A 142,131-nucleotide genomic window follows, 5' to 3' on the forward strand; every position below is an offset into this window, starting at 1 on the left:
AGGATGGTCAGATTGGGAGGTCATCTCAAGGTGGGTTCCACAGGGATCCATTCTGGGTCCCGTGTAATTTAACATCTTTATTAATGACCTGGATATAAGAACCTGCTGATCAAATCTGCAGGTGACAGAACACATGAGGGGGGAGAGGGAGGGTTGCAAACACTTTAGAGAATAGAGCTAAAATTCAAAGGGATCTTGACAAATTGGAGAATTGGTCTATAGCCGACAAAATGAAATTCAACTAAGAGAAATGGAAGGTGCTGCACCTAGAGAAGAAAAACCCAATGCACAAATACAGAATGGGGGATAACTGGCTTGGCAGCAACACTGCGGACAAAGATCTGGGAGTTGTGCTGGATCACAACCTCAACATGAGTCAGGAATGCGCTGCTGTTGCAAAAAAAGCAAATGCAGTTTTGGGTTGCATTAACAGAGGCAGAGCACGCAAATCTCGGGAGGTGATAATACCGCGCTACTCGGCCCTGGTGAGGCCTCAGCTGGAGTACTGTGTCCAATTCTGGTCACCAAAGTATAGACAGGATGTGGAGAAACTGGAAAGGATCCAGAGGTGAGCAACAAAGATGATCAAAGGGATGGAATGCCAGCCATATGGGCAAAGGCTGAAGGAACTCTTTAGTTTGAAAAGAGAGATTAAGGGGGAGGGGACATGGTAACGGTCTTCAAATACTTGAAAGGCTGCCATAATAAAGATGGAGAAATTTTTCTCTCTCTTGCCACAGAGGGCAGGACAAGAGGCAATGGACTCAAACTACAGCATAGCAGATTTGGATTGAATCTCAGGAAAAACTTCCGAACTGCGTGAGCAGGATAATGGAACAGACACCGTGGGAAGTCATGGTGTCTCCTTCACAGGGTTTTGAAAAGAGGCTGGATAGCCATCTGTCCTGGATGGTTAGACACAAGCCCTGTGTCTTGGCAGGGGGTTAGACTAGATGTTCCTTGCGGCCCCTCTGACGGGTCAGGGGCTGTGTAGGACGGAACGCGGAGGTGATTGCCCAGCAAGGGATGTTTCAAGCCCAGTACAGCCTGTGGGCGGAGGCCCTTGCTGTTTCCGATGTTGTACTCCGGGCATCCGGCGCTCCCTTCCCACTGAGGGAGTGTTACACACTCACACTCCGGTCACGGTCCCAGCTGACGCACCGCAGGAAGTGGTGCAACAGCTTGCAGTGGCCAGGCGGGGGCGGGCCCAGCTGAGCCCTGTGCAGCAGCTGCCCTTGCCACTCATGGTGCAGTTGATTCAAATGCCAATTGTTCATTCATTGGGAGGAAGGCTCCAGGGCTGCATTGACCCACATCCAGTTGGGGTGCATGACTCGTCACGGCAGCTGAATAGAGCAGATTCCTCTGCTGGCATCACAGGGCAAGAGATTAGGAAAACAACATTTACTGCAGCCCTTGCTGAAAGAGGGGCTGTAAGCATGGCTTTGTGGGGTCTTTTCTTACAGAGCCAGCACAGGCTGCTGCTCGGCCTAGTCACCACTGTATTTAGTCAGTAACATGGGACAATCAAAGCTTTTCAGAAGCTTGTCCCTTAGTCTCTCTAAATTTGTGATGTTTAAAATCACGCCGTGTCTGCCTGAGAAGCCAGTGACGGTGCATGGGACTGGAGAGCAGCTGTGGTATGACTCAGACGCTGCCAAAACCGCACAGAACCTTTGAGAAGAGAGACTGACCATGTAGACTGGAACAACACGCATGTTATAGGTTTCTATCCCCTCCTCCACTTGGCCCAGCCAGCTCATCCCACCCACTGCTGTCCCACTTTTTGCCCCACCCTTCGCCTACACCTCTGCTTCACTCCCCTCCTGATACAGACAAGTTTTAGGGCTGTGGTTCTCAACCAGGGGGACACTTAGCCCTGGGGGTACACAAAGATCTTCCAGGGAGTACATCAACCCATCTAGATAGTTGCTTAGTTTTACAACAGGCTATGTAAAAAACACTAGCGAAGTCAGTACAGACTAAAATTTTACACCGTGACTTGTTTATACTGCTCTGAATACCATGCACTGAAATACAAGTACAATATTTATATTTCAATTGATTTTATAATTATATGGTAAAATGAGAAAGGAAGCAATTTGTCATTAATAGTGAGCTGGGACACGTGTGTTAACCAGACAAGCTCTTCTCTTCGCATCTCCCATGTTAGTGAGTCCACCTCTTAACTCCCCTTGCTTCTCTGACTACATACAACACGCTCGCTGGGGTTCCAATCACATCCTAGAATCTCTCCAAACCCACAGCCACTCAAAGCTCTCATAGAATCACAGAACTGGAAGGGACCTCGAGAGGTCGTCTAGTCCAGTCCCCTGCACTCAAGGCAGGACTAAGTATTATCTAGACCATCCCTGACAGGTGTTTGTCTAACCTGCTCTTAAAAATCCCCAATGATGGAGATTCCACCACCTCCCTAGGCAATGTATACCAGTGATTAGCCACCCTGACAGTTAGGAAGTTTTTCCTAATGTCCAACCTAAACCGCCCTTGCCGCAATTTAAGCTGCTTGTCCTATCCTCAGAGGTTAAAAACAATATTTTTTTCTCCCTCCTCCTTGTAACAACCTTTTACGTACTTGAAAACTGTTATGTCCCCTCTCAGTCTTCTCTTCTCCAGACTAAACAAACCCAATTTTTTTCAATCTTCCCCCATAGGTCATGTTTCCTAGACCTTTAAACATCTTTGTTGCTCTTCTCTGGACTTTCTCCAATTTGTCCACATCCTTCCTGAAATGTGGCACCAAGAACTGGACACAATATTCCAGTTGAGGCTGTATCAGTGTGCAGTAGAGCAGAAGAATTACTTCTCGTGTCTTGCTTACAATACTCCTGCTAATACATCCCAGAATGATGTTTGCTTTTTTTGCAACAGCGTTACACGGTTGACTCATATTTAGCTTGTGATCCAGCATGACCCACAGATCCCTTTCCACAGTACTCCTTCCTAGGCAGTCATTTCCCATTTTGTATTTGTGCAACTGATTGTTCCTTCCTAAGTGGAGTACTTTGCATTTGTCCTTATTGAATTTCATCCCTATTTACTTCAGACCATTTCTCCAGTTTGTCCAGATCATCTTGAATTTTAATCCTACCCTCCAAAGCACTTGCAAACCTTCCCAGCTTGGTATTGTCCGCAAGAAAACCTTTTGTAGTGATAAACACCCATTTTTTCATCGTCTGTGCGTATAAAAACATCTTCTGTATTTTCCACAGTATGCATCCGATGAAGTGAGCTGTAGCTCACGAAAGCTTATGCTCAAAGAAATTGGTTAGTCTCTAAGGTGCCACAAGTACTCCTTTTCTTTTTGCAAATACAGACTAACATGGCTGTTACTCTGAAACTTTGAAAGTGTACTCTCTGTGCCATTATCTAAATCATTGATGAAGATATTGAATTAAATCAGCTCCAGAACTGACTCCCTGAGGGACCACGCTCGTTATGCCCTTCCAGCAAGAGTGTGAACCACCGATAACTACTCTCTGGGAATGACTGAGTAATGGTCTCAAATTGCAGTGGGGGAGGTTTAGGTGGATATTAGGAAAAACCTTTTAACTAGGAGGGTGGTGAAGCACTGGAATGGGTTACCTAGGGAGGTGGTGGAATGTCCTTCCTTAGAAGTTTTTAAAGTCAGGCTTGACAAAGCCCTGGCTGGGATGATTTAGTTGGGGATTGGTCCTGCTTTGAGCAGGGGGTCGGACTAGATGACCTCCTGAGGTCCCTTCCAACCCTGATAGTCTATGATTTTCCAACCAGTTATGCACCCACCTTATAGTAGCTCCATCTAGGTTGTATTTCCCTAGTTTATGTCATGCGAGACAGTACCAAAAGCCTTACTAAAGTCAAGATACCACATCTGCCACATCCCCCCTATCTACAAGGCTTGTTACCCTGTCAAAGGTAACATGACCTCTTCCAAGCCTAAACTGAGAACCAATGCCCCAGCCTCATCAACACTGACTGCTCTTCTCAATATCTTGTCTTCCCTTGGCTTTTGTGAGAGTCTTCTCCTACCTCTCTAATCACTCCTTCAGAAGGTTTGGAGGATTCTCCTCACCCCCCTCAGCTTTCTATGGGGGTTCCTAAGGCAGCATTCTTGGTGCCCCTCTCTTCCTGCTCCACACAATCTCATCCACAAGTAACACCTCCATATGGATGATTCGCAGACCTACCTCTCTACGCCAGATGTCTGCTGTCCAAACTAACATGTCCAAGATCTCATGGGTGTCCCACAAGGCCTAAGGTTAGCGTGAACAAGACAGACCTCCCCGTCACCCAAGCCCATAACCTGGGTATCATCTTCACCTCAGCCCTCTCTAGAGCCTCACATTCTGCTGATTCTTGCTGTGTAAGAGAAGAACTTTCCTCTCTATCCACACAGCAAAATTCATATCCAAGTTCTCATCTTGCACCTCAATTACTGCAACATCCTTTTATGGGGCCTTGACAAATGCAATCTCAGCCTGCTCACATCCATTCAAAATGCTGCTATAAAAGTCATTGTCATAGCTTGTTGCTTTGACCGTATCTCACCTCTGCATCCTTCCACTAGCTCCCCATTTTCTCTCACATCAAACAAACCACTTGCCTTCACTTCCATGGCCACTCACAGCCTACCTCTCTGGCCATCATCTCATTCAATATGGAAATGACAGCTTCCACCTCTGACTGCCTAATGTTGGCAGCCTTTCATCACCCATGTGTCAATTTCAGCCAAGCCATTCTTCCCCCATCCCCCCATGCTGCCCATCCTGCTTGGGAGGGGCACCTCAGTCTTTCCCTTGTTTACAAAATCTTAACAGTAGTGAAGCAGCTACTGTGCTAAATCCATTGTCTCATGTTGACCAGTACTGCCTTATTGCTTCCTCTTTTCTGTATTGATTGACCTTGTCTCGTTTCATACTTAGAACGTAAGCTTGTTGGGGCAGGGACGGTTTTTGTTGTGCATCTGTACAACACCTTACACAATGGAGTACTAACTCAAGATGGAGGCTTCGGGTGCTACTGCAATACAATAAAACTTTCAGCCACACTAGCTTTATTTTAAAAAAAATAAAATCTTTATTTAAAAAGATGCGTTCCAATATGAACGAGTGAACACAGCTACACAGCAGCTCTGCGACTCTCCACGGAGACATCAACTGGGCTTCCGGCTAGATAAGAGAAAGTATTGCAAGGAAGTGAGAGAGCACATGAGTAGAGGGCAGACATTACCACAAGTCATTTGGGATCACTAGTAGGTCTGCTTCTTGTGTGGGCTTCTAAATTGTTTCACATTAGACAAAGCATCCCTTATTCCTGTTTGAGGGTTGAAATCTACCCCAGGCCCAAAGAGGTAGTTTTCCCAACAAAGCATACTAGAGCCATGAAGAGAAGACACCAGGCATTATCAGCAGTCATAAACAGAGTGGCCTACAATGAGAAACCCCCACAACAGTTCTCACCTTTTAAAGCAGCCACTGCAGACGTACACGGAGTCCTCTAGTTTAGAGGGCAGGCTTAGCACTGGGCATTTCCTCCTACAAAAGTGAAGGCACACATTAGATTCTCCAGCATAGCTGCTTTCCAGTACATTTAAAAGCTACCCTGCATGACCACCCCATTGCAATTTAAAGAGTTAACTACTGGCCAATTTGAGTGCCCTCTGAAAGGCACAGACAGTGCACTAAGGCAGTTTATAGCACCTGGACTGCAGTGCTAAGCAAGTGGGTAAACATTAAGCAGCTCCAATAATAATGGCAATAGAATGAGAGGCGGTGACTTGAGAATGAACGTGCCAAAATAGGTGGGCGAGCATTACTTTCAGGCCAGTGACCAAGTAATTTAAAGTCACTATATTCCAGCCATCTGGTGCTTGCGCTTACAGCACTGGGCGAGTTTAAAAAAGCAGCCCATCTTGTAGATTTCAAGACAGCTAGCCTGACTACTTGGGTTCATTATACAAAGCTTTAGCAAAGTACTCGACAAATTAATTTCAGGCAAAACCATACGGACATAAGTAAAATCTGTTCTTACCTACAAGCACAGTAATAAAACCTTGCCTTCTGGATCTGACTGCTAGTCCTAAGAGCAAGGATCTTTACTCTTGTCTGCCTCCTTCGATGGTCACTGATACTCCACTCCCTCCTAGAGTGCAGAGCCTGCACCTGGCTTATCTGTGTACACTGGACTCCACACACAAGTGTCTACTCTCTCTCAGCTGTAGAAGTGTCTGAACTCGAAGCCATTCGTGCTATGCTTGCTAGCAGCTCCTAGTAGCTCAACATCTGCATGTCTCCTGGATCTTTAAGCTACTTAGTTCTTGGCTCTTGGAGTGCCTTCCTCTGTTGTGGTATGCTACCATGTCCTCAACGTTATCAAGCCATGCCAAGAGTATACTCCATGAATCCTGAGGTCTCGTCTCCCTCTATAAGTTTAGGATCCACCTGCTATTGCAAACTCAGCCACATAAAACCCAATGGAACTAAAACTTTTTTTTTTTTTGCATTCCACATTAATACACTTCATAATCATTCAACTGAAGAGATCGGTTAGAAATATGCCAACACGATTTAGACAGAGGCCTGCTTCAAACAGTTACCATGGGGCTAAGTTGCTCTTTATCAAAGGATTGAGATCACCAGTGAATGCCTTCTGATTTGAAATACCAGTAGAAGAACTGAGAGCTCTGCAATGACTCCCATGTTCTGTAATGCAGCAAACAGAAGGAAACTAAAGCTATGCTTTTAGGCAGCTGGAGGAAGCAGCAGTTTGCATAAGACGGGAACTGCAAAATGTAGATTTTATACTCATTTACATCAGAAAGCTCAGGTCTTCACTGCGCTGGAAGCTTAGAATGGAAGAAGGGGTGCCAGTTCAGAGTTTTTATCCCAACTACTTCAGCAGTTGGAATTTAAACCTTTAAAACACAGGCAGTAAGATTTTAATGTTCGTCAAATTACAGGGCTGGGGAAGCTTGTTCACCCCACCTCATCTCCAGCCCTCTCATACACACCAGCAAAGATCTGATATTCCTAATGAGGAGCAGAAGAAGCTGGTTTACATTTTGGGGCTATCCCCTAAGGTCAACTTCTTCCTCTGCAGTTCCCCTTTAAAACAGGCTGAGGCACAGTTAGTTACCAACCAGTTTAAAAACAAAAAAGGGAGATTCAGTTACAGCAGTTGAATGGCTATGTTTATACACAGGTTTAAAACTGCAATGGAATCACACTGCATCAGTCAGAAAATGCCTCAGATATCAAGAGGCTACCATTCAGACAACTTCTGCAGAACCCACTCAGTGCTTAGAAGAGGCAGAGATTAGAGTTTGGTTTCAGCAGTCTGAGAAACTGCAACTGTTTCTCAAAGCTGGAAGCTGTATTTGAGAATCAACCCCTTTGCTGAGCACTTGTGTTAAAGAAAAATGCAATGCAACTTTCCCAGCATGAGGCCCAAGCTGATCCACCTATGGTCACGATGCCACTGTCTAGCTGGTGGAAACATTTAACATAGGCATCTGAACTGGATAGCTTTGCGAGAAACAAAAGTGCAGCTTGCTTTCAAAGTAATCCTGGATGCACTCAGCTTTCCTTTATCATTACACAAGTAAGATTTCACGGCCACTAGACTGGCCTCCATTAGTATCTCCTGCTGAGAAGCACACCCCGAATTCACAGCAAGCAGCAGAACTAGACCCCCCCACCCTCACTGCTAGAGGGTTTTAGCATTGCTCTTCCTTTTCCAAAAGTAGGAAAGGAGTTTTAGTTCCCACCTCTGTCAGCCATTAGGGTTTGGTTAACTGGATAGAAGATCCATACCAATGGGAGTTAATGTCCCTAACTTTGTGAGATAACCCAGGGACAGTTTTACGGGAAGTTTTGGCTGGCAGGGACTGGTCCATTACACTTCAATTTACAGCCTAAGCTACTCAACATCAACTGACTTTTGTTCTTGTATAGAGCAGGATCCTGATATACTTTGTTCAGGCAAGTTAATCTTGTTTGGTGAGAAAGGGTTTACATGGGCATGTACACCATGCAAAGAATTAGCCCCTTTTGGTTGCTGTGAGACAGTCTCTGGACCCATCTACACTAGCAGACTTTGCAGCTGTAATTCACCAACAGCTGCATCTGCGGCAGCTGGAGTACAGGATACCCAAATTCTGTCTACAAGGGTTACACGGAGGCAGCACACCGAAATCTACAGATTCCATTGGTGGTTACAGCTGTAACGTTTGCTAATGCACCCATCCTCTGGCATTAGTATTCAGGACCCAGCCCAGGAGGCCTGACATGGCCCACAAATGACTGTTCCTGCCCAGTGACACTGCAGTGGACTATTGCTGAGCTATACCTGGTCTAGTTACATGCAGGTACTGCTGCATTCATATAGCTAGGATGGCATTCAATTGACTTATATCAGACTAACTTACACAGCACATTTAAAAAAAGACACATTTATTCAGCGTCATGATCAGTCTATTACAATTAGCAATCAACAGCATGGGTGCGGAAAAAAATAAAATAAATTCTACATAAAAACCCTTATTGGAATGCTTTGCACTTTCCACAGAACAGAAACTAAAATAACCTGTTATACAATTAGTCACAAATACAGTCCTTATGTTTGCAAAGGAGAGTTTGTCTAACACATGTCTTCATGTAGCAGCTACACCCTGCCACAACTGTGTTTGGCTGAGTTCACAACTGTTGTAACCTGTAGCTTCCCTGTCCCTTCTCTGGCTCTCCTCTCCTGCTAAGCTTTGTTTCCTGTTGAATAATATGGAATAAAGTTGTTAATCTAAACACATTGAGACTCAAGGCTACAATCCAATAGCAAGTTCGTTCCCACAGATAGCTGATCGGAATATTAGCTTAAACAACCACATTTTACTGAAATTAAGTCTTTTTACTGTGTACTTGCTCAGCTACATTAGTTACTATTACGGATTCACTAGCATGATATGTTTGACTGAGAGGTGCAACGTCCAGATGCTTACCTGGTAGTTAAAACCGCCTCCCACCGCCATAACTACCGCCACTACTGGAGCCAGCGTAGCCACCTGAGAGAGCAATTGGAGACGGCGTTATAGCAGTGGTTTTCAAACTTTTGTTCTGGTGACCCCTTTCAGATAGCAAGCCTCCGAGTGCGACCCCCCCTATAAATTAAAAACACTTTTTATATATTTCACACCATTATAAATGCTGGAGGCAAAGCAGGGTTTGGGGTGGAGGCTGACAGTTTGTGATGTAATAATCTCGCGACCCCCTGAGGGGTCTCGACCTCCAGTTTGAGAACCCCTGTGTTATAGCAAACACAAAGACTGAGGGTTTGGCAAACCTGACTGTAAGGTAGGGCAGAGGATTAGATTCAGGTAAGCCAAAATTGCAAAGAACTGCTTTTGATCCCAATTGTATGTTTGAATGTCTGCAATATAAGCATATTCTGAAGCATGAGTTTGTTCCTGTTAGATATTCAAGTTGTAATACTCAGCTAGAATTACATTTGATTTATTACGATTATAGCAAGTTAAGTCTGTGAGAGGTTAAACAGACAAGGATATTTTCATGTCAGGAGAAAAGCTTTTTAACTGTGGGCTAGTGACTGTTCCTGTGGTTAAAGCTAGATAATTGTAGGCCCTCTTGGGAACCTGCAAGTGGGAGGGTGGAAGCCTGCCCACTGCTAAAGGACCTCCCCCAGCCTAAGGGGAGGATCCACAAAGTCCGGGATCTCAATTAATTGTGGCAGACAACTAGGCAGGTAGATTTTAAGCTTGTACCACAAGTGTGGCATCGTGATATTGGCTTAGGCTTCTCTCACGCCTACTCCCCTTTACAAGGACGGACCCCTCATTCTGAGACTCACCACCACTGCTGTACGGACCAGAGCTCCTGCCTCCAAAGTTCCCTCCTTTCATAGGGCCAAAGTTTGAAGATTGGTTGTTGTAACTGCCAAAGTCATTGTAGTTTCCACCACCTCCAAAACTGCTTCCTAAGGAGTGGAACAAGCAATGGGAAGACTGTGATCTGTAATGCCTTTCTCAGCAACAGTACACTTTGCAGGGCAGTTTTTGCAGCTTGATTTTGAGAACTCAAAGGCAGCCTCAAGAGTGAGGACGTTCTCTTACCTCTGCAACATGGCAGGGGAGGGAGAGAGGTGGCCCAAGGGTGGAGACAACACAGAACGGAATTTTGGGAAACAGGAGCTACAACATACCATGTGATAATGGGGAGGTTCACCTAGCGTAGGAAGTTATGCCCCATGTCAGTCTACTAGTAATGAAGGCTTTTGTCATGGAACTGTAGCAGAGCAGAAAGAACTGGCATTGCTGTTTGAAAGCCAAATAGTCCACTTCTGGGCAAGGTCCCCTAGTGACAGTGGGGGGATACTTACCTCCACTGCCACTGCCAAAGCCACCACCTCCGTTGTTATAGCCGTCATAGTTGCCACTGCCACCATAGCCTCTGCTTCCTCCAGAGTAGCTAGGCCCACCACCGCCGCCGCCACCATAACCTACAAAATAAAAACACAAGACTGCTGAATTCCAGCATTTCACAACCCACAGTCCACTGATGGAATTAGAAACTCCCCAAAGAACTGATCACAGCATGCACTTTGGTAAATCAATATATTTGTACAGAAAATTTGTGACCAATGTGACATGCTTAACACAATAATTATTCTATCTGGATGGATCCAGTTGGGTCCATGCTGTAGTCAGTTTGTATCAGCCATCCGCCAGGCCAAGGGATTGTAGTTTAGTCACTTTCCTCATGTCACCAGTGCTTCTTCATGGGCGTAGCACCTTTGAGCCTGGAAACAAGGCAACCTGGCCGCTGACATGTCAGTAAAGTTATGCTTTGGCCTTACCCTCATTGCTAAATCCATTATAGCCGTCTCCACTGCCTCCATAGCCACCACCGCGGCTGCCACCAAACCCACCTGAAAAGAACAAACCTTTGTGTTCAGTCTATCCAGGAAGGGAAACTGTCAGGTGATGGAGCCCAGGGCACACGGTTTTGTAAGCCAGTTTTACAGAATGAAGCAGCTGTATAAATTGATGGAGACTGTTGCAAGGAATCAGGGATTCCAAGGTCTGTCTGAATGAGCCCTTGTACTATGTTAGAACGCCAAGAGCCAAGAAAGGAGAATTGCACTTAGTCCAACGTCCAAATCAACAAGTAAAATCAATAGCCAGAACTGCAGCAGCAGGTGTGTTAACCTATGGGCTAAAACTTTAGTTTTGTTAGCCTGACAGTATCCTTTTAATTTTAGTCAGAATGACCCCTCAAGTCACTTACCACGACCACTGAAGTTGCTGCCACGGTTAAAGTTGTCATTTCCACCAAAACCACCTCCACGGCCGCCACCACTGAAGTTCCCAGAGCCACTGCGACCTAGAAGAGAGAGTAGTGTTTGTGAATGGCACAGCTAATTATCAAGGGGCCATTTGGATTAATTTCAAACTGATTTACAGAAACTGGCACTCACCTCTTTGGCTGGATGAAGCGCTGGCCATTTCTTGCTTTGAAAGTGCTTTCCTCACTTCGCAGTTGTGGCCATTCACAGTGTGATACTTCTGAACTGAAAGGGAAGAATCAGACATTACTAGGTTGTTATTAACTGTTACATCCACAATTGCGTCCTGATTTTAAGCCAAGGACAATTCCCCTTCAAATACTATAAATTCTTCACTGGTCTGCAGAGTTTTGTGTAACAGACTCGCTGGGATACTTACTAACAATCTTGTCCACAGAGTCGTGGTCATCAAAGGTGACAAACGCAAAACCTCTCTTCTTGCCACTGCCACGGTCTGTCATGATCTCAATCACTTCGATTTTGCCATACTGTTCAAAGTAGTCTCTCAGGTGGTGCTCCTCTGTGTCTTCCTTAATCCCACCAACAAAGATTTTCTTCACTGTAAGGTGAGCTCCAGGCCTCTGAGAGTCCTATGCAGGACAGAATAGAGCAATATGAAGTATTATCTGAGATGTATGAATTTAGGACACCACAAACACTGGTCTGAACAGCAAGGCTCCGATAGCTCAAACAAAAAAAGCCAACACTCAGAATTGTGGTAGTTGTACACTATGACTGCGAACAGAAGTTAAAGGCTAGTGCACAGCTGAAATTTTGTCCCCCTTCATAATCAATTGTAGTGACTAATGGCATGGTTCTGCTTTAAGAATTTCAGTACCATCTATGCCAAACTTGGACAAACATTTTGGCCCGAGGGCCACATCTGGGTATGGAAATTGTTTGGCAGGCCACGAATGCTCAAGAAATTGGGGCTAGGGTGCAGGAGGGGGTGCGGGCTCTGGGGTTGGGCCAGAAATGAGGAGTTCAGGGTGTGGGAGGGGGCTCTGGGCTAGGGGTATGTGGGCTCCAGCTGGAAGTGTGGGCTCCAGGGTGGGGCATGCAGGAGGGTGCTCCGGGCTGGGATTGAGGGGAATCAGGGCTGGGGCATGGGAAGGACTCATGGGTGCAGGCTCTGGGCAGCCCTTATCTCAACCAGCTCCTGGAAGCAGCGGCATGTCTCCACTCCCGCTTATCGGTGGAGCACGGCAGCCCTGCCCTGCAGCTCCCATTGGCCAGTTTGCAGTCAATGGGAGCTGCGGGGACAGAGCAGAGCCCCCTGGCTGATTCTGCACAAACGAGCTGGAGGGGGGACATGCCACTGCGCCCAGGAGCTGCGGCACTCGCACACGGAGAGGCCCTCGACCCCGCTTCCCAGCTGGAGCTCGAGGGCTGGATTAAATCAGCCCACCCCGATCTATGCCATTGACTAATGTCCTTTTTTGGGGGGCGGGAGGGGCGGCACATGTTCTTGCTGTCACCAGTGCATTGGCAGTTACAGCCAGTGTGATTAATGTAGGGGGAGTTCTGTGTGTGGGGAGTGGCTGCTTCCCCAACCCATGAAGAGGACAGGAGCTATTCTTCTCAGTTTAAACCCTTGATTATAGCCACACCATACTCACAATAACCTCATCCCACTCCCTACACAACCACAGAGGACCATTTAACACTATCACCAGTGCGTGAACAGCCAATTTAAGGCTACAGAAACGTCATGATTAGATTAAACATTAATTCATACCTCTCTGGATACAGCCCTCTTTGGTTCAACAACTCTGCCATCAACTTTGTGTGGTCTAGCATTCATGGCAGCATCAACTTCTTCTACTGTAGAGTATGTAACAAACCCAAAGCCCCTGGAGCGCTTGGTATTTGGATCTCTCATTACCTAGAAATGACATCTCCATTAGTGACCGAAGTAGATAATGTGAAACAAGCAAAGTGGCATACAGATGAGAACAAAGGAACATCTAAGGTTATTATCTAGCATTGGTTTTGTCCTACAAGTTACTGAAAACCTTTGACTGCCAGAAGCTGGGACTGGATGACAAAATGGATTATTCAACAATTGCCCACTTCCGTTAATTCCCTCTAAACTAGCATTTGACATCAGCCACTGTTGGAAGATAGGATACTGGGCTAGATGGACCACTGTTCTGACACAATATGGCCATCCTTATGTACAGTGAACCCTTCAGAGCAACACTAAGTATGCAACTAGACCAATTCCGTACTATTCCACTATCTAGGAATAGTGATTTAAGGACTCTTAACTGGTAAGTAAAAACAAAATTCTTCATTTCTCCCTATTTCATCAAAAACCAGTAATGCCACAGAATGAGATTCCTTCACCCATTTCTGAGTTTTAATATCAAATACATATAAGTTTATTTGCTCCCTTCCTACTCCCCGCAAGGAAATGTTTTTACTCCATTTGAGAAAAAGTATTTTGGAAGGCTGCTAAGTTACTGTAACACAGCTGTCCTGCCCAAAAGCCCTAGAGTGCTTCAGCTATGGCGCCAGGACCAAGGCACTCACCACGCAATCAGTGAGCGTGCCCCACTGCTCGAAGTGGCCACGGAGACTCTCATCTGTTGTCTCGAAGCTCAGGCCACCGATGAAGAGCTTGCGCAGCTGCTCGGGTTCCTTAGGGGACTAGAGAGGAAGAACAAGCCATGAGATGGGAACAAGATAAACAGCCTCCTGGAGCTAACAATACCCGTTCTCCCCTACCCAAGGGAGCACTGATCTAGACTAGGGCAGCAGGAATTCCCTTCCCCACAAGGGGATCAGAATAGCCTAGCAGTAGGGGGAAAAGCCACCCCCATTACACAGTGGCTTCCAGGCTAGCCACAGCTGCGGCCCCTCAAGCTGCTGAGCACTGAGAAAGAGGGGGCCAGCCTCCCTGTGCACTGATCACCGGGCCTACCCCCCCACGAGGCCTTGTATCCTGCACGGCCCAGGCGCCTAGCGCGGGAGAAGGGCGAGCCGAGCAGACACGCACGCGCACACGATGTCCGCCACGCGCCGCTCGGCCGGCCGCCATAGCTCGGATCTGGTTCTGCACAAAGACGGGCGCAGGCACGAGGGCTCGGAGCGCGGGAGGGCCCACACCCAGAAACTGGTCTCCGCCACGCATGCGCGAAAGGGCCGCCCACAGGGGGCGAGAGGAGGGCCGCGCACGCGCGAAAGTTGGGGGGCCTCCCCGCCCTCGAGAGCGCCCGCGTAGCATGCGGACCGCCGCAAGCGCAAGCAGGGGCCTCGCAAGTTAGACCGAAGCCTAAGAGGCCCCGAAATCAGAAAAGAGCCACCGGAGCAGCAGGGCCAGGGGAAGGCCGCGTGGAGAAGATGGCGGCCGGAGTCCTGGGGCTTGGCTCACCTCGGACTTGGACATGGCGGCGGGTGGAGGGGGGTGCAGGCCTCCGTCTCAGACTGCTGCGCGCGCGATGCTTCCTCCGTCAGGCGCCGATACAGAAAGGGCTGAATGACGAGTGCGTCGCCGCCTCACTCCACCGCCCCCCTTAGGGCTCCGCCCGCCGCGCGCTCCCATTGGATGAAGGGGGTCGGGTCACACCCCCTCACATCCGATTGGATAGTCACGAACGACAGACACATCTCATTGGTGGTGGAAATCCTGGACCTACCCCACTGCGGCAGTCTACTGGCTAAGGCAGCTAAGCCCCGCCCATTAACGTATCTCATTGGGAGTCCATGCCTTCCCCCCCCCATCTGTCTTTCCCGCTCCACTCGCGAGAGACTGTATCTCACCTCTGATTGGTTTGCTGATGGACAATCACGCTCTAAACTGCCCAATGTTTGGCCGTTGCTGCCAAGCGTTGAGTTTGACTGGCGGGCTGTCTTGTCAATCATTCGATGAGGCGAGGGTGTCGATTACTGTGGTGGGAAGAATTAAATGACCTGTTTTGTGTCACTGGCACTACACCGCGAGCATTAGCCCTGTGAAACAGACCGGACCAGGGCTTCTGCCTGGCAGCGTCACGGAAAAGGGAATAAAAACGCACCAGCCAGAAAGTGCTCATCTGCGCATGCGCTGAGATAAACCCAAGGGCGCTCCCATATGTGTACAAATGGGGGAGGGAAGCGCATTGGCTGCGCATGCGCAATGTGGAGAACCAGGCGCCTGCGCGCTGGGGGGGCTGTTTTGGCGGGCGGCGGGCGTTGCGCAGAAGCAGCCTCGGCTCTGAGGGCCTGCGAGAAGGGGGAGTCGGTGCCGTGCCGGACCCGCTTCGTACCCAGGTACCCGGTGGGTGGGAGGCTTGCTGAGTTAGGGCATCGGTTTGTTCGGGCGGGAGACCTGGGGGGGGGACAGGGGCTCATTGTATGGAATGAAAGGGGTTAGGGGGCGGGACCGCGACGCCTGATGTACAGGCTAGCTGGCCAATGGAGGGGCGGGAGCGGGGCTAATGTAGCATGATTGGCAGCACGAGGCACCAGTGCCAACTGCGCGGAAGAGGGAGGGCGCGGTAGCTGGGAGCGACAGCCTTCTCCGCTAATGAGGCAGCCGCAGAGACTGAGACTGATGGCGCGGCGGGCTAATGGGCGCGCGGTGTCTCGGGGAGTGCTCCTGAAGCGCATTAGGGGGGTGCTTCAGCCTGATGGGCGGGGCAGCGGGCCAATCGGGGCCCGACGTCGCAGTGCCCGCCTCTGGACCCCATGAGATGGGGGTTGGGAGATGGGGTGCACCCCCAAAGTGCAGGAAGGGACCTGGGAAAGGTAGGGGTCCCTGGCCACATCGTCCTGGGTTCTTGACCCGTGCACTGCGCTGTCCTTCAACACCCCCGCTGCTCCCCCTGGAAGCGACCCTGCTGTTTCTCCCTGGTTGGATTCCGTACACCGCTGTGTTTTGCAGCCCCTCCTACTTCCCCCCCCACGATCCCCTGCACTGCCTTGTCCTGTAACCCTCCCCCCCACTAATCCCCTGCTGCCCCCCCCCCCCGATCCCTTGCACAGACTTGTCCTGTAAATCTCCTTACCCACTGTCTCTCCGACTCTTTGCAACAGCCCCTGGATCCTCTGTGCTGCCCTGTCCTGTAACCTCCCTGGGATCCTAAATCCCCTGAAAATCCCCCCCCCGCCCAACCTTCTGTAACCCCCCCTCCTCCCTGCTGGGTTCCCCACAACATCCTCCTTTGTACTGCTTAGTTCCTCCTAGATCCCCTGTAAATTCTTCTCTCCAAAATTCCTCCTACTCCCAATCTCCTGTAAACCTCCCACATGCACCCCCCCCCCAACATCCCCTGTAGCCTCCTGCGTCAACCTCTTGGATCCCCTGCACTGCCCTGTCCTGCAAACATCCCCTCCCAAGATCCCATGTAACAGGCCTCCCACCTCTCTACAGCTTCCCCCACCACTTGCCCACCACAGATCTCCTGTATCTCTCCTCCCCCACACCCCCCCCCATCACCTGCCACACACCCTCATGCTTGTCACTCCTCCCTGGGATTTCTTGCAACGTCCCCATTCCCTGCAACTCCATCTCCCCTGCTACCCTCCCTCACAGCCCTCCTTGTCCCACCTGTCTCACCCCCCAGATCTCCTGCAAACATACCCCCGCAGCCCATCTCCCTTATCCCCTGCAAAACCACCCCCCTTTAGCCCTCCTCGTCCTCCCAAGGATCTCCTGTCTCTCTCTCCTGCAGCCCTTCTCCTCTCCCTGAATGCACCTCACAGTCCTTCCTCTCCTCTCAGGATCCCCTGCAACTGCCCACCTACAGCCTCCTGATTAGGGGGGGCTACAAACCATACTCTGCACTGCAGCCCCCTGCGTGATCTCCAGCAGCCCCCTACAAACACCACTTAGCTTTTTAGCCCTCCCCGCTATTCTTTGCAGGATGTTCCTAGCCCTGCAACCTCCCAACACATCCCGTATCTCTAGAACCCTCACAGTAGGCCTGCTTCTAGCCTTGCAAATCCCTATGTAGCTCTGCTTGAGATCCTTTGTGAACATCTCCTCCACTCTCATTTTTCATACCAAAGCCCTGATGTTCCCAGGATTTCACCTGAAAACCCCATATTGCTCCCAGTCCTGCATATCCCGCAGCTTCTCTTGTGCCTATGTGACCTCCCAGCCCTGCAAGTCCCTGTAGACACCCCTCTTCCTCCCAGTGCTCTCTTTATTTGTAGTTATACCCCCCCATGTTGCATGCCTTCATTTCACATCCAGATCCAGTTTAAGTCTTCAGAGCAGTGATCTTGTCTTATGAGCCCAAACTCTGCCACATTCATTCAGGGTTCCTCCTAAACAAGCGCTTCCCCCCCCCACTGCAACTCTAGGTTAAATATTTTATGCACCGCTATTGGCCCATCTACATTCTTGGGAATACAGTAGAACCTCAGAGTTACAAACTGACCAGTCAGCCGCACACCTCATTTGGAACTGGAAGTACACAACCAGGCAGCAGCAGAGACGGGAGAGAAAAAAAGGCAAATACGATACAGTGTTAAATGTAAACTTAAAAAAAAAGGAAAGGAGCATTTTTCTTCTGTCATAGTAAAGTTTCAAAGCTGTATTAAGTCAATGTTCAGTTGTAAACTTTTGAAAGAACAACTATAATGTTTTGTTCTGAGTTACGAACATTTCTGAGTTATGAACAATCCCCATTCCTAAGGTGTAGGTAACTATGAGGTTCTACTGTAGTAGTTTCCAGACGTGTTCACTGCATTCTTGGTTTTGTAGACACCATGACTCCAAGTGCACTGAAGTGTCCTGGGACATGGTCTTGTACACTGTTACGGTATTTGTGTTTGCACATGTGAAAATTAATCTGGAATAAGATAGAATGTGAAGTTACATTGGTTCATTATAACTATCTGAAACCCACTAATACTGTAGTGGTGTTAACTGCCTACTTCACTTTGAGTGGTCTCTTGCAACATGTGTTAACTCCTTATCTGTTCCACCCTTGTATTTAGCTATAACACTCTCAGTACCTTTCCCAGACCTGAAGAAGAGCTCTGTGTAAACTTGAAAGGTTGTCTTTTTCGTCAGCAGAAGTTGATCCAATAAAAGAGATTACCTCACCCATCTTGCCTGTCTAATATCCTGGGACCAATATGGCTACAACAACACTGCAATTTACTGTGGGTTAACTATTCCTGATTAACTTCATGTCTGGATGCATTTATTCCAGAATAAGCGTACCTTGTTCTGATTAGTTTAAACATGGAAAAAGGCATGCTTATTCTGGAATAAGTATCTATATAGAGAGGTAATCCACTTTAAATTCACACACACACTACCTTATTCTGGATTAATTTTCAAGTGTGGATACAAAGCTAGTAGCAACAGAAGGGGCAGATGGGATTTGGATCTTTATCTGTTGTATGCTATAGGACAGTGGTTTTAAACTTTTTTTCCTTTGTGGGCCCCTAAATTTTGAATGGAGGTGTGGACACCTTTGGAAATCTTAGATATAGTCTGCAGACCCCAGGTTGAAAAACACTGTTCTATGGTTATAACAGCGTTTCATGGATCCCTTAGACATAGCCTGCAGACCCCCGGGGGTCCGTGGACCAGCAGTTGAAAACCACTGCTGTAGCAGTTACCATGCTCGGGCACTCAGATACATGTCACTGCTCTATATGTAGCAAGATAGAACCAAGCTTTAACCCTGTATGTAAAGAAAACGTATCTGGATGTCTTTGACTGATTTTTACCACTCTTGTAACTGTATAATAAAGCAAAGGTAATCTAATTTCATACTGATTGTCTGAATTCTTATTAACTCTTCCTTTGCCGTTGCCTCCAAAATTGGTCTATGTGGCAAAATTGTCCAGGTGTCTAATGAGGGACTCAGAGAGCCTTTTCCCCCTCTAAAGGAAGGCAGGATTTCAGAACTTGATGAACCAGTTACCTGCTTTTGTTAGGCAAATCCTATGCTTGAGGGTTTCCTTTGAGGAGACTGTATTCTGCCCACCTATTTCAGAACAAGAGGCAATGAGAATTTATGGTGGGAGTGGTATTCCTTACTGAAATACTGGGTTTATTTCTTACCCCCACTGTCTAGTTACCATGATGTTTGGAAACCAAGTTATATACACACGCACATGTTAAATTAGACCAGGTAACTGGAGCCTATGCTTCAGAACTTACCCTTGTGTAACTTTAATTTCTGTATGCTTAAGTACTTGTATGGCTCTCATCACCCTCGTATCTGAGCACTTCCTAATACAATAACAGACAGATTTGCTTTTTTTAATATTTGTCCAATGCTATTTTAAAACATATTACTAAATATGTTTGTATCCCTGCACTGTGTGTTAGTTGTATATCCTGAAGCAGAGAGAGCCCTTGTAATTTAAAACGCCTGAGCTACAGATTGATAGTGGTGGTTTTATTTAATAGTCTGCTTGGTATAATGACGAGACTAAATGTGTTACTGTTCCAAATGTTAAGCCACTTGCTTGTTTCTGTTTGATCTGTAACTAGTTTTCATCCTCTTAATATTGGTTTAACCATCTTCTGTAAGGCTTCCATGTCAGTAACTTCTCAGCAAGATAGTTGCCACCAGCTTGAATTTCAGAAATTCAAATTTTTACTTCAGATTTAAACCCAGTTGACGAACAGTCAGAGCAGTAATTTTGGGGAAGGGGCTAGGATCTTTGAACTCGGAAAGGAGGCATTCTTCTCCAATTGATCTCCTAATCCTAATAGCATTTGTTTGTATGTGTTGTAATTACTGTTCACGTAAAGTAGCTCCATAAAGCTTTTGGAGATACATGTTAGCTTCAAAATGTTGGAAGTGGGGCTACTTTTGTATAGATAATTCTGATTTTTATGTTTATCCAAAGGGAACTATAATGGATATTGCAACAACATGCACTCATCTCTATAGAGCTGGTGTTGTTACCATGTGCCGCAAATGTTTCTTTACCAGACACACACTTGGATGTTTTTCATTGCTTGTAACTAAGGGCAAAGTTAGCAGTCTTCATGAGTGGAGAAATTACGATAGAAATAAAGTTCTGCCCCTTATCTTGTACCAATCACTCATAAAATCTACATCATTGCAATGTTAAATTTTACATTAAGGGAGTTCTAGTACTGCAAATGCAACCAAGTTTGCTTGACACAATGGAACACCATTTCATTTGTAGTGCAGATGGGACCTTACCAGTGTCCCTTCAAGACTTTAGTGTGATGCGGGGACTCTTAATGTTCTGGTCCAAAATACAAAATTGACCTAACCGGATCTCCTGGCATGGTTATACTTCTTGGATAGAAAGATCCTTAATATGAAGCCCTTTCATTGTGTTACTAGAGCAAGTTGGGCTAGGAGCAAACTTGGGAGGAAGGGAATTCTGTCTAAACTGGGACAGTACTGCTGAATGTAACTCCTCCATTAAAAACTTTGGGTTGGAAGAGCAACCATTGCCCCTCTGCTTCCTCCACATGAGCCTTTTGAGCCATTGGATCTGTGGAAGTAGGAATACAATAGTCCTCTTGTGCTCTGGCCCAAGTGTATTACGCTCATTGCCTCAGAACGTAGAGGTTGCAGAGGCAACATTTGTTAGTCTCTACGGTGCCACAAGTACTCCTTTTCTTTTTGCGAATACAGTCTAACCCAGCTGCTACTCTGAAACATTGCATGGTTTCTCCAGCTGTGCATCCATATTATTGGGGCTTTCTGCATAAATGTCAACCCAGAATAGATAGATGGTGTTTGCAAATGCTGAAAATCATAGAATACCAGGCTTGGAAGAGACCTCAGGAGGTCATCTAGTCCAACCCCCTGCTCAAAGCAGGACCAACCCCAACTAAATCATCCCATCCAGGGCTTTGTCAAGCCGAGCCTTAAAAACCTCTAAGGATGGAGATTGCACCACCTCCCTAGGTAACCCATTCCAGTGCTTCATCACCCTCCTAGTGAAATAGTGTTTCCTCATATCCACCGTAGACCTCCCCCACTGCCACTTGAGACCATTGCTCCTTGTTCTGTCATCTGCCACCACTGACAGCAGCCTAGCTCCATCCTTTTTGGAACCCCCCTTCAGGTAGTTGAAGGCTGCTATCAAATCCCCCCCCTCACTGTTCTTTTCTGCAGACTAAATAAGACCAGGTCCCTCAGCGTAATTCTCAGTTCCTTAAGCATAATTAAAATGCTTCAACCAAACAGGAGTAAGAAAGGTAGGACCTTGCTACTTTGTCCTATTCGCTTAAAAATGTGGACTCTATTCTTTGCCATTCCATTCACTTAAAAAAAGACCAGACAGCCAGATCTTTTAAACTGGCAACCCTATTAAACCAAATCTAAAAGCCAAACTAAGGAGGAGCCAGGTAACTTGTTGTTGTAATGCTACCCCTCACCCCGCTCTCCACACTTTTGTTTTCAGAATTCCACCAACCTGGCTCTCAATTTTGCCAAAACAAAGTCCTCATAAGTACTAAAACAATAGAAATGTTTTCATGATTTTTAAACAATAATTATGCTACTGGAAACAAGTGATTGGGATACAAACATTGCATAAGAGTGTTATTTCAATATGCAGCACTTAGAAGCTAAGAGGAAAATTGGCCACCCCCACCCCTCCAAAACTGACTTCCTGGATTTTTATTGTTCAACCTGAGAGAAGAGCAAAAAGTAGACTGGATTTTTAGAATCTTTCAGTTTTAACGAATCTAATATTTGATAAAATTCTGATAAAGTGCATTCCATTTAGAAGAATCGCTGAAATAAGAATCAGCTGCATATAGTGATAAAAACCAGTGGGACAAAATCATTCCTATAAGAACATAAAATACTCCACTTGTAAGAATAAACTGCTTATAAGAATCAAATTATCCAGTACAGATGTGATTCATATAAAATGTGATTCATATAAAAGGAGTGCACTGTATTTGTATCTCCAAAACTTATGCCTTTCAAATGAAATCTGACATGCAAAATTAGTTCACTGATTGGATGTTTTTTGCTAACTTGATCAGTTCAAATAATTAATCGTGGTTACCTGTATTTTAAATTGTCCTGTTAAAACACCATTGAGATTAAACTGGCAGATTTATATCCGATGACTGGCGGATAGCTAATGTACTGCTGAATTTTTAAAGTTTCTAGGTGATCCTGGCAATTACAGGCCAGTAAGCCGAAGTTCAGTACCAAGCAAATAGGATGAAACTATAGTAAAGAACAGAATTATCAGACACACACATGCCACAATATGTTGGGGAAAAGTCAACATGGCTTTTGTAAAGGAAAATCATGCTTCACCAATCCATTAGAATTATTTGAAGGTGTCAGCAAACATGTGGACCAGGATGATCCAATAGATATAGTGTACTTGGACCTTCAGAAAGCCTTTAACAAGGTGTCTCACCAAAGGCTCTTAAGACAAATAAGCAGTCCTGGGATAAGAGGGAAGGTCCTTTCATGGATCAGTAACTGATTAAAATATAGGGAATAAAAGGTAGGAATAAATAATCAGTTTTCACAGTGGAGAGAGGTAAATAGCAGAGAAGCCCAGGGTCCTGAATTGGGACAGGTGCTGTTCAACAAATTCATAAATCCTCTGGAAAAAGAGGTAAACAGTGAGAAGGAAAAGTTTGTGGAGGATACAAAATTACCCAAGATAGTTAAATCCAAACCTGACTGTGAAGAGTTACAAAGGGATCTCTCAGAACTGGGTGACTAGGCTAGAAAATGGTAGATAAAATTCAATGTTGATAAATACAAAGTGATTCACATTGGAAAATATAATCCCAACTATACATACAGAATAATGGGCTCTAAATTAGCTTTTACCATTCAAGAAAGAGATCTTGGGCTCATTGCGGATGGTTCTCTGAAAACATCTGCTCAGTGTGCAGCAGCAGTCAAAAAAGCGAACAGAATGTTAAGAACCATGAGAAAAGGGATAGATAATAAGACAATAAATATCATAATGCCGCTAAATACATCCGTGGTATACCCATGTCTTGAATTCTGTGTGCAGTTCTGATCGCTCCATCTCAAAAAAGATATATTAGAATTGGAAAAGGGACAGAGGAGGGCAACAAAAATTATCAGGAGTATGGAACAGCTTTCACGTGAGACGAGATTAAAAAAACCAGGACAGTTCAGCTTAGAAAAGACCCAACTCGCACTTCAAAGCGCTGCCGCTGGAGCGTTCCTGCTGCAGTTATTTGAAGTTTCCAGTGTAGCCATGCCCAAAATAGCGTAGACGTGGCCTTAAGCACTGCTGTCTAACACTACACAAAGTAGGTTTCAGATGACTTGCCTAGGCTTTAAAGGTGTGTTAGAAAATGTTCACTTGACATGCTCTAACACTCAATTGCGGACAACGCAGAGTTGACTTTTACAGTGCTAAGCTGAAGTCTAGGGTCCCCTCAGCAACCGAGACTTTAACTCACAGGTTGACATGTATTAGAGACACACTACCTTGACTCTTAACACGTGTTAGCTAACATCTTCAGATCCTAGTATGTGTGTACAGTGCCTGGCCCAGTGAGGCATTAATCCTTGACTGGTGTTTCGAGGTGCTAGCAATACCAATAATAAAAGTATGATCAAGGGATGGCAGAGGTTACTGGGGGCTAAATTTTGACGCTGATGTAAGAAGGTGCAATTCTGTGAACATCAATGGAGTTGCATCTGCTTATTCTGTAGCTGAATTTGGCTCCATAGCTGTATCGATGGCAACTTAAAATGTTTTTGTTAGTGGAACATGTAGCTGCAGCTACTGTTAAATCTCTTCAGAATTAACAGTCCATTACTACAACTTGCTGGAACCTGCTTTCTTTCAGTAGTATATATTACGTTTAAATGCAAAACATTTTTACTAATGAGACATTTAATGTTGGTAGCACGATTAAAAGCCCAGGAAATGCAAACATCAACTTTCCATCAGGAACATTAACTTCGTTGCATTGTGCATTCTATACATTTTATACAGGTGAGCAAAATATTAACCTACCATGCTAAACCTGAAACAGAAATGCAAAATACATTTGTGCAATGAGTCAAGTTAATGTTGTTAACACTTTAACTCTTGCATTTCCTGACTTAATATTGTGACAGTTGCACATAATGTTGTTGTAGCACAGTTTTACACATTTAATTTCCATTTAAAAAAAAAAAAAAGACCAAAACAGAAAGGGAAGACAGGGAGAGGAATAGAATTAACCTGGAGAAGTTTATTGTATCCTTGAATCCAGTAGGGCCCTGATCCTACAATCCTGTACTCCCACAAATTATCCCATAGGCCATGCCGATTGTTGTGGTATTTTTCAATGGAGTTAAGTTCAGACATTCTTCAAGGTGTTAATCTGTATCTGCTGCACCATTGAGGGTATGTGGACATAACTTAGGTTGACATAATTTTGTAATGTCGACGTACGGCCACCACAATCATTAAATCGCTTTTGCATGTCCTCACTGTGCTCCTTGTGTTGGCAGTGTGCCCCCTCACCAGGAGCACTTACAGTGATTTAACTCTCAGCATTGGGCATTGTGGGATGGCTTCTGAAAGCCAGTAACAGTTGATGTAAGCAAGCAGTGTCTATACTGACACTGTGTTGATCGAATTATGTTGACCTAAGCACTACACCTCTTGCGGAGGTGGAATTAAGTTGGCATAGCGCGCAAGTTACATTGGCGGGAGCGATATTTTAGCGTAGACGCTTACAGAGTTAGGTTGATACAAGGCATCTTATGTCAACCTAACTCTGTAGTGTAGACCAGGGCTAGGGGGGATTTTCAGTGGAGTTAAAGTACTCAGTTGAGCTAACTTCACTGAAAATAAAGCTATAGACACTGGCTTTATGGTTAACCATGCACAACTAATGCCTCTTTAAGCAGGGCTGCCTGCTCTTATCCACACTAAGGGCAGAATCATATTTAAGATTGTTAACTTGTTTTGAAATACAGTGCATTTTCTGAGTGTAACCAAGACTTGGAAACAAGGGTTTGCCGGATCAAGGCCCTATTGCACAGGAATGCGAGTTCATTTATCTCCTAGGGTATCTCTATATTAGGAAAACTGGTTCTTTTTAAAAATTGAATTAGAAAACTCCTAGGCTATGCCTTGGACCTTGTCTAGTTTAGGAGGTGTGATGTTAGTATGTGTTAGCTAATGTGCTACATAATGCATTTGAAAAGTGCTGTTTAGACCAGGGATGGGCAAACTATGGCCTGCAGCCTGGATCTGGCCCGACAGCCGTTTTAATCCAGCCCTTGAGCTCCTGCTGGGGAGTGGGGTTTGGGGCTTGCCCCGCTCCGGTGCTTCAGCCAAGGAGCAGGGTTGGGGACCACTGCATGCGGCTCCCGGAAGAAGCGGCATGGTCCCACTCTGGCTCCTACACGTAGGGGCAGCCAGGGGGTTCTCTGCATGCTGCTCCCGCCCCAAGTGCCACCCCCACAGCTCCCATTGGCCGGGAACTGTGGCCAATGGTTGCTGCAGGGGCAGCATGCACAGCCACCTGGCCGTGGCTCCGCATAGGAGCTGGAATGGGGACGTGCCGCTGCTTCTGGGAGCCGCTTGAGGTAAGCGCCACCTGGAGCCTGCGCCTCTCCCTGTGCCCCAACTACCTGCCCCAGCCCTGATCCCTCTCCCACCCTCCAAACTCCTCGATCCCATCTTGGAGCACCCTCCTGCACCCCAAATCCCTCATCCCCAGCCCCACCCCCCAGAGCCTGCACCCCCAGCCAGAGCCCTCCCCCAGCCGGAGCCCCCTCCTACACCCTGAACTCCTCATTTCTGGCCCCAACCCAGAGCCTGCACCCCCAACCAGAGCCCTCACCCCCTCCCGCACCCCAGCCCCAATTTTGTGAGCATTCATGGCCCACCATACAATTTCTATTCCCAGATGTGGCCCGAGGGCCAAAAACTGCCCGTCTCTGGTTTAGACAATGCCTTTAACACATGCTAGACTGGCCAAATTAAAGCATAGACTCCCCATTGGAGTACCTAACATCACACCTTCAGCTCTTCATTAGGAAAAAGATGTATTTTTAATCTGAATTAACTAACGATGAGGTAAATCCTAATGAAGAGAAAGCTGTGTTTTCCCATGCATTAGATGATTGAGTTGAAGACTTGAAGAACTAGGGTTTTCCTGGATCTGCTGGCTTGAGTTAAGAACACATCTCTTGTCATAGTGAAGACAGACAAGGCCTAGGAATAACTATATGTATTTAACATGTTAAAATTCTAGTGTAGATGAGGCATGATGTAGTTTTAGCATGTTAGCTGGTGAAGGCAAGCCCTAAGACTCCCCCTTAGATTCTTATATTTTAAGATCAGAAGGGACCATTATAATCATTTAGTCTGATCTCCTGCATGAGACAGGCAGTAGGACTTCCCCAAATTAATATAGCTTCAAGTCCAAGAGCTGTGGTTGAAGTTGAACATGACCTTTAGAAAAACATCTAATTTTGATTTAAAAATTTCCAGTGCTGGAGAATCCACCATGACTTTTGGTAAGTTGTTACCAAAAGTTGTTAATTGCTCTGAGGGTATGTCTACACTACAAAATTAGGTTGATTTTATAGAAGTTGATTTTTAGAAATCAGTCTTAGACAGTCCATTGTGTATGTCCCCACTAAGCACATTAAGTCGGCGGAGTGCATCCTCACGGCTGTGGCTAGCATCGACTCACGGAGAGGTGACACTGGGAAGCTATCCCACAGTTTCTGCAGTCTGTGCTGCCCATTGGAATTCTGGTTTAAGCTCCCAATGCCTGATGGGGCAAAAACATTGTCGTGGGTGGTTTTGGGTACGTCATCAGTCTCCCTTCCATCCCTCCATGAAAGCATTTGCAGACAATCATTTCGCGCCTTTTTTCCTGGGTTACCCATGTAGATGCCATAGCACAGTAAGCATGGAGCCTGCTCAGCTCACCGCTGCTTTTGCGAGCATTGTAAACACCTCATGCATTATACTGCAGTATGTGCAGAACCTGGTTAAGAGACAGCAGCACGAGGACGATTGTGAGGAGGACATGGACACAGACATTCCTGAAAGCACAGGATGTGGCAATTGGGACATCACGGCAGCAGTGGGGCTCTAATGACAGTTGAGAAGCAAGTGGTGATAGCCCTGTGGAAGCTTGCAACGTCTGACAGTCAGGAATCAATTTGGAGTGGGCAAATCTACTGTGGGGACTGCTGTGATTCAAGTAGCCAGTGCAATCACTGACGTTCTGCTATCAAGGGTAATGACTCTGGGAAATGTGCAGGTCATAGTGGATGGCTTTGCTGCAATGGGTTTCCCTAACTGTGGTGGGGCGATAGACGGAACGCATATCCCTATCTTGGCACTGGACCACCTTGCCAACTAGTACATAAACCGCAAGGGGTACTTCTCAATGGTGCTGCAAGCACTGGTGGATCACAAGGGATGTTTCACCGACATCAACGTGGGATGGCCGGGAAAGGTGCATGACGCTCGCATCTTTAGGAACTTTGGGCTGTTTGAGCAGCTGCAAGAAGGGACTTACTTTAGCTGCGTTAGGGACTTACTTCCCAGACCAGAAAATTACTGTTGGGGATGTTGAAATGCCAATAGTTATCCTTGGAGACCCAGCCTACCCCTTGCTCCCATGGCTGGCCAGTTTCATGACTGGCCAGGCTACGGTGTGACAGTTGTGTGTGTTTCTCCTTGATGCAAACGCGCCCCCTTTGTCAATTTTAATCCTCTGTAGGCCAGCCACCCTCCCCACTTCGATCACAGCTGGCAAAGGAAATAAAGTCACTATGGTTTTGAAACCATGTATTCTTTCTTTATTAATTAAAAAAAAAAGGGGGGGGATAACTGATAAGGTAAGGTGGGGTGGGGGAGGAGGGAAGGACAAGGGTACGTGGCTTATTGTAGCCACACTACAAATCAAAACCGTTTGAATGACAGCCTTCTGTTTCTTGGGCCATCTTCTGGAGTGGAGTGGCTGAGTGCCTGGAGCCACACCCACCACTTTCTTGGGCATCTGGGTGGGGAAGATATGGAACTTGGGGAGGAGGGCAGGCGGTCGTACAGTGGATGCAGTGGCGGTCTGTGCTCTTGTTGGCTTTCCTGCAGCTCCACCAGATGCCTGAGCATGTCTGTTTGCTCCCCCATTAGCCTCAGCATTGTATCCTGCCTCTTCTCATTGTGCTTACTTAATGCTTTCCTGGACTCTTCCACTGAATGCCTCTATGCATTCAGCTGTGTCCTATCAGTGCTGGAGGACTGCATGAGCTCGGAAAACATGTAATCACGAGTGCATTTTTTTTGCCTTCTAATCTACGATAACCTCAGGGATGGAGATGATAGCGGGAGCATAGAAACATTGGCACCTGCAGGGGGATAAAAAGGGAGAGTAAAATTTAAGATGATACATTTCTGAGAACAAAAGGGAGACTTTTTCACCGTGAATCAAGCAATTCACAGCAGACAGCACATGTGCTTAGGTACAAGGTTGCATTTTGCCTTTTATATTGAGCTCCTGCTTGTATGGTGACACATCACACATGGCTGGGCAACAGAATTTGGTTTCCAGGCAGCCATGGTAAGCCAAAGGGTACGTGGGTTTGGCTTCTAACGCCTTCATAACGTGTTTCAGAGTAACAGCCGTCTTAGTCTGTATTTGCAAAAAGAAAAGGAGTACTTGTGGCACCTTAGAGACCAACCAATTTATTTGAGCATAAGCTTTCGTGAGCTACAGCTCACTTCATCGGATGCATTCATAACATGGGAATGTTTTCAGACTGCAGCATCCTCCTTTCCCATAGCAAGCAATGCCAGTTGGGTTTGCCATTTGAAAGGAGGGGCTGTGGTTTTCAGGTGGATGTGCAGCACACACCTCCTCCCACCTCTCCACGTGGCTATTTGGGATGATCCCTTCACCCCTCCCCCCACCGCGTGGCTATGGGATGATCCTTTTTAGCCAAGTGCAAACAGCCCAGCATGAATGAGGTCCTTTTACTGTTCACTTACAAAAATTCCCCTGTTTCAACCAGGTGACCATGAATGATGTCACTCTCCTGAGGCTAACACAGAAAGATAAAGACCGAATGTTGCTTGAGTGCGACCAAAACCCAGGACCATTCACTGCCATACTTTGTGCTGCAGTGATTCCAGACTACTTGCTACTGGCTTGGCGTGGTAAAGTGTTCTACCGTGGAGGATGAAAAAAGGCAGCCCTCCCCAGAAACCTTCTGCAAAGGCCTTCAGAGTACCTCCAGGAGAGCTTCATGGAGATGTCCCTGGAGGATTCCTGCTCCATCCCCAGACACGTTAACAGACTTTTCCAGTAGCTGTACTGGCCACAGATGCATCCCAAGTCTTCAGGGCAAATCAAACATTAAACACTATTGCTTTTAAACCCTGTACTGTAGTTACAAATGTGCACTCACCAGAGGTGCCTTCTCCGCCTTCAGGGTCGGGGATCCCACCTTGGGAGGGTACTGGCTCCAGCGTGATGAAAGGGTCCTGGCTGCCGGGGAGAATGGATTCACGGCTTTCCTGCTGTTCATTCTCCTCCACAGAATCCTCCTCCAAGTTGTGTGAGACTCCCCCCTTGCAGGTGTCCATGGACAGTGGTGGGATAGTGGTAGGGTCACCCCCAGAATGCCATGCAGCTGATCACAGAAGCAGCATGTATGGGGCTCTGACCGAGAGCGATCGTTTGCCTCCTTTGTCTTTTGGTAGGCCAGCCTGAGCTCCTTGACTTTCACGCAGCACTGCTGTGTGTCCCTGTTGTAGTCTCTGTCCATCATGCCCTGTGCGATTTTTGGTATATATATTAGCATTTCTTCTTCTTGATCGGAGTTCTGCCTGCACAGATTCTTCACTCCATACAGCAGTCAGATCCAGTGTCTCCCATTTGCTCCATGCTGGAGCTCGTTTATGATTCTGGGAGGACTGCATGGTCATCTGTGCTGCTGAGCTTGCCACACTGACCAAACAGGAAATTAAATTCAAAAGTTTTTCCGGGGCTTTTCCTGTGTACCTGGCTAGTGCATCAGAGTTGAAAGTGCTGTCCAGACCGGTCACATTGGAGCACTCTGGGATAGCTCCCAGAGGCCAATAACATCAATTTGCGTCCGCACTACCCCAAATTTGACCCAGCAAGGTCGATTTTAGCACTACTCACCTTGCCGGGGTGGAGTACAGAAGTCGATTTTAAGAGCCCTTTAGGTTGACGGAACGGGGTTGCTTGTGTAGACACATTCATTGTAAAATCAACCTAACGCGGCTAAATTCGACCTAACCCTGTAGTATAGACCAGGGCTGAGTGTTAAAAATGTGTGCCTTATCTCTAGTTGGAATGTACTTAGTTTCAACTTCCAGGCATTTAATTTTGTTATACCTTTGTCTGCTAGATTGAAGAGCACTTTACTGCAAATAGGTACTTATACACTGTGATTAAGTCATGCTTTAACCTTCTTTTTTGCTAAACTAAATAGATCGAGCTCATTGAGCCTCTCACTGTAATGCATCTTCTCCAATCCTTTAGTTGTTCTTGTGGCTCTTCTCTGAAACCTCTGCAGTTTATCAGCATCTTTCTTGAAGTGTGAAAACCAGAACTGGACGCAGGATTCCAATAGCCAAATATAGAGGTAAATAAACGTCCCTACTCTGAGTCAGTCCTCTGCATCCAAGAATTGCATTAGCGGTTTTAAGCACAGCATTTTCCTGGAAGCTTATATTCAGCCGATCATCCACTATGACTCCCAAGTCATTTTCATCTTTGCTGCTTCCCAGGATAGAGTACCCCATCCTGTATGGATAGCCTGCGTTTCTAGATTTTAGTTCCTAAGCCTGTGTTGTTTGTACCTTACATTTGGCCTTATTGAAACGCACATTGATTGGTGCGCCCAGCTTACCAAGTAATCCAGATCACTCTGTCAGTGATCTATCCTCTTGGTTATTTACAGCTCCCCCAATCTTTGTGTCATCTGCAGCTGTTTCAGTAATGATGTTTTCTCTTCAGGTCACTGATAGAATATTAAATAACATACGGTCAAGGACTGATCCCTTCAGGACCCTAGTACAATTAATATTATCCTTTTTTAAAATTTTTTTTTAACCGAGTCTTGTATCAGTCATAAGAATGGCCATACTGGCTCAGACCAGTGGTTCATTCAGGCCAGTATCCTGCCTTCTCGCAGTGGCCAATGGCAGATGCTTGCAGTGGTTCTCAAACTGTGGGTCATGACCCCGTTTTAATGAGGTCACCAGGGTTGACGTTAGACTTGCTGGGGCCAGGGGCCGAAGCCCAAGCCTGAGGGCTTCAGCCCTGGACAGTGGGGATCAGGTTACAGGCCCCCTGCCTGGGGCTGAAGCTCTTGGTCTTTTGCATCCCAACCCAGGGTGGTGGGGCTTGGGCTTTGGCCCCCCCCACCTGGGGCGGCAGGGCTTGGATGCGCTCAGGCTTTGGTCCCCCCTCCTGGGGTCGTGTAGTAATTTTTGTTGTCAGAATAGTTTATTGCTGTCCAATAAAGTTGTAGAGCTGCTGTGAAGGAATGAACAGTACAGAGCAGTTATCAAATGATCCACTGCCTGTGTTCAAGTCCAGTTAGAGGCTTAGGGGAAACCAGTTGCATCCCTGACCATCTTGCCTGATAACCATTGATGGACGTATCCTCCAGAAACTTATCTAATTCTGTGTTGAATCCTTTTATAGTTTTGGCCTTCACAAAATCCCCTGGCAATGAGTTCCACAGGTTGACTGTGCTTTGTGTGAAGAAGTACTTCCTTTTGTTTGTTTTAAATCTGCTGTCTATTTAATTTCATTGCGTGACCCCTGGTTTTTGTGTTATGTGAAAGAGAAAATAACACTTCCCGCACACCATTTGTAATTTTATAGACCTCTATCATGTCCCTCCTAAATTGCCTCTTTTTCTAAGATGAATAGTCCCAGTCTTTTTAATCTCTCCGCATATGGAAGTTGTTCCATAATCATTTTTGTTGTCCTCTATATCTTTTCCATTTTAAATATGTTTTTTTTTTAAATGGGATGACCAGAAGTGCACGCAGTATTCAAGGTGTGGGTGTACCATGGATTTATATCGTGGCATTGTGATATTTATTATCTGTCTTATTATCTCTTTCCTAATGGTTCCTAACATTGTTAGTTTTTTTTGACTGCCACTGCATATTGAGCTGATGTTTTCAGAGAACTATCCACTATTACTCCAAGATTCTCATAGACTCATGGACTTTAAGGTCAGGAGGGACCATCAGAAGCCTCTAGTTTGACCTTCTGCATACTGCAGGCCACAGAACCTCATGAACCCACTCATGTAATAGACGCCTACTAGCTAATTTAGAATTCATCATTTTGTACCTTTAGTTGGGATTATGTTTTCCATTGTGCATTACTTTGCATTTATCATCATTGAATTTCATCTGCCATTTTGTTGCCCAGTCACCAGTTTTGTGAGTTCCTTTTGTAACTCTACACAATCAGCTTTGGATTTAACTATCTTGGGTAATTTTGTATCCTCTGCAAAGTTTGCCACCTCACTGTTTACCCCTTTTTCCAGATCATTTATGAATATGTTGAACAGCACTGGTCCCAGTACAGATCCTTGGGGGACACTGCTATTTACCTCTCTACATTCTGAAAACTGACCATTTATTCCTACCCTTTGTTTCCTGTCTTTTCATCAGTTATGATCCATGAGAGCACTTTCCCTCTTATCCCATGACTGCTTACTTGGCTTAAGAGCCTTTGATAAGAGACCTTGTCAAAGGCTTTCTAAAATTCCAGGTACACTATATCAACTGGATTACCCTTGTCCACATGTTTGTTGACCCCCTCAAAGAATTCTATTAGACTGGCGAGTCATGATTTCCCTTTACAAAAGCTAGATTGACTGTCCCCCAACAAATTGTGTTCATCTGTGTCTGAATTCTGTTCTGTACTATAGTTTCAACTAATTTGCTTGGCACTGAATTAAGGATTACTGGCCTGTAGTTGCCAAGATCGTCTCTGGAGCCTTTTAAAAACTGGTGTCTCATTAGCTATCCTCCAGTCTTTTGGTATAGAAGCTGATTTAAATGTTAAATAGGTTACATACCACAATTAGTAGTTCTGCAGTTTCTTATTTTATTTTCATTAGAACTCTTGTGTGAATACTATCTGGTCCTAGTGACTTATTACTGTTTAATTTATCAGTCCATCCCAGAACCTCCTTTATTGACATCTCAATCTACGACAAATCCTCAAATTGATAATCTAAATGAATGGGTCAGTCATTCCATTATTTTGCCCCGGATGGATGTCAGGCTGACAGGCCTATAATTACTATATCGTCCTGTTTTACCCTTCTTAAATATTGGCACAACATTGGCTTTCTTCCAGTCTCATGGAATTGCTCCAGTGCTCCAAGACTTATTTAAAAAATCGACATTAAAGAGTCCAGCAAGCACCTCGGCCAGTTCTTGTAAAACTCTTGGATGTAAGTTAGCCGGGCATACTGATATAAAAAATATTAACTTTAGTAGCTGCTGATGAATATCCTCCTTAGTTACTGTTGGAACAGAAAGTATTTCATCATCATGATATGTATATATCACCTCGCTTGTTCCCAAATACAGATCAGAATTATTTTTATAGTACACTTCTGCATTATTTATTGACAACTTGATGTTTATTTTGACTAGCAAACATGAATTAACACTGTGACTTGCCATATTTACAGTAGGGTTTCTTAATACATTTTTAAAAATAAACCTCTTTTCTAGCGCAGGCATGGCTTACGATGCAGGCTAACAGGTCTGAATTAGCCTACCACATTTTAGGTTAGGGGAGAGGCTAGGCTAAAGCACAGCCAGCTAATATGGCTTCAAACATACTTAGGCTGTATCTTAATGGAGCTTTTCAGTTGTTACCTTTAACTCGATTAAAAAACACACCTTTTTTTGCCTGTCAAGAACAGGACTTTAGGCTACTTTCTAGGTTATGATAGGACTAGCTAACGTGATTGTGAAGATTTATGCTGTGTCTGCACTGGATGCTAAATGGTGTTTGAAATCATGTTAGATAAGGCAGGTTACCTAAGTCGATTTTTAAAAAGCACCTTGTTTCTTAATTTAGGAATTGGTCTGCACATGGTTTAGAAAGTGATATAAAGTAGCCCCCTAGGGTGGAAACTGTTATACAGGTATAAACTTGTTTACATACAGCAGTGTCCACACTAGGGGGTTGTACCGTTTTACTATATTGGTATACCAGTAGACTATACCATCAAAGTGCTCCTAGGGTGGATGCAGCTTATACTGGCAAAACCTGGCAAAAGCACAGTTATCTAGGTCGTCCCCTTTTCCCCCCGCCCCCAGTGAAATAAGCTGCTTTTGCTGGCATATTGTGCGTACTCTAGGGGCTTTTGCTTGCATAGCTATGTCTGTCTGGGATCACACTCTGAACAACGTAGCTGTTGACAAAAGTCTAGTGTAGAGTTGGTCTAGGTGTAAGACAGGGCTGAAGGATACCTATGGACTTCACAACATTTGCTTCTGAGCATTCTTAGTAAAATAATTTCCAACAACTTTTGTTAAATCAAAAATGTTTTTCAGACCAAGTAGAAGCTCTCATTCTCAGCAAGAACCACATCTGTTCCAAGTTTCAAATTGAGCCTATTTTTGCTGTAGCTTTTATGTATTAAGGTGGTATTACAATGGGAAAAGTGATTTTTGTCTCTACCATGTCTCATACTACTGAAGGGACTCTGGCCACTTTTTAGAAAATTTCCTCTGGTCAGAGACCAAGCACAGAAGACTTCAATGAATATTTTTATGAAGTTGTAAGTATGGGACAAACAGGGTTTATAGTGGAAAATGTTTTGGAGCATTGATAATTATAGTGTCTGCTAGTCCCCGTTAGAATAACTGCAGTCTCTGCTCTGGCCTTTCTTCAAAAACATTTCCATCGTTCTGTGCTAGTACAGCTCCACATGTGGCAGCAATAGCGAGAATGCTGTTGTAGAAAAGATGCTGTCAGCTGTTGTAGTTTAACCAACATGTTGTCTAGTCTTGTTCATTGTAGTAGCTAAAATGCAGGTGGCTGCTTTGCACTAGTGGTCCTACTGTTGCTTCTGCCATGGGGAGCTGACCTGGTGTTTGAGCAACGACAGGAAGATATTTTGGTGGGAGGACTAGTATAAACAGTGGCCCTGGGGCCTGAGGGTATGTCTACGCTTACATTTTATAGCGCTCTAACTTGCTGGCTCAGGGGTGTGAAAAATCATCCTTCCCCCCTCCCCCTGCGCACAACCACACTCGCATTTCAAAGCGCTGCCGCAGGAGCGTTCCCACGGCAGCGCTTTGAAGTTTCTAGTGTAGACATACCCTAAGGTACGTACAATTACTGTACCAGTTTTAACTATTTTGGCTAGGAGTATGATTTTCCTTCTGAAATAGTTAGATCAGTACAGGTCCTAGTGTAGACCCACTTGTGTTTGTGTAAAGGTGCCGCATGCTGCCAAAGGAGAATATCCATACCAGTATAACTGCATCTACATTAGGGGGGCTGTAACAATTCAACTGCAGCGGTACAATTCATATGTGTAGACAAGGCCTGGTATTTGTAGTCATAAGCAGTGAAACAGCACCATAAAAAGTATGAATTCGCCTTATTTATCTCAATTTAGTGGAAATGGCAAGGTCTGGTTTTTCTCATTTGGAAGTTAATGCTCATAGAAGAGTCGCACATCTTGAGTCACTAAAATGGGGCTGTAATTCATTTAATGTACACATCACTGTGAACTTGTAAAACTCTGAAATGCATGTTTAACACAAAATGTTAAGGTTTTAGATGCAGGTGGGGCTGGGTGGCTGCTGTCATAGTGATGCTGTGTTCTTGCACTACTCTTGCCATGGGAAGAAGGCTCTATCTGTGGGTTACTGTTCAAGGCCACATCTACACTGGGAAAAAAGCATTTTTTTAACATGTTAAATACATCTGTTTTCCTAGGGCAGATAAGGATTTAGGGCTGGATTGTATTAGGTGCTTGAACTTCAATAGGATTCAGTATCTTGCAAGATGTCTGCTGTGTTTTAATGTTTAACCTGGCTTTGTTTCTTTGTTCAGCATATCTTACCTGTGTTGAACACTGTGTGAGAACACTTCAGAACATTAGCATGGAAAGAATTTTCAAAATTGCAAAAAAGATAGCTAAAATCCTAGTGGAGACAAGGAACTGTAGTTTTTATCTTGATATTAAAAGTACATCTTTTTGCAGTGAAGACTTAGGATCTTCCACTGATGTTCATTGATGCAGATTTGCCGTTTCATTTAGTTTGGACAATTAAAATAGATTAATTGTTTTATTTTCTGGTTCTCCTGCCCTAGCCCGATGCTGTTGGTTTTTGGGTTGCACACACTGCAAGAGAATGTTTATATGTTAAATATTTCTATTAATGGGCTTTGTAAAATGTTTTTTATCCAGAACCTGTATTGGACCTAAAGTACCCCTGCAAGAGGGAAATAACCATATTTGTAGGCTGATTCGGGGTTGGTGATTAACTGTGGTATACAATATAGGAAGAACAAAATGTATTACATTTCTCTAAATCAGTGGTTCTCAACCAGGGGTACATGTACCCCCCCGAAAGACCTCTGCATACCCCCAACGGTACATCTACTCATCTAGATATTAGCCTAGTTTTACAATAGGCTATATAAAAAGCACTAGTGAAGTCAGTACAAACTAAAATTTCACAGGTAATGATTTGTTTATATTGCTCTGTATACTATACACTGAAATGTAAGTACAATATTTATATTCCAATTGATTTATTTTATAATTCTATGATAAAATGAAAAAGTAAGAAATTTTCAATAATAGTCTGCTGTGACACCTGTTGTATTTTTATGTCTGATTTTGTAAGTTTTTAAGTGAGGTGAAACTTGAGGATACACAAGACAAATCAGACTCTTGAAAGGGGTACAGTAGTCTGAAAAGATTGAGAGCTACTACTCTAAATAAACTATCTCTTATAGCCTTGTAGATCTGAAATGGGAACTTCCGATTTCTGTAAAAGTAGCCTTCTCTTGTATGAAACTGGCTTCTTTTGGTGTCATTTAAATAACAATATATCTGTAGCACTGAGCATACTTTTATGATATTGTGACACAATAACTCACACTTAAACATCAAAAGAGATACTTCAGAGGGCCCGCAAGGTTCAATAACTCTGTGGTTTGTTTCGCCTATCATCGGCCATTATATTTTTTACAAGCTCTTAAATTGCTACAGAGAGAAATTGCTTTGGATTGTAATGGATGGTTAAGAAGCTACCAAGGATACCTTGTTGTATGGGGTGGAAACAGTTTAATACTATTTTGGTTTTATTTATCTAAGTTCTAGGCAATATAGCTTAAGTATAATTTGTATTACAAATACACTGAAGTGATAGCAGGACACAAAATTATACTGTGCATTAAAGGGACATTGTCAAGGGCTTCATAAACATTTGGAAGCCTCTCCTTAGAGGAGATTAAATTTTAGTCATAGTTGTTTGAGCTTTCTCTAGTCCTTGCTGTGAATCCCACACTAATAAACATCCATGATTTGATAGATTAACCGGCTGCTCAGGTTGCAGAGCTCTGCATTTGTGAATTATCCCTGTATACTATCACTGCAAGCAAGCTCCTTTTTAATAACAACAATCATAATCTTAAAAATAAGAAGAAACTCTTGAGAGGCTTGATCCAACTCCCATTAAAGTTAGTGTAATATGTTTCATTAACTTCATAGGGAATTGGATTCATTTCTAAATTAATGTCTGGCGATTTCATGTGACTTCTTTTTTTTTTTAAAGATGAAGAGTCCATGTTAGAGTGATGGAAAACTTGGGAATTAAAAATTCTTGACATCTGTGTAAGGGCGTGGGTGGGTAAATGTGCACAAATACAGTTAGCTTCCATGCTGGCAAATCCAGAAATTCAGAATTAACATTTTGAGAGAAATTGAGTAAAATTTTAAAGAAACATTAGGGGTAGTCTCATTCTGCAGAGGCTAGCAACAGGTCTGAGAGCATCATGAATCTAGACAAAGGTTTAGGGTTGTTGGAGTTTGATTATTCTTCTGGCTTGTAGATCTGATGAAGATGTGTTAACTTTCTCAGGAGGATGTTAACTAGTGTCTACTAAAGTTAGACATTTTTAAATCAGCATGTCCAGATAACTTGCATCCAAGAGTTTTAAAAGAGCTTCCTGTAGAGCTCACTGGACCATTAATTTTGATTCCCAATAAGTCTTGGAACGTCGGGGAATTTCCAGAAGATTGCAAGAAAGCTAGTGTTATGCCAATAATTAAAAAGGATAAACAGGATGACGCAGGTAATTATAGGCCTGTCCCTCTGACATCGATCCTGAGCAAGATAATGGAGTGGCTAATACACCACTCCATTAATAAAGAATTAAGGGAAGGTAATATAAATAATGCTAATCAACATGTGTTAATTGAAAATAGATCTTATCAAACTAACTGGATAGCTTTTTTTGCTAAGATTGCTGGTTTGACTGGTAGAAGTAACAGTATTGCTGTAATATACTTAGACTTCTGTAAGGCGTTTGACTTGGACACTTTTATTTAAAAAAAAAAACCTAGGAAGATATAAAATGAACATGGCACACATTAAATGGGTCTAAAGCTGGCTAACCAATAGGTCTCAAAATGTAACTGTAAAGGGCAAATTGTCATTGAACAGGAAGGTGTGACGCTCCCCAAGGCTGTGAGGTACCTTGTTACCACCACCTGTTCATGGTGTGAGGAAGCCTGCTGTCTGTGCCGGCTAGGAGTCAGCTCCCCAACCCCACTGGCCACGGGCAACACAAGCACTCCCCAGGCAGGCCTTGCTGTCTCGCTCTAGATTAGCTATAAGTATGCTCCAACTTTCGAGCCTTCCACGCATCCCCCTGGAGTGACCAGCCCTTAGTCTATTGGACATTGACAGAATTCACAGACCTGCTGCTCCTAAAGGAGCAACATGCACCAGCTTACAAATTTCACCTCAGGATCATCTCTCCATTTTCACTATAGACATGTAAGAGCTGTGTGTTAAACAAGTAAAAGTGTATTTAACGAAGAGTAGAGATTGAAATGATAGCAAGTAGAAATATTGGATACAAATGGTTACATGTAAAATAAAAACATAACAGGCATTCTAGAGCCCAGACTTACTTAACTAGTTACCGTTGTTACCCTGAAAACAGATTTCTAGCTAACCTATTACTCCCACCTGGGTTTGCCAAGGGTTCCCTCGAGAGGTGAAATTTAAATATCTCCTTAAAGGTTTTCCCTTAAAACCACCCACCTGTGCTCCTCAGTCTGTTTTCCTCAGGTATGGGTGGCTAAGGAATTTCCCAGAGGACATGGATACAGCCTTCTGATAAATAAACGATTAACCTAAAACAGTATTTTTACTAAAACAAGGAACCTTTTTATTGGTGCACATAATAATCCCTAATACAATAATAATCTAAAATACAAATCCCTTGCAAATTAGAGAGCACCCCAAACTGTAATAACATACAGTTTGAGATCATTCTAAGTGGCTGCGCCCTGCTTCAGATGGCCAGTCTTCTGCAGGACACTGACAGCAGCTCTTAAATGTTTCTTAAATCTTACATATATACATTCCTTTTGCAGCTTACACACATACATACACCTTTATTAACCGAAGCACACCCATATATACACTAACACTATACTGCACTATGTGCGATTATAGCTGACAAGCTTACTCTGTCTCCTAACTTCGCTGTCTTCTCCTCAGGTCTCTCTTTCCTTCCTCTATTCAGGGGACACCATCATAGGGCCTAATCACATCAGCCACAATATCAGAGGCTCGTTCACGTTCACATCTACCAATGCGATCTATGCCATCATGTGCCAGCAATGCCCCTCTGTCATGTACATTGGTCAAACTGGGCAGTCTCTACGTAAAAGAATAAATGGACACAAATCAGACGTCAAGAATTATAACATTCAAAAACCAGTTGGAGAACACTTCAATCTCTCTGGTCACTCGATTAGAGACCCAAAAGTGGCAATTCTTCAACAAAAAAACTTCAAAAACAGACTCCAACGAGAGACTGCTGCATTGGAATTAATTTGCAAACTGGATACAATTAACTTAGGCTTGAATAAAGACTGGGAGTGGATGGGTCATTACACAAAGTAAAACTATTTCCCCATGTTTATCCCCCTCCCCACCCCCCACTGTTCCTCAGAGGTTCTTGTCAACTGCTGAAAATGGCCCACCTTGATTATCACTACAAAAGGTTCCCCCCCCCCCCACCCCGCCACACCCCCCTCCCCGCTCTCCTGCTGGTAATAGTTCACCTCACCTGATCACTCTGGTTACAGTGTGTGTGATAACACCCATTGTTTCATGTTCTCTATGTATATAAATCTCCCCACTGTATTTTCCACTGAGTGCGTCCAATGAAGCGAGCTGTGGCTCACGGAAGCTTATGCTCAAATAAATTTGTTAGTCTCTAAGGTGCCACAAGTACTCCTTTTCTTTTTGCGAATACAGACCAACACGGCTGCTACTCTGAAACCTTTCCTTCCTCTGTGTCCCCGTCTGTGTCTCTGCGTTCCAGTGGCAGGGCAGGACTCCTCTGCTACTGTCCTGCTGCTGCTGCTTCTTTACTGGCATCTCCTAATCCTCCGGCTGCCTACTGACACACTGACTTTTATACTGTCCTGTCAGAACTTTCTTGCACAACTGCCCACATTTTAAACTGCCAGGTCTGTTCTTAGCTTGCAACTGTTGATTACCTCAGTGTTAGGACCTTTCCCCTACTTTGGTTTTCCTGCCAATTCTATTTTTAGTGCTGTGTGACCTGCAGCTTCTAATGGCGGAGTGACTCTTGCTTATTTAAAATGGAAGCCAGGGATACAAAATGGAATCTGGGGAATTTCTCTGGTATCAGTCCCTTCCTTAATGGTTTCAAGATATTTATATATGTAGCCATCACCTACTAGTGAATTCGATGGGTGTTTGGCTTTGTCGAAAGTTGGCTCAAGTCTCTCTCTTTTTGAGACTGAGCATATGTTTCTTTTCATTGGCACAATACCTTACTTCCCCAATTCAGCCTCACTAGAAGGATGTAATCATTTCAGCTCTCTCCAACTGTTTAAGCTTTCTTTTAATTCAATGTATTAAAATAAGCGTCTCAGTCACCACCAGTATCTGAAGCATTAAGATCACTATAATAGATGCAAAATTGCTTGCATTCCTGTTTGTTTTATTTTAATTTCATTTTATTTGTAAAGTGACATATAATGATCATAACTCTGTGTATATTGGCTTTGACTCTTATAACAAGTTCTTGCAAATATAATATTACACACACACAATTGTTTAAACAAAACTAGGGTAAAACTGTTTCATGGCATATTTATGAGTTATATTTAGAAAAACAAATGGTTGGCTGTAAATTGCTCACATTAAATTTTAATACATGTTTTACAAGTTAATTTTAAATTTCTTTTAATAAACCCATTACAATTTCCAATCTTTTTTGAACTATTTGTAATTTAACATACATTTTCTTGGTTCAACAACACACTAATATAATAAATAATATACAAACAATTTGTACAAAATGGAGTCTGGGGAATTTCTCTGGTATCACTGTCATGTCTTGTAATATTGTTCAACAGTGTTTTTCAGCCAGGTGGGCTCTGATCCTTTTTTCATGAAACAAGCCACACTCTCAACTTGTTCTCTCTAGCGAAGGATCTTGTGATGTCTCCTTGCATTCTCCTGTTGTACCAGACTAGTTCTTTAATGTTTGACATCAACAGGACACCTTTCTGCTGTGTGTTCCCTCCTGTAGATTTTTGTGATCTCTTGTCAACTTCAGTCTTGATTAGCTGGTGGCTTATATGTAAATAGACTTACAATGACCAGCCAGGGAGATAAATGTCTACTGCCTCTTGCTTGAACAATTCCTGTTTATCACCTTCTAGTTACTTGTTTTACCTTACATATCTTAAGAACGTAGTTTTCAGTGTAGATACATAACTTTTTAAATAATATCCTTACATACATTTCAAAGTGATTATGACGACCAGCAGGCTGTCGGCTCTCAATAGAGCCTTTAAATGCCCTCTTTGGCTAACTATTATGTAGATAGGGATCCCCGAGGTCTCATAAAAACTCCCCATAGACCCCTTATGCCTTCTGCCAGTTGGCACCAAGGGGTCCCTTGGTCAGAGTGTGTTTCTAGCTGTGTCCTGCAGGGATTGGTTCTTGGCCCTACCCTGTGTAACATTTCTGATAATGACCTTGAAGAAAACATAAAATAGTCACTGATAAAAGTTTGCAGATGACACAAAAATAGGGGGAAGGTAAATAACGAAGAGGACAGGTCACTGATACAGAGTGATCTGGGTTGCTTGGTAAGCTGGATGCAAGCAAACGATGTGTGTTTTAATATGGCTAAATGTAAATCTTTGAACAAAGAACATAGGCCATACTTATACAATGGGGGAATGTATGCTGGGAAGCAGTGACACCGAAAAAGGTGGATAAGCAACTTGAACACAAGCTCTCAGTGTGACGAAGGGCTAAATGCAGTCCATGGATGTATAAACAGGAGAATCTCAAGTAGGGGTGGTTAGGCCATATTACCTCTGTATTTGGCTTTGGAGTGACAACTTCTGGAATACAGTGTCCAGTTATAGTGTCCACAATTCAAGAAGGATGTTGATAAAATGGAGAAGGTTCAGAGAAGAGCCAAAAGAATGATTTAAAGGATTAGAAAACCTGCCTTATAGTGGTAGCCTCAAGAAGCTCAATCTACTTAGCTTAACAAAGAGAAGGTTATGGGTGACTTGATTACAATCTGTAATTACCTATTTGGAGAACAAATAATTAATAATGGGCTCTTCAGTCTAGCAGAAAAAGTATAACACAATCCAATGGTTGGAAGTTGAAGCTAGACTAATTCAGACTGGAAATAATGCATACACTTTTAACAGAGAGAATAATTAACTATTGGAGCAACTAGCCAAGGGTTGTGGTGGATTCTCCATCATGACCGTTTTTTAAATCCAGACTGGATGTTTTTCTAAATGATCTGCTCTATGAATTATTTTGGGGGAAGTTTTATAGCTTGTGTTATACAGGAGATCAGACCAGATGATCACAATGTTCCCTTTGGGTGTTGGAATCTATGAATAATTATGAAAAGTCCCAGTTCTCTAAACATGCAACTCTTTAATGATCATGGGTTAAGGAACATGTGGTATTTAATGCTTTTTCAAACTGTAGCTAGTTAGCAAAGATTCCCTCATGTCCAAAATGTACTATGTGCTTTATATACTGTAAGAAGACAGGTCTGTGCCCCAAGAGTTTACAGTCTACACAGATAACATAGGTCTTGTCTGGATGCGTATTAGCTGTGATCCCTAGGGATTACCTTGACCAGCTAATCTGTTAAAAGCACAGCTGCGTTGTCTTCACTAGAATTTTAACATGTTAACAAGTACTTGTGGCACCTTAGAGACTAACCAATTTATTTGAGCATGAGCTTTCGTGAGCTACAGCTCACTTCATCAGATGCATTCAGTGGAAGATACAGTGGGGAGATTTATATACATAGAGAACATGAAACAATGGGTGTTACACACACAGACACACAGACGCACACTGTAACCAGAGTGATCAGGTGAGGTGAGCTATTACCAGCAGGACGGGGGGGTGGGGGGGGAGGACACGGGACCTTTTGTAGTGATAATCAAGGTGGGCGATTTCCAGCAGTTGACAAGAACGTCTGAGGAACGGTGGGGGTGGGATAAACATGGGGAAATAGTTTTACTTTGTGTAATGACCCATCCACTCCAGTATGCCAACATTTTTATGGCTGACTTAGAACAACGCTTGCTCAGCTCTTGTCCCCTTATGGCCCTACTCTACTTGCGCTACATTGATGACATCTTCATCATCTGGACCCATGGAAAAGAAGCCCTTGAGGAATTCCACCATGATTTCAACAATTTCCATCCCACCATCAACCTCAGCCTGGACCAGTCCACACAAGAGATCCACTTCCTGGACACTACGGTGCTAATAAGCGATGGTCACATAAACACCACCCTATACTGGAAACCTACTGACCACTATTCCTACCTACATGCCTCCAGTTTTCATCCAGACCACACCACATGATCCGTTGTCTACAGCCAAGCTCTACGATACAACCGCATTTGCTCCAACCCCGCAGGCAGAGACAAATGCCTACAAGATCTCTATCAAGCATTCTTACAACTACATTACCCAAATGCTGAAGTGAAGAAACAGATTGACAGAGCCAGAAGAGTACACAGAAGTCACCTACTACAGGACAGGCCTAACAAAGAAAATAACAGAACGCCACTAGCCGTCACCTTCAGCCCCCAACTAAAACCTCTCCAACGCATCATCAAGGATCTACAACCTATCCTGAAGGATGACCCATCACTCTCACAGATCTTGGGAGACAGGCCAGTCCTTGCTTACAGACAGCCCCCCAACCTGAAGCAAATGCTCACCAGCAAACACACACCACACAACAGAACCACTAACCCAGGAACCTATCCTTGCAACAAAGCCCGTTGCCAACTGTGTCCACATATCCATTCAGGGGACACCATCATAGGGCCCAATCACATCAGCCACAATATCAGAGGCTCGTTCACGTTCACATCTACCAATGTGATCTATGCCATCATGTGCCAGCAATGCCCCTCTGCCATGTACGTTGGTCAAACTGGACAGTCTCTACGTAAAAGAATAAATGGACACAAATCAGACGTCAAGAATTATAACATTCAAAAACCAGTTGGAGAACACTTCAATCTCTCTGGTCACTCGATTAGAGACCTAAAAGTGGCAATTCTTCAACAAAAAAACTTCAAAAACAGACTCCAACGAGAGACTGCTGAATTGGAATTAATTTGCAAACTAGATACAATTAACTTAGGCTTGAATAGAGACTGGGAGTGGATGGGTCATTACACAAAGTAAAACTATATTTCCTCACGTTTATCTCTTCCCCCCTCTCCCCCCCCCCCCCGGTTCCTCAGAGGTTCTTGTCAACTTCTGGAAATGGCCCACCTTGATTATTACTACAAAAGGTTCTCTGGTAACAGCTCACCTTAAGTGATCACTCTGATTACAGTGTGTATGGTAACACCCATTGTTACCATGTTCTCTGTGTATATAAACCTCCCCACTGTATTTTCCACTGAATGCATCCGATGAAGTGAGCTGTAGCTCACGAAAGCTTATGCTCAAATAAATTGGTTAGTCTCTAAGGTGCCACAAGTCCTCCTTTTTCTTTCTGCGAATACAGACTAACACGGCTGCTACTCTGAAACATGTTAACAGATTCTCCTTGAAAATCATTTGAGGCTGTGCAATGACCTAGTCTTGAATGGTTTTCTTAACCAAATTCTACCTCAATTCCACTAGGAGCTATGAACTATGCTTGCTGAACATGACTGTCAGATCAAGGTTGTGAAGGTCATTTCCAGAATGGTCATCTCTTGTGGTGTGTAGAGAGACACTAGATTTTTTTTTTTTTTTTTCCACTGCTAGAAGTGAGAAGTTTTAGGGTTTCTTGGAGGTTGAGTGATTTATCAGGATAATTACTACTTCTATCCTGGAGGTATGGGAATATTTAAGGATTATTATGTGCTTTGAAATCCTTACCAGGACCATATCATGTTTTGTGTTTGTGCAGCATCTAGCACTTTGTGGGTGCTACCAGAAACAACGTAACCAAACTTGTTAGACAACAGTGGCATAGGAAATGTATATTTTGTTTTGGATATCTTAACCTTTAGCTTTGTGTTACAAACACTTTTTTACTAGTTTATTTTGCAGTATTACCAAAGTATTGTAAATACTGTCCCTGTATTGCCTGTAATAGCAGATGCCACATAGGCTTCCATAAAACTCCTACAGGTTTCCAATTGTTTAATTTTGTCCATCTTCCTCCCTTCCAGGAAGATTAGAGATATCTGCCTTTAGAAAAAGGCTGCCAATGGATTCTCTAGTAGCAGTACTTAAGACTCCAAAATTGAAAAGTGATTGTGCTAGTTCACAAGATGTCCAGCTGTTGTAGACATATACAAGGGAAAATCCCACTAGTTATTTCTCTCTTTGGATCTGGGTTGCATCTGGAGTTGACATTTGAGTTGCTGCAGCTCCTGTTCCTGTTCTATAATGTTTACAAGAATCTGAGCCTGCTATTGAAAAGAGCTCAGAGCTCCCGTTAAGGCATGAAAATAAATGGCCAGTTTTTCAAAAGAGCTCAGCACATTGGGTAGACACTGGGTGTGGAGCTGTTTTGAAAACCTGGAGCAGTGCACTTTAGCAGGGGGGGCCTCAAGGAGTGGTCTTGTACATGTGATTTCACAAAGTTATTAACTTAATAAATTACCCACACTTAGGTATGTTCAGGATGCCCATTACCATGGTATCATAGCGCAACCAACTACATTTTATGACATTTTTTTCCCTCTTCACCTTTGTTCTTTTAAAGTTTAAATACAGATTTGTTTCCTCTTAATACTCTAGCATACATTTCTATAACATAGTTTTGTAGTAGAATAGCAAAGCCTATCTTAAACAGGTTTAACAAGTGACTTGTTTTAAAATCAAACTACATTGAGTCTGCTAATTTTGTGCTTCTTTACGTTCTGGATTAAAATAAGATGTTGAAAACATGTAATCCCCAAACTTTCTGAGGTTCTGAAATAGGTGTCACCAAATGAAATTAATAGGCAGGAGGTTTAAAACAAATAAAAGGAAGCATTTCTTCACACAACGCACAGTCAATCTGTGGAACTCCTTGCCAGAGGATGTTGTGAAGGCCAAGACCATAACAGCGTTCAAAAAAGAACTAGATAAATTCATGGAAGATAGGTCCATCAGTGGCGTCCCTAACCTCTGTTTGCCAGAATCTGGGAATGAGCGACAAGGGATGGATCACTTGATGATTCCCTGTTCAGTTCGTTCCCTCTGGGGCACCTGGCACTGGCCACTGTCAGAAGACAGGATACTGGGATAGATGGACCCTCGGTCTGACCCAGTAGGGTGGTTCTTATGTTTTCAGGCAAGTGACACTAGAACAGTGATCTCTTTCAGGGAATTAATAAGTGCACTCTCTTCTGAGCCTTATCTTGTAAGGGGCTGAGAGCACCTTTAACTCTGTGGTGCTTGTTATTTTGCAGAATTGAGCTCTTAAGACTGCAGCACATGCTAACGCTGAGGTGGGGGTGAGCAGCAGGCTGCTTACCAGCTAGCTAACATGGCCTCAGCCAAATGATAACATGACAGAAAGACAGATGTTGCACATGACTATAGGCTGCGGCAGAGAGGGTAGTTTAAGGTGAGTGTAGGATTGTAGCCACATCTGGTCACCACCTGGACAGACTGAGGTCAGGTCTACATTACAAACTTACATTGGTATAGCTACATTGCTCAGGGGTGTGAAAAAATCCACACCGCTGAGCGACCTAGTTACGCCAACCTAACCCGCAGTGTAAACAGCACTATGTTGACGAGAGGGCTTCTTCACTGACATAGCTACTGCCTGTCGTACAAGTGGATAACTACGTGGACAGGAGAAGCTCTCCCATCGGTGCAGTAGCGTCTTTACTGAAGTACTACAGTGGTGCTGGTTCACTGGTGCAGAGCTGTAACCCTCAATTAAATCACCACGCTTTTTAATAACCCTGGGGGAGGGATTGTTTGTAAAGCAGTTTAGTTGCAATTAAAGTAAAGCAAGTTCAAGAATAAGGCCTGGCCTAAATTAGAAAACTGTGTTGCTCAGGGATGTGAAAAATCCACATCCCTGAGCAATGTAGTTAAGCCAACCAAGTCCCTGTATCTTTTTTTTTTTTTTTTCTTTCCCCCTTCTCTCCAGGAAAGGCCAGACTTTGATATGTGAAAGTAGTTATTCCAAGGCTCTGTCTTTGTGTTAAAACTTCCTTGTGTAGACCAGGCCTAATGCTATACACTAGAAAATGAGGTTGGTTTAGCTACATCGGTCAGGGGCGTGGCATTGTTAAGACAACCTAAGTCCTTTTCTAGATACTGCTAGGTCGACCGAAGAATTCTTACATCAATATTGCAAACTCAGAGAGGTGGATTACTTACACTGTGGTTGTGCTGCTGTAACATTTTAAGTGTAGACAAGCCCTTAGTGTTGTAAAACATGCACAATGAGCTGTGTGAATGGGGCATAACACCATTAAAAATGCTTTTAAAGTGTGATTCTACTTTGAAAACAGACTTTGTGGAAATGATTCCATGGATTTCCAGGTTTGTTTTTTTTGTGTCTGGCGCATGAGCCAGTTTTACAAGTAAAAAGGCTCAGCAAACTCCCGTTGAGGTCTGTGAAGAAAATTAGGCTAATTGTGGACCATGAATCACCATCAATAAAGATTCTGCATTTGTAGTTAGCAATTCTGTTGCTGCAGCAACCAGGTTAGGATTCCTGTTCATGCTCCCAGGTTCACTGAAATAGTGCAATTAAATTGGGTCTGCTGGTGGTTGGCTTGTTTTCAAGCTCTGTCCATTTGCCTTTTCTGCCCTCAGGCAGCTTATTCATCCACTCCTGGGCCAGAAGTATACTAGTGCCTCATAGGACTAAATGCATAACTGTTTAATGAACATTAGCTGTGTGGCCTAAACTGACACAAGCCAGGAAATTCCAAGTTAAGAACTGGGAGTCTGCTTTAACTTGGAATTTCCTGGTTTCTGTCTAAATCACATGTTGCGTGTTCAGGGGGTGGGTTGTTGAATTCCTCTTTTAAAGAAACAACAACTGAGGTTATAAAAATATGCATTTACCTCGGAGCTTGGAAAGGTTCCCAGTTTGGTAAGCCTGTGTACTAAGAAATACTGTTGAAAAGTCAACATTTTAAACTGGGACCTTTTTTCTAATTAGCTATGCCACGTGCAGCAATGACTGTTCTGTGTATGTGCAATGGCCGAGTTTTATACTAGAGGGGATCTGTAATTTAAAAATAAAATGAAACTTAATACCCAATGCAGTTGGACCACACAAGGTTTATGGACTAATAATTTGTTAGACTTGTTAAACTGGAAGCAGAGTAAAGTTATAGGAGCACAAATCTGCTATAACCACTTTTTTCACTCTTGTACCTCAAATGGTATAATTGATTCCCCCTGCCTTTATTAATTTTTGTCTAAAACTTCACTCTGGGACAGAAACCTCATAACCCCATGTTTGTCTGGAATGGTTTTTATTGCCAAGTTATAAATTCCTGGAAAAATGCCATTTTATATCTAACATTGACAGAACTTTAACTATTGTCCCATGAATACCTGCCTTTAATGGCTACAGCCCAGTAATCACAGTAGTAATGTGATAGTCAAGGTTGAAAGAGCCCGTTTTTATTTTTCAATTACTTGAATTCTAGTTTGGGGCTGAACTTTTCCCTTGTTTCTGACCCATGTATGTTTTGGAAAGTCATGATATCTGTTCAGATCTTTTAATAATACTTGCATAGCAGTTTTCATTTAAAGATCTCAAACCTGATTAATTTAACCTCACTACTCTCTTGGGAGATAGCTAAGTATTATCCCTGGTTTGCAGAGAGGAGAAACTGAGGCTCAGAGTTTAAGGTCCTGTCTGTGTTACCCCAGTCCAATTGTTTCTCTTACATCAGGATGCAACCTAGTTAAATTGCATCTGGACCTTTCAATATAGGGTGACATGGTCTAGTCTTTTAACATAGTCATGATTTCAAACTCTGAGCCTCGTTTTCTCTCCTCTGTAAAACAGAGATAATATTTGCCTTCCGAGGAGGATAGGGCGGTTATATCCATTGGTATCTGTAAAGGCGATGGTTGTAGAATTGGTTCAAGAACAGTCAAGCCCTCTCTACACGGAGGAAACTGTTTTTAAAAAAAAAAAATGGCACCATTGCGAATGTTCAGCTCCACTGCTGCTGGAAGCCCTAATGTAGACGGACCACTGGCATTTAACGCCATATGATAACCCTTGCTCATCCATGCTGTGGCTTCCAACATTGCTAACCTTTGTGGTGCTGAACTAGAGTTCAGAATTTCTATAAAAATGCCCCTGGCATACGTAGGGCCCCGTTGTTGTTGTAACTGGGTCCCCAGATGTGGTTGTATTTGTAGTTCTAGATGGGGGCATTCCTGCTGGGCAAATCCACAGAATATGTCTATTTACTGAACTCTGCATCCAGCCCAGGGTAGACAGGCCTTCCAGAGATTAAAGTGGATCAGTTTAGCTATCATCAACAGCTCAACTGGAAATACCAACTCACTTCAAAAATCTTGCAATTCTGGACAAAGTCACTTTGTCAAGTCCTTAAATGACAGGCTCATAGTCTTGTTCACGCTCATTCTTCCCCTTCTGTTTATAGTGGCCTTTTAAGCCCTGATCCTGCAGTGAGCTCTGACCATGGATCTCTCTGCAAGGTCGGCGCTTTAGTGACAAGAGTTGGAGAAACCTTAGAGGGTCCCAAATGGGTGGGTGATACCTTGGCTGGGAGCAGTGCTGAAGCCTGCATCAGTGCCAACAATTAACAACATTTCACTTCCGATTTGCAGGAATTGGGTGGCCTTGGTGCATTAGGTGGAACTTCCTGCGCTATGGGAAAGAAAACCAAGAGGACAGCAGATAGTTCGTCCTCTGAAGATGAGGAGGAGTATGTTGTGGAGAAGGTGCTAGACAGGCGTGTTGTGAAGGGTCAAGTGGAGTATCTTCTCAAGTGGAAAGGATTCTCTGAGTAAGTCCAACTTTCCTTCTGACTTGGGCTATCTTCTTTAGCAGCGCTCCAGGCAGTGCTTCAAATTTGACCTTTGCTGCCCTCATTCAAGCTTTCCTAAACACCTTCAAGGGTGGAGCTTGCCTTCTTCACTCCAGATAAGAGTGGCGTGCATCCATTTAAATGAGTGGGTCACGAGGAGAGGGCCTGGGATTGTGAGTGGGTTGTGAAACACTGGCAAAAGTTACTTTCCCTTTGGCATCTGCGTTCCCTCTCTCACTTCATGGAGTTGGTAGTTCCACTTGAGTTGTTCACCAGCACTCTCGTCTATAGTCTTCCTCCTCACTTGAGCACCAGTGACTGACTCCCGGGTGAAGGTGCACCTGAGCAGTTATTGTCTAGACTTATTGTGGAGATGCTATTAACTGCAGCTTGGGTAAATGGCTGTTTAGAAGAGGGATACTTCAAGTGCCTTTTTAAAAAAATCTCCCCTTTAACTTCCTCTTAATCTGCCCCAATGGGGAAACTTTTTGCAGGTTGTGTGTCCTGTGTGTTTTTCATGGCTTTTGGCCAGACCATTGGGGAATCTAGTAGTCTACTGTGAAGCACAGCCATGACTGAAAATGTGCAAGGTTTTTATCTTGGCATGGGTTGTTTAAATGGATGCACACCGCTTTATACTGCGGGCGGGGGCAGAACATTTAACACAGATGATCAGAAAGGAAGGTTCTGGGGGGAGGGATTGGGAAGTATGTATTTGCATAGAAAATCTGGTAGAACCTTGTTTAGTCAAACCTGGTTTATCCATACGTCGTCACTTAAGATAATGACCTCCATTATCACTGCAGTGAAGAGCTCTGCAGACTTCCAGGTGATTCTAGAATAATCAAATGCATTCTCTGTCTCCTGTTAGTCTGAGATTATGCTTCATTTTGAAATCTTCACCTTATGAGTCACTTAGCAACATGGCAATCTGTGTTCATGAAGTGCAAGGGTATCTAAAGTATTGATACTGCAGGTGTCTGGGCTCCCAAAGGAAATGGGGAACTCAGCTTAAAACGCTTGCTAACAACTAACTAACTTTGCCTTAGAGTAGGTCAATATCTATGATCTTTGGATGGCAGCATTAAAACTTCTCCACCTCTGTTTTGATCGTTGTTGCCCATCTTTTCCATGGCAGGGAACACAATACTTGGGAACCTGAGAAGAATCTGGACTGCCCCGAGCTGATTTGTGAGTTTATGAAAAAATATAAAAAAATGAAGGAGGGTGAGAACAACAAATCAAGAGAAAAATCCGAAAGCACAAAGAGGAAATCCAGCCTCTCCAACAGTGCCGAGGACATCAAAACCAAAAAGAAGAGGGAGGTGAGCTTGCAGGATTTTCCTTCACCCCATTCCGCCACAAGTTTCTAGCAAAGCAGCGAGCCCTGTTCTGCACAGAATATATTGATCTGTGCTGGTGGAAACCATCTCCTACCCGCAACCTCCTAAAAATTACATGAGAGAATTATAAAAACGAAAGAGTCAAGAGGGTGTATTCTGTTAGGCAAACTGGCATAGAGCAACACCTCAGTTTGGCTGTGCTTCAGTCTGCCAGCTTTGTACAACTTTCAGGAAAGCTGCCCTAGAATAGGATGAACTAAATGCTGCCGCTGACTCCAAAAAATTGAATCACTAAAAATAATTAGGGTCTTAAATATAATAAAGATTAATAAACAAACAAGGAGCAAACTGCAGGCTAGGACACAAGAAATACAGCTTATTGTTTGACTGAAGAAAGAGACTTTAAATGCTGATTTAAGCTTGACATAAGTGTTTTAAAGTAGATCTTGCCTTAAAACAATACGTGCCTAAAGCAAGAGGCTTTCCTGTATGTCTCAGTCTGCAACAGTCATTTGGGGCTCTAGGGAGGATGCAGCAGTAAAATGCCTGCTCTCGCTGCTCTTAAGTGTTTCTCAAGCATTCATTCACTGTCATATCTAGGAGCAGATTTTAGGGAAAAGTTCATTGTGGGGTTTTTTTTACATTTCTATCTGTTTGTTGTAATTTCAATTTAAAATTCGTATTTATATTGTACTATGTGCAGTGACTAAGAGGCTACATTAACTATCTTGAGCCCAAATGCATTTGAATATCTAGAAGGTCTGGCATAGTTAGGATTCCAAGCAACTTCTGTGCAAAGTAGGACCCATCTCCTCTGCCCTTCCCTTGCTTTCGTTATTGATTACTGCCTCCCACTGGAATGTTGCTGGGCACTTCTGCTCTTCTCTTTGGAGAGTTGTTGCAGCATCTCCTGAAAGATGCATCTCTTTGTGCAGTTGACAAGACATGGTCTCCTCCTGACACCCACAGCTGGGTGTTGTACAGATCTCCACTGTGACAGCTCTGGCTCCTGAGTGTTTGGCCATGGACTCGGTCATCTGTACCAGCCAATAGTTGCCATGAAATACATTTTCCAAGATGGGCCTAGTTAGTAAGGGCTTCAAAGGTCAGAGGTGAAATCCTGGCCTCCTTGCAATCAGTGGCAAAACTCCCATTGATTTCAATATGGCCTAGATATCACTCCAGAACCTTGTACCTTTAAAGTAGACCTGGGAAACCAGAGTAACTTTTATGGAGGTCATGGCCTTAGCCTCGTTGAGACAAATATTCACAGCTGTGAAGATCACAAAAGACTGACAGGCCTTTCTAATCTGTTAGCAAATATTTAATGAAACCCAGCCATTTAATTTTCAAACTCTGGAGGCCAGAACTACAGTATAGGCTGACGGACAGTAATTGCCAGGGAAACTGGGGAAGGTCAAGCAGCTATAGAGGGAGTATCATGTAGCCCTACTTACCCAGACTATGGAGGTGGTGGGGTGGACCTTTCATGGTCAAGAGAGGAAAGGAAATCAAGGAATACAACAGAGCGGCAGAAACATGGTGCTTTCTCTTAGAACAGGAGCTCTGTGTTTCAAAGTGCTGCACAGACTTTTAACCACCATTAAAAGCCAATGGGGCATTGAAAGTAAATCCCCAGACGTGGCTTTGAAAATGTAGGAAATCCAGACAGGATGCTGGAGGTAATGATGCCTGTTGGTTAAATTACTGTCACTGCAAGCACCTTGATACTCAATTATGATGAGGGCAAGGGGGCCTTGTTGGCTGAAGTATAAAATAAAAATGTTGACTCCCTTTTTTAAAAAAAAAAAAAGGTTTCCCAGTTGTGCAGTCCAATGCACAAAACGTGAGAAGATGGGTTGTTAAAGCCCATCTTTGTGGAAAAGACTAATATATGGAATCTTACATAAATGAGGAACCGTTGAGCAGTATTTTATGTCTCAGATTTTCCTTTCCTGAAGAAACTCTCCTGCAGAACTGTCTTCTCGTTGCTTTTTTTACAACCTTATTTGAAGAAATGCCCTGCCCTTTACAGCTGTGTCTGTACAAAGTTATGGCTAAGTCATTGGAGATTCAAACCCATATTGCTACTGTCTGCCGGTAATGAAATCATAAGGGGTAATAAGGTCATATATTTCATATCCAGAAGGTTACCCTTAGTGTGTAGGGATTACAGTTTTATAACCCATTATGTATCCTATTTAAAGTTTTGGAACTAAAGCTTTCCACCAGTACAATGAGCAGTTTGATTTCTGCAGCTTAGCTGAAGCATTTTGTCTTCTGATTCCAATGTTCTAGCTTGGCACAGTTTCCCAAAGAGATGATGCAAATATCAACACACACTGGTATGGGTCTTAAAAATCCATGCCATGCTTGCATCCACCAGTACTTTTCATGGCAATTGCCATGTATCTGAAGCTGGAGTCTCCCCTGCTGTGTTACCTCAGCCATGATAGTCCATGATCGAACATTAAAAGGCTGGAGACTTGCATACATCTTCTGGGGGCAAAAAAGGAATAGCAGATATTTCTTAATCATTGTTACAAGGGACATTGTTTTGAAATCTAGATAATTTTTAAAAAAAAGAATTGAAAGTAGTTTGAGATAATGTACCTGTCCCCAAGTCCCCTGTCAATTTCTGTGGTTTAGTCACACTTTCTAAAAAATGTTTTTTTCCTCTCCTTTCTTGTGTAAAGACAAAAGGGGAAGCTGGATAATTTATAGGAGAAACAGTGAAACTGATGATACACAAAGTGTTGTGAAATGCACAAAATATACTCTTGGGAAATTTCCCCCCTCTAATCTTTCAGTGATGGTAATCTCAGTTATTGCATGTCACAATAATAGGGCCACTATTTCAAACAGAAATATGATTTGTTTGTTAAGCTGTGCCTCTTACACCATGTGATCTCTTGTGTGGCACCTGCAGTAAAACATCCTTGAGGTACACATCTTTGTTTACCCCTAGAATGCTCCTCTACCCTCCACATCTCAGCTAGATCTAGTAGCTGAGCTGTCATTGATAAGACTTCCCTGTTTTAACCAAATATACCACAGAATGTTTAGGGTTAGATTTTTAGAAAGCGCTGAGTACCCCTGTTTGGGGTCAAACATATATTTTTGAATGTGCTTAGCTGCTGTGTAGGCACCTAAATGAAGTGGAGAGACTTTCAAATGCGCCCAGCTCCCATTGTTCTCAAAGGCAGTTGTTTGGGTGCTGAGCTCCTTTGAAAATTTAGCCCTAACGCTGTAGTATTGCAGCTGAAGATAGTGATGAGTTCCAGCCATGAAGTTCTCCTCCAGACCCACGCTCTTCTAAAGTTGGACAGTGTTCAGGTCCGTCCTTTGGTTTAGACCTATTTCTAATATAAAAACTAAACGCCTGTTGCAGTGCAAATTGTGATGCAGTAGCTTAGATTTTTTTGTATTTTATTCGTTTACTGAAATTGGTGCATTCCCAGTGGGTCTCCTAGTCACTAGTGAAGTAGCCAGATTTTGCTTGGGTCTGTATTCTCTCATTACCCTCTGAGCGTTTCTTCATTTGGCAAATGTTTTTAGTGCATCTAAAGCCAAACTGGCTGCCTCTTTGTTTGCCTCTTGATCTGCATAGCAGCATCTGTTGTACAGCATGGCAAGCAGCAAACATGCGTATCTGAGAATAACATGTGCTCCTGCAATGAAAGAGAGAACCTTCGCCCCAGACACTATGGCCTGTGGTGACTGAAAGCTGTCAGGCCACCTAACAGCCATCAGATGGTATGTGCGAGGAGCTGCATCACCCCTGCCTCCCTCACGCACTCACAAGCCCCATCTCAGACTGTTAGTAAAAATGTACAAATTGTCCCATTGTTGGCGGCCTCAGCCCAGAGACCTCATGGACAGAATCAAACTCTCCTCTTCCTTTGGAGTTGGTGGTAGGCTCGAGAAGCTAGCATCCCTGTAGCCAGAGCTATACCTCTTCTGGGGAGAGCAGACTTTGATCTTTGGGGATGTCTGTTATCAATCCAGGACCTCTCACCAGCTGTTAATTTAAACTGATTGCCCTAAAATAGGGGCTTGGCTTTATGGATTTCCTTGTTTTCCCCTCTCTCCGTGTTCATTATTATTATTGACTCATGAATTGTAGATTCCAAACAATGACTTGGAGAAGTTAAGGAGTCTAGCCATCTTTTTATAACCTCACCATATTTCTACATGTCAGAGGGTTGCCAGTGCCCTTTTAAGCCTGCTTCATTCTAAATTGTCAGGATGTAAAGAAACAGCCAAAGATAATATAAATCATTATAATTTTTTTTTCAACCCATTCTATCCTTGCCAGAGCAACGATATTGCCAGGGGCTTTGAAAGAGGATTAGAGCCAGAAAAGATCATCGGTGCCACAGACTCCTGTGGAGATTTAATGTTCTTAATGAAATGGTAAGTCCCGGAGTATCGTCATCCCTCCCCCCGCCCCCCTTTCAGATTAGTAGCTTGGATGGTTTTCTGGTCTGTGCTCTCGTCTAACACACCCAGGGAAGGAATGGTCCCAAGTGAGCCACTGTAGTAAACAGGACTAGGGCAGCTAGGTAGCTCCACTTTCTTTTGTGTGGCTTCATTCTCTCTCATTCAGGCTTGCCCCTCCTATCTTAGGTTTTACCTCTGCTGTGCCACTGACCTGGTGTTCACTGGTTTGGGGGCTGGCTCGCTCCCCTGTCCCAGAACACAATCAAGTTCAAGCTTCCTGCTGGAACCAGCAACTAGGCAGTTTCCAACTCTGCTCCTCCTGACCCCACCCCACCCACCCAGTGATAGTGCACAGGAAATCCTTTGAAAGAGATTCCCATTTGGCTTTCTTGGTTCCTTTGCTTTTCTCAGCTGGATTGGCATCTTGCTGGGCCAATGTAGCAGGCAGCTAGTGGCCCCTCCCCCACCCTCTGCAAAGACAAAGAGCTGGGAGCTTCAGGCACAGCAATCCTGCAGCTTTGCTAGGCAGGAGAAGGCTGCAGCTTTGTTTTGCCTGCCTACTCCAGTTCCCAGCCCTGCCGTAAAGAGTTCCCTGGCTCGTGGCACCTGCCCTCGTTGGCCCAGAGTCCAGCACAGAGTGAGCCCTGGCTCTGCTTTGGCTTTTCTGAAACCCAGCAGGACAGAAGCAGATTCCCTCAATTCCCTCACATCAGCAGGCAGAGTCTTGTACTTCCCACAGGTCTCAGGGTCCTCTGCCCGCAATATGCACCAAATCTAAACATTATAAGGACAAAGTGACGCACTCTGGTTGTTGCTCTTACAGCTGTTAATTGAGCCTATCTTCTGGTAAGCTCTTGTGCATATAGAAATCCAACAGTTCTCTTTGTTCTGTACTCGCTAGTTAAAGGTGAAAAAGCACCTTACGCATACATTACCAGGTGGCTAAAGATGTTGTATTAGAGGAGTGTAACGATAAAAGCTTATTAAGAGTGAGCACACTTCTACATTGTAAATTCACGTGCTGTATGAAGAAATGAGTAAGGCAGCAACTTGGTCATCTTGCAGGCTTTTGCCAGATGCTGCAAACAAGGAGTGAAGGCAACATCTGCAGAGGCCTCTCTGGTCCTGGGATATTGTCTTTACAAATGGAAAACAAAAGTTTTGCCTCTAAAACATTCACTCTGATCTCAGCCAGGGGGTTTTGCTGCTGCCATTTCTGCACTGGGGGGAGAACATCTGCACTTTGACTGTTCAGTCTTGTCCTAATTCACCGTTACCCTTCTACATTTTGGGTCAGATCAGTAGAAGAGTTACACTGCTGTGTTCTGCAGATGGATTTAATTGGGGAAGTTAATAATTAAGTGGGCTTTCAGGTTTGGATACCTTCTCACTGGGTTGTGTTCCTGAAGGTAGAGCCAGCCCCTGATATGGTGATTGACAGGTCTCCTCCTGCCACCTCAGTTGCACAGCACAGATTACACCCGGTGTAGGAATGGTGATACTTCGGGAAGAAGGTGTGCATAAAAGTATCCTATATAAATGGACTATGTTTATGGAACAGAGGTGGAAACTGCAAGTGATCCCACAAGATGAAGATGGCAAAATCTTGGTAGATGAGAGAGGCAGGGAGAGAGAGCTCCCTGGTGAGGGGTGGATACTAAACTAATGTTGTTCTTAACATTACCAAAGTGGACAGCATTACATTGATTGGGGTGGAAGGTGATCGTGGGGAGCAGGAAATGAAGTTTCCTATAATCCAGTACATGAATTGAATTTATCTGGCAGTTTTACTTGCTGGTAGCGCTGGGGCAGCTGTTGCTCCACTATTCAGTTCTTCTTCAAGTAGCGTCCCGGCGGGTGCTCCACTGTAGGTGTGCTTGCGTCCCTGTGCTGCCGATCAGAGAACTTCACATGAACTGTCTCTCCCTTCCCCCAATGGGGTGTGCCCAGCTCACCGGGCTTCAAGAAGTCCCTCTCTTGTAAAGTGGCTGTCCCTATCGCAGACAAGCACTCCCAATGTATTCGCTGCCTTGGGGAAGGACAGATCCAACAAAAGTGTGGTCTTTGCCAGCAACTCAGGCCCCCGTCCTCTAAGAATAGAGAGCTCAGGCAGGTTATCTTCATGGAGTCAGCTCTCCGACCCTCTCCAGACCTGCACCACAAGTCACCTGGCAGATGTGAGTCTTCTCGACAACCCTTAACACTTAAAGACTGTGGGTCAAAGAAAAAAGCTGCTTCTCACAAATCATCAAAAAAGAGAGCGAGAAGTCCCCACAGTGAGCACCGAGATAGCTGTAAACATTCTCTGGCAAACTCAGTATCCTCAGTACTGCTGGCACCGAGACCTTTTCAGTCCTGTTCCTATGGCTCATGGAAGTCCTCAGTGGCAGGTACCGTTGATAAGCCTTTGGACCCGATGGGCATGGGCGCTGAGTCAGTGGCACCGAGGAACAAACACAGGAGTAAGCTCTCCTCCAGGAAGGCATTACTGGTACGCGATCCTGCATTGGTACCGTACTTGATGCTTCATCCAGCACCAGAGCAACTGGTACTGCCTAGATCCCGTCCCTGTCCCATCCCCCCCCGGCACTGCTGAATTCCGACACTCCAGGGACCTCTGTAACAGACATGCTGAGATGGTCTCCTCTTTAGTGCCGGTACCGCCACACAGAGTTTTCATTCGGCACAGGAGTCTTCCCCGCTGTCCTGCTATGCTCCCCCGCCCTCCAGTGAGGGCTCGGACAGTGAAGCTGAGGAGATGACATCTCAATACTCCTCACAGGCTCCTTGTGGTGCCCAATATCAGAAGAGCCCTCAAGGATACCCTCAAATGGCCCCACCACCTTGATATGGCAATCCATGAGCACCACCACTGATGTCTATGCCACCACCCCAGTGGCCATACTGGGACCGTTGGCCTGCATATCACCACCATGCCTTTTGAACCTCTAGCCCCACTCGAGAACCCATGAGTTACACCCCTTCGGCCGCGATGTCCTAGGCCTCAGAACCACTGGAAGAAATTGTGGAGGAATGAGGGTGGCATTGATGAAGAAGTGACCCTGAGGACAATTTCCTCCTCTTCCCCGGATGATGCCGTTATGCCTCCCCCGCTGTTTCTGGCATACAATTTTTCCTCTTCCAGGACCTAGCAAGATGTCCTAGCAAGGGAGACCGAATTCCTCTTTTCCCACCCTCCACTCAACTCCATTGTGGTGGATACTGTTAACTCCCATGGCTGTCAACACCAAATGAGGTCCACTCCCTATGATGGACTGGAAGCGTTTGGATCTTTTTGGGAGGAAGGAGTACTTCTTGGCCACGCTCCAATTGAATCGCCCTCATGGTGAAATACAACTACGTAAACTATTCAAAACTGAATGATTTTATTGAATAGCTGCCCAAGTCACATTGTGACCAATTTAAGGTCATCGTTCAGAAGGGACAGCTAGAAGCAAAGACAGCACTATCATCTGCATTTGACACAACTGACACTGCGGCCAGGTCCATCTCCACAGTGTGTTGCTTTTCACCACCAACACATTGCTCATAGGGTGGTGCACGTTGCCACCTGATGTGCTGGGGTCTCATTGAGCCTGCCCTTTCCACCAGCCTTACGACACAAGGCAAAGGGTCACTCACAAAGATATCCCTTCATCAACCTCCTCAAACTAAGAGGAGTCAGGAATGCCTGCGCCCACTTCCTCCTGCTGATCAAAGGACCACAGACGAGTCCTAACAGACAGTGTAGCCTGCCTGCATGTACTACATAAATTGACAAGGGGAAGCCTGGTCACCCTCCCTCTGCGTGGAGGCAATGAGACTGTGGAACTCCCGCAACGTCACACTGGCAGCAGCCTACCTCCTGGGCACATAAAACTCAATAGTGGACAGTCTTAGTTGCAAATTCCCACTGTGACAGGTTGGACCTCCCTTTTGGGGTGCTACCTGATGTGCTGGGGTCTCACTGAGCCTGCCCTTTCCACCAGCCTGGGTTTCCTCACCCTGTTCTTGCTGTGCTAGTCTCTCAAGCCTTCTCCAGCACACACATAGGTAAGGCCATAACCTGCTGCAGAGACGGACTGAAATCAGCTCTGTGTGGGAGGACGTAGCTAGGAGGATGGCCAGCACTCACATGCACACCTCCTTTGGGATATAAACCCAAAATAATAATGTCTTGTACTGAATAGAAAGATCTGCACAAACTGGGTTTTGAAATAGACAAGAAATACCTTTATTAACTACAAAAGGTTTATAAGGGATAGAAAACAGAACAAAGCAGATTACTGAGCAAATAAAACAAAACATGCAAACTAAACTTAACACACTAAAGAAACAGGCTACAAAATGTAATTTTTCACCCTAAATGTTGTTTTAGGTAGGTTGCAGAGTTTCTGTAGCTTAGGGTTCCAGTTATTTCTTTAGGCTGGACCCCTGTCTCAGCCTTTCCCTTCAGGTGTTTTTAGCATTCTTCCTTCTTGGATAGGGAGGCAATGGAGAAGAGTCCTGATAGCATTACTTCCCAGCCATAAATAGAATTTACATAAGGCGGGAATCTTTTGTTTCCACTGGAAAAATACCAGCAGTGTCCAGGGTGGTACTCCATATCAGGTGACCTCATCAGATGACCCTGCAGTGTCAAAGCAACATCCCAGGAAGCTCCTCAGAAAGGTGGGAGATTAATATCTTCAAAGTTCTATTGTCCTTAAATGGTTCATTCAGGCTGATTGCTTACTGTCTGGTGGGTGTTCCCCCTCATGTACACACAGTTGTAATTGTTACATAGTCAATATTCCTAACTTCAGATACAGAAATTATACATGTATGCAAATTGGATAAACACATTCAGTAGATCATAACCTTTTCAATGATGCAAGATGGGTCATGTGAGGCATAAAACATATCTTAGTTATGCTATATTCATATCACAACAATATTTCTATGAAGAATATGGGTGTAATGTCACACCCACATGACCACAAGTGAGAGCTAAACCCAGTAGTACTTCACAATCTATTTGGTCACTGGGAACACCGACCACAGTCTTGTTTGCCACTTACCTGTACAAGAAATGTACATGCTACTGCTCTAGAGCAGGGATAAGACAACACTCCCAAGGTGATGCTCTCCTCCTCCTCCCCTGGGATGGGGACCTTCTTTATGTCTTTCCTTCTTTTCCCCTACTATTGAAGGTTCTGCTGAAAATAAAAAGAAATGGAGCACACGCCAGTCTGATCGCTCCTACTTGGCTGAGACACACCGTGGTCCCTTAACTGTCACAGTGCATAACGTGCCTGACGATCCCTCTCCCTGCACTCCGTACCTCCTCTCCCAGGACCTACATCCTGGCTTGGGGGTTCTCTGCCTTAAGGCATGGATCCTTGGTTCAAACACGTAGAAAACTCCTGTTTGAACGATGTGCAAGAGGTGGTATTACACAGTAGAAAGTCCTCAACACAAGGTACTTAAATCCAAAAATGGTCCAGGTTTCGGATTTGGTATACTTCACAACAAATCTCCCCAACATCCGTGACTATTCCACACATCTTAGACTATGTTCTGGCCCTAAAAATATTGGGGCTGTCTCTGAGCTCTCTCTGAGTCCACCTAGCAGCGCTAACAGCCTTCCACTATCCAGTAGAGGGGTGCTCAGTGTTGTCACACCCAACCACCAAAGCATCCTCAAGGGTACAATGAACCTTTTCCCACAACCTCAACTTCCTACTCCCACATGGGACTTAAATATGACTAGGGACTGACTAGGCCTCCCTTCGAACCCATGGCCACCTGTTCGCTTACATACCTGTCAGTGACAACGGCCTTCTTGATAGCAATTACCTCAGCCAGGAGAATAGGTGAAATAGTGGCTCTGCTGGCACATCCCCCCTTCAATGGTATCCTTTTAGGACATGGTTACGCTCAGGCTGCATCCAAAATTCATTCCGAAGATAACTTAAGGTTGATTCATCTTTCAACCTTCTATCCCAAACCTCACCAAGACAACAGGGAGGCTAAATTACACACTCCAAATGGCAGGAGAGCCCTAGCCTTCTGCCTGGGCAGGATGAAAGCTTTCAGAAAGTTCCCCAAGCTTTTCCTTTCCATTGTGGACAGATCCAGGGGCTCACCAGTATCAGCCCACGACTCTCCAAGTGGGTCTTGAACTGCATCAGACAATGTTACCAAGTTCGCAGTATGACCCCTCCAGATACTACTCTTACACACTCCACAAGGTTGATCTCCTCATATATCGCCTTTTTCAAGAATGTTCCTATCTCCGAGATCTATAGAAGTGTGACATGGGCTGTGACTGGAGTCCTGGGGAGCCACGATGAAGTTACTCAGTTAGGGTGAACCCCAAAGAATGGGGCAGACAGTCCGCAAAGCTGGTGGATATTCCAGTACTTAGATTTACCAAGCCAGCACAAAACAGCTTCTATAATACCTCACTGGTTACCCAGAAGCCAACAACACAGTTCACTTAAAGCAACCCAGCCTCAGGCCTCCACCGAGACACCCAAGTGAAATATGATGAGGATCTTATTCATCATATTAAAAAGTTCTACCAATCCCAAATGATAGGACACATTACCTCCCAGGTTAATGAATATTTCAGATCTTACCGAATTATGCGCTTACAGCCAATTCTTATTAACTAAACTAAAATTTATTAAAAAAGAAAAGAGTGAGTATTGGTTAAAAGATCAGTCTACGTACAGACATGAGTACAGTTGTGAGATCAGATTCATAGTATAGATAGTGAGTTTTGTAGTTGCAAAGAGTTCTTTCAGAATTAGTCCATAGGTTATAGTCCAATGTTCATATTCAGGGTGATCCAGATTAGGACTGGAGATCTCAGCCTTATGGCTTAAACTTCCCCTTCATGAAGCATTAAGCACATCTGAGATAAAAAGGATCAGGATCCAAAGGGTTTTTATACAGTTCCAGGTCATCTTTGGCAACTCGGAGTCCTTAGGCAAACAATAGGCAATTATGGAGCTTTTGAAGTTGACCTATTTCCTAAGCATCACCGGTAATTAGCTACACAGATTATCATGAGGCGGTTGCCGGTTTTCCACCATTCTCAGGTGATTTGCTATACATTTCAAAGAGAGATGAATACAGTGATTATGGTTCATTTAAATGTTAGTATTTCCCATTGAACTGTCTGTTTACATAGCTAACATCTAACGATATGAGTACACACATACAATTAGTATCACCTCTGATTTCTAACTGTATAGGTTTGCATTTCAAATTTCTAGCCTAACCACCATGGAATGGCCCTAATTACCATTTGCATACTTTTCTACATGTCTCTAAAGGCTGACTCTGGGTCATTTAGCCTGCGAGCTGCTTAACTCTTTCTGGCCATTCATTACACTTTTTGTATAAGATTTGTTGCAATTATATAACAGTGGTAGCAACAATGATTTGCATTATTATACTCTAATCAGATAATGTCACATGGGCGTCAGTCCACACTTTCGCAGAACGTTATGCGATCACTGGGGACTCTGCCTCCAATGCCATTTTCAGCTCCATAATACTGTCATCTGTAACTGACCTGACTCTGAAGTTCCAGCCCTCCAGAACGGGTACTGCTCGAGAGTCACCTACAGTGGAATGCCCATAGGGACACTACTTGAAGAAGAAGTTACTCACCTGTGCAGTAATGACCCACCCTCCTCCCCTCTACTTCAGAGTTCTTGTCAATGACCGCGGAAGAGAAGGAACTGAGGGGGCTTAGCCCGTGCACGTTGATTAGCCTCATGGCTCAGCATGAGGAGAAACAGCACGCGTGGGCCCAGTAGACACTGCTACCAAAGTTCTCTGATCAGCAGTGCAGGGACACAAGCACACCTACAGTGGAGCACCCATAGGGACACACATCTCAAAGAGTCATTGTTACTGGACAAAGTGAGTAACTTCTTCTTTTATGTTTATGGTGAATGTACAGTTTAACAGGACATTTCTTGCCTTACGTATATGGGTATCGTTGTGTTGGCTGTTCCACCCCAGAGACGATTGCTTGTGCTGCACAAAACAAGAAATTGAAAGGGCACTGTATTGGTCCCCAAGCTAGTGCAGGTCTGTGGAGAGTTCCTAAGGAATGCTATAACTCACCAACACCAATGGTAGTTGGGGTGGTCAGTGTTTAGTCACATGCTAAAGTGATTTTGGGAATGGAAAGCATTCCATAGAAACCGAAGCTGCTTAATAGTCTAGCATTGACATCTGACTAAACTTGTTTCTGTGAGCCGCATTCACAGTGCTATGTGCTTTCAAGGCACTGTCCAAAACTAATCTGCACACTGAGTGAGAAGGATAATCTAGTGGACAGGAATTTAGGAGACCTGGGTTCAGTTACTCCCAGACTCCTTTTGTGTCCTTGGGCAAGTCACTTAGTCTCTCTGCCCTACAGGTTCCCATCTGTGAAATGGGTACGATGCTTCCCTTCCTTCCAAGGGAGCTGTGGAGATCACACCCATTAATGGCTGGGAAGTGCTCAGGGGTTGTGTGAGAAGAGCTATGTATATACATAAAGAGACAGACACACATCCTGTGAAGGAGGGAATGTATCTCTGCGTGTGTGTGTGTGTGTGTGTGTGTGTGTGCATGTTCACGCTGTTCCTCACAGCAGAGTTTTATAGTCCTATTACAGTAGAACCTCAGAGTTACGAACACCAGAGTTACAAACTGACTAGTCAACTGCACACCTCCTTTGGAACCGGAAGCACACAATCAGGCAGCAGTAGAGACAGAAAATAAAAGCAAACAGCGTACAGTACTGTGTTATACTAAAAATATAAAAGGAAAGTTTTTAAAAAAAATTTGACAAGATAAGGAAACTGTTTCTGTGCTTGTTTCATTTAAATCAACATGGTTAAATCAAGCATTTTTCTTCTGCATAGTAAAAATTCAAAGCTGTATTAAGTCAATGTTCACTTGTCAACTTTTGAAAGAACAATTATAATGTTTTGTTGAGAATTATGAACATTTCAGAGTTATGAACAACCTCCATTCCCAAGGTGTTCGTAACTTGGAGGTTCTAAGGTAATGTTGAAAGCTGGCCAGTGGGAGCCCAGAGCTAACAAGGAACCTAGTAATACTCTCTTTGAATCTTCAGGAAAGACACAGATGAAGCAGACCTGGTCCTAGCAAAGGAAGCCAACGTGAAATGCCCGCAGATTGTGATAGCGTTTTATGAGGAGAGACTGACCTGGCACGCGTATCCAGAGGACACGGAAAACAAAGAGAGAGAAGCAGCGAAAAGCTAAAGTGCCATCCTGGGCCATCCTTAGCTGTACATACACATCCACCTGACCCGACCACATCCATTGAAATGTGCTTATTACTGTGCTCCCAGGAGAAACCTTGTTATTGGTTCAGTCATAACATAAATGGTTTGCTTCATGTTCAGCTTCATCTCTAGTGAAACCCACAACATTTATGTGCTGTGTCTCCTCTCTCTTCCCCCCACCCTCCAGAAAACGGTTTTGACTTCTCACATCCTCTTAGAGCCTCCATGGGTTTACAGAGTTGTTGGTTCCCTTTGGTTCCATCCCTTTTTGCCGCTTTAAATGCTGAGAATAGCAGCGATGCTCTTCCTAAACAGAACTAAGTGGAGTTATCCTGTCCAGGTGCACAAATGGCTGTTGGCTGGAAAAGCAATAGGAGCTGTCTGCATTTGGGAAATCCCTCCTGCTAATGCAACACAGGGCAACATCCTGAGATGGTCAATGTGGCCTTTGTATGCTGGCTTGTGTGTTGTTACATAACTGGCAAAGTCTTGTTGGGACTATGCATCTGGACTCCATCCTGGGGGACACCAATTGTCCTGGGTTGTGATGCCTTCCAGCCTGTCTCGTGCCTAGGATAGTTTCCAGGTTAGTGTTCTCTTTGCAAGCCCAGCCTGCATTAGTATTGGTTCCCAGATGCAGAGCGAGCCCCCTTCCTCCAGGAGGAGTCTAATGTGTGGGAGATAGGAAAAGCAGAGCCTTCTTAACTTTAAATGCGATTGTGTATCCCCTGTCGGGCGCAGGTGGAGGCCTGCCACTGCTTTTGTATGATCTTATACAGTATGTATGTATATATTCGTTTCTCATTTGGGCTGTGTATTTCCATAGTGTGAGCATATCAGGTGGCCTGGCTTTGTTCCAAGGCACCTGATCCATTTCTGTCATTGGCTGTTGCTTCAAAGGCCACAAGCATTGTGTTACCAAAGTGGCTTCCCCCTTGAGGACCTCTCCTTCCCTCCCCCATGAGCTCTGCCTTGGAAACGTGGACAGCTGATCTGATCTGGTCTGGTATGCACAGCACTTCTCCCTGGAAAATATGCCCTAGGCTCTAGGACGTGCCAGTGGAGCAGAGAGGGCATTGCTGTTTCCCAGGGGGATGAATGCTCGTTTTGCAAGGCATGGGTATCTGGGACAGTCGCTCTGCTGCCTAAGAGAGCTGGCAGCACAGTAAGGTGGTGCAGAACTGAGCCGTTGCAGCATTAGGCACTGCTCTCAGGGGTTCCTTTTTCTTTCCCTCCCTTAGTATGGTGAGGCCAGAGTGGAGAACTGACCTAGGGCTGGTTGCAGGGTCTGCTCCTTAGCATCTCGGCACAGCCCTCTTTTGCTTTCCAGCATCATGTTCACTCTTCATGCTGATCCTACATCCTGTGTAGTTTAGCTGGACTTGGGCTCTCTTGCCTGTGGCGGTCTCCTTGCCCGCAGGAACTGATGGATGTCTTAAGCTCCCCGCTCCTAATGTTGCAAACAGAGTCCTCCTTTATGACTAGAAGTAATAAAATTATGGTATTGCGGTATCGACACTGGTTTCTGGTTGGCTCGTTCCGTGTGCAAAGCTTCTGCAAGAATGAGAGAGAGTTGGTTTTGTGACCTTCACTGTGGCTTGGAAAGGCTTATTGCATAAAGTGGGGACCTGCAGGTGGATGAATTGGAAAGGGGTTGTGGGTTTATTCTCTCGAATGAAAATATCATTGTTGCATCCTGACTTTCCTCAGTCCAAAGGCCTGGTCCTGTTCTTGTTTATCTTCCATCATTCCCACCCCTCTGCTACCCTGATTCTCTCCCTTTATAGTGAGCTTTGAAATCTTGAATGGCATTGGGGCATATCTGTAGACTGGGTACAGAGGGAGATCTATCAGTGCTGACTCCCTTCCTGGCCCTTGGACTCTGGTTAGTCTTTGTTGTGGGCACAGAGAAGTTTGCTTGTTCTGCTTTTCTAGAGCACGTGACGCAGTTTGTTCTCAGCCTTTGTGTCTGTCTGTCTCTCTTCTGGGCGCAAGCCCTTTCAGTATAATGTTCATACTGTTGGATGAATTCTGCTTGCAAGCAGTTCAGATGCTGTGGGGGAAATCCAGGCACCCTAGAAATCAATGCCAGAGCTCTCATTGACTTCTGTGGGGCCAGGATTTCACTCTGTCTCTAACACAACTTCTAGCTGAGCACATATCACTAAGCAGTATTTCCACTTCACTGACGCACCTGCCATCGTCTTCTGTGCCTTTTGGAGGTGTGTGCAGGCAAAGGGTTAGCATGGCCGTTGCTTAGAGCAACATACTCAATACATCATTTACTTTTGAAAGTTCCCATTGGCAGGGTCAGTATTTCTAGTTGCGTTGTCCTGGCTGATGTTGAAATTAAAAAATCTGCCTTCTGAGCCACACTGCCAAACAGGCCAGCCAAGCTGCAGCTGCCAGCACACAGAGTAGAAATGCTGATGTTCCTAATGCTGCACACTTTTTCATATGTGCTGGGAAGTGCTCCTGGCCCTGGCACCCTTCCCAGGCTTCTGCTTAGCAGCGTTCCTGGCATCTCTGTAACTGACTTTGCTCATCATGAAGCGCCTGTGGTCTCACAGCCTCTTGTTCCAATAACCGTGGGGCTTGCACGGGTACCTCTGGCACTAGCGCAACCCACAGAGATTGAGTGTGTGTTTATGGGGTTATGACATTTTTTAATTTGCTTTGAGTGACCTTGGGCTAGTCAGAGAGCGCTCCCAGAGCCAGGGCATGTGGTGATGACGCTTTGGGAGGAGTTTGGGGATTCCTGTCATTCTCACTTGGTTAGGATTTGCGTAGGTTTAGGGCTAAGCCTGACGCATCTGTATTTGGATCTGAGCTGGGTAGCATGGGCTCCTTGCTGGGTAGCTTGTTATCAAACATTGATGCTAGTATGTGAATTGCTGTAGGATGTAGTTGGTACAATAGGTAATGGCAACAGCTGGCTACCTTCCGACTGCATTAGTTTAGGGGCTTCCCCACCTGTAATGTGGGGGGAGGTGGGGATATCGAAAGAAGCTTTTACAGGGCGGGATGCAAGAGCATAGCCTGGCTGCAGTCTATACCACTTGGTGCGCTGCTTTCAGGTATTAGCTCAGGTATAGAAAAAGCTGCTGGCATATCAACCTGTGGCTTCCACTTCTTCTCTGGCCCCTATTCTCCCAGCATCACATGCTCCTTGTTCTTCCCCTTCCTCTTCAGCCGTTCCAGCAGGCAGACTTGCTGCTGTTGCTTTATCCCTGCCTCTGCATGGATTTCTTTTCTCTGAAGGGAGTCAGCTAGCCTTCCCGTGATTTGCTGGAGTCTTGATCTTTGCCAGCTCTGTTTTCCTCTTCCTCTCCCCGCAGCCCCCAACCTCCTACAGCCCTTTGCACCAAACTCAGAGGGAGCAAGGCAGCTGCTGTACAGCAGTGCTTCTCAATTAGGGGTACACGTCAGTACAAAGTCAGTACAAACTAAAATTTCATACAGACAATCATTTGTTTATACTGCCCTATATACTGTATCAGTGTTTCTCAGCCTGGGTCTGACAGGATGGGTTATGGGGGAATGCAAGTGCAGGGCCGTCATTAGGGGGGTGGCAAGCAGGAGAGCTGCGAAACAGATACATGCTGAAGCCAAAGCATGAGTCCTGCCTCCCGGGGCTGAAAGCAGACCCTTGAAAGGGGTACAGTAGTCTGGAAAGGTTGAGAACCACTGCAGGAGTTGCAAATAAAGATGGATTAATGCTCTTTCTGTGCCTCCGTGTCTGCTGCAGATGGGAGTGGATAAGTGTGTGGGAGTGGATAAGCCTGCTGGCGATCTCTGAGCTAGTGTGAAATGCTATAGAACATGGAGCAGCACGCAGAGGACAGGCACTGTTAACAGGAGACCGGCCCCTTCTTCCCGCACAGACTGTCTCTCTTTAACTCTTTGCTCTCTGGAAGCAAATCTAAGCGAAATCCACCATTGATTGAGTGGAGACCTAAGTTCCCTCTAAGCTGCGTGGCTGCTCAGCAGCCTATTAATCATCGCACAGACTCTCGGGGCTGTGGTGGGGAGAGATGCCTCTCTCCTAGCCCCGACCCAGCCCGGCCCAGACAGTACCAGGTTTATAATGGCGCCCGACTCATGCTAAGTAGGGGCCTCGCCTGCCATCCCAGGACTTCTCTCTCAGTCCCCGCCTTCCGTCACCAGCAGACAGTGACGGGGCAGGAGGCAGAAAGGAGCCCACAGCCACTGCCGCTCCTCCGGGCCACTGGTGGGGGATGGGAAGCCCGCATCGGCAGACCATAGCTGGCGGCCCAGACTGTGGAAGGACCTGCTGTGGACAGGGAAGAGGTGCCTATACCGTGGCCCCAGCCCCGGAGCTGCTGCGGTGGGGAAAGGCACCTCTCCCCCGCAGCCCAGGTGCTGCTGTGGGGAGAGAGAGCTGGGGGGAGTTAATAGAATCATAGAATATCAGGCTTCGAAGGGACCTCAGGAGGTCATCTAGTCCAACCCCCTGCTCAAAGCAGGACCAATCGCCAGCTAAATCATCCCAGCCAGGGCTTTCTCAAGCCTGACCTTAAAAATTCCTAAGGAAAGAGATTCCACCACCTCCCTAGGTAATCCATTCCAGTGCTTCACCACCCTCCTAGTGAAAAAGTTTTTCCTAGTACCCAGCCTAAACCTCCCCCACTGCAACTTGAGACCATTACTCCTTGTTCTGTCATCTGCCACCACTGAGAACAGTCTAGATCCATCCTCTTTGGAACCCTCTTTCAGGTCGTTGAAAGCAGCTATCAAATCCCGCCTCATTCTTCTCTTCTGCAGACTAAATAACCCCAGTTCCCTCAGCCTCTCTTCGTAACTCATGTGCTCCAGCCCCCTAATCATTTTTGTTGCCCTTCACTAGACTCTTTCCCATTTTTCCACATCCTTCTTGTAGTGTGAGGCCAAAACTGGACACAGTACTGCAGATGAGGCTTCACCAATGCCAGATAGAGGGGAATGATCACTTCCCTCGATCTGCTGGCAATGCTCTTACTTATACAGCCCAAAATGCCGTTAGCCTTCTTGGCAACAAAGGCACACTGACTCATATCCAGCTTCTCGTCCACTGTCACCCCTAGGTCCTTTTCTGCAGAACTGCTGCCTAGCCACTCAGTCCCTAGTCTGTAGCGGTGCATGGGATTCTTCCATCCTAAGAGCCCCTTGTTGAACCTCATCAGATTTCTTTTGGCACAATCCTCTAATTTGTCTAAGTCCCTCTGTATCCTATCCTCACCGGCCAGCGTATCTACCTCTCCTCCCAGTTTTAGTGTCATCTGCAAACTTGCTGAGGGTGCAATCCATGCCATCCTCCAGATTGTTAATGAAGATATTGAACAAAACCCTGCAAAACCTTCTCTCCCTGCATAGCCCTGAGGCAGCCTGCACCCCAAACCCCTCATCCCCAGCCCACACCCCCAGCCGGAGTCCTTACACCCCAAACCCCTCATCTCTGGCCTCACCCCAGAGCCCACACCCCTAGCTGGAGACCGCACACTCTAAACTCTGTGCCCCAGCCCTGAGCCCCCTCCCACACTCTAACCCCTCAGCCCCATCCCCACCACATGAATTTTGTTATGTGCACCAATATGGTACAACATCACTTACATATTGATGCACATAACAAAATTCATTCTGCACATGTATGGAAAAAATTGGAGGGAACACTGGTTGTGACCAGAGCTGGTTGCAAATACTCCCCATGAGCCTATTGGACTCTCATTTTAGCTGTGCTGCATGTTCTAATAGAAGCAGTAAAATGGCTCTGGATAAAAAGCCTGATATGAATCAGATTAAAGCCACATGGCTCAGCAGGCTTGGTATGTCAGGTGCTGTTTCAGCAGTCAGTCTTGAGGGTAGCTGTTATGTCTTCTCCCTTCCAGCCTGAATTATGTCCCTTTGGGAGATGCAAAATGGTTCTTAAGTTGCTTCAGCATTCGAAGTGGCTTCTAGACAGAGTAATAGATTGTGTTGGTTGCAGCCTCAGGCAGCGTAGTATGTAGTGTCATCTCCTGTCAATAGGGCTGTCCTGGAGCTCCCTGCAAGCTCGTGCGCCAGACAGATCTCTGCCTATTGAGTCTGCCCCAGATCCCTCCCCAGTCGCTCCCTTCTAACTGCTCTTGAATGCTCAGTCCTGCTGCTTTTCCTATTGCAGAGAGGAAGCTTCTCTGCAGCTGGCCGGCCACCTTCCCTTCTGGCTAGATTTTGTTTTGCTAATTTCCGGTATCAGTGTTGCTCGAAAAGTAGATGGAGCAGCTGGCATGGGAGGAAGGGGGTGGGTAAAGAAGTGATGTCAGAAACCCCTTAGCAAACTCTGAGTAGGTCGTGGGAGGTTTTCGGTGTTTGTGGCCGAAACCAAATACTTAATGCTAGACTGAAAAGCTCTCCGGGCATTGCTTATTTTGTGTCCCGGCCTGCATGTCTAGCTATGAGCAGTACCCTGGTCCTAATCCTCTTCTTACAGGGTGTTCGGGGCAGGAGGTTAAGTGCCAAACTAAGTTCCTGGAATGGCATGTACCATCTGAAAGAGGAGACGTTTTCCTTGTGGCATCTATTGGGAACCAAAACTCAACCCTTTTCCTTGGCCCCATTTATTGCAAACAGCCCTCTCAAATTGTCCCTCGCTCAAGAAAACAGCTTAGTGTCTGTGAACAAGCTGCCCGTAATGGCGCGGTTTGAAACTAACCTAATTAAACGAGTGTGAAAGGCTGTGTGGATGCTGCACTTATTTAGCTTGTTAAGAATTGGCGTAAGCCAACCTGAGATAATTGTCAACACAAGTGTTCACACTGGTTCTGCAAAATAAATTGAGAAAGGCTAAAGCCAGACTGAGGGAAGCCCCGAGAATGCAGTACGTACTGCATGCCTCCCGTTGTCACATGCGGTCTGATTCCCCCCTGTGTGTACTACGTTTGGGGGTGGGGGGGGATGGACACCAGGATTGGGATCCTCTTGTTGCACCATAGTTTTCAAGTTGAAGTCTGATGCTAGCTAGGGAGGTCAAAGCGATTTCCCCATCCAGCTGCCATTTCAACACTCGGTTTGTAGTGGTGGGGGGACCAGGGTAATTTTCAAACACAAAGCGGGGTCGGCTCCGACTGGGACGGGGCTTACATGTGGCACGCAGAAGGGGAACTGAAAACCATTTAATCTTGGATCCTAAATCTGCCCCCCCTCCCCCCTCACACTGCTCAGACAAACCTGACCAAAGGCAAAGGAGCGAGCCTCTGAGTGAGAACCCGCCCAAAGGAATGGCTGGGGGTGCGGGATGCCCACATCACAATAAGGAAGCTGCACTGCAGATGGAAGTCACTCTTCCGTATCTGCCAAGACCTAGGTTGAGGCTCCTGGTCTCCTGACGTGCAGTTGTCACTGAACAAAACCCACATTCAAACACTGGTCGTGTAGGGCTAATTTTCAATAAAGCTGGGGGACAGGCCACAGTTGTTGCACCTGTTTAAAAATGCCATTTTGAGGGGGACTCTATCTCCAACTCTCCCAAGGAGGAACACCCAGAATCCAGGGCTGTGGTTGGGTAAAATGCTTTTCTGACCTCTTGCTCTTTATTTTAATCCCTTGTAAGTGGCTGTAACCCAGTGCAGTCAAGGCAGCTAGAACTCCCTGTGCCAACTCAATGCTCCCCAGCCCTACTGCACTGGGCAGTCCTCCGACGCGTATCCACACTCTCCTTTGTGGGAAACGATCCCCTTGACCAATCTCCTCCCTCTGTCAAGTTGCTGTTCCTGGTGTTGGTGGTGGTTTTTTTTTTATGGCAAAGCAGAACGCTAATTTTTTGTCAAATTTCTTTTGTTGTTGTTAAATAGGAGGGATCTGGGGAGCGATCATTCTGAGATATGGGCATGGTCTCTGGCCAACTTTGTAACTAGTGTGTTTTTTTAAAAATCTTTCTTTTATATACTGAGCACTTCTGTGTGGACACTTTTTAGGCCGAGTCAGTTCTCAAAGCCAATTGCCAACAATTTCAAGTCTTTTGTGCTAAAGGTTGGATCCGCCCTGCTTTTAAACAACTATTAACTTTTAGAGAGTCTAGTTCCAGTCTGTCCTGTCTGTCTGTTCCATGGAGATTGCCACTTGCAAGGACTGGTAACTTGCAAGTGAAGTGGGGAAATTAATTACATTTTAATTAAACACATGAATTTTTGTCACAGATGTTCCAATTGTATCTGGGATCACAGCTGAGCCTTCTCTAAGCTGGAACATGATGATTGTCTTCCTCCTCTTATAAATTGGACTCCCCCTGATTAAAAGTCTGTTGGTGAGGCATGATTTGCTAATGATTAAAACTTGCTCTGATCCCACACGTGGAGGCAAGACAGAGCCTTAGTTCAGCCTAGTGTTGAGTCTCCTAGCGCAGTGTTTTGTTGTAGCATACATGCCTCCTTTTGAACAAATGTAGAGTCCATGCTCCTATAAGGGTGAATCTGCAAAATACAGGGCTACTTTCTACTTGTCCGTTTCTAGTATTCCAGGGGGCTAGGTCCTGCCATTCCATTTGGGGGCATCTTTCCTTCCTAGCCAATCTGAGCTTTTAGGGGTTCAGCTCCCACATTTTTGATGTCCCCCCCCTCCCCTGAACAGGGGGTGAACCCCCTTTTTTAAAAAAGTACATCTCTGACAAAATGAGACTCTTCCCCTGGAGAGTTCAGAAGTCATTGCTCAGCAGGCTGGATCATTTCAAGGTCTGACACATTTTAGTCCTAAATTATTTTGACAGTGTTACTTTTAATCTATGGGCCCAACCTCCTCTCCTGCCAGCCATCCCAATCGCTGCTTGGCGTGAGTAAGGGCTGCAAGATGAAGCGCGATTGGAAGAGACTTGAGAAGAACCCATGGCTGCTCCCGCCACGTGCCAGGTGTGTGTTTCCTTGCTGTGTCACGATTGTGTTGCCTAGGCAGTAGGCACAGCACTGTTGGTGTGGGGGCCGTGGGCAGCATTCAAACCCATCTCTCTGTTAGAACTGACTTGCTAGGGAAGAGTGGGACTCTGTCCTCCAGACCTTAGCCAGCGCTACTGGGTGGCGCAAAGTGTCTGTCTGAGCCGGCGTGTGGCTCACGGCTCTCCCCTCTCCCGTGTGATGTTCAGTAGCGTAGCCCGTCTCTCCGCTAATGTATGTTATGCTTTTTTTAAATAGTGATGTTTTTAAACTAGGGATTTTTTTCCCATCATGAGACTGACATGTTACAAAGGCCCCCTGTCCCTTCGCACTCTTTCATACTCTTGTATTGGTTCTAATAAATGGTTACTTTTCAGTACAGTATCCTGTGTGGTTTTTCCTCCCCTGCTCTTGTCTCTGTGTGTGTGGATATAATTGTCCTGCATAGACACCCCCAACACGCACACCCTGCTCTGGGTGCATCACTCAGTCATGTGGGCGAAACAGACACATCAGGCCAGATTCTAAGCTGGTGCAAAGCACCCTAGAGCAGAGGTGGGCAAACTACGGCCCGCGGGCCACATCCAGCCCATGGGACTGTCCTGCCCGGCCCCTAAGCTCCTGGCCCAGGAGGCTAGCCCCTGGCCCCTCCCCTCCTGTCCTCCTTCCCCCGTAGCCACACCGCTGCGCGGGCAGCACTCTGGGCGGCAGGGCTGCCCGGTCATGCAGGGCAGCACGGCAGCGTGTCTGGCTCCGGCTGGGCGGTGTGGCTCCGGACATGCTGCTCTGAGTGGCATGGTAAGGGGGCCGGGGCTGGGGGGTTGAGTAAGAGCCAGGAGGTCCCAGGGGGCAGACAGGGAACAGGGGGCGGTTGGATGGGGTGGAGGTTCTGTGGTGGGGCGGTAAGGGGACAGGGAACGGGGGGGGCGGGTCCCGGGAAGGGGCGGTCAGGGGACAAGGAGCGGGGGTGGGTGTTGGATGGGTGGGGGGTTCTGAGGGGGGCAGTCGGGGCAGAAGTGGGAGGGGGCAAATAGGGGGCAGGGGCCATACTGTTTGGGGAGGCACAGCCTTCCCTACCCAGCCCTACATAGAGTTTTGCACCCCAAAGTTTGCCCACCCCTGTCATAGAGCCATGGAAGCTACGCCGATTTAACCAACGTCCTTTCAGGCACAGTCGGAGCAGGAAATTCTTCCCTGTGTAAGGGGAGTGTTGCCCCCTTACTAACGTTCAGTGGGGGTGTTTTAGTTGCTAGCTCCCAGTACTAAAAAGGGGGAAGGGTCGATGGGGAATCAGGACCCTGAGACTGACAGCCCCCAGGAACAATGGGGAGAGGTGAATGCTCCAGGTCAGCCTGAATGACGGGGCAGGCAGGCTAATCAGGGGGCCAAGGAGGTCCCATCCTCCGTGTGAGCTGTATTTGCCTGGGTCAGACAGAGTGGGGCCGAGCTAAGGAGAAAGCAGGGGCCCAAGCTGAGCTGGGGAGCAGAGCTGGGCCAGATCCAGAGGGGCCAGAAAAGCAGCCCAGAGAGAACAGACCCTGTCCTGGGAGCAGAGCTGCAGCCCCAAAGCCAGAGGCGCAGCCCAGAGAGAGCAGACATGCCCTGGGAGCAGAGCTGCAGCAACCAGAGCCAGAGGGGCCCGAAAAGCAGCCCGGGAAGCAGGTCAGTGCTGGGAGCAGAGTCGCAGAAGCAGCCTGCAGAGCAGACCTGTCCTGGGAGCAGAGCTGCAGCAACCAGAGCCAGAGGGGCCAGAGAAGCAGCCCAGGGAGCTGGAGGCAGAGCAGCAGCAGTGCTGAGACCGAGTGGTGGAGCTGGGGCTGGAGCAGTCCGGAGCCGGGTGCGGTGAGCAGCTGGGGAGACCGAGGGGGACCCTGGGCAGTGGGCCCAGCACGGGGAGACGCCTCAGCCAAGAGGCTCTGCAGGCCAGGCTTGGATCGTAACTCCGACAGGGCGGGGGCGACACTGGGGAGAAGGGTCCTACCACTTAGAGCCTGAGAGCGTGTGGCCACCAGCAGAGCAAGTGTCCAACCCACAGCATCCCTGCAGCACAGCCAGGGCCTGAGCAGGAGGCCTGGGACTTACAAGGACCAGACTGTGAACTGCCCGGACATTCCAGAGACACTGTTTGTGATGTTCCCTGCCACAGAGCGGGCTGATGTGTTTCCTTTAACCTTTCCCAGTTTTCCTTATTTTTTAAAATTAATTGTTGATTAAATAACCTGCATTTGCTTTAACTTGTATGTAATGGTCAGTGGGTCAGAGGAGTGCCCGGTGCAGAGGGAGTACCCCGGAGTGGGGACACCCTAGCCGCTGTCCTAGGTGACCACAGCAGGGTTGGGGGTCGAGCCCCCCAGGAATCCTGCGCCCAGCCTTGTTGGGGTTACGAGGACTCTGCTAGACAGGAGAGTGGAAGGGGAGTCCTCAAGGGCAGGAAGGCCACTGGGTGAAGGTAGTGTGGGAGTGAGGACTCAGATCCTTTCGCTAGCCCACTTCACCGGGGTAGTGCAGAAGCCAGGAAAGTTCCCCCCAAGAGCGTGACTATTCCCCCGCTTACACCTGCGGTGAAGTCAAGGCTGGTGGAAGCTGCTGTTTCTCAGCCCCGCAGACTAATGTCCTGTGGGGATATAAGGGGCAGGCAGTTATGGGGTGATCTCCCACACACCTGGCCCCCCCTCATGTGCCTCAGCCCTGCCCTTGGGCAGGACTGTCCCTTTCCTTTGCCGTGTCCCATTCTGACCTGATCTCTCTCCTGCGTTGGGGGCTTCCCATGGAGATTCCTTTCACCTCTCCCTTAGGCTCCTCCCACAAGAGGGGCCTATGGACAAGTCACCCTCCTGTGCCCATGCTGGCCCCACAATCCCGGCACAGCCGGCTGGTGTGACTGCTAGATGGTCAGCAGTGGGAGTTAATGCTTCAAAATGTCAGTGGTGTCACTAAATTCCAGTGTCAATGCAGCAGCCAGGTCTGTGCTACACAGTTTGATGTAACTAGATCGCTTAGGGTTGTGAAAAATCCACTCCCCCAAGCGAAGCAGTTACACCAACTAACTCCCTGTGTAGGGCTTCTCCCGCTGCCTCTTGCGGAGGTGGAGTTATTGGCCAATGCCAGTTTGCAGTGTAGACTCAGGCAGTCAGTCCCATGGGGTTGCAGATGGGTGGTTCCCTGGGCAACCTGAAAGGGTGATTACACTGCAAGCTTCAATTCTTCGGGGTGGCATGTTCCCTAGAGGGGGCTGCAGCCATGTGACACGCCCCCCCTCCCCCCAACGCAGGCTCAGTCCCACGGGTGCTAAATCTGATGCAACACTTCCTGCCTCGGGGCATCTGGCTGGCCAGACTCCTGGGTTCCAGTCCTAGTGTAGAGCATGGAGTGGACTCTAGTGGTTAGAGCAGCGGGGGCTGGGAGCCAGGATTCCTGGGTTCTTTTCTTCCTGCTGTGCCCAGCGGGTCAATGGCGGAGCTAGGAGCATGCTGTGCTGGCGGCACTCAGGGCTTTGCAAAGGCAAGTTCATGTTGGCTCTGCTGCAGGGGAGTGAATGGAGCCACACAGGGGACAAGCTGCAGCTTTCACAAGTGGCCTCTGCTGGGGCTGCCCAGTTTGGGGGTGTGTGGCCTGATTGCTCCCAGCACCCAAACCCCATGGGTTGCAGGTCCCAGCACCTCTGTCCCTCAGGCCCCTGCCCAAGCACGGACACTGAATGACTTGCTTAGTCTGCAGAGGGACCCAGGAGTCCTGACCTCATTCCTCCCTCAGAGCTGGGGAGAGAATCTGGGAGTCCAACCTGGAGCACCAGCCTGCACACCTGAGCGTGTCTGTGGGCATGTGGGCCCTGGCTGCAGTGGCTTTGGCGAGGACTTGCCTGTGGGCTCAGACAGGTCTGCGTGCTGCTCCCCTGCCTTGCTGTGGGGCCGGCAGTGCTGTGGCTGGTGCCAGGGGGACGATGGGGCCGTGAGGGTGGCTGGCAGAACATGGAAGGCTGTCGGAGTTCAGCTCTGTGGTTTCTTTGTGGGGCTGTTTGGAGGACGGGGGGAGACTGGGAAGTGGAGCCAGGGCATTGGAGGGGGCAGCAGGCCATGGGGTGGGAACTGGAGTGGAGAAGGGGAGAGACTTCAGGGAAGCGGGTGGAGGGGGGGTGATTGGCTGTGGGGTTTGAAGCAAATTGGGGTGGGACAGAGCTTCCTTCACAGAGCAGTTTACACAGACAGATGCTGGGACACCATTAACTGCAGGGGCTGCGAGCCAGGACTCCTGAGTCTATCCCCAGCTCGGGGAGTGGAGTGGGGTCAAGGGAGGTGGGGCTAGGAGTCAGGATTCCTGGGTTCTATCCCCAGCTTGGTGTGGGGCTCAAGGGATGCGGGGCTAGGAGCCAGGACCCCTGCGTTCTCTTCTTGCCCCTGCCATCCATTCATTAGCTGTGTGCTCGCCAGGACTTGGTCCTCAGCTCACCTCGCCCCTCCGGCTCCAGCCCCCCCTTGTTGGGCTCCTGTAGAGGCTCCATTATCCCACCCCCACCCTCCCCCCTACTTTCCTGCACACAGGAGTCATCCCAGAGCCCCGTGCAGCCCGCAGGCCAGGTGGCTCCCTAACCCTGTCCTCCAGCGACACCTGGTGCCCGAGCTGGGCCTTGTGCTTGGGAAGGGAGCAGGCATCATCCGTGCTGCCCTGGGCGTGAGTTGGAACGGAGCGGGCTGGCAAAGGGCAGTGGCCAGTGGGGTTCGTTGCCCCCCGAGGGGCCTACAAGGCCCTTGTTCAAATGCTGGTGCAGGCTTGAGCGCCTGGGTTCTATCCCCAGCCCTGGGAGGGGAGGCGAGTCTAGTGCAGTGATTTTCAACCTCTTTTCATTTGTGAGCCCCTAAAAAATATTTTGAATGGAGGGGTAGGACCCCTTTGGAAATCTCAGACACCCTCGGTGGACCCCAGGGGTCTGCGGGCCCCACGCTGAAAACAACTAATCTAGCGGCTCAGAGCAGGGCGGGCTGGGAGTCGGGACAGGTGTGCTCTATCCTGAGCTCTGCCATGGACTTGTGCTGTGTGACTGTGGACAGGTCCCCTCCTCTCTCTGTGCCTCAGTTTCCCCATCTTCTGAATGCATCTCAAACTACTTCAGAGGCTGTGGAAGAAAAAAGGGGGGCCAAAGTGCTGCAGGGTCTCTGAGGGGAGGTGCCAGGGAACAGTCACCTTGGTGTGTTGTTGTTTTACTGACAATTGAATGAACTTTGAAACAGTTTCATTGAACTAAAACCCGCACATCTGTTCCCTTTCTCTGCCAAAAGCCATCAAAAGGCCTTTATCCTGCACGCTCAGACTGCAAGAGGTGTTTCATTACATAGTAGAATAACCACATGAAAATAATCAATAACACCCCAATGTACCCAGGGCAAATATGTTCTGATTTTGTGATATTTCATATTTTACATAAGATTTACTTAATATTTACACATTATTGGATTCATTCATTCATTTCTTAGCACGTCTTTTATTATTGATATTTTATATTTCTTGTTAGAACAGGACTCTCTGTGTTCATACAGGACAATGCCCAAGTGGCTATTGTACTCTACATATTTAAGGTACTATTGTAGTCTACATATTTAGCAGTAATAATAATATATTAATAATCAAATAATGTAGTAATAATCATGAATATAGGCCTACATTTCTGTATATGATATTTTAATGCAATTTATATTTAGAGGGTGTTTTAATTGTTACTCGTGTCATAATCTACATGTATTGGAGTTATTAGATTTACTGGTTTTACTATAATTAATCCATTTGCTCTGACCTTTTATAGCTGTGCGTTTTTTGCATTGCTGTCCCTAGAATGGCCACTGGGTGGCGCCTGTCCCTGCTGGAGGCTGGGCGCTTTTACAGCCTCCCAGGCCCTGTCTCTGCAGAGGAACCAGTTGGTAACAGATCACTGCTCCTCCCCAGCGTGGGGAAGCTGCGGATCCAAGGCCGTGTCCCCGCCCCCCCAAGAGATGCAGCCAGGCCGGGGAGTCACCCAAATGGGACTGAGGGGCACCAGCAGAGCTGTGCATGTAGGAGCCCAATGGCACAGTGAGGGCAAGGGCTGTACTGGCATTGGGCCCCCACATCACTGCATTGTCCCAGCCTGGGCTCCCCCCCTCCCCAGCTCTGCCAGTGCCCCTCAATCCCAACCTGCAGCACCCTGCTATCCCAGCCGTGGACTCAAAGAATCCAACAGTTCTCCCAACTCTTTCTCCTCTCCTCTACCTCTCCCCCTTTCATCCATCAGCTCCCGCTTCTCTCCCGTCCTCTCACTCTCCTTACACCTCCCTGGCCACCGCTCCCTGGCCCTCCCCCCTCCTCTCCCTGTTGAATTATGGGAAACAGCGAGCGGCATCATAAAATATTATGAAGACATCTGTAGCGCCGGGCGGGTTTATGAGACGTGACCCTTGCTGGCACGTTGTAAACCCCGTCAGGGCGCAGCCAAGGCCGCCATCTGTCTGCCGTCCACGGGGAACGCTACAGAGAGATGCTCCGGATCCCGTCTATCCCTTACTGTGGCCAGGGAGGCAGCTGCTGGGATGGAGATGACAGGCCAGCCCCATCAGGCACTGCCCAGCTCTGCCCGTGGCCACACCCCTTTACTAATCAGGATCTATGATGCATTAATTATCGATGATTCAGTATCACAGCCCTTTCCCCCTCTTTGATCCATTGCTTGTCCCTTGTCCCAGCTGCTGGCAGCTCCCTGTGGCCCCTGAGCTGAGACCCATCTGAGGCGGGGCTGGGGGAATTTGGGGTATTTCCTATCAGAAGGATAGTGGGGCTTCTGGAGATTCTCCCCATTCCCGTGAGACCAAGTCAGTTTCATACCCTGTGGCCATGGCCCTGGGTCACCTGAGCTCCAATTGGCGGTCACCCGGCCTTGTGCGCTCACGGCCCCACAAAGACACCCTCTCCTGCCCCAGCCCGATATCCATATTCACGGCCTGCACCACAGACACCAGGTCAGCTCCACCTACATGGTCACTCTGCTGGCATCAGAGACAAGACGCCTCGGCCACTGCCACTTGAGGGCTCCCAGGGGGTTGAAAGGAGCCTGTCCTAGGGACATACACCACAGGAACAGAGTCCTGGTGTGAGCGGGGAGTGTGCATGGAGCAGTCTGTGTGTGAGCGTGCAGGGGACAGTCCATGTGCATGCACGAAGCAGCCTCACAGAGCCAGAGGCCGGGTCACCCACACTCCCTGCCCAGCAATTCCGACATCCTGGTGACTGATCAGCCCTGGGGTCCGTCCACACCACTCCCCCAGTCTCTGGTACCAGCTAGGGTGACCAGACAGCAAGTGTGGAAAATCGGGACGGGGTGGGGGCTAATAGGTGTCTATGTAAGAAAAAGCTCCAAAAATCGGGACTGTCCCTATAAAATCGGGACATCTGGTCACCCTAGTACCAGCTGCTTTGAAGGAAGGTGCAAGACCCGCTTCTGTCACAGGCTTTGCTTTCCCAAGAGGGGGTTGGAACCCAGGAGTCCTGACTCCCAACCCCCGCCCCACCATTCTATCACACTGGACGCTACTCCTCTCCTACAGCCAGAGAGAGAACCCAGGAGTCCTGACTCTCAGGCCCGTCCACCACCCCCTCCTCTCCTATTGTCCGTTAGAAGGAAAACATCTTGTCCAATCTACGAACGAGATGGAGTCACGTCCTGCAAGGGGGAGTCCCTCCCCGCTCATGAAATAGGAGCTAATTTGTGCATCGATCGCTTTATTTATATGTATATTTATTAGGAATTAAACGGGGCTCGTTAGTCAACGGTAATTGGCCTTGGCAGAATTCCGAACACACAGAACTGTCCTGTCCATGAGAATCGCCCAGGATCCTGCTGCTGGATCCAGGTGGGGCCAATGCCTGGGGCCTCTTGCCCAGAGCTCACGCCGGGATCGGGGCCTTGATTCTTCCTGAGTCCTCTCGGGTGCCGCAAACCTGTCGGCAAAGCTATTGGACCCAGTTTCCTTTTGGGAAAGGCCTGGGGAAGAGCAGGTCAAATAGCCAGAAAAGAGTGGGTGAGACCAGCGTCAGGACACCTGGGTTCTGTTTCTGGCCCTGCCACCAACCTGTTGGGTGACCGGGCCCTGCTCTGTGCCTCAGTTTCCCATCCCACCCTGTATGTATTTGGATGGTGAGCTATTTGGGGCAGGGGCTGTCTCTTCCTCTGTGTCTGCGCACACCCAGCACGCTGGCCCCAAGTTCAGCTGGGATCTGTAGATGCTGTTGTCACACAAATAATTAATAACTGATCGGCAACCGCTTCCCCAGCTGCAGCCCCCTGCTCTGTGGGCTGTGTCTCACGGAGGCTGGGTTATTTGCTAGTCACAAGGATTCGTGAAAATACTGGTGCAAGCACCTCCCATCTCAGCACTGCCTGTCCATCCAGAATAGGCCTTGTTCATGCCGTCATAGGCCAGAAGATCGTCTAGTCTGACCCCCAGCAGAACCCAGGCCTGAGGATTTCACCCACTTACCTTGTACTGAGCCCCGTAACTTACCTGGGCCAAAGCATTGTCTGGAAGGGCCCCGGGGAGCCATCCAGGGATGGAGACTCCGCTTCGCTCGGACATTGGTTCCCCTCATTAATCCCCTCCCTGGAAGCCCCATGTGCTGTATTTCCCAGCTGAGAGTGTCTGGCTGCCGGCCGCTGGCTCTGGTTCTGCCATTAGCTGCTGAATTAAAGCGCCCGTTAGTACACGGGGCTGACGTCCCCAGAAGGGCCTTAGACGCTGATCAAGTCACCTCTGGATCAGCTGACCCACTCAAGCACTGTCGGGCTTGGCCTACACTTAAAAGGTCGTCAGCCCACAGGGTACGTGGGTCAGGGTGTGGGGCAAACCAGGCTTGCCCGCAGAGACGCAGCAAGGTCAAAGGTGTTCCTACCGTGAGGGGAAACCCCACCCGGCTGGTGGCGGAGGCTGTGACTACCCTGGGGGGTTTGGCCAGCTTAGCCCTGCTGCTATAGCCCTGCAGGGCGGACGTGGCCTCAGGCTCCGGCCGTCAGTCGCTGGTCCCGGCCCTCGGATTGTGTGTGTCGTCGTCAAGTCATGGAGCAGGAAGCGTCACGGCAGAGCCTTTGCGTGTTTGGTGACTCGTGGCTTTTGGAGGGGTGTGTGCAGGGGGGCGGCTGATGGGGGAATCCAGCCACAGACGCGTCGCTGGCCAGAAAGCGGGTGCATCTGTCACTCCTGTCAATTGTAGGGCGCGATCTGCCAAGCTCTAGGGGTGGTCGGCCATCAGGGGGCACTGTCCCTTGTAGGAGAGACCACCAAGGCAGGGGCTGGAGGCAGAGGAGGAGGGACAAAGAGAAGGAGATTCTGTCTGCAGTGTGGAAGGTGCATGCGTGTGCACCTGGGTGTGTGCGTGTGTCGATGTGTGCAGACGGGGGTGTGTGTGCACATGAGTCTATATCCGTGACCGGGCTCTGCACACACAGCTGAGCCTTTCGCTTTTTCATTCACAAACCAGTGCCGCTGTCTTACTGTTCCAGGAGCCCGATGGGCCTGAGGGCCACCCCCAGGGATGGCTCCGTCATTGTGGGCTCCCCCCCATCCCCCAGACCCTCCTCCCCGCTGCGTGTGCTGCTCAGGCCCCATGGCTCATTCACTCCTCGGTCTCTGCTGATGAGGGCACCGTCAGTGCCATCTTGGGGGCGTGGGGGGTTGTGTGGCAGGGAGGTAGTATGTCCTAGTGGGTAGAGCACTGAACTGGCCCTCGGGACACTGAGCTCTATTCCTGGCTCTGCCAGGGCCTGCTGGGTGACTGTGGGCAACTCATCCCCGTGCTGTGCCTCAGTTTCCCCTCCCGCCCTGTGTCTCTTCAGGCTGGGTGCTTTGGGCAGGGACTGTCACACTGGATCTGTGCAGTGCCTGGTGCAACAGGGCCCAGGGCTGTTGTGACACACATGGGAATAATAATAACCAGAAGAGTGAGACCCAGCAAGCTCATCTCACCAGGCTGCTGTGGGTGGGAACAACATTCAGGGAGGGTGTAGCCCTGATCCCTGCCCCAGTGCCAAGCCAGGCCTGGGGTCCCTAGTGGAAAACCGGGCGGCAGGGTACCTCCCAGGTGAGAGAGACTCACTGTTCAGCTGAGTTTGGGCAGGGCCAACGGGCCCTCAGAAAAATGACCCTCTGCCCCCAGCTTGGGCACGTTTTGGCCAAGGGTCTCGAAGCACCAGAATGAGTTCATGTAACAGGCTGAGTCATGAGTCTCCAAAAACCCCTGCCCCTGCTGTGGGCCAGGAAAATAGCAACACCCCCCAGTCTACTAAGGGGAAACTGAGGCACAGAGCAGGGAAGGGATTGGCCCAGAGGCATCCAGGGCATCAGTGGCAGAGATTAAATCCCAGGAATCCTGATTCACAGTCCTACTGATCTAACAATGAGCCATTACTCTCTCCAAGGGCTGAATACAGAACCTAGGAGCCCTGACTCTCAGACCCCGCTCTAACCTGTAAGGCCCCATGCCCCTCCCAGAGCTGGGTCTAGAGCCCAGGTGTCCTGTGCTCATTGGAGGGAGCTGGGATTCCCTTGGGATTTGTCTCTGCCAGGGGCCAAGTGCTGTCATCCGCCACGGTCACGAGCTGTGACACTGCATACAGACTTGGCTGCAGGCTGCCATGGGGGCAGATGGGGCCTTAGAGCAGCTGCCCCAGCTGCCCCTCCCCTGACCTCGATGTGTCACCATCCTGATAACGCTCCCTATGGTGACGGTGACACTGGGACGTGAGTACCAACCCCAGGGCTGACTGTTAAACACCAGGGTCCATCCCCACGTCAGCTGTGACTTCTCCACATCGCTTTCACCAGCCAACTGCACTGGGTGAAAACTCCTTAGGTGCTTTAACAGCCTTAGCCCAGAGTCACAGACAGTCACCTTGGGCTCTCCGGGCTGGGTCGCCTCCCAGGTAACAGGGGCTTCTTTAACCAGCAAGCCCTATTCAACCGTTAGAGCTAACCCAGGCCAAGCAGCCGGGGATCTCTTGCTTGTGCCTAGAAACACCTGGCCCCTCCCTCCCCCCGCCATGTCCAAGCAGCGTAGAGATGCTCAGTTCCTTTGCTGGGGTTTTGATCCCCCTCCTGTCATGTGCCCCGAGCGGCAAACTCAGCTGACGGGAGGAATCCACGGTGCATGACTCACCTCAACAACAGGAGTCTTTAGCTCTTCTGCCGATGGATTCTCCATCCAGATGTGGTGCGTTTCCAGCTGTAAGGGCCACACAGGGCCTGGCTGGGTCTCCCCTGGCTTGGGGCGGGATAGTTAATGTTAATGGCCCTCTCCTGTACCGTGGCTCAGTCACAAAGGCTCCAAGTACAGCCGCTCCGATACCACATCCCCACGCGGAGCACAGACATGACACGTGAGATGAATCCAGTGACAAGAGTCTACACACTGAATACCGATTCTATTGCCATCAACCCACCAGTGAGCCGGACAGATCCCAGCTGTGTCCCGCGGAGACACGGCGGCATTGGCGTGAGCTGGCCTCTGGCTGCAAGCCTCACAACCCTCCATGCAAGCCCAGTTCTGGGGAGGAGGCAGCCAGGCCAGGAAGCAGACCCCCCCCCACACACAACCCTGCTGGCTGCAAGGTTGGGTGGAGGACAAGGCAGCTTCGCTCCAAGGTGTCCAGCCAGGATCTCGCAGAGACGTGGCTTTCCTGTACAGGCTAGGAACCCTGGGGCTGGGTTCCTGGTCATGGAGGGGGCTAGTTAAAGTGTGCCTTACAAAGGAGGTCAGTATCATTCTCCCTGCTATAGAGATGGGGAAACTGAGGCGCATGGTGGGGACTTGCCCAAGTTGCCCAGCAGGCCAGTGTCCCAGGCCTGTGCACTATCCACTAAGCCACACTGCCTCCCTGCTGTGGAGTCTGTGTGTGGCCCCTCACCCTACCCCCTCATGGCTTCCCCTTTACAAACCTCACAACAACGATTTTAATGAAAAGGCAACAGCCACTTTCCTGATGCACAGCGCCGGGCCTCCCTTCTAGGGACCGGTGTCCACGGCTGCACGGACGGACAAGCTGAGGCAGGGCCGGACAGCTGGACAAGCAGAGGCTGGTGGGCGCACGGAGCAGCACATGCCCAGCCCCGGTGCTGCCGGGCTGGAGTGTGGCGAAAGGAGAGGACACGGCCAGACACGACAGCAGAGACCTGGACGCATGCACACACACAGCTGGAACTCTGCCTGTGATGCTCGCACCTAGGTGCTCAAGGGTATTGACGGGTGGGGCAAGTGTATCAAGGACCCTTCCCCTGTACCCCTGGGCACCAGTTCAAATCCAGCCCCCGTGAGCAGTGAGTGAGAGGAGGGAAGTGTGTAGTGCTAGTTGCCTTGTGCCATGGACCAGGACTCAGGAGGCCTGGCCTTCTCTGCTTTGCCACTGACCTGAGGGGAGAACTTGGACAAGTCCCTGCTTCCCCCCCGTGCCTCAGTTTCCCCTCCCACCCATTGAGCTGTGAGCTCTATGGGGCAGAGCTGGCCTCTCACATATTACTGTACCCTGCACACACTCAAGGTGGCTGGGCCATATGTAGAAGTTGGGGAGTGAACTGCAGCCCTGACTCACAGAGGTGACTTTTAGGTCAGGCAGGAGGGACGCAGGTGTTTAGATCCATGGGTCTCCAGTTTGACCCCTGAGGCCACCAATAGGCAGGGCTGGCGGTGTTGCCAACTATTATGGTTACCCAATGAATCCCATAACACAACCCTATTTTCAGTCTCTTGTAACTTTGCCACACGTTAGCCATTCAGGCTGAATTTTCCCACACTGGGCGCCTGCTTCAGGTGGGATTTGTCTGAAGAATTTCAGTTAACATGGGTTCTGAGAATAAGACTAGGGAACCGGACACTGTTTTGCCCAGGTTAAAACAATTCTGGTGCCCTTTTCTTTGAACAGCTCGAGTGCCCCCCTGGGCTGGGGCAGGGACTTGAAATTTGGCAGGGGGGTGGCCAATGCGTCAGGGATGTGCCTTTTGCCATCCCTGGGAGAATCCACCCAAATTTGGCTAAACTGTAAGCCTTTGAAAAAATCACAGCTTGCACATGCTCAGTAGAGACTTAGATTTTAGCAGCTGAAGTCTCTGAAGAGTCCGTCCACGCTGAGCATGCTCCAGCTGAGCACGACTTTCCCTGCAACTGCCTGATTCGAATGCAGAGGGGACAAGAGATGGACCTGGGGACGGAGTGGAAGAGATCGGACCAAGGAACCTGGGTGGGGGTGAAGGCTGGGACTGGAGGCTGGCAGAGGGGGAAGGAAAGTGGATGTTGGGGATACGGAGCCTGGGACTGGGAGAGAGCTGACCAAGCGGGACGGTGCAAAGGGAGAATTGAGCCAGCCTGAGCAAAGAGACTATGACAGAGAGGTGGGTGGGGATGAAGAGTTTAGGGAGGTAAATTTGGACAGGAGCCGGGGGGATGGGAAATGTGTGTGTGGAGGGGCAGAGGGATGGGGGGCGGGTGTGGAGGAGAAGAGAGAGATTGGATCACACTTGGGGGGATGGGCAGAAGGGTAGGTGCTCACCAGCACGACTCCCCTCCAGAGCCAGGCATGGGCCCCCCAGGAGGAGGCAGGGGGGTCTTGTCGTTAAAGACAGTCTAATGGAGCTGCACAAGGGGCTGGAGCCGAGGCTGGAAGCCCCCCTCACACGACCATTCCCTGATTCGAGGGCTTGGCTTTGCCCCTTAATATGGTGTTTGAGGATCACAGCGGAGCATGGCCAGCCGGCGGGACCCTGGTCCTGGCTGGGGGATGGTCAGAGCCCAGGTGAGATTCCCCTCATCCCCTACCCCCACGGCTGCTCTATGTGCCCCAGCTTCTCTCTCCCTCTCCCTTTCCTGCACCTTCCCTCCTTCCTTTCCTCCCTTCAGAGCTCTTTCATCCCGTGCCCCCTGGCCTACCTGCCCCACTCCCTGTGCCCTATGGGACCGGCAGGCTTTTATCACCCCTGGGATTTGGTGCATTCCTCAGATCAGCTGGGCCAACCCCGATCTGCAGCCCTGATCTCTACAAGCTCAGTGCACTTGATGATGGCAGCCGTTGCTATGGCAACGCTAGGTAGGTGGGTGAGGGGGTGGGTGGCGGGGGGGAGTGGGAGCAGGAATTGATCCCACAAATCATCCTTCCTGCCCAGGGCCTGCTTTGGGGAGTCAGTTTTCTCTGGGGTTGTTTGCTCTGGCACTGTTAACCCTCCCAGTACCATGCTGCTGGCTGAAGGGGATGGGGAGGGCCTGGGGCCCCCAGTTACCAGGGCCTGAGAGGAGAACCTAATGGTTAGAGCAGGCGGATTGGGACATGACTCCTGGGTTAGATCCCTGGCTCTGGGAAGGGAGTGGAGTCCAGTGGTAAGATCAGGCAGGGACTAGGAGCCAGGACTCCTGGGTTTTATTTCTGGCTTTAGACGGCGAGGGGTGGCTGAGAATCAGCATTCCTAGGTTCTCTTCCCAGCTCTGGGAGGATCAGTGGGGGGCTGGGAGTCAGGACGCCTGGGCTGTAGCCCTAGCTCAGAGAGGGGGAGTGGGGTCTAATGGTTAGAGCTGTATGTAGCTACGTTCTGTTCCCAGCACTGGGAAGCACCCTTACCTAGCAGGGTCAGCTAGGGCATAGGTGGACGGGCAGGAGCCCCGGGTTACATCCCTGGCTATTTTGCTGCCATAAGCAGGTCACTTCACCGCCCTGTGCCTCAGTCTCCCCATTTCACCCCCTTTCCCATCCCCTTTGTGAACATCTGGGTCTGACACTCTCAGTTAGCACTAAGGATGTGGTGCCAGGTCATAGCATCGCTTCCAGCTCCGCTCTCGGGGGCGGGGGGGGGGGGGAGAGGAGCATCTCTCACTTCTGCCAAAGAGGGTTTCGGTCCGGCATCTGAAGCACCCCATAGACACAGCTTCTCTGGAGATGGAACCAGAGCCCCAGATCCAGCACTCCCCACTTTCCTTTTGCCAAAGGGATGTGGATCCAGGTCCGGCTGGTTCTGACCAGGAATGGCAGCTGGGGCAGCATTTCTGGTAGCGGGAGGGGGCAGCGTGGTGGCAGGGACTCAACAGGGAGTTTGCTCTGCTCCTTTTCACCATTCCAGCCCTGATACTCCAGTGATGGGAGCATAAAAAAAGTCTCCAAGATAAAAGTCCCCCCCGCTGCCCTATAGCCCTCACATCCCCCTGACTCCCCACCTCCTCCTGCCCTAACCCACCACTCCACCCTGCACTCCCCACTCCTCCCTCTTTTCATTTGACTCCCCAAAATGGAGCAAAGGATTCTGGGAACTGGGCCAGTAGGGTTCTGGGTAGAGTTGCCACCGTGTTGGGTATTCCCGGCTGCTGTGGTGGGGCACGCCCTGATCCATGCTCACAGAGCCATGGCACAGTGTGGCCACGGTTTGAGGTGGCTTTTGAGGTGGTCTCAACTCCCAGCTGCCTCCAGTGAGATCTGGGCCATCCCCTGGATTCCCACCCACATCTGAGCAAACCCCCAATGTCAGAGCCAGGCTCTTTCAAAAGCTCTTAAGCCAGATCCCAGCTTGCCCCAGCCCCCTGGTTTGTGACACTTTCGGGGGGGGGGGGGGTTCATCTCAACTTTCCAGTTAGTAACAACCCCTCCAAACAAGCTTTGTGTGGCTGCAGCAGAGGTGCAAAGGATCCTGGGAGACAATGCCAAGAATTCTGGGAAATGGGTTCCTAGGAGGAAAAAGCTGGTGACTTGAGTGGACGTGGGTCTGAGAGCCCAGGAAGGCCCGTCAGGCTGCGCAGCAACCCAGCATGGAGCCCCCAGCCCCCTATCAAACCCCCCAGGCCAAGAACCATTGATTACAATGGACGTTAGGAGTCCAAATACCTTTGAGGATCTGGGGCTAGCCCCCCGAACTCCCATGGCAAACTCCAACCCATCCCCTACCAGACCCTCTATCCACCCACACCAAACCCCCAGGATTCCCCCAGACCTCTCCGAACCAGGGGCACCTCCTGGCTGGCTCCCCAAAAGCATTCCCCTGACCTGAATGTCCCAGCCAAGGCCTAACGAGGCGGGTGCTGCGCCCCGTAACCAGATCTGGAATTATCCCCCGATAAAGGTGGTGAGCACATCAGACTGACGGCTTGATGGGGGATGGAAACACAAGCGCTGCTGCTTGGCACCGGCCCAAAAACAACCACCAACCGGCTGCGCCTGGCGAGCCATCCATCAGCACGGGCACTAAACATCAGCATGAGTTTTTAATAAGCAATTGGTATTTAACTGGCTAAAAGGTATTAAATGTCAGAGCCAAGAACTCAGGAGCCTTCCCTGGCTTAATGTTCTGGGAACGCCAGCCATGAATTGCTTCTGGTTTATGTTAATTACACTGCGCTGGCATGGCTCAGACACGGAGCCTGGCAGCAGGTGAGGGGGGTCAGTTTAGTGGTGCGGGGAAGGTGCTGCACGCCCAGGTGTGGAGATCTCAGCTGCGGCCTGATGCATCTGTAGCCTGTTGCTGCTGAGGGGAAGGAAGGAAGGCCCAGTGATAGGGGGTTAGCCTAGCTCTTGGTGGACCTGGGTTCAAATCCCTGCTCTGCCACAGGCTTCTTGCATAAGTCCCTTTGCCCCAGATTCACAAAGGTCTTTAGATGCCTCGCTGCCCCTGCAGCCCTGCTGAGCAGGGTGCGAACAGGCTTTGGAGACAGAACTGCCCCCTCTTCTTGGGCTCTGGTCTGACCCTGAAAATCACAACTGAGCATAGGCGCCGACTCTGTGGGTGCTCCGGGGCTGGGGGAAAATGAGCGGGTGCTCAGCGCCCAGTGGCAGCCAAGCTCTCCCTGCCCAAGCGCACTTCCTCCCAGCGCTTCCCGGCCCCTAACAGCTTTTGTGGGGGCTTAGGGACTTCCCCAGAGGGAGGAGAAGGAGCAGGGATGCGGCACGCTCAGGGGAGGAGGCGGAGAAGGGGCAGGGGTTGGGGATTTTGGCGAAGGGGTGGCATGGGGGCGTGGCAAGGGTGGTGCAGGGGCGGGAAGGGATGGGGTAAGGGGGAGTCCAAGCACCCACCGGGCAGAGGGGAAATCGGCGCCTATGCAGCTGAGTCTGTGTGGCTGACAGGAGCCCACCCACCTCTGCCCTGGGGGAAAAGGGGCCTGAGTTTGGGCCCCTTTAATTAAATTTCCCTCTCAGGTATTTCTCTGGGTGCCTCTGACTCCTCCATGGATGCCCAGGATGCTGAGCGGGCTGGAGGAACTAAGGCCCTGATCCTTGGGTGGGGATTCCCACAGAAAGAAAGTCTCTAGCTACGTGTCCCCACACACTCCCCTCTACCTGTTTATCTCAGGGGTTCATTTTGCTGCCCATCACCATAGTATCTGACTGGGAAAACTGAGAAGTCTGCTGCTTGCCAGGGGCTAAGATTCGCGATGTGACGGAGAGACTGCCGAGACTCATCAAGCCCTCGGATCGCTACCCCTTCCTGCTTCTCCACATGGGCACCAATAATACTGCCAAGAATGACCTTGAGCGGATCACTGCGGACTACGTGGCTCTGGGAAGAAGGATAAAGGAGTTTGAGGTGCAAGTGGTGTTCTCGTCCATCCTCCCCGTGGAAGGAAAAGGCCTGGGTAGAGACCGTCGAATCGTGGAAGTCAACGAATGGCTACGCAGGTGGTGTCGGAGAGAAGGCTTTGGATTCTTTGACCATGGGATGGTGTTCCATGAAGGAGGAGTGCTGGGCAGAGACGGGCTCCATCTTACGAAGAGAGGGAAGAGCATCTTTGTGAGCAGGCTGGCTAACCTAGTGAGGAGGGCTTTAAACTAGGTTCACCGGGGGAAGGAGACCAAAGCCCTGAGGTAAGTGGGAAAGCGGGATACCGGGAGGAAGCACAGGCAGGAATGTCTGTGAGGGGAGGGCTCCTGCCTCATACTGAGAATGAGGGGCGATCAACAGGTTATCTCAAGTGCTTATATACGAATGCACAAAGCCTTGGAAACAAGCAGGGAGAACTGGAGGTCCTGGTGATGTCAAGGAATTATGACGTGATTGGAATAACAGAGACTTGGTGGGATAACTCACATGACTGGAGTACTGTCATGGATGGATATAAACTGTTCAGGAAGGACAGGCAGGGCAGAAAAGGTGGGGGAGTTGCACTGTATGTAAGGGAGCAGTATGACTGCTCAGAGCTCCGGTACGAAACTGCAGAAAAACCTGAGAGTCTCTGGATTAAGTTTAGAAGTGTGAGCAACAAGAGTGATGCAGTGGTGGGAGTCTGCTATAGACCACCGGACCAGGGGGATGAGGTGGATGAGGCTTTCTTCCGGCAACTTGCAGAAGCTACTAGATCGCACGCCCTGGTTCTCATGGGCGACTTTAATTTTCCTGATACCTGCTGGGAGAGCACTACAGCGGTGCATAGACAATCCAGGAAGTTTTTGGAAAGCGTAGGGGACAATTTCCTGGTGCAAGTGCTAGAGGAGCCAACTGGGGGGGGGAGCTTTTCTTGACCTGCTGCTCGCAAACCGGGAAGAATTAGTAGGGGAAGCAAAAGTGGATGGGAATCTGGGAGGCAGTGACCATGAATTGGTTGAGTTCAGGATCCTGACACCGGGAAGAAAGGTAAGCAGCAGGATACGGATCCTGGACTTCAGGAAAGCAGACTTCGACTTCCTCAGGGAACTGATGGGTAGAATCCCCTGGGGGACTAACATGAAGGGGAAAGGAGTCCAGGAGAGCTGGCTGTATTTCAAGGAATCCCTGTTGAGGTTACAGGGACAAACCATCCCGATGAGTCGAAAGAATAGTAAATATGGCAGGCGACCAGCTTGGCTTAACGGTGAAATCCTAGCAGATCTTAAACATAAAAAAGAAGCTTACAAGAAGTGGAAGTTTGGACATATGACCAGGGAAGAGTATAAAAATATTGCTCGGGCATGTAGGAATGAAATCAGGAGGGCCAAATCGCACCTGGAGCTGCAGCTAGCAAGAGATGTCAAGAGTAACAAGAAGGGTTTCTTCAGGTATGTTGGCAACAAGAAGAAAGCCAAGGAAAGTGTGGGCTCCTTAATGAATGAGGGAGGCAACCTAGTGACAGAGGATGTGGAAAAAGCTAATGTACTCAATGCTTTTTTTGCCTCTGTCTTCACTAACAAGGTCAGCTCCCAGACTGCTGCGCTGGGCATCACAACATGGGGAGTAGATGGCCAGCCCTCTGTGAAGAAAGAGGTGGTTAGGGACTATTTAGAAAAGCTGGACGTGCACAAGTCCATGGGGCCGGACGAGTTGCATCCGAGAGTGCTAAAGGAATTGGCGGCTGTGATTGCAGAGCCATTGGCCATTATCTTTGAAAACTCATGGCGAACGGGGGAAGTCCCAGATGACTGGAAAAAGGCTAATGTAGTGCCAATCTTTAAAAAAGGGAAGAAGGAGGATCCTAGGAACTACAGGCCAGTCAGCCTCACCTCAGTCCCCGGAAAAATCATGGAGCAGGTCCTCAAAGAATCAATCCTGAAGCACTTACATGAGAGGAAAGTGATCAGGAACAGTCAGCATGGATTCACCAAGGGCAAGTCATGCCTGACTAATCTAATCGCCTTCTATGATGAGATTACTGGTTCTGTAGATGAAGGGAAAGCAGTGGATGTATTGTTTCTTGACTTTAGCAAAGCTTTTGACACGGTCTCCCACAGTATTCTTGTTAGCAAGTTAAAGAAGTATGGGCTGGATGAATGCACTATAAGGTGGATAGAAAGTTGGCTAGATTGTTGGGCTCAACGGGTAGTGATCAATGGCTCCATGTCTAGTTGGCAGCCGGTGTCAAGTGGAGTGCCCCAGGGGTTGGTTCTGGACCGGTTTTGTTCAATATCTTCATAAATGATCTGGAGGATGGTGTGGATTGCACTCTCAGCAAATTTGCGGATGATACTAAACTGGGAGGAGTGGTAGATACGCTGGAGGGCAGGGATAGGATACAGAGGGACCTAGACAAATTGGAGGATTGGGCCAAAAGAAATCTGATGAGGTTCAATAAGGATAAGGACCACTTAGGACGGAAGAACCCAATGCACAGCTACAGACTAGGGACCGAATGGCTAGGCAGCAGTTCTGCGGAAAAGGACCTAGGGGTGACAGTGGACGAGAAGCTGGATATGAGTCAGCAGTGTGCCCTTATTGCCAAGAAGGCCAATGGCATTTTGGGATGTATAAGTAGGGGCATAGGAAGCAGATCGAGGGACATGATTGTCCCCCTCTATTCAACATTGATGAGGCCTCATCTGGAGTACTGTGTCCAGCTTTGGGCCCCACACTACAAGAAGGATGTGGATAAATTGGAGAGAGTCCAGCGAAGGGCAGCAAAAATGATTAGGGGTCTGGAACACATGACTTCTGAGGAGAGGCTGAGGGAACTGGGATTGTTTAGTCTGCAGAAGAGAAGAATGAGGCGGGATTTGATAGCTGCTTTCAACGACCTGAAAGGGGGTTCCAAAGAGGATGGATCTAGACTGTTCTCAGCAGTACCAGATGACAGAACGAGGAGTAATGGTCTCAAGTTGCAGTGGGGGAGGTTTAGGTTGGATATTAGGAAAAACTTTTTCACTAGGAGGGTGGTGAAACACTGGAATGCGTTATCTAGAGAGGTGGTAGAATCTCCTTTCTTAGAAGTTTTTAAGGTCAGGCTTGACAAAGCCCTGGCTGGGATGATTTAATTGGGGATTGGTCCTGCTTTGAGCAGGGGGTTGGACTAGATGACCTCCTGAGGTCCCTTCCAACCCTGATATTCTATGATTCTATGATTCTATCTGGGCATCTCCCATGTAAAATCCACGGTAACAGCAAAATCCCCAGTGGGCTCCATGGTGTCTTGGGCTAGTCTTCCTCTTTGGGGTAAATACGGTCGGGTCCCGCTTTGTGCTGTCTTAGCAGTGTCTGGGCACTGGGACTTGTGCCCTGGGCTTGTGTCCTCTGCTGTTCTGCTGGCCAGGCCCCAAGGAGTAGAGTTAATTCTCCTGCAGTGTCATAGCCTATGCCGGCTCCGTGATTTGGGGGGGAGCTCTTCAGGGCAGGGCCTGTCATTTGGTTCTGGGTTTGTACAGCGCCGACCACTGTGAGGTCCTGGCCTGTGACTGGGGCTCCCAGGTGCTACCATAATACACCTAATAAATAACACACACTGCCTAGCACACTGTGGTGCTGGGCCATGAGTGGGGCTCCTAGGTACTACCATAATACACAATGTACAGCACCCACCAGAATGGGATCCTAGTCTCTGACAGGGGCTCCTACTGCAACCCAAAAAATGCATAATTCCAGGAGCTCTCCCCATCCCCTGCCATTCTGGGTGAATTTCCCTTTATGCCAACGGTCCCTGCTCCATCCTTCCCTGCCCCGTGGCCTCCTTCTCTGCCAATCTGTCCCATCATCACTTGGGTGAGTGCTCCACATTTATCTCCTTGAGTCTCCACCCCAGCCGTGGTGGCCCCAGCCCCCCTCCAGCCCGGTGGTGACTGTTTCGGCGGGAGTTAGCTGACCGCTGTAGGGGAATGAGCTGGGCTTGCAAAGCTGGGGGAGGTGAGTGAAGCATTGTGCAGCAGCAAAGGGGTGTGTGTGTGTCGTGGGGGGGAGCTTGTGCTCAGACCCAGCGGGGCAGAGCCTGGGGTGGGACGTGATCAGGATATTGCCCATGGAAGGAGCCTCTTTTTGCAGTTGCCAATTACCTGGGGGTGCCTGCGAGCTTTGGAGGAAAGGGATGGGGCGGGCGGGGGATTCAAAGCCCCTGTTTGAGGGTGTTTTGTGGCCAGGGAGTGTGGAATCTGCCATCGCACCTGCTCATTCCATCGGGGGCAGGACAGGCAGCCTAATGGCTAGGGTGCTGGAGGCGGGGTCAGGACACCTGGGTTCTCTTCCCGGCCCTGCTGCAGGGGTTCTGATGGGGGGAGTGTTTTCTAGGTTGGCTGCAACGCTGAGAGGGTTTCCGACAATACCCTACAAATACAGTGCCCCTCCCCCTGCCCCCATAGATGCTGCAATACCAGGGTGGGAACATGTAGGGCCAGTCCTGCAATGCCTCTATCCACCCCTAAAGTTCCCCCCCCCCCCCCCATGGCCTTTCCATCCCCCAATCCCAGAGCCCAGCTGATTCCCTAGCACTGGGCGAGGTCAGTGACTTGAAAGGGCTGTTCTCGGTTTTGTCCGTGTCTCCCCACAGTGGCAGAGCCTGGAGGGTGTGGGGTCAGTGGGAGGGGACTCCTTGCTCTCCCCGGTGCCCCATTTTCCCAACTCTATGGCTCCCTTGGCACAGTAATCTCCCTGCGACTGATGGGCCCTGGTCCTGAGTCTGGTGTCCATCTCGCCTAGCTATGGCTGGGGGACAGCGGGGGAAGCTGCTTGTGCTGGCATCTCATTCCCTCCCCTTCAGAAGGGAGAGGTGGGAAGCAATGGGCTATATAGGCTGCAAATTACCTAGCCCTTGAAGCTGCCAGGCTGTTAGCACCAATGTGGGGTGGGGGTGGGGGGTGTTGATACAGGGACAAAAGGGCCTTGGTCTAGATCCCTGCCCTGTGTCGCGGGAGGGGCTATGTCGCGGGAGGGGCTGGCAGTGTCATGATAGAGCGAGGTGTTATTGAATGGGGGGGAGGGTCTTCGGTGCGAGGCGGGGGGCACAATGGTGTCAGCAGCAGCCTCTTCACTGACACCATAACAAGCATCTGAAGTGAGAGGCCTGGACTGGAGGCCCTGAATCGGGGGGCTGGATTTGGGGGGGAGCCCTGGATCAGGGGAAACCCAATTGCCTGCTGGTATCAGATCCTGTCAATGGATTATCACCCACCCCCGATGCTTTGTTGGGGCTGGGGGGTGGGAAAGACATAAGTTTATACCCAGCTCCATGGCAGGGTCTAGGGTCTGGGTCTATGCCATCTCCCAGTGGGGAAGTGGGGTCTCCACCCCAAATTATTCAATCTTCCCCCTTCCCTGGCAGCTCATGCCCCCGACTCTCACCATGACAGGGCTTTTCTAGAGATAGCCCTCATTGAACCTTCAGACGCCTGCTGATAAGGAGTGGCAGTTCAGTCTAGTGGTTAGATTGGGAGTCTGGGAGGGGTGGTTAGGCCACCTGGCTCTATTCGTAGCTCTGGGATAGGAGTGGGGGCTAGTGGTTAGGGCAAGGGACCTGGGAGCCAGGACCCCTGGGTTCTATGCATGGCTCTAAGAGACCTGCTCTGGACCCTGAGTGATATTGGGCAAGTCCCTTCACCTCTCTGTGCCTCAATTTCCCCCAACCCTGTGTTTGTTCAGACTGTCAGCTCTCTGGGGTACGGACTGTCTCTCGCTCTGGGTCTATGCAGGACTGAGGGCCCTGAACTCAGCTGGGACCACTAGATCAGTGGTTCTCAAACATATTTGACTGGGCCCCTTCTTTGTGTCTGTAGTCACATAGGCCTCCCACCAAGTACACATAGAATTATAGAATATCAGGGTTGGAAGGGACCTCAGGAAGTCATCTTGTCCAGCCCAGCTCTGAAGGCAGAGCGGAGAGCAGTGGCTGATGGCCAGGTGCCCAGCTCTGAAGGCAGAGCAGAGAGCAGTGGCTGATGGCCAGGTGCCCAGCTCTGAAGGCAGAGCGGAGAGCAGTGGCTGATGGCCAGGTGCCCAGCTCTGAAGGCAGAGCGGAGAGCAGCGGCTGATGGCCAGGTGCCCAGCTCTGAAGGCAGAGCGGAGAGCAGTGGTTGCTTTCTGGGCGCCCAGGTCTGAAGGCAGAGCGGAGAGCAGCGGCTGCTGGCTGGGTGCCCAGCTCCGAAGGCAGAGCGGAGAGCAGCAGCTGATGGCCGGGCGCCCAGCTCTGAAGTAAGGGAGGCAACATGAAATATATTTGTCAATATCACTTTTCACAGCAGACTTGTTGCCCCATTTCCACCCTTACTTCTGCACTGGTGTTGCCACCCTGCGGCTGACAGCCGGAGCCCCACCGCCTCCAGGTGAGGGATTCTGGGGGAAAGCGCCTGAGCCCGGGATGCCCCCCTCCCCCCCCGCAGTGAGGGAATGAGGGGAGGGGGGAAGTAGAGCCCGAGCTTGAGTGGAGGAGCTCCAGCTGTCCCCTTTAGCCCCATCTCCCTGGTGAGCAGGGCCCTTCTGCACAAGCCCCAGCCCCTGGGAGCGGACAGTGTGTGTGTGTGTGTGTGTGTGTGTGTGTACGCACATGTGGGGGCTGGCTCATGCCCCAGCTGTGGCAGCCTGCCGGGGGTTGCTGCTTGACACCAAGGCCCCAGGGCCGCCTCTGGAAGGGAATTCTTGTTGCCCGGGCTCCCTCCACAGGGCTTCACCGAGCTGCGTCTGGCTGTGTTAAAAGCTACTTTCCCTGTCAGAGATTTTCAAATAACATTTCGGGCCTTGCTTGAATGTTTGGCTCTGCTTCATTAGTGCTAACGAAGGCTGGAGTCACCGGCACCCGCCCTGGGCTCAACCGCGTGTAAACTCACCCGAACAAAGAACCATTGCCAGGGGCTTGGGCAGCCAAGGGGGCTGTTTATCGCCCTGCACTGGCGCTAACTAGCAAGAGAGGTGGGCTGGAAGTGGGGGAAGGGGGTGCTTACACTGCTGGGGGGTAGCTGTGTCAGGATTTTGTGAACAACCCCCCCCCGCCCCGGCATCGGGTTGTCTGGCTGGGGTGGGTCTGATTGACGCAGGGACTTGGTTTCCTAGAGAGAATCTCTTTCTCTTTGCAGCATGAATAAATGAGGCGGCAGGAGCACTGCAGAGCCTGGGCCTCCTGCGAAGCCGCTGAGAAGAGTTGTGCTGCAGTGTCACCATGGCGTCACTGCAGCGTTGCCGGGGCGATTGCCATGGCGTCACTGCAGCGTTGCCGGGGCGATTGCCATGGCATCATTGCAATAGTGCTGGGGGCAATTGTGTCGCTGCAGCATTGCTAAGGCCGTTGCCATGGTGTCACTGCAGTGTCGTCAGGGGCGACTGCCGTGGTGTTGCGGAGGCAATCGTCATTTTGTTGCTGCAGTGTTGCTGGAGGTGGTTGCCGTGGTGTCACTGTGGTGTTGCTGGGTCAGTTGCAACAGAGTCATTGAAGCCTTGCTGGGGCGATATCCGCACGGTCACTGCAGCATTGCTGGGGGCAACTGCCGGGGGTCATTGTAGTGTTGCCAGGAGGGATTGCCATGGAGGCAGATTTCACCCCCGCCCCGATCCCAACCCGGATCTCCCAGCCCGGGGCTCCCCCAGGAGCCCAGATCCCTCTATGCTGGACACACAAAAGCCCCTTCAGATAGAGCCACCCCAGCATTTTAACCTTCCGCTAACCTTCGGGAGCAGCGAGGCTGCCTTCAGCAAAGACTTTTCCCTGCTGAGGGGACCTGGCCAGAGCAGCTTGGACCTGGGGGGCTTTGCACTGAGTAGCATGGAAGCTGGGACTGGCTCACCCTGAGGGGAGGCTGCTGGGGTCTCAGCGCTGAGTGAAGGGGCTCCCTGGCCTGAGTGAACTTCCCTCCTGCTAGGCTGAGGCAGGGAGTGGGGTGGGAGTGGAAGTGGGTGGGGTGGGGGGGGCAAAGCTGCAGGAGACCTGCTTTGTCAGTGAGGAGGAGCTGCAGAGCTTGGATGGGGGAGAATCAGGTGTGTGTGTGTGTGATCATGCAGGTGTGTGGTGTTGTGTGCATGCGTGTGAATTCATGTGTACTTGTGTGAACATGCAAGCTTGTGTGTGAACGTGCGTGTGCATGACATGTCACCCTTTAGCGAGTGAGCTGAGACAGAGTCAGCATCCCTGTACTGCCTCCCACGGTGACGGCAACTCCCCCCCCACCCCGCACCAGGCGCTAAGGGCTGTGACTTTGGACGAGGCTCTGCTCCGAGCTCCCTGGGTGTGATTTATCTGCTAGTCACGCTTGGTGTCTGCAGCACCTGGATTCATTATATTTATGCCTTCCTCCCCCCGCCTCCTTCTGCCCCAGCCAGCAGCTCCCGGCGCTGCCAGCCTGGCAGAGAAAGGCCCTTTCCAGTACATCCGGGACTGCTAGGGCCCATCGGAGGCTTTTAGCCTTGCCTGCTAATTACCAGGGACAGGGTGTTTAAAGGGGAACTTTGGAGCACGGTGGGCCAGCAGCGGAGGGCTGGGTGGAAGGGGTTTGTCTCCAACACATGGCACAAAGGGGGAGTTAGCTACAGAAGAGGTGTGATGGCAGAGGGCCAGAGCCAGAACCTCCCCTCTGGCTTCGGACCCACAGTCAACTCCCGAAGGGGCTGAGCCGAACACCCTGCCCGTGGGGAGAGCTTGGGTCTTGGATCTGGGGTCATGCCCCTTTGCAGGGATACAGCGTCTAGACCCGGCACTGGGTTTCAGCTCTGTTCAGAACAACGCGGGGATGGGAGGAACGGCGTCCGGGGTGGTGGAGCTTCCCTTTGTTAAAGCATCAGGGGGTAGCCGTCTTAGTCTATATCCACAAAAACAACAAGGAGTCCAGTGGCCCAAATAAATCTGTTAGTCTTCAAGGTGCCACTGGATTCCTTGTTGTTTTTGTTGAAGCAACTCTGTAAAATGTATGTATGTTTGTGTCCCTGCTGCCCCCTGCTGGAGGGGATGAGCCTTGCTCTGTGTGTGTGTGTGTGTGTGTGTGTGAGTGTGTGTGTGCGTCCCTGCTGCCCCCTGCTGGAGGGGATGAGCCTTGCTGTGTGTGTGTGTGTGTGTGTGTGTGTGTGTGTGTCCCTGCTGCCCCCTGCTGGAGGGGATGAGCCTTGCTGTGTGTGTGTGTGTGTGTGTGTGTGTGTGTATGTGTGTGATGCCCCCTGCTGGAGGGGACGATCTCTGCTCTGAATGTTGTGTGGGAGCGGGGGGGTGGGGGGTGAAAATACAGTGCTGAGATAAGATGCACCATCTGTGCTGAATCCTTGTTTTTTACTGTACTAAACTCTTGCTCTCAGTAATTTCTGGTGGCAGTGAGTCCCGAGGGTTAGAGCTGCATTGACTTATAATTGTGCCCAGCCCGACCTACCAGGTCAGGACAGGAAGCCAAAGAAGGCTGCTGTATGCGGGAGTGGATTTGGGGAGGCAAAAAGTAGCATTAGGTCTGAGGGTGGGGTTAGCCATGGCACTTGTCTGAAGGAAGAGCGCCCCCTGCTGTATCCGCATGGCCTCCCCATGGAGGGCTCCCTGCCTGCCCTGGCTCAGTACGGCTCCTGGAAGTGGCCGGTGTGTCCCTGCGGCCCCTAGGCACAGGGACAGCCAGGGAGGCTCCGCACGCTGACCCTGCCCCGAGTCCCAGCTCTGCAGCTCCCATTGGCCTAGGGGCCAGAGGGACATGTCGCTGCTTCCGGGAGCTGCCTCAGGTAAGCACTGCCTGTAGCCCACACTGCACCCCCTCCTGCACCCCAACCCTCTGCCCCAGCGCTGAGCCCCTCCCGGAGCCCGCACCCCCTCCCACACCCCATCCACCTGCTCCAGCCGTGAACCCCCTCCCACACCCAAATTCCCTTCCAAAGCCCGCACCCCCTCCCACACCCCAACCCCCATCCCTGAGCCCCCTTCTGCACTCTGAACCCCTCGGCCCCAACCCAGAGCCCACCCCCATCCCAACTCCCTCATCTGCACCCCAACACCAGAGCCCTCACCCCCAGCCGGAGCCCTCACCCCCCCTACCCCAACCGACTGCCCCAGACCTGAACCCCCTCCCACACCCAAACTCCCTCCCAGAGCTCACACCCTCTCCTGCACCTCAACCCCCATCCCTGAGCCCCCTCCCGCATCCTAACTTCCTGCCCTAGCCTGGAGCCCCCTCCCACACTCCGAACCCCTCGGCTCCACCCCTCCAGCCCAGAGCCCCCTCCTGCACCCAAAACCCCTCATCTCAAGTCCCACCCCAGAGCCCACGCTCCCAGCCATAGCCCTCAACCCCCTGCACCCCTCATCCCTGGCCCCACCCCAAAGCCCGCACCCCCAGCTGGAGCCCTCACCCCCTCCCGCATCCCTGTCCCAGCCTGGTGAAAATGAGTGAGGGAGGATGGGGGAGAGTGAGTGACGGAGGGAGGGGGGATGGAGTGAGTGGGGCGGGGCTCAGAGAAGGGGCTAGTCAGGGGCAGGGCCTCAGGGCAGGGGCCGGGGCAAAGGTGTTCAGTTTTATGCTATCAGAAAGTTGGCAACCCCAAGTCTGGGAGGGGCCTCAGGCCGGCCTGAGGCAGGTGGCTCTGTCTGGGTAGCTCAGAGCGAAATCTGTATGTTCTGTCGCGAGCACCCCGTGGTTTGAACCCTTGGCAGGGACCCAGCCTCATGAGTCACATCCCCCCCTTCTCACATGCACAGCTGCCCCCCTGCCACACTCAGAGACATCAACACGCCCGTCTGCTCACACTTGCTCTCTTGTGCATGCCCCTATGCATGGCCCCAGCCTCTCCTGTCATCATCCCACTCCCTCCAGGACACACACAGCAACACAACCACACTGCCTGACAAACAGACTCACATGCGCCCTCCACACGCGTGTGCGCACACACACACCTGCATCTGTTCATGCACTAACCCGGCTCACAACCCAATGGCATTACGTGGGGACATTTCTGCGCTGCCCTCCCCTGAACTCCCTGCCCGTTCCCAGCCCTGCTGGGGCTTTGCAGAGATGCAGCGATTCCGGGGGGGGGGGGGGGGGGGGGAGGGAGACCCCCTGGATCAGAGCAGGTGCTCAGCTGCTCCCTGGGGCTGAGGGTGATTCCAGGCAGGAGGGGTGAGGGCCGGGCAGCTCATCAACCCGCAGCTCATCCTTGCTGAAAGAGCAATCCCGCCGGGGTGCGTGATTGATGCCCACATTATGTTGCTATTCGCGGGTAAAGGCCGCTCCATGCAAAATATTGCTCATAAAATTAAAATGAGATGAATGGAGCCACTGGAGAAGCCGTTCATCTCCCAGGCTCCTCTCCCGTTAAAGAGACAGTGCACCGAGCTCAGGGCCGTCCAGGGGCAGGCCTGGGGGAGAGGGGCACAGGCCGGGAGAAGACACTGGGGGGATGAGAGGGAGTGGAGGGTGTGCAACAAGGGAGACGTGGGGGAGTGTTTGTGGGGACCGGGTGGGTGGGTGTGGGGGTGTTTCGAGGCATGTGCTGGAGGGAGATGGTGCACAGGTGCCCTGTGTGTTCACACATATGCAGCTCTGGGCGTGTCTCAGGCTGCCTGTGTCTCTGGGTGTATGTGCGTGTGTGTCTCCAGACTCCGGGTGTGTGTAGGTGTGTGTGTGTGCGTCTCTGGGTGCATGGCTGGGACAGGTTCCCCTGCTGCCCTCCCTGCTCCCCCACTCCAGCCCCCTTTCCCCAGCCCCAAGCCCAGGCCCAGCCGAGCCCCCAGCCTCCCCGCCCAGGCCCCACCCCGCGGTGACTGATTCCAGCTGGCTGAATGCAGGCACAGACCCTCCCCGTCCCTGGAGCCGTGGGGGCACTTTGGGGCCTGGCCCAGGGGCCACGTTTGCCCCACAGAGAGACCTGGCCAGAGACCGTCAGCTTGACACACCCAGCTTCATTGCAGCCTCTCCCTTGGCCGGCGTCCTGATGCCATCTGGCCCTAGAGGGGCCTGTCCACCCTGCGGAGTGCATCCAGAGCCAGCTTCCCCTGCAGCCTGTGGGGCAGACACATGCTCAGACACAGCGCCCCCTGCTGGGTCCCTCTCACAGTGCCCCGTCCCGCCCTGGGTGCTGAGGCACAGCTGGAAACCCTTGGGGACTCAGTGGGTCCCCGGCCGGTGCCTAGCCCCTGTCGGAGGAGCCGAATGGCACCATGGAGTAGCTCCCTTACAGGAAACCGGGCTGAGACCCCTCTCCTGCTAGGCAGCTGGGGTCCAAGGGGCAGTCCCTGCCCCAGAGAGCTCCCAGTCTGACCAGACCAGGGTGGGAGGGAAACTGAGGCATGGAGAGGAGAATGTCACCTAGGAGGCTTGGGGCAGAGCTAGGAATAGAACCCAGGTGTCCTGAGTCCCACCCTTGGATCGCCCCCTCGGCTGAGCCATTTCCACCACATTGGGGCAGTTGGGACTGGAGGCCGGGGTCACATGGTATCAGTTCTGCCCCACAATTCTCACAATGACAAGTGTTGCCTCCCCTCCCCAATGTGCTCACTGGCGTGGGGCTGGAGCGGACTGGCTGGAGCGGGTGCAGTTTCATGGGCCCTGGTGCCCTGGGACTGGAAGAGCGGGGCTGGGAGCCCCGGGCCCAGGCGGATGGCCCCCCGCAGACCCGTAATAAAGCTGTTGTCAGGCTCCCTCAGCCCACGAGTCCTGTGCGGGGGCAGGAGCCCCAGCTGCCCCCGCCCCTGGGAAAGGCCCCGACCTGTGGGCGAAGAGGAAGAAGTCGTGGACATGCTGGTACTGGAGCAGCTGCTGGCGGTGCTGGATCAGAAGGGCCACACAGAGCAGCACCTCGAAGGAGACTCTGTCCTGGTGCGGGGCCAGCCCGTCCTTCCCTGCAGGGTTGGGGCAGGCGAGAGCAGGGTCAGCAGAGCCTAAAGCCAGCACAGAGATGGTTCCTGGGCACTGGCAGAGCCGCGGGGGATGGAGTGGCCCAGGGTTGGGCTAGCAGGGGGCTGTGGGTCGGGACTGGGGGTAGAGCTGTGGGTATGGGGGGGGGAGCACAGGGCTGGGCTAGCAGGAATGGGTGGGGGGAGCCTAGGGCTGGGCTATCAGGGGGCTGTGGGTCGGGACTGGGGGTAGAGCTGTGGGAATGGGGGGGGAGCACAGGGCTGGGCTAGCAGGGGGCTGTGGGTCGGAACGGGGGGTAGAGCTGTGGGAATGGGTGGGGGGAGCCTAGGGCTGGGCTAGCAGGGGGCTGTGGGTCGGAACGGGGGGTAGAGCTGTGGGAATGGGGGGGGAGCACAGGGCTGGGCTAGCAGGGGGCTGTGGGTCGGAACGGGGGGTAGAGCTGTGGGAATGGGTGGGGGGAGCCTAGGGCTGGGCTAGCAGGGGGCTGTGGGTCGGAACGGGGGGCACTGCAGAGCTCTAGGTGGGGAAGGAGAGCCCAGGGCTGAGACATGGGGTCTGTGTGGAGGGGGAGCGAGAGGGGTGGCGGCTGCTCCTCACCTTCCCTGCAATTTGGCAACAGCCGGGCTGCCAGCTCGGTGGGGTCCCCCTCCAGGGCACTGATCTCCATCACCCGCAGGGCATCCTCGTGCCCCAGCTCCCTCTGGAACCGCAGCAGCAGCCAACTGGGGAGGGCGGGGGAAGGATGTGAGGCGCCAATGCCATGCACGGGCCCAGGGGCAAAGGCAGGTCCCTTCCCTTGAGATCCCTTCTTCTCCCCCATCAGCAGCCCCCTGCAGCCCCAAAATGCACCATCCCTGGCTCCCCTCCCACCTCCACCCCCCAATGGCCACCCTCACTCTCTATCCACTGCCTCTTCCCATCACCAGCTCCCCAGCCCCCCCCGCCGTGCTCCCTCCCCCTCCCTCTGGGTGTGGGGGGAGGGGTTGCTGCAGATTTTCCATGTTTGTTTCCCTGCAAAACGTGCCAATTTCAGCTCTGGCAGGGACTGAGCTCCAGACTATTGTAGATCTCACGGCCAGGAGGGACAATTGTGATCATCTGAGAGCTTCCCCCAGTGGTTCCTTCTTCCTGAGCAAGAGGGCAGCTTTTGGAGACACTCGATCTGGATTTAAAGACTCCAAGTGCTGGGGAATCCATCCCATCCCTACCCACCCTGACACCCCGCTGCTAAACCCTGGTAATTTATTTCTTGTCTGGGTTGGTCAAGTGTCTGTTCCCAGCTGCTGGATCTGACTCTGCCTTTGGTTACTGGATTGCAGACGCCGGTGCTCTTGGAAATCTCCTCTCGGTGGAGAGGCTAGTCCGCCCGGATCAAGCTGCCCCATTCACCTGCTCTCGGAGTCGAAAAGCTCCTGGCGCTAAAGGCCTGAAGCAGCCCCAATCTGAGCGAAACAACCAGCTGCGTTAGCGGAAGCTAACTCACAGGCGTCAAGGCACAATCTGGCCACCAGGGGGTGACAAAGAGCCACATGCCACCGCAGGTCAAAAGCCCAGAGGCCACTTGTGCTGCCCATGGGGATGGTGACCCCCCCTTCCCCTCCCCCAAAGCCCTGGGATGCTGCTGTTGGAGCAAACAGCCTAGGCCCTACAGTTGGAGCCAGGGGAGCCCTGGGTTGTGGGGGCTCCTCACCTGAGACAGAAAAGCAGCCGCTCCTTGGAGGTCCTGGCGATGTGGTGGTACAGCTCAGGGTCCACGTGTCGCAGCAGCTCCTCGGTGGTCTCTGCGCTGGACACACAGCCCACGCTCAGCCCCTGCCCCCTGCCGCATGGAGCCGGGGGAGGGGGGGGCTTTCCCGCCGGCACAATGCAGCTGCCTCTGGTGTGGGGCGCAGCTGCTGTTTAACACACACAGCTTAGAGCAAGGGGAGGATGTTGCACTGAATGGCAGCTCCCAGGGGAGTTTGTCCCAGGCACTGGGATTAGCCCCCAGGCGGCCAAAAAGAGCCAGGGGATTTTCAAAGCTCACAAGCGACTGGGAGTGGAGTTATATATCCCAGCCAAAAGGGGGCACCCCACACACTGGAGTCAGCACTGACTGCGAGGGGATAGTGCCCCCTACTGACTGCCTGCCCCACTCCCTGCAGCACAATGCCCCCTAGTGCCACACTGGGGCTCTGGGGTCAGCACTGACTGCGAGGGGAGAGCGCCCCCTACTGCATAATAATTTTTTGCCTTTACCCATCCTCCTGCCCAAGGAGCTCAAGCCAATTTACCAAGGGCGTGGGAGGAGGACTTACTCCCTCCTTATACAGATGAGCTTATTTCCACAAAGTCAAACAGCAAACCAGTGGCAGAGCTGGGAATGGAACCCAGGAGTCCTGACTTCCAGATACCCCCCCACACTCTAACCACTAGATATCACTCCCCTCCCATAACCAGGAACAGAACCCAGGCATCCCGACTCCCAGACCCGCCTGCTCCAACCACTAGACCCCATTACCTGCCCTGCCACAAGCACTTCTGTCAGCTCTCAAGGTCTCCCACCAGCCATGGACCAGGCAGGGCCCTTCTCCGCAAAAGCCCAGTTGAGGGTGACACAGCCCCTACCCCACCCATCTTGGCTCGCAGCATCGCCTCCCCCTGGGCTGGGCTGACCTGCTGTGCTCAGCCCAGCCCTGGCAGAGGCCTGGCACTAGGGCTGGTGTCCCTCTCCCACAGGGCCCTGCTGCTCACGGATCTTGCGGGCCACGCCCTGGGCGGTCAAGCTGGGGGCCCAGTGCTGCATGTAGTTTACGAAGCACCAGAAGGCGTCAAACTCTGAGTCCAGTGTCTCCAGGAAGTGGCTGGCAAAGTCGGTCATGCCCTGGCAGTAGCCGATGTCTGGGGAGAGGGGGAGGGGGCATCAGGGGGAGGGTGGGACAAGGGGATGGGGAGAATAGGAGTAGGAGGCAACAGGGAGACAGATGGGGGCAAAAAGGGATCCTGGGGGGTCAAGGGACAGTAAAGGGGGGGAAGTCACAAGGCACTGAGAGGGGAGGTGGAAGTGGGGGAATCAGGGGGCAGCAGGGCGGTCTGAGGGGCAGGGGGCAGTGAGAGGCTTGGGGGAAGGGACAGTGGAGAGGGAGCAGGGAGCAGTGGAGGGGTGCTGGTGGGGCAGGGAGCAGTGGAGGGGTTCCGGGGGGCAGGGTACTCACCCTGGTGGAAGGCGGCAAATGTGATCAGAATCTCCCTCAGGTACAGCAGCTTCACCAGCCCCTGGCGCCTGCAGAGAGACACAGGAGGGGTGTGAGCCCAGTGGGAGCATGGCCCCATGGGGGGCGGGGGGGGTTGAGCCCAGCGGGCACGTGGCCCCATGGGGGGGGTGAACCCAGTGGGTGCATGGCACCATTTGGGGGGTGAGCCCAGTGGGTGCATGGAACCATTGGGGGCAGGGGTGAGCCCAGAAGGAGCATGGCATCATGGCGGGTGTGTGTGGGTGTGTGTGTGAGACCAGCGGGCACATGGCACCATTGGAGTGTGAGCCCGGCGGGCGCATGGCATAGGCTGTCCGTGTGGGGGTGCCTACATGGCATCAGGGTGGCTGTTCCTGGGGGCATGGGCAATGGGGCAGGGGGGGCTGTGCTGGTTAGCATGTAGGTCTGGGGTAGCCTGAGTTGTGAGGGGCCTGTGTGGCACGGGGGTGGGAGCTGTTGGTGGGTGAGTGGCACTGGGAGCTTTGCCTGGTGAGTGTGTGGCATTGTGGGGTTCATGGAGGGGCCTCCGTGGCAGCGGGTGGCTGCTCGGTGGGTGTTTGGCACGGGGGGGGGGGGCTTGTGGGGAGCCTGCATAGCATTGGGGAGCTTTGCCCAGTAGGTGCATGGTACTGGGGCAGCCTCATGGAGGGTCCTGCGTGGAGGAGGGTGGCTGTGCGTGAAGGGGGTGTGGCACTGAGGGGACTGTGCCCGGCAGAGGCGTGGCACTGGGATGGGTTTGTGGGGAGGGCTGCATGACACTGGGGGGCTGTACCCAGCACAAACATGGCACTGGGGGGGACCTCCTGGGGGGGGCTGCATGGCAGTGGGCGGCTGTGCCTGGCGGGTGTGCAGCACTGGGGGGAGGTTTTTGGGGGAGCTGTGTGGCAGTGGGCGGCGGTGCCTAGCAGGGCATGGCACTGGGGCCATGGCACTGGTGGGTGTGGCAATGGTGCCTGGCGTGGCATGGCATTAGGGTTGTGGCATTGGCGTGGCAGTGGGCAGCGGTGCCCAGCATGGAATGGCACTGGGGGGTGGCAGCGGGCGGCGGTGCCTGGCAGGGCATGGTGCTGGGGGTGTGGCACTGGCATGGCAGCAGGCTGTGGTGCCCGGCAGGGCGCACTCACTGGAAGAAGCTGCGGTGCCGGTCGGTGCGGGGCAGGTCGGCATCAATGTCCCTCAGAGATGCCCAGAACTGGGGCTGGTTGATGCTCTGGAGCCACAGGCCGTGCTGGCAGGGGAGGGGCTGCATTAGTATTCGGCTGGGCCCTCGGGGCAGGGGCTCCTGGTGCTCAGGGCATGGGGTGGGGGCTGGGGACCGGGACTCCTGGGTGCTACTCCCCGCTCCAGGAGCGCCCACCCCACCCATTGACCACGGAGCCCAGTCCCTGTGGCCTATGCAGCCCTGGCGTTCCCTGCTTGGAGTGCCTGTGCCAGGGGGGCAGATGCCCGCCCCTGAGGGGCTGCACCTTGGTACCAGCTCCTGCCACACTGCCTTCCCCTTGGCCATCGCTGCTGGCTGCTCTGTGCCACCCCGGGCTCCTGCCTGCCGGGCCCCAGCGAGCCAGCCACCCCGTCCAGCCACGCCTGGCACAGACGTCTCACCACCGCAGGCACCTTGGCCGCTTCCTTCTCCTGCTGCTCCTCGTATTTCTCGATGGCCAGGGACAGCTCCACTGTGGGAAGGAGAACGGGGTCGGCTTTAGCCACCATGACCAGGCTCAAGTGCTTTCAGGAGGCGGAGCTCTGTTGCTCCGCCCAGTGGGAGGAGCTGTTTGGTGGGAGGAGCTGTGGGGCTATATATTGAATGTGTTGTGTGTCCATGTCAATCAGTGGCTGGGCTGGTGGTTAGGAAGAACTGACCTGCCCCTGCCCCTGCCCCGAGCTGTAGGAAAGAGATCTTTGCTGAGTGAACTTGGTCTCTAAAATGTGGGGGAAGCGGATGGGCCTCATCCCCCCGAACTCGGTCCCTATTGTACCCCCATCCCCCCATTCAGTTCTGCCTCCGGCTCGGTCCCCTGATGTCTTGCGTGCTGGGAGCTGGAGGGCTGGTTTGTGGGGCACTTACGGTCTGACTGCACCTCCATGCGCCTGGCGCTGGGGAACTGCTGCTTCCAGGCGTTCTTCATGCTCCTGTAGCGGGCGACCAGCTGCTCGTCCAGCTGGCGCCGCTCCTCAGTGGTGGAGTCCGCGGGGTACACACCAAAGAGAAACTTCCAGGTGACCTTCCGCTCGCTGGCATCTGTGCCTGGGCCCCCAGCCCCCCACAGCGCATGAGATGGGGCTGGACTGGACCACGGAGACCCAGCTACACACTCATAGAACACTGACTATGTGGGGGCAGGGAACCAGGACTCCTTGGTTCCCTCCCTGACTCTGGGAGGGGAGTGGTGTCTAGTGGCTAGTGCAATGGAGGCTGGGAGCTGGGACTCCTGGGTTCCCTCCCTGGCTCTGGGAGGGGAGTTGTATCTAGTGATCAGAATGGGGGGAGGGGTTGGTAGCCTGTTCTGGGGGCTGATGGGAAATGTAGTCAGCTCCCTAGTGGGGCAGCTGGAGCAGAGCCTCAGAAATTTTGTGGTTTTTTATTTCTATTCACCCCTGAGATCTCTGACCAACATGTGGCCATTGATACATTTGCTGCCTGTCTGGCATGTAGCTGCTAACCCACTGTGCCAACCACTATGGCTTAGCAGTGCCCTCTTTCTTCACAGTAGCAGACCCCAAAGCGCTTGACCAAGGAGGTTAGTTTCACTATTGCCACTGTACAGTTGGGGAAACTGAGGCACAGAGAGGCACAGTAACTTGCCCGAGGTCACCCAGCAGGCTAGAGGCAGAGCTGGGCACAGAACCCAGGCGTTCTCTGCTGGATGTGATGGGCAAAGCTTGTCTCTAGGGGGCAGCTTCAGCCAAGTGTGGTTCGCTTCCATGCCAACAGCGCCTGCTCCTGGCCCCACCCTGCAGTGGGACTCAGACTCTTGGCATCAGTGCCAGGGGCTGGGGCGAGAGGTGTCAAATCTAAAGGCTCCTCCCACCGCTCCAGCCCCACACACACCTGTCTCATAGATCACCTTGCGCAGCCCAGCCAGGTCCAGCCGGCCGTCCCCATCGAAGAGGCTCTGGATGGAACGGGTTTCTGGGAGCTGGAATTCTGGCCCGTGGGTGCAGGTACAGTCACCATCAGGGTGTCTCCTGGGTGGCTGCTCCTGGATCCAGCTCCAGCACCCTGTTCCCGCTGCGCCCCTCTGCCACACGGCCACGATGCCCCTACTGCAAGGGAGCCAAGGGCGATTAGTGACTCCTAGTCAGGAATCCCCTCTGCCACAGTGCCCCCTAGTGCTGCATGGGGTCAGTACTGGCTGCGATGGGAAAGTGCCGCCTACTGAGACCCCACCCTGTTCCCTCCAGCACAGCGCCCCCTAGTGCTGCATGGGGTCAGCACTGAGTGGGAGGAGAGAGCTCCCCCTACTGAGCCCCCACCCCACTCTGTGCAGCACAGCGCCCCCTAGTGCTGCACTGAGGCATTGGGTTCAACACAGGTTGCCTTTGTGTTTAACAAGGAACATCTCTCTCCACCTAACACACGCATTAACCATCTCTCTCCCCCCACAGCCTGGCTCTAGGCCCAGGCCAGGTGCCTTTCTCTGGGGAGTCCCCTGACCTGGTGGGGGCACCGTCATGGTGTCTGGGCCATGGGTGGAGGGCCCGCAGGAGCCGGCAGCGAGATACTCTGTGGAGGGCGCGCTCTGCCAGGCGCAGCAGGATGCCGATGGAAGCCCTGGGGGGGTCACATACAAACAGGAGTCAGGGCCAGGGGCCGGCTCAGGGTTCCTGTTTCCCAGGTACCCGCCGCTCACCTCAGGGCCCTGAGCCAGTACAGCAGGAGCTGGAGCACCACCCCGCCCTTCATCTCCCAGAGCCCTACACTCTGCTTGGTGCCATAGGTGTGGGGGATCCTGGTGCAGCGGGGGCCACGGGCTGCAGGGGGCCAGTCACAGCCTTCCCCCAGGCCATCCTCCCCCATTGCTCACACCCTGGGGATGTCACAATGGGGCCCTTGTGCAGCCTGTTGCTAGGGAAACTGTGGGTTCCACCATGGCTGGAAAGTCAATGGGCCCATCTGGCCTGGCGTCTGGCCTCCTGCTGTTGCCATGGTACTGTGGGGAGGAGCTCTGATCTCCATAGGAGAGGCCATTTATTCCAGTGTCAGAGGAGATCAAGGGTCCATCCAGCCCGGTATCCTGCCTCATCCTGAATTCAGATTCACCCCTCATCTGTTTGGAGCCGTGGATTCTGCAGCTTGGCTCCCAGTCGGGCAGGTGCTGGCAGGAGCTGCGGGTTGTTGCCTTCACCCACCTCTCTGGGGTGTCTAAGGAGGATGGTGTTAGGGGTGGGGGATGGCGCTGTTCTCCCTTCTCCCTCTGTGCTTGTAACATACCAGCTGAATGCCTGGGCACATGTCACCCTCTTGTGGCCAGGTCCAGCTACTACACCAGCCTGCTCCTCACCCAAGCTGTAGTGTGGCTGGTTCGATCCCTGGGGCGGATGGATGCGCCCCTGGGGCCGCTACTCCTTACCTGGGGTTTGGTCCCCTGAGAGTATCTGCTCCCAGATGTGCCGGCTACCTCTGTGCCAAGGAGTCGCCCCCAGCAGAGGAGGCTGGGCCAAGGAGCGGCTGGGGATCAGTTTGCTCATTAGTGCTGTGTTCGTTAAGGCTCCAGCCCTGTCACAGGAGACCCTCCTCCCACATGCAAGGGATAGTCAATGTGACCGCCCCCCGCCCCCTGGGAGCATAGAATCATAGAATATCAGGGTTGGAAGGGACCTCAGGAGGTCATCTAGTCCAACCCCCTGCTCAAAGCAGGACCAATCCCCAATTAAATCATCCCAGCCAGGGCTTTGTCAAGCCTGACCTTAAAAACTTCTAAGGAAGGAGATTCCACCACCTCCCTAGGTAACGGAGCAGAGTGAAACGAAACCACAAATCATCCCTGTGGAGCTGTGTGTGTGGGAGAGAGGTTGAGGTGTGTGTATGTGAGAGCTGGGGTGGGGGGGGGGGTAGGTGTGACCCACTGTGGGGGTATGTGGGTGTGACACACTATGGGGCGTGGGTGTGACACTGTGTGGAGGGGGGTGTGGGGTGGTGAGGGCTGTAGGGTGTGGGTGTGACATTGTGGGGCTGTGGGGGGTGAGAGCTGTGGTATGTGGGTGTGATGCTGTGTGGAGGTGTGGAGGGTGAGAGCTGAGGGGCTTGGGTGTGACACGGTGTGGAAGGGTCATGGGGGTGTGACACACTGAGGGTGTGACGTGCTGTTTGGAGATGTGGGGTGTGCATGCGCATGGAAGCACCACGGCCCTCTGCTGGATGGAATCAGAGTCGCTTCCCATGTGTCACAGGCCCTGCACTGCTGGTCCCAAGGGCGGTTCCCCGGCAGTGCAGGGGTGGGGATTGCATGGCAAGGGATGGCATTTCATCCCACAATGCTTCTTGGGCCACCTGGTCTGACACAGGCCGGGAGCTGGGGCCATTGCCCAAGGCTGAGGCCTGGGGATCCGTGGCCCCTTACCCAGGCTCGGGCTGGAGGCAGCAGCCGGGGCTGGCGGCTGAGCCGAGGAGCCTGGTCCCTGAGCCGAGAGGCCGAGTGTAAATTACCAGCCCCTGCGCTGGATGATTTGTGCTGTGATTAAGCTGCCTCCCTCGCGGCGCCGCCAGCTCAGCCAGGCTCCCGGTGACCTATGGAAGGGATGGGGGGGCAGCCGGGGGAGGGAGATTAATGTTTCATCAAGGGCAAAGCCCCCCACCCCCCGACTCGCTGGGCCGACCGCCTGGCTGCAGAGCGGGGCTTGCATACAGATGCGGCGTCCAGCTCCAGCCCCTCACGGTAGGAATCTGGGGTGCTCTGCGGCTAAGCACTGGGGGGCCATGTCCTGCCATGCCATCTGGGCCTGGAGGGGGCGCTAGGTGCTAATTCATGTTGGGATTTTGGCCACCTGGTTAATAATAAACCCTCCGGACGGGAGCAATGCCTCCCCCCATTGAACCTTACCTGTGATCCTCTCCCCAGATTAAGTCAAATCCGCACTGTGCCCTGTGAGGCAGAGATGGGCACTGTGTGGGTCACAGCCAGTCCGATACCAAGGTGATGGGTGCAGTGTAAGAACCAGAAGCAAAAGACAGCCTTGCCTAGTGGGTAGGAGCACTGAGCTGGGACTCTGCCACTGACCTGCTGGGTGGCCTTGGGCATGTCCTTTCACCCCTCTGTGCCTCAGTTTACTCTCCCACCCTTTGTCTATTCAGACTGAAAGGTTTTTGGGGCATGAACTGTGCCTCACTCTGGGGTTGTGCAGCCATGGGGCACTGATCTCAAATGGGGGCTGCCCAGAGTGAAATCGACCAGGCCATGGTTTGCTGGTAGAATCAGCAAAGGAACAAAATTGTTCCCCTGAATAACATTCGGCAGCAGGGAGTGCCACAGGTGAGCCTCTGAGGGCTGCTCCCGCTGCCACGAGGTCACACCTAGTGAAGGGGTGGCTGCAGCACAAGGTGAGCAGGGCAGGACTCATCCAGCTGGGTCTTGCTGCTCTCTGGGGTACCCCTACCCCCTACTTCTCCCCCCAGGGTCCTTCTGTCTCCTCCCCAGAGCAGGTGGGATTTGTGTTCTTCACACAATAGACAGTCAACATGTGGAACTCCTTGCCAGAGGATGTTGTGAAGGCCAAGACTATAACAGGATTCAAAAAAGAACTAGATAAGTTAATGGGGGATAGGTCCATCAATGGCTATTAGCCAGGATGGGCAGGAATGGTGTCCTAGCCTCTGTTTGCCAGAAGCTGGGAATGGGTGACAGGGGATGTATCACTTGATGATTCCCTGTTCTGTTCATTCCCTCTGGGGCACCTGGCACTGGCCACTGTTGGCAGACAGGATCCTGGGCTCGATGGACCCTTGGTCTGACCCTGTCTGGCCGTTCTTATGTTCTTATCCTCCTTGCTGAGGGGGAATTCCAAATTGCTGTCTCCTGGACCCAGTGCAAAGGCAGGGCCGAGCCCAGGCCCTAGTTGCCTGCACAAAAACTGGTGGAGGTCAGAACCGTCTAGTGGTTAGAGTGGGGTTGGGTTGAGGTTGGGATCCAGGCCTCCTGGCTTCTATCCCCAGCTCTGCCCCCTGCCAGGCTGGCTGTTACCTGGTGCTGACGCCTGTCTCACTATGTGCTATCGGTACAGGACAGAGCTTGCAGGCCCAGGGGAGCGAGTGCAGGGAGGGGGAAGGGACAGGGCAGTGGGGTCCAGGCCTGCACCCCCATGGCCCCTGCCGTCCCCTTTGCCCCCATCCTGTGTCCCCATAGAGGGTCGTCTGGGGCCATGGCATCTGCCAGCACAGCGAAGGCGGTGGAGGGGGACGACGACTATGGGGAGATGAGGTAGTCATAGTGCCCCCTGGTGGCAGAACAGGATCACTACAGGGGCTCATCTCCCCTAAGTCTTTGCAGCTGGGTTTTGGGCTCTGTTGCTCCCCGAGCAGAAGGAGGGGGGCTGGCTGGGCGGAGGCTGTGGACGATGGCAGAGGGGAAGGGGTGAATTTATTGCTCCTGACAGTGCGGGAGCCATCAATGGCACTGGCAAGAAAGCGAAAGGCTGGCGTGAGCTCCCAGCTCTGCCGCTGCTCCTCAATCCCACTGCATGGCCCCCAGCTAGCCCAGCCCTGCCTCCCTCTCCACAGAATTCTGCAAATGTCCAAACTGCCCCAGCTAATGCCCAAACTGCCCTGACCATTCCCTACACCCTCCCCATAGAAGCGGACGCTGCTTGCAGCAGGGACAGGGAAGATCACAGGCCTTGAGGCCTCTGACAGGTTTGTGAGAAGAATCCACCTCCAACAGCCAATAGGACACTGGAGATGGGGGTGATGGGAGACAGGGATTTCCAGCTATTCATGGTCCCAAAGGGTCATAAGAATGGCCAGACTGGGTCAGACCGAGGGTCCATCTAGCCCAGTATCCCATCTTCAGACAGTGGCCAATGCCAAGTGCCCCAGAGGGAATGAACAAAACAGGTAATCATCAAGTGATCCATTCCCTGTTGCTCATTCTCACCTTCTGGCAAACAGGGGGCTAGGGACACCATCCCTGCCCATCCTGGCTAATAGCCATTGATGGACCTATCCTCCATGAATTTATCTAGTTCTTTTTTGAACCCTGTTATAATCTTGGTCTTCACAACATCCCCTGGCAAGGAGTTCCACAGGTTGACCTGCTTTGGGGGTGGGGGCGGGGGGAGAGGACCGGGCTATGCTGAGTCAGAACAGCCCAGGGACCAGGGTTGTCAAATTTGATTGGACATATTCCTGGAGGTTTCATCACATGACATAATATTTAATTAACGATTCATCTTTAATTCCTGGAGACTCCAGGACAATCCTGGACGGTTGGCAACCCTATGAGGGACTGATGTTCGTCTCTCAGGAGATGTGGCATTATTATCCCAGCAGTGTGGAGAAGAACCAAACCCAGACTGTGGCCCCACTGTGCTGGCCTCTGCAGACAGTGAGAGACAGTCCCTACCTCAGAGAGCTACAGTGTGAACAGACAACACAGAGTGGGATGGGGAAACTGAGGCACAGAGCAAGACAAGGACAAGGGCAGCAGCAGAGCCAGGAATCGAACCCAGGTGTCCTAGCCCAGCACCCTTCCCACTGAGCCACACTCATGGATAGCAACTGCTACATGGCTTTGGATATTCTGTGATTCCCTTGTGGATCCCAGCCCCCACCACTCCCATGGATTTCAGTCCCAGTCTCTTGTAGGAGAGAGGGAGGGCTGCATTGCAACCCAGCAGAGCCCTGGGCCTTGGAGATGCACCTGGCAAGTTAGAGACCCTTAATCCTGACCCACAGCCCCCTGTTATCCCAACCCTGGCTCAACTCTGCCAGTGCCCCTCAATCCTGACCCGCAGTTCCCTGCTGTCCCAGCCCTGCCCCCCCCCCCACTCTGCCCGTGCCCCTCAATCCCGACATGCAGCCCCTGATATCCCAACTCTGGGCTCCCCGCCAGCTCTGCCGGTGCCCTTCAATCCCAACCCCAAGCCCCAGCTATCTCAATATAATCCATCACCCCCTTTTATTCTCTGCCTGGTGCAGATCATTCATTCCTTGCTGCATTTTGCTCCGCCCCCTGCCTCCCCCCCCCACCGACATACTACTGTTCGAACTGCTGGCAGCGCCCCCTGGGGGCAGTCTGGGGAGGCACAGATCCACGGCACAGGGACAAGGTTGCAGCATTCTCACCTGCCCAGGCATCGGAAGGGGGGCAGAGAACGCAACGTGGGGAGGGGCATCCCCGCAAAAATAACCATTCCCACAAGGCACGGAAGAGGCTCCCTTCCCCCCGCCCACAATTAACAATGGACAATCTGGTCTTGTAATTAAGAGCAGCACTAATCACGCTAATTAATATGAAGCAGGTGCAGTGGTCGGGGTTCGGTGGGGGGAGGCTCTGGATTTAGGACTGTCAGAGATCTCCCCCCCCCCCCCCGCTGCCAAGAGGAAGAACCTCGTTAAGGGAAGTAATTAAAGCCACTTTCAAGATGCCAGCAACTTCCTCTGTGTGTGGGCAAGTGAGGGCGTGGGCGTCGGCGAGTCCTCAGCTGGCCGCCCAGTCACCTCGAAGGGCGTCCCAGGGGTCACTGCTTGGATGGGACAGAGCAAAAGCCATGGGCTGCGGGGAGCGGGGCGGGGGCGCAGCAGGGGGCTCTGGGCTGCAGGGAGGGGGCTCAGCAGGGGGCGCTGTGCTGTAGGAGCGGGACGGGGGCTCAGCAGGGGGCGCTGTGCTGCTGGGAGCAGGGAGGAGGTTCAGCAGGGGGAGCTGGACTGCAGGGAGGGGGTTCAGCAGGAGGCGCTGGGCTGCAGGAGCGGGGTGGGGGTTCAGCAGGGGGCGCTGGGCTGCGAAGACAGGGGCTCAGCAGGGGGCGCTGTGCTGCAGGGAGGGGGTTCAGCAGCGGGCGCTGGGCTGCAGGAGCGGGGACGGGGCTCAGCAGGGGGCGCTGTGCTGCGGGGACGGGGGCTCAGCAGGGGGCGCTGTGTTGCAGGGAGGGGGTTCAGCAGGAGGCGCTGGACTGCAGGGAGCGGGGAGGGAGCTCAGCAGGGGGCGCTGTGCTGCGGGGACGGGGACTCAGCAGGGGGTGCTGTGCTGCGGGGAGCAGGGAGGGGGCTCAGCAGGGGGCGCTGGGCTGCGGGGACGGGGGCTCAGCAGGGGGCGCTGTGCTGCAGGGAGGGGGTTCAGCCGGAGGCGCTGGGCTGCAGGGAGCGGGGAGGGGGCTCAGCCGGGGGCGCTGTGCTGCGGGGAGCAGGGGGGGGGCTCAGCAGGGGGCGCTGGGCTGTAGGAGCGGGACGGGGGCTCAGCAGGGGGCGCTGTGCTGCGGAGAGCAGGGAGGGAGTTCAGCAGGAGGCGCTGGGCTGCAGGGAGCGGGGACGGGGGCTCAGCAGGGGGCGCTGTGCTGCGGGGACGGGGACTCAGCAGGGGGCGCTGTGCTGCGGGGAGCAGGGAGGGGGCTCAGCAGGGGGCGCTGGGCTGCAGGGAGCAGGGAGGGGGCTCAGCAGGGGGCGCTGTGCTGCGGGGAGCAGGGAGGGGGCTCAGCAGGGGGCGCTGGGCTGCAGGGAGCAGGGAGGGGGCTCAGCAGGGGGCGCTGGGCTGCAGGGAGCAGGGAGGGGGCTCAGCAGGGGGCGCTGTGCTGCGGGGACGGGGACTCAGCAGGGGGCGCTGTGCTGCGGGGAGCAGGGAGGGAGTTCAGCAGGAGGCGCTGGGCTGCAGGGAGCGGGGAGGGAGCTCAGCAGGGGGCGCTGTGCTGCGGGGACGGGGGCTCAGCAGGGGGCGCTGTGCTGCGGGGACGGGGACTCAGCAGGGGGCGCTGGGCTGCAGGGAGCAGGGAGGGGGTTCAGCAGGGGGCGCTGGGCTGCAGGGAGGGGGCTCAGCCGGGGGCGCTGTGCTGCAGGGAGGGGGCTCATTACAGGATACTCTCCATTCTAGAGCCACAGAACGCCGGGCACAGCTCTGGCAGGTGTTGCAGGGTTGCTCTGTGGAAGCTGTCCGGGGGCGGGGGGCTGTCGGGGGCCCAGTACACAGTGTTATGGGCTCATGCCCATCCCGGAGGTCCAGGGATTTTGTACCTCCAAGGTAGCCCTCCCACCCCCCACTGCAGGGCCTGATCCCCTCAGGGTGCAGCTGAGGGGGATGAACCCACAATGAGTTGGGTCCCGTGGGAATGGCCAGGAGCGGGCAGAGAGAGGATCCACAGCCTCTGTGGGAGGGGGGGCTTGAACTTCCCTTGGGCTCCCCCCCTGCTCCTCTGATACATGGAGCCCCCTGCCCACAAGCAGCCCCTCCCCCAACACATCTGAGGACCCCTTCATACACACAGCCTCTCGCGTGCGTGCGCACGCACACACACACAGCCCCCTGTATCCACCCCCACAGTCTCCTGCCCCCCACATTTCCTCCTCCCCCTTCCTCCACCCCTTGCACAGACACACCCAGCATCAGACCACCAGGATATCCACTCCCTCCAGCAGCTGCTGCAGCTTCTATTCCCACCCAGCTGGGGGCGCTGGGCCGCTCTCCGCAGACCCCCCACCCCAGCAGGTAACCTGAGCTCTCTGTGTGTGTGTGGGGGGGGTCACGTTACTCCTGGACCACAGCTGGGGCAGCTTTTTGTAAAGCCACAGCTCACCTACCCTATGGGGATGGGGGGCATAGGTCTGGGGGGTGGTCTGCTGGGAAGGGCAGGGGGCTGGCACCTGTCACGAGCTCAGTGGGACCCCCGCTTGAGCCCCAAATCCCTCTGTCCGGCTGGGACAGGAATGTCCTGCTGCTCCAGCCCCCCGGCCGGGCATTCACACGGTGCTGGGTTACAGCAGTTGCAGCTCCCAGGCTGGGGAGTGGGGTCTAATGGTTAGAACAGGGGGTGGGAGCCAGGACTCTTGAGTTCTCCCTGCAGCTCAGGGAGGGGAGTGGGGTCTAGGTAGGAGGCTAGGTGCCGGGCGAGCAAGAGCCTATGCCTGGCTCTTCCACAGTCGCAGAGGAGGTGGCCAGACAGATGAGATCTGGGAAGGGTGATTGGGGGCTCACACTGCATGATCTACCGCAGTGCAAAGTGGGTGTCAATTGACACATGTTGCCAGGCAACAGAGAATTGGGGCTTGGGATTGCCATGGAGACCTACCTGCCGGGACAGCAGGGACCACTCATGCCTGTTACTGTGGTGATGGGAGGGGGGGGATGCTGAGAATTGATGGGGGGGTGTTATCTCCATGTGGAACATGTAGGTGGCTCTGCCACCCTAAGGGGTAAACCCCCTCCCAAGGGCCTGCAGATACCCTCAGCCCCTGGCTGCTGCCCCAGGGAGATCCCCCAGGCAGAGTGGGGCCTTGGGACGGCTGTGGGGGGGCAGAAGGTCCCATCCCTTTCCCCAGGGTGGTGGGAGAGTCAGAGCCTGGCACCTGACCCTTGTCTAGCCTCTTCCGGGGGTGCTTCCTGGACCAGGTCGGCTCAGGATCAGCCCCCATTTTAGGGAGGGTATGAGGCAGAGAAAGGAAGTGGGTGGGATGGGCACAAGAAATCAGCAGGAGCCCCTGAGAATTCTCCTCCCCCCAGAATCCAGGGGAGTCCCCTGACCCCCCCACCTGAATGCAAGGAGATGAGCACTGACAAAAACCTGGCCCATAATGACCTGCCCAAAGTCACACAGCATGTGGGGAAGCTGGCGCTAGAAGCCAGAAGTGTTGCTGCTAAGCACCCTGCCCTGGCTCACTCCTCCTTTGAGGGTGCATCAGAGCCATCCCCTTCCCGATGGACCCCCTATGCAAAACTGGACCCTGGCTGGCTGGGGGACAATGCTGGTGACAGGAACTAGGGGTCGATTGTCCTGCGTCTCTCCTGTCATTTTTCCCCACGACAAAAATGAGTCCAGCTCCCCCCATCCCAGCCCCTCATCCCATCACCCCTCTGGAAATTCCATCAGCCTAGCCCATCACCTCTCCCCCAACTCAGCCCCCATCCCTTCAGCCCTCCCCAGTTCATCCCACCACCCCTCCCCCTCCTCCAATTCCATCACCCCTCCCTCAACTCAGCCCCCATCCCATCATCCCTCTTCCAATTCCATCACCCCATCCCATGACCCCATCCACCCACTCAGCCCCCTCATCCCATCAGCCCTCTCAAATTCATCACACCATCCCATCACCCCTCCCCCTCCTCCAATTCCATCACCCCTCCTGCAACGCAGCTCCCCATCCTATCACCCCTCCTCCAATTCCATCACCCACTCAGCCCCCATCCCATCACCCCTCCTCCTATTTCATCCCCCGCCCTATCTCAGCCCCCATCGCATCACCCCTCCTCCAATTCCATTACCACCGCCCCATCTCAGCCCCCATCGCATCACCCCTCCTCCAATTCCATTACCCCTGCCCCATCTCAGCCCCCCATCCTATCATCCCTCCTCCAATTTCATCCCCCGCCCCATCTCAGCCCCCATCGCATCATCCCTCCTCCAATTCCATTACCCCTGTCCCATCTCAGCCCCCCATCCCATCACCCCTCCTCCAATTTCATCCCCCGCCCTATCTCAGCCCCCATCGCATCACCCCTCCTCCAATTCCATTACCCCTCCCTCAACTCAGCCCCCCATCCTATCACCCCTCCTCCAATTCCATCACCCCATCCCATCACCCCCACCTCCTCCAATTCCACCCCCCACCCCACCTAAGCCCCCATCCCATCACTCCTCCTCCAATTCCATCCCCCGCCCCATCTCAGCCCCCATCCCATCACCCCCCCTCCCCTCCTATCCCAGCCCCACTCCTCCCCGCCCGGCCCCTGCAGCAGCGCCAGACCCTCTTTCATTCACAAAGCGCCAGTCTTCTCTCCCCCTCCCCTTGTCTTTAGCGCAAGGACGCCGCTTGCGGTTCCCAGCACGGCCACAAGGGGTCTCCCTTGTGCTACCAAAGCGCAAGGCGGCCCCTTGGCACCTCGCCGGCGGGTTACCTGGGCCTGCAATTGTACGGATGAAAACCCTGGACGTGGGGAATGGGTAAAACCCCTCAGAGAGCCCCCGCCCGTCCCCCAGCCAGGGCAAGATACAGCCTCCCTGTCCCCCCCAAGGGAGGCAGCACCCTCTAGGCTGCACGTTTTGTTTTGGGGGGAAACCCCCAAGTTTTCCCCCAAAACCTAACATTTGTCAAATAGATTCCAGCCCCCCCTCCACTCTGCACTGTGTTTGTTTCATTGGCCTTTAAGGCGCCTGGATGCCAGGGGGTGAGAGGGGCTGCAGAGAGACCCAGGAGTGTAGCTGGATGAGAAGAGGCCCGAAGATCTCAGCCCTGGGTGCTCGGCGGGATCAGGGGTACTGCTGCTGTCTGTGTAATATGGGAAACACAGAGATCCGCTGAGGATCTGACTGTGGGCTGGGTCTCTGAACCCAAGTGCCCGCTTGTAATGGTGGTTGGGTTGTCTCTGATAGTTACATGGCAAAGACTTGTGACCCCTGTTAAAACACCCTAAATAAATCAATAGTTTAAAACACAAAGAAACAAACAAAAAACCCTGCTGTGACTGTAGTGTGTAGAACAAGCCCACATCCCACATTGGAAGGGGGATAATCTATACTGGTATGAGGCACCTTTATAGTAGGGTAGCTGTGTTCAGACCAGGGGCTGTACTGTTAGATTGTGAAAACAAATCACTGCCCTAACTGGCAATAGTAGTGGGACAAAAGCTGTGTGTACAGCAGAGATCTGCCCCAAGGCCATTCTCAGCTCAGGCCTTGGGCTGGTGACAGAGAAACTCAAAAGGAAACTGACTAGAAACAAAAGTGAAATTGACCAGTCTGTTTCTGTGGCCTGGGCTGTGAGTAAATAAATGGGCATTTGCCAGCTCTTGTGATTTTCATTGTGACTCTTGTGATTTACTAAAAGCCCCAGCTCCAGGAGTCAGGTGATCACAGGTGATATCATCTGTCATTAAAAAAAAAGAAGAAGTGCATTTCTAGTCTTCATAGACTTGGAAAAGGTGACTCAGAACCCAGAAGGCAAGTGACAAGGGGAGGACGGTTGATGGAGTGAGGTTAGGGTTAGGGTTTACAGGAGGAGGGGGGCCTGGACAAGAAGCCCAGTTTTATTTTTTTATTTAAAAAATACCCCCCTCATGATTGTTAACCAAATCTCATAATTTTGGGGCTAGCGTCAGGAGCTCTGAGTGCTTGGGGTTGGAGAGGCGGAAATTAGGTTTGGAAGATGTGTTCGGCTGTAACAATCTTTGGGGTGACTGATGCTTTGTGTGGGAGCACCCTTAGCCCTTGGGGGGCGGGGGGGTTTGGCTGGTTTGCTTTCGATGGGTGAGTTTTCAGCCTGGTCTGTTACTGGCTGATGAGGCAATCTTTTGGCCATGGGTTTGACTGGGCTGTTCGCACTGCTCACGTTCCTTGGTCCTGGTCCAGCTGTCCTCTTGGCTGCAATTGTGAGACAGGGCCTCAGGGCCTTAGAGGATTCCCAGATGTGCTGCTTAGATATGCCACGTGGGGCTGGATTTTTTCAATTGCTCAGCACCCACACGTGGCGCCAGATTGTCCAAAGTGCTCAGAATGCACCTCTCCCACCGCCTCCGAGATCAGTGGGGAACCCCTCCAGCCCGCAGTGTCCTGGGGGCTGCTGAGTGCTATCTGGGCATCTGGCCACTTCTTGGTGGAGCCTAAATGAGAGCTGAGCTGGTTATGAAAATCTGACTACTCAGGCCATAAGCTGGGCTCCCAAATCAGAGACCACTTGAACATGTTGGGTTGAATCTTCAGTGATAGGCCAGAAACCTATCCTTTGTCTGTCCGTCTGTCTATCTATCGATCTATCTCCATCCACCCCATCTATCTATCTATCTATCTATCTATCTATCTATCTATCTATCTATCCCAGACTCATGCCCAGCTTTGCCCCCCCTCTTCCTGGAGTGTAAGTGTTGGGCCGATTTAGTAGCTCAAAATAATGAGTTAAAAATCTCTCTCTAATCCCCCCTCCCTGAATTGAGGGGCATTGTTGATTGCTGCAGTGACAGCCAACAGGGAGAGGACAGTGGTGGGTGGCAAGTGCCAGTCAGGGCCTCTCTCTTTCCTCTGGCTCCCTCGTTTCTGGGCAGTGCTGCCCACCTGGGTTTTGTCTCTTTCTGGGCTCCGGCTGTGTGTGGGGAAATGCCAGGGTGTCCAGGCTCCCTCGTGCAGCTCAAGGGGAGGGGGCAGATGAGTGCCAACAGTAGGGTCCATGTCCTGAAGCGGGAGGGGGCTTCCCCGGTATCTGGGGAGTGATCGTGCCTCAATCCAGGCCTCGCCCTGCCTCACTTACCCCAGCCTGCCTTGGGGGTTCAAAAAGGAAAGCCTGGCTTGTCGAGGCACGAAGGCAGGGACCCAGGGACGGGTGGGGAGGTGGGATATGGACCGAGATGTCCTGGCAAGCAATTTCCCCAGCTCATTTCTCGGTGCTAATGAGCAGTGGTTCAGCCATTGGGCACTGATTGCTCTCTGGCTGCTAATGCGTCGCTTCCACTGGCTGGGAAATGCAGTGAAGCTCAGCGGGGAAACTGAGCTGGTAATTGCTCGCTGCCGGAGTGCCGGGGCTCCAGTGCCATCCGCACGTGTCTTCTGCAGACTCCTCCCGGGGGCAGGGCTGGGTGTGTGTCTCTGTGCCTAGAGGCCAGGGTGCTGGGAGTAGTATAAATGCCTTAGGTGGGTGGATGGACAGATGATGCTCACATATTCCCTTGTGGTGGTGGGAGGTTGACAGCCTGGGGCCTGGCACCGGTGATATAAGCGAGCCCCACCTTTAGGGGCACCTCGGGGGTAGCGGGACTCATTTGTGTTTCCCTCCCCCTGAGACTGCCAGTGAGGGGCTTTCTTGGTGCTTGTTGCCAGGCTGGGACCCTGGGCTGAGTCCTGACACACTCCCTGCACAGGGAGGAACTACCGACTTTCGGTCAAGGCGGACGGGACAGGATTGGAACCGGCGGCCTTGGGAGCCCTGTACCCTGAGCGATCCTGCCCCTCCCCTCCCTGCTTTGAGGCAGTCGTTATTGGAGCAGGCTGAGGGTAGGGGATGGGGGAAGAAGCTGGGCTTGTGACCAGGAGAACTGGGACCCCTTTGGGCCAGGCTGGGTCAGGTTCCTCAGGGGTTTCCATCCTGGTTCTGCAGACCCAAGAGGTTGGGATCAGCATCTAAGCCAGTGTTCAGTCTGACCCCAGCCCCGCAGCCCTGGATCCAGAAGTGAATTCGAAACTGGCCCTGCCCTGTGTAATGGACCAAGTTTAAAGCCCAGTGGGAATGGACCACGATCCTGATCTGATCTGGGCTCATCGGCCCGGGCTGAACTTTTTGTAGGTCTATGGAAACAGGCTTTCGGCATTGATCAGTTCTGGGGTCCCCTCCCGCATCTTCCAGCTGAGAACTGATCTCAAAGTGCTTTTGAACAGGAAATGGCTCACATGTGTCTGTGCAGCCTGCCCTCTGGTGGATGGACTCAGAACTACACACTCATGTGTCACGTGCCCTATCGTGCCAAAGGCTGATGGAGAGTCTCCTCCAGTTCCAGGCTCAGGCTGCACGTTCAGAACAGAAGGACCCAAGTTCTGTCCCATTTATTAGCACATGGGGACAGATTTTTAGAAGGGCGCAGCGCCCGGCAGCTGTTTTGGAAGCCTGACCTCTGCGTTTTCATCTCATCTAAGAGATACTCCATGTTGCAGCATGGCGCCCCCTAGCACTGTGCTGGGGCATTGGGGTCAGCACTGACTGGGATGGGAGAGCGCCCCCTACTGATCTGCCAACCCTACTCCCAACAGCACAGCACCCCCTAGTGCTGCGCTGTGGTACTGGGGCCAGCACTGATTGCCAGGGTGTGCTCCGAAGGCTCTGAGTGCTGACCCAGGCCCAAGCTCGCATTGCTGAGGAGATCAGAGAAGTGCCAAGCCTGAAGTGCTGGGGCAGCGATGGCAGATACATCCCTTGTCCCCTGCGGCCCCCTCCCCACAGCAGGTGTCCCACTCTGGAGTGCTTCATTCACCTCAAGCTGTCTTCAAAGCCAGGCTGCAGCTCCCGAGCACCCTTTCCCTCAGGCGTGGCGGTGGGGGTGCCCCATTGTTTTGTTGCTTCCTGCCACTGGCAGCATTTTATTGGAGTTATAATGTCACGTAAAACCCCAGAGAGCTCGTCCCTGGGTCCCGCGGGGAGTGGGGGGGAAGCAGTGGCAATAAATCAGCAGGGAGGCAGATATGACACAAGGGTTGGTGGCTGGGAGCACCACAGGCCTGGCTGCTGTTTGCTTAATTTCCTTGTTTTGTCGTCTGTGTTACTCACACGAGCTAGAAACTGGAAATGGGGCGGGGGAGAGGTTGGAGCCTGCAAACACCTCTCTATTTATCCATCCATCCATAGCTATCTATTTATCCCCATGCACAGCTATTCACCCTATCTATCTATCTATCTATCTATCTATCTATCAATTCTATACCTGTCAATGCCCTGTAGATCAGTTTATAGTGTTTCTAACTCCAGGTGGAGCAGGGACCATGACAGGGGCCCGTCATTAATTCGTGAGCTCAGAGGCATGGGGTGATCTCCCCCCCGATTTTGGGGGCAGGTGGTGATACTGACTGAGGTTAGGGTGTCAAAGGCGAGTGCCCTTGGCCAGTCCCTTATGGAGCAAGCAGCCAGCTCCTATCACACTACGCTGGGGCTAGAATCCAGGAGTCCTGGGGCCAAAAGCCCAGCCCTCAGCCCCCGGGACGTGAGCATCGAGGATTATATTATCACAGGGCCTCCCGGAGCTAGGGGGCGACAGAGGGGCTAGGAAGAGACACTCCATCCAGCAGGGGGCAGTGGTGTGCACGTTATGTGCTAATTTACATTGCAGGGGAAGGGAGCGCCCCCTAGCAAGACACCTCTCCCTGTCCAGCACTGGCTGGGGGCCACCTGCACTATGCTGAAGAGCTATTTACACCCAACTGCTCTCAGCAAGGAGAGCTCCCCCCCAGGCCCCCACCCGCGCCTTGTGAAAGGGAATGGGGCCAGATCTGGGGGCTCCCTCCAACTGTCTGAGCCCCATCAGCTTGGGCCCAACAGCCGTTCCCCTCCCGTGGGCTGTTTGGGTGCCCATGTGGGAACTGAGTTTGCTGGGCCTCAGGCCAGGTCCCAGCTCCCTTCGCCGGCAGCCCCAGCTGAGAGGCCGAGGAATCTGAGCTCCCTTCTTCCTCCAGAGGAGGGTCCCTCCAGCCCGAGCTCCTGAACAGTGGGGTGTGATGGGGGCCTGCCCCACCTATGCCCAATCTCACCCCCCCCACCCGCACCGAGAGAGGCCTTGATCCCCGAGTGCCCTCTTGGCTGGTTTTGTTAAGCAAGGGATTTGATGGAGCTCAGTGGAAACTACATGAGCATCCTAGGGACCAGGCCTCCAGTTAGGGGGACCAGACAGCAAATGTGAAAAATCGGGACAGGGGATGGGGAGTAATTGGAGCCAATATAAGAAAAAGACCCAAAAATCGGGACTGTCCCTATAAAATCGGGACATCTGGCCACCCTACCCAGTTACAAGGAAACATCCTTCACCATGCCCTGAGCAGGGCAGCTCTGCAGGTCAGAGGGTGGGGAGGTGGGATGAAATGAAGAGCTACAACAGGAGGTGTCGGGTGGAAGGGAGACTTGAAAGGAGCACCTATATAGAGTGCCTTGGTGAGAGGAGGGTTCAAAATGAGGTGGCACCTGGCAGCAAAGGGGACTTATGGAAAGTGGACCCATGGGGTGCCTGAAACAGACATCCACACACAGCACTGGGGTGAAGCACCGTGAAAGGGGGGACTCGTAACAGACATTCACAGGGAGTACTGGGGGCAGAGGGGACTCAAAACAGACATTCACAGGGAGCATTGGGGTGCAGGGGGAGGCTCTTTCTCTAGTCTCTCAAAGGGTGTCCTTCCCCCAGGTTGGTTGCCAGTAAAATGCAGCCACTAACCTTTAACTGGGCAGTAGGGCAACTAGAATTGGATGGTGAGTGTGTGTGTGTGGCAGGGGAGGAGAGAATAGTCTTCCCCATCTTGGGAAGGGTGGCAGGGGCATGGGGGAGGGGAGTAAAGCCCCCATGGTCTCCAGCAACCCCCCTCCCCCGCAAGGCAGCTCAGCCACCTCTCAGGGCAATTCTCGGCCATTGAGGCATGTCACAAAATCCTGGGTGCAGACCTGGCAGGGAGGCTTCACACAGGGCACAGGCTAGAATTTAGAACAAGGCCAGAGAGTCCTTGATTCTGTTCCTAGCCTGGGAGGGGAGTGGGGTCTAGTGGTTAAAGTGGGGCTGGGGGGAGCTGCGAGTCAGGACTCCTGGGGTCCATTCCCAGCTCTGGCAGGGGAGTGGGGGGCGTGGTTACAGTGGTGGTGTGGTGGGCAGGAGTCAGGTGTCCTGGGGTCCATTCTCAGCTCTGCAAAGCAGGCGATGGATTCTCTCCCACCTTTGCTAAGTGCTTTGAACCCCTCCGCTGTCAGGGAAATGCAGAAGGCTCCTGCTGGTATTTACCCCGTCTGCGCCCTCTTTGTTTGTGGGGCTCTCTGGGAGCCCCCTTGCTGAGCTTGGGGGGTGGGGAGTGCTGCGCCCAGACCTGCAGAGCCTACGGCCCCGGCATGCTTGAGCCATGAGCGAATACCGCCTGGTGATCAGTGCAGCCGGAGTGTTTGAATCTGAGAACTGTGGGGGCCCTGGCCGCAGTTCAAAGCACTGCGAGGATGCAGCTTTCATGTGGCTCTTCAAAGCCTGCTGGAGAGATACCCCTTCCCCCACCCACTTCCCCTCCATCTGCCTCCCCACACCCCCCAACCAGAGAGAGGGGCCTCACTGGGTTCCATCGGCCGGTCGCCTCCTCAGTGGAGATGAGTCCTGAACTCTCTCTCCTCCATGGCAGGAGGGGGGTCTGGCTGGCTTGGGGAAAGGGCCAGCACAGGGGGCTGCTGGCCCCAGCTCCAGGGAGACTGATGGGAGAAGGAGCCTGTCTCCTCTAGGGCCAGGGATGGGCTATGGGGCTCTGCTGGGAGGGTGATCTCCTGGAGGGTGGGCGAGGGCTCACCGCCATTAGGGACTGAGGTGGGATCCCATCAGGGAGAGGGGTCTCCTGGAGGAGAGGGAGGGTTGGAGGAAGCCTGGTTTAGAGGTAAGAGTGCAGGACCCTTTGGTCCTCTGCCAGACTCATGGTGTGGCCTTGTGCCTCAGTTTCCCTGTGTGTGATTAAAAAGCCCACCTAGCCTTGATGCCTTGCCTTTGGTGTCCCAAGGGTTAAAGCCTCCCCACCCCTCCCGGGCTGACGGCAGATGATGGATGACTGCAGAGCCAGGGCCCTTGGCTGGGAGCAGTACGCTGTGATGTAAGCTGGAAGCCCTGAGCCACGGCCAGGTGTTTTGCTCAGCTCCCTGCACCCAGGGGGGAGTGCGTGGGGGTGGGGAGGACGCACCTGCAGTCTCATCCTCCAGCCCCCTCCAGCTCAGTTGCTGTTAAAGGGGAAGTCCCCCCTTTCTTCAGAGGCCCCCCCCAATAGCGGCTTGCAGCTGGCCATGCCCTGGGGGAAAGCTCCATGGCCCAGGGGAGTCGAGGCTTTGAGCAAGGCTAGTGAGGGTCCAAGGGGCTGGGTCGTGCCTGGGGATGGATCTTCCCTGGACCCACCCTGACTTCCGCTCCCAGCTCAGGGCCATGGGGGCAGGTGTATGGGTTGGGTGGTAGTCACTGGGCTGGATCCAGCCATGCTTGAGGCCGAGGGCCCAATCCCTGGGCACCGGCTTTGCCTGCTGTTGAGGTGTCCCTGCCAGGCAGACAGACGGCCACGTTGTCTCTCTCCACTCCTTCCATTGCCTTCCCCTGGCTGCCCCCCTCAGACAATCAGTTCAAAACCATCGGCTTAAAAGCAAACCTATCCTGACTACCTTTGCCCCTCCACTCAAAGCTGGCACAGCTCCAGGCTCCCAAACTTGCATGGATGGCGTGAGCCATGGGCAGCACATGGGAGTTCACTTGGTTCTGGGTTGTGGGGGGAAGGTGAGTTTCACGTCCCAGGGCGCATGCCCTGGCTCGAGGCCGTGACATCCGGGCTAGTGTCCCTGGGTGGGCACCGCTGGGCACTGAATGGCCCCGACTTGGCATTTCTTTCCCTTGAGACATATCTGGGCCCAAAAACCAGCTGTTCAAGCAAACCGAAAAATGTTGAGACAAATTCTCAACTCAGTTGAAATTTTCCAGTCGCTCGACAAAAACAAAGCGCCCCCCCCCCCAAAGAAACCTTGATTTTTCTTTTTAAAGCACTTTCCAAAAGGCTGAGCCCTCATTTGGGGGCTGAACCCTGTCCCCGATACCCCTCCCCCATACCACACAGGACCCCTCCATGGTCCCCAGGGCCCTCCGTAAACTTTTTTCCAATTCACCACTTGATTAAAAAAAGAGAGAAGCAAAGAGCAAGGGAGACAGATTGCAGAGGAGGATGGGGCTCAGGGGGAGGGCTAGGGGTTACCCTCCTGCACATCACGCCGCACGCCAAAGAGCCAGCGTCAGCACCCTGCAATTTATGAGCTTCAAATATTTTGGTGAGTTGCCAAAGGCCTGTGTGTGTCCCCTGGCCCCCCATGGCCCCTCGCCCCCCACTTGGGAACCGGAGCTGCTTCCAATTTATGAGCTGTAAAATAGCTCCAGATTAGGCCCTTGGCCTGGCTGCATCCCTTTCATTTCCCACCTCCACTGCCACCACCCCATCTGGCTCCAGGTGGAGCAAGCCACCCTGCACTCAGGCTGCAGGGCCCCCGCTCCTTGCCTCCCCCTGCAGCAGAGACACCCCCCACTTACTCCAACTCTGTGACAGACACAGCTGGGGAGGTGTGTGTGTGTGTGTGTGTGTGTCACTGTGCAGTGCCTGCATCTGAGCACTAGGGGGCAGTGCAGTGCTTGAGATTGGGCACCTTGGCTGGAAAATACACACCTTGCTTAATCAGTAATAGAATAACATTAATTTGCATATCATCACTCGACAGCGCCTTTCACCTCTAATGATGTAAAGGAGCCGGCTCAGAGTACCATGGAGAGAATCACATCAGTGCCTCTGTGCAACATAGCCTCCATACTGCTAAAACAGGGATTCTCCAGGGGGAATCCCTGCCATTGCTGGGAAGCTCCAAGCAGCTGTGTGGTGCAGCACAGTCCCAGCTGTGGGCCCTGACTGGTTGCCCTAGGGTCATTAATCCAGCAGGGCAGCTGCATGGGACAGCTGGCTTATAAACTACATCCCAGATGCAGAGGAGAAGGCTCTTGCTTCTGTGTGGAGGGGAAAGCTGGGGTGACCAGAGAGATGGTCTATCTTAGATACTTCATCCCTCAGCCACACCTGAGCTCTTCAAGGATCAGCCAAGGCTCCTGGCCCCTGGAGAGGGCTAGGATCGTATTCTTGTTCTTCACAGGAAAGGACTTGCCCGATGTTAGGCAGTGAATCAGCAGCAAAGATTCTAAGGGAACCCAGGTGGCCTGACTCCTTGCATTAGGCTCCCCCATCCCAGAGCTGGGGATGGAACCCAGGAGTCCTGACCCCCAGCCCCCAACCTGCTCTGCCACTGGTCTGTACCCCATCCCAGAACTGGGGAGGGAACGCAGGAGTTCTGACTCCCTGTTCTGGTGGCCAGCACAGCGACATTGCTGGGTGCCTGGTTACCAACAATGTCCCCAGCCCCTGGTTGTTCATGAGAACCTGCAGGAGGGGATCCCCATATCGGGTGAAGCCAACCTCCCTCCATCCCTGCACCCTCAGCCTCCAGAGTGACCCTTTGCTTATTTCCCAGCAGGTGCCTTTTGTCCATCCCCCAGGCCCCTGCAGCCCGCCCCCAGTCTCCAGGAGCTCCTTGCTGGGGCGCTGGTGTTGGGTTCTTGCCTGTGGCACCCTCTTCTGCAGGCGATTCTGAGCTGAGTCCCCGTGCGGCTTCTAACCCTGTGTCCTTGCTGCCTGCCCCAGGGCATGCTGGGAAAATCCAGGCAGCTACCCCATCTGGGGTGCGGCATTGACAGGCACCATGGAGCAATGCATGCTGGCCTACTCCAAAGTGAAAATGCGAGTAGCTACCCCATAGTGCAGACAGCACCACCAGGGGACATGGCATAGGGGAATGGAGCAATGCATGCTGGGGCATCCTGAAGCACAGTTCTGCCGGCTCTATTGGGTGGTCCTGTCTGCTCAGTCAGGGGCCGTGTGCCGTTGGCTGCCACGGTCATGAGCTGTGGCTCCGGCACGTGGCTAGCGTGGAGGAGGTGGTTAGGAGTCCCAGCCTGGACGGGGCCAGGGTGCGTGCAGCCCCTCCCCGCACAGTGCTGCAAGCTCCGGCCTGGCCACGGATTGGCCACGTGCAGGTTTCCTTCGGGGCTGCAGCTGGGCTGGGGGAGGCGTGGGCAGGCCCTGGGCAGAGCCAGCGCCCTGTAGGGTGGGAGGCAGGAGTGCTCTCCCCAGGGAAACCCTGGCATCCTGCCTTTCCCAGAGCGCAGTGGGGCGGGAGGCCCTGGGTGGGAGGTTTCTTGAGGGCAGCTGCAGGACTTCGGTGGGCCGCATTTGCGGGTTTGGAGGAGCCTTTGTGCCTCTGAAAAGCACCCGCCGCTCATCCTGGAGACAGAGATGCCACTGTGGGGACTGCTCCTGGGGGCAAGGTGGGGAAATGGGCTACTGAGCCTGTCACCCTTCAGGCCCTGCCTAGGAGCCCTGGCTTGGAACACCCTGAGCCTGCAACACCGCACAGCTCCCATGGGGGTGAAGGGGATTCAACACCCCCGCCCCCTTTGAGGGAGGAAAAAACCCCAAAGGAAACACTGTGGATCATGCTGCATAGGACTAGCTCTCAGAATAGGGTTGCCAACTTTCTAATCGCACAAAACCCAACACCCTTGCCCCGCCCCTGCCCCTCCCCTTCCCAAGGCCCCACCCTGCCCCACGCCTTCTCTGAGGCTCCTCCCTCACTCACTCCATCTCCCCTGTCCCCCACCCTCACTGGGCTGGGGCAGGGGGTTGCGGTGCAGGAGGGGATGAGGGCTCTGGCTGGGGGTGTGGGCTCTGGGGTGGAGCTGGGGATGAGGGGTTTGGGGAGCAGGAGGGGGTTCCGGACTGGGGCCAAAGGGTTTCGAGTGCGGGAGGGAGTGCGGGCTCCAGGAGGGGGCTCAGGGCTGCGGCAGGGGTTGGGGTGTGGGCTCTGGGAGTTAGGGAGTTAGGGTGTGGGAGGCGGCTCAGGGCTGGTGCAGGGAGTTGGGGTGTGGGGTGCAGGGTCTGGGAGGGAGTTAGGGTGCGGGAGGGGGTTCTGACCTGAGGCAGGGGGTTTGGGGTTTGGGCTCCAGCCGGGTGGCGCTTACCTCAGGCAGCTCCTGGTCAGCGGTGCAGCGTGGCTAGGGCAGTCTCCCTGCCTGCCCTGGCTCTGTGCGGCTCCCGGAAGTGGCCGGCATGCTCCTGGAAGCTCCTAAGTGCAGGGTCAGCCAGGTGGCTCTGTGTGGTGCACGCTGCCTGCAGGCACCGCCCCTGCAGCTCCCATTGGACATGGTTTCTGGTCAATGGGAGCTACAGAGCCGGCGCTCAGGGCGGGGGCAGCGCATGAAGCTTCCCTAATTGCACCTGCACCTAGGGGCCACGGGACATGCTGGCCGCTTCTGGGAGGCGCGCAGAGCCAGGGCAGGCAGGGAGCCTGCCTTAGCCCCGCTGCACCATTGACCAGACTTTTAACAGCCCAGTCAGCAGTGCTGACTGGAGCCGCCAGGGTCCCTTTTCAACCAGGCGTTCCGGTCGAAAGCTGTACGCCTGGCAACCCTAACTCAGGACTCCTGGGTTCTGCTCCCAGCTGGGCCATGCACATCCTACCCCCCTGCTCATCAGCAGGGTTCAAAGCTAGGCCCGCCAGTGACAGAAAGCCCAGGTCTTACCCTTAGCGCCTCGAACTGGCACTGACCAGCAGGCTGGTCCAGTTGCTCTTAAAGGGAACAAGGCACTAAACCAGCCGGGCTCCTGCTAAGGAGTGGGGTGGGAGATCCGTGTTCAAATCCCTGCCACGGAATGGGGATTAGAACCTGGGTCTCCTGCAGCCCAGCTGAGCACCCTGGGCGGCGACGGCACCTTCTCCTCCTTGGTTGTTGTAAATCTAGCTCATTCTTGTTTTTTTTTTTGCTTCTATTAAAAAAAAAGTTTAAAATGCCTGAAATTTCAGGGTTGTTTTTCCGATCCTCTCCCCTGATGTATCAAAATGGCCAGTGAATGGAAAAACCCGTTATTTACCCAGCTCTAGCTGTAGGTGGAATGTACCACAGAAACACCAAATGTTATTAACCCTTCGTAGCAACACAACAGCTCTCCCTGTGCATCCACTCACCCACCCTGGCTGGAATCCCACTCTCCCCCAGATATATTTTCCTACAGTCAATGGGAAACACCAGCTTAAAGTGGCGGCTTGCACAGGGCCAGGCAAAATAAACACACACGGATAAAATATCCTGCCTTGTTTGGCATTCCCCTTAAGTGATAAACACAGCAGCAGGGTCAGGCATGGAACAATGTCAGGGCATCTTGGGGTTCCCCCTTCCCTTATGGGGGGACACAGTGGCCTCTTTCCAGAAGATCCTCCCTTTGCAAACAATCTCTCAATCACCGGCAGGTCCAGGGGTTGCTGGCTTGATGGGGTTCCAGCAGGATGGACAGAGGCATACTGTGTGTGGGGCGGGGATGGCAGGGCAGGCGACCCTCCACTTTATTGCATCAGCGATGGGAAATCTAAGCTGGATGCATATTACACACCCATGGGTTGGCTGGGGGAATCAAACCCAAGCACTCTGGATCCAAGACAAGACCCCGCTACAACCTGAGCTATAAGACCCACCTCTGCAGGATGCACGCAAGTAGGTCCAGCCACCACGAGAGGGGGACAGAGCACCACAGTGGGTGTGGGTATCGCACAGGGTCCTGCAGGGCTGTCTCCATCCCCTGGACGGAGAAGTGTCACTCTTCAAGTGGGGCTGCCTGAGAATGTCGCCAGCAGCTGCTGCCGGGGAGTCATGGTCGCTACCGGGAGACGGCACAGTCAGAATCTCTCTGAGAAGTGGCCGGGGAAGCAAATTCGGTGAAAACCACCATGGGATACTCATGGCCCTGAGCCTACTCTCCCCCCACCAGTGCAAATCAGGTGTGTCCACCGGACAGATCCTCAGCTGGGGTCAGCCAGTGTCACTCCATTGATTTACCCCAGCTGGGGATCTGACTCCATCCGGACCCATTTTGGCACCAAAGCTGCACCAGTGAGATCAAAACCAAGCCCCATGTCCTTTGGCTGTGACAGCATCCGGCAGCCCCTGTGAGTATCCCCCTCCCCAGAGGGAGTCATAGGGGTCACGGGGCTCCCTGTAATGTAATCAGGGCCAGGATCTGAACCACAGGCCTGGCCTGAAAGCTCAAGGCACAGAGAGAGCGAGAGACGGGATCAAGGTCTCCCCACGTCTCAGGGGAGAAGGGATGAAATCCAGGTAGGTGGGGACATAAATCCATGGGCCAAATGGCCCTGCTAGGCACAGGGGGTGGGAGCCCAGAGATGGATGCTGAGGCTTTTCATTAAGGGTCTTGACCTTTAACACCGATGGAATGGCCATAAAACTGCCCCCGGGGCCCCCATGCGACACCCGCTCCCCTCCCACCGTCTCGCCTGCCGATTTATGGCCACCGGAGCTGATCCAAACTCAGACAGGCAGACGAGAGCGGCTCCCAGACCCCCCTTCTCCCCCTGGCCAGTCGGATGGGAGAGTGTGTGCTCTCCAGTCCCCCTTGGCAAATCCCAGACACCCTCCCTGCAAAACCTTCTGTGTAAACATGGCTGCTGAGAACAGACAGATGGCTCCCCCAGCCTGCCCTTTGCCCACGCCAGCATGGGCTGGCAGGGCCTCGTGGTCAGACCGGGGCTGGGTTCCCGTCTGGCCAGAATCCCGGAGCCAGAATCCCGTCTGGCCCAGACCTCCGAAGCCTCGTCATCCTCCAGGGTTGGGGATGGCCACCGAGTCCAGCTGGTGGGGATCAGGGGTCGAGAGGATACCGGGTCCTGATGGGCCTCGCAGGCTCTGTGCCTCCGGGTCAGGGCTCTTGCTGCGTCAAGGGCCTGCGAGGAAGTGGGGTGGGCTGGACGGTTGGCAACATTAGAGGACACACTGCTAACCCTGCTCAGCCTCATGGCCCTGCTTCCCCATTCGGCCCAGGTGGGAGGCAGCTGCGCTCGTGTCTCCCCAATTCTTGGTTGCTGTGGGGTGGCTTTGGCATCTTGGGAGCCAGGACCATGAACCTGGCCCCTTCCACCAGCTCAAAATGCTCTTGGCCACCAAGAAACGATCCTGAGGAATCGGTAGAGCTGGTTCCAGCTGCCCCTCTCCTGCATTGAAGGCCCAGTTAACCCGGCACGAACAGCTCCCCCCGGCCACCTATCCTGGGAAGCAGCTTGGCAAAAAGGAAATTAACCCACAGGATCAATGAGGAGAGAGACCTGCACTGGGCAGGGAGAGGGGCCCTAACAGGGCTGCTGATTTCTCTCTCTCTCACTCTTCCCATAGCTATTCCCTGGGGTAAAACTCAGGGATCAATCAAGGACTGTGGAAGGTAAAATAGATACAGAACTCTACCAATGTCCTTCAAACCGTCCCACCCCACCCTGCCTCCCATGCTCTGCCAATGCCCTTCTATCCTGACCCAGAGCCCACCTCCGACTGGTGCAGTCCCGTGTCACTCTATGGTTTTGTGACGTGGCCAGAAGGGCTTTGGAGCTGAGAACCCAGCTCATGTCGTATGGCCCTTAGCTCTTCTATGGAGCCAACTCTGCAAAGACAATTGGCTAGTGTATCAAGCCACTTGGCTACTGAGCACCTATGACGTTATTATTGGGTGTGGGTCTTTCCTATGAAATATTAAAATCTAAGACCCTGCCTGTTCCTCGCAGACCCTTCAGCACTTCCCTGAAGCATCCTCCCCTGCAGTTTATTGTCTACTTGGCTGTTGCCCTCCACCCCAGAGCTGGCTGCATTTGAGGGCGGAATCTGTTTGTCTCACAGTCTGTAAAGGACTCTGGGTCCCATGGGGCACTAGACTGTAGACGAACAGCAGTGAGCCCTGTCGAACGTGATACGCACACAGAGATCAGTGCTATCATTGGTGGATGATTGGATCGGGGTAGCTCTGAGCAGCTCCAGGCAGGGCCCCATTGCGCTAAGCACTGTCCAAACACAGCAAAAAGATGAAGAGCTCACAATCTGGGCATGAGACAAGGGCAGGGGGAGGGGGAGACCGACAGGCGGGGGAGCAGAAAGAGACAGTGCTGGTCAGCCAGATGGGCAGTGGTCCCCGGTTTCCTAGCCAGTGTCAAAGTATCATGGCAGAGAAGAGTCTGATGGAAGGACTGACTGGAAAAGAACAGCTCCATTTTGCGAAAACCGGGGTGGTTTTGGGAAATGGTTTTGTTCCGAAGTGGCATGAACCCAAGACTGTCAAAAAGCCAGCGAGAGAAACCCCAGCCCCCGGATGGACAGCGGCCCAGTGATTTGGGCACATGCCTGCAACATCAGAGTGCCCTGTTCCAAGCCCAGCTTTTCCTCAGCCGAAGGTTTTGTTGAACATTTCCCAGCTGACTCGGGGGGAGGCGGGATTGTTTGCAGATCTAATGGGTGGGCGATGGAAGCTGGCATGCCGGGCCAGTCAGAAGCAGCAGCCAAGATCTCCATAGTGGTGATATGTCAGGTGGGGATCGGCTGTGAAGGGCCTTGGCAGCGAAGACCCGCAGCTTGTGTTGGGTGTGCTGGAGAAGGGGGAGCCAGGGGCGACGGTCTGGGGGGAAGATCTTTGCAGCCGGGAGCTGGAGGGATGCACATGGGGCGGGAGGGGGCCAGGAAGGAGGGGGCCGTGATCCGGATACTAGATCAGGCGAGATTTCTCTCTGCAGACAGCGAGGAAAGCCAGCTCTCAGTGCCTTTAGACACGGCTTGGACGGATCTAGACATGGGGCAGAGGCAGCGGTGATGCCCAGGTTACTGGCCTGAGTGACAGGCAGGGTGGGTGTCTGCAAGGCCTGAGAAGAGTGGAGAGTCTGAGGGGGGAAGATCCAAAGCTCTGTCTTGGCCACGCTGAGCTTTAACAGCTGGCCAGGCATCCCTAGGGAGATGGCAGAGTCAGCCCGAGTCTGAGACATCCCTTGGTCCTGACACTCCTCTGCCTGGCCTCTTGGATGCTACAGGGTGGGATGCGTGAGATGCAAGGAGCTGCCACTCTGCGCTCAGCACACCAGAGGGCGCTCCCCCAGGTTGCGGTGTCTCTAGGATGCTATGGGCAAGGGCGCCTGCCTAGCAGGCCAGCTGGTCCTTCCCCCCCTTAAAAGCGGGGAGACTAGAGGGCCAATTCCTGCTCTCCCAGACATTACATCCAGAGTCGCCCCCTTAGGGTGAATGGAGTGACTCCGGGTTTACACCAGTCTCCCCAAGAGCAGATTAACTTCAGCTTTACACCAGCATCACCGGAATCCGAGCTGGGCCAAGTGGAGTGATTCCAGATTTAAACCGGTCTCCCCAAGCTCAGAACCTGGCCTGGTGGAGTGACTTCAGCCTGACACCATTGTACACTGGATTTACACTGGGGTGAGCAGAATTGGAGCCGTGCCTGGTGGAGTGACTCCAGATTTCCACCGGTGGGTTCTATTCACAGGAGCGAAGGGCATTCCTCGTCACGCCTGATTTTGCTCTGAAACGCAGTGTCATTTCCTCGCTCCAGCCTGGCTCAATCCAGCGGGTGTCGGAGGCAGACCTTGCGCTGTCTTTCCGGGAGCCAGAGGCGTTGAAAGTGGCGGGGGGAAGGAACGCCCCTCCGGGAAGGCAGATGTGCTAATTACCTGGTTCAAAGGGGCCCAGCCCTGGGCTCTTTCCAAAGGGTCTGAGCACAGACAATTCTGCCAGGACGGCTCACAGGCTCAGAATCAAGTGCAATAAAAAGCCAGCAGCGGGGTGGCGGCCATAAATACCTTAGCATGAGGCCTGGCTTGAGGAATGCAACGTTGCAGGCCTGCAACTTTGGCTCACTCCAGGTTGGGGCAGGGCCTTCCCCTCCCGCCCTGGGCTTCCCATCCCCCTCCTGGGTGGGTGTGGGGGGGTGTTGTTTGGAAGTTGGACCTCAACAAAGCACAGCCCCCGGGAGATGTTTATCTGCTTTCACTCTGCAAAGGCCTCTCAGCTCCCCTCCAGGCAGCTGGAGCATCGGACAATTAAGAGACAGGCTGTGATGGGTTTATGGCAGGGGAAGGGACAGGGACGAGGTGGGGAGGGGGGTGGGGGGGCCTGTCAGGTTTGACAGGAGAAAGAGCAGGGTGTTGCGAAAAGGCCCAGTGCCCTGTTCAGGAAATTCAATTACAGTTGACGCAACAAGGTTAGCGAGGCCCAGATCTCGATCCTGGTTGGGCCAGGGTAAACCCAGGGTCATCTCTGGACCTTGCGGGGGTGGTCTCAAGATCAGACTCTGGCCCCGTCAGCTTCGGGTTTGGGAGCCAGAGACAATGGGGGCTTTGCCGAGAGAGACTAGAATACTCCAAGAATCTGGTGTTTGGATCCAGGGTTCCACTTCAGCCACATAAAGGGGCGACACCGGCACTGATCCGGGTTCTGACCCTTCCAAAAGTTTTTGGGAATGGGTTTGCGGGGGTTGGATCCAGGTGTTTATTTGGTTTCGTCTCTGGTTTGCTTCAAATCTCTCTCACCCCCCACAGTGTTTCCATGGCCTTTACGCTGGACTGAGCCCAGGGAAGTGATGGGATAATGGATAACACGGACCTTTCTTTATGGGTAATAGCAACCCTTATTTCCAAATATTCCCTCCCCCAAATTTGTATCGATGTAAAATGTTCACATTTAGCAGGACATTAAAACACACAGCTAGGCTCGGCTAGTAATTGTCATGCTTCCTAGTGATCAGAGCAAAGCAGTGGCGATGGAAAATTTTTAGTAGTGGGGGTGCTGAAAGCCAGCCCCCTTACCCCCCTCTCCTAGCTGAGGCTGGGAGCAAGGCTGTGTCTCTGGAAGGAGGGGACCCGGACAGGGGTAAGGAGGCCGAGGCCACAGCTGGGGGTGGGCGTGGGGCCAGGAGTTGAGCCCTGGGCACGGGCAGGCACCTGGGGACTGGGAGCAGGGGGTGGGGCCGGGCGCGGGGCCCTGGGCATGGGGCCAGCGGCCGGGGAGTGGGGCCGGTGGCTGGGGGCCCAGGAGCAGAGCCCTGGGCACAGGGCCAGGAGTAGGGTCCTGTGTGTTGGCCCTGGGCACGGGGCCAGCGGCTGGAGAGCGGGGCTGGTGGCTGGGACCCGAGCCCCAGGTAAGGGTTGGGGAGTAGAGTGCAGGCGGAGGGCTGGGAACAGGGCTTAGGCGCTGGAAACACCCCCAGGTTTTATGCGTGGAGCCAGCGGCTGGGGTGCGAGGCTGTGCCCAGGGACCCGAGCCGGGGAGTGGAGCCTGGGCGCGGGGCTGCATAAACCTGGGGGTGCTGCAGTACCCCCGCACTCCTACTTCCCGTGCCTATGCAGCAGAGGATGGGGATTCAGGAGAACCGCTTCTATTCTGATGCTGGCCTGCTGGGTGACCTTGGGCAAATTAATAAACCCATCTGTAAATTGAGGCTAATGATACTGCCCTCCTTGTGAAGCACTTTGAGATCTACTGATGAAAACAGCTAGGGATTATTATTATATATCCATAATGTCTCCTATTTGCCTCCATCGGTGGGGCTCACTGAGCTGGATAAGCTTCATCTCCATGCTCCCTGTGACGTGTGTCAGTATCATCATCCCTGTTTGGTGGAAGGGGAAACTGAGGCAGTGACTGAGCTGGGAATAGATCAGATCCTCTCTGCAGTAAAATTTAGAGCATCCTTTATTCATGGCTGCAGGCAATGGGACGTCTAACTGATGCAGAAATCAAATAATAACATGGTGTCTCTGCCAAGCATTAGCAGCTGCCAGGGACTTGCAGGTTAATTTTCCAGTAGAAGAGAAATCAGTGACTCTGTGTTTTTTTCTTAGCAGAAATACTTATTTACACTATATCTATTCAACTGTCCCAGAACAGAGGTGGCCACAAACAGCAGGCAGACTAACCTCTTGGTCCGAACTCTCAGCCCAAACACCCATGCCCAGTTCCCAGGGAGCATTTGGGCCCCAAGGACTGAGTCTAGCTGGAGAGATGAAGGCAGGGACCAAAACGCTCTTGCTGCTTGCAACAGCTCCCTGACAAAGGAACCAAATCACAAAGCTAACAACAATGCTGCATCTCTTACAGGCT

The 142,131-nt window shown here is 51.4% G+C and overlaps 2 protein-coding genes across 8 annotated transcripts; one reads left to right on the forward strand and one right to left on the reverse strand.

The window, feature by feature from the left end:
* Positions 1–5,055: 5,055 nt before the first annotated feature.
* Positions 5,056–14,856, reverse strand: HNRNPA1 (heterogeneous nuclear ribonucleoprotein A1). 5 transcript variants are annotated; one of them, XM_077838179.1, is made up of 12 exons: positions 14,732–14,856; positions 13,891–14,007; positions 13,094–13,240; positions 11,735–11,945; positions 11,488–11,580; positions 11,298–11,393; positions 10,867–10,938; positions 10,390–10,509; positions 9,862–9,987; positions 8,996–9,058; positions 5,463–5,537; positions 5,056–5,171 (listed from the first exon to the last, which is right to left on the reverse strand). In XM_077838179.1, the coding sequence occupies exons 1-10, from the start codon at positions 14,744–14,746 to the stop codon at positions 9,003–9,005; spliced, it is 1,053 nt and encodes a 350-aa protein (XP_077694305.1). In that variant the 5' UTR covers positions 14,747–14,856; the 3' UTR covers positions 5,056–5,171; positions 5,463–5,537; positions 8,996–9,002. The 5 variants fall into 5 exon arrangements, with proteins under 5 accessions (XP_077694305.1, XP_077694303.1, XP_077694301.1 ...); XM_077838177.1 differs by having other exon boundaries at positions 5,463–8,765; XM_077838175.1 differs by having other exon boundaries at positions 8,996–9,154.
* A 612-nt stretch (positions 14,857–15,468) lies between these two features.
* On the forward strand, positions 15,469–75,473 carry CBX5 (chromobox 5). Of its 3 annotated transcripts, none has more exons than XM_077838188.1 (5): positions 15,469–15,609; positions 50,911–51,089; positions 52,249–52,435; positions 56,772–56,869; positions 66,027–75,473. In XM_077838188.1, exons 1-5 carry the CDS (start codon positions 15,469–15,471, stop codon positions 66,175–66,177), a joined length of 756 nt encoding a protein of 251 aa, XP_077694314.1. In that variant the 3' UTR covers positions 66,178–75,473. The 3 variants fall into 3 exon arrangements, with proteins under 3 accessions (XP_077694314.1, XP_077694316.1, XP_077694317.1); XM_077838190.1 differs by lacking the exon at positions 15,469–15,609 and adding an exon at positions 30,073–30,902; XM_077838191.1 differs by lacking the exon at positions 15,469–15,609 and adding an exon at positions 45,739–45,844.
* The last annotated feature ends 66,658 nt before the right edge of the window (positions 75,474–142,131 follow it).

Source organism: Eretmochelys imbricata, chromosome 20, assembly GCF_965152235.1.
Source record: "Eretmochelys imbricata isolate rEreImb1 chromosome 20, rEreImb1.hap1, whole genome shotgun sequence".
Lineage (NCBI taxonomy): Eukaryota > Metazoa > Chordata > Testudines > Cheloniidae > Eretmochelys > Eretmochelys imbricata.

What these genes read in the sequence shown, in the direction of transcription:
- CBX5 (XM_077838188.1), top strand. Translation starts at nt 15,469, where the DNA reads ATGCGCAATGTGGAGAACCAGGCGCCTGCGCGCTGGGGGGGCTGTTTT. An exon ending in AAACCAAAAAGAAGAGGGAG is followed by an intron (nt 52,436 to 56,771) that starts GTGAGCTTGCAG and finishes TATCCTTGCCAG; the next exon opens with AGCAACGATATTGCCAGGGG. An exon ending in TTAATGTTCTTAATGAAATG is followed by an intron (nt 56,870 to 66,026) that starts GTAAGTCCCGGA and finishes TTGAATCTTCAG; the next exon opens with GAAAGACACAGATGAAGCAG.
- HNRNPA1 (XM_077838175.1), bottom strand. An exon ending in TAATGGATTTAGCAATGAGG is followed by an intron (nt 10,510 to 10,866) that starts GTAAGGCCAAAG and finishes TTTATTTTGTAG; the next exon opens with GTTATGGTGGCGGCGGCGGT. An exon ending in TGGTCCGTACAGCAGTGGTG is followed by an intron (nt 9,155 to 9,861) that starts GTGAGTCTCAGA and finishes TTTAATTTATAG; the next exon opens with GGGGGGTCGCACTCGGAGGC.